Here is a 144,179-nt window from a genome sequence, read left to right on the forward strand (position 1 = left end):
TTTAATACGTGTAAAGCATTGTGAATTTACTTGATTAGGAGCATGTAGAATTATTTTCATGTATTTTCGATTCGAAAGAACTGTATGATATCCTCATAGGCATCATTTGACTCGAATCGAAATAAATTGACTAAGGGTAATATTCGATCATTTTAAAGTTATCAAAAGAAACCTTCTAATACGTAAATATTTAATTCATTTTAATATATAGCATTAAATATTAATACTAGAACTTACATTTTAGATTTGAGCCCCTAGATTCCTTAACTTTTATAATTTGACACTTTAAGTTAGAAAAGGCCTTAATTTACTTTTAGTTTAATTAGGACAAATAAAATTTTGTTTGATTGCATTGTGTTTACAAATCTAAGGCGTTGTTCACTTATTAAGGAATTATAGTATATCTCCCGCGATCTTGCTCAGGGGTGACTACTGCTAATTCCCTAAATAAGTCAATAACCTTTTCAAAACTACATCATGTTTTCTAAAAATAAGGCAATATTCGGTTATTAGGCACAATAGCTTATCTCCCGCATTTACTCTCGGGGGTGAATGTTATCGGTCTCAGTAAATGAATACCCTTTTTAAACTTTGCATCCTTAATGATTTTTAAATTAAATAAAGATCGAACTCAAAATTTCCGATTTTAAATATAAGGTAATTAACTAGGTACCAATTTTTGGGCGCTTGTGGGGTGCTAATCCTTCCTCACGCTTAACTGACTCCCGAACCTGATTTCTGGATTTTTACAGACCCCAAACTCGATATTTTATTAAAATAAAATGTTTTCTTAAAGTCACCCAATTTTTACGGTGTTCCAATCTCAACTTAAATAATTGGTGGCGACTCCTCATATTTTTAAAGAGAAAACCCCCGAGTCGGTATCGGTATTTCCCCGCTTGGGCGAAAAACGGTGTCGACAGTTTGGCGACTCCACTGGGGAATTTTGTTTTTTAAACAAATTGAGAGTCGAGCCACGAGTTGGTTACCTTATATTTATTTATTATTTGGAAATTACGAGTTTGGTCTTATTTAATTTATGGTTCATTATGTTATTTCAAAAAGAAAAAAAATATATTTCTCTCTGATTAATGCTTATACTTCTGTGAATATTTAGGATTGTTTCATATCATAACTCTAAACTTGAGCTCAAACCGGGTTTACCTAAGTATAGAGAAACGTCACACCTCACGAGAAGCATTTGACTTTCTTGTGTGGGTCTGATAAAGTATCTCTGGAAAGTATCCTAAGTTGCCTATCCGGATATCAGTTACGAGATACGCTTTTATTGGTGTGATCCCCTGAACAGAACCCGATTCGCAAGTCTGTAATGGGCCAGAATCAGGGACAACCTTAGCAGGTTGTAAAGATGGCTCGGGAACCTTTGCTAGAACCCCAGCCTCATATAGAGAATTTAGTAAGTCTGCCCCGCTAGAGCCATGTGGATAGCCTAGGAGAACTAGAACGCATGCAGTTAGGATTATTAATTTTCTTCGTATGCCTTTTTTCAATCTCATCTTTGAGTCATACTTATTTATTTTTGCTAAGATTAAATCTTTGGACTAATCTTTTCAACTAACTTGATTCTTTTTGTTTTGTTCTACTAACATTGGTTTCCTTTTGTCTGCTCTTATTGCATTTTTGCATGAACATGACATATCATTCAAAGGTATTGATCCTTAAATAACTGGTCATGTAGAAGGTTCTAGAAAAATAATACCACAGCAATGCCTTTCTCTGGGATCAACAGGATTTCGAAGATGCTCCACGTTAGATCGAGTAGCTAGAGGGAGTCTACCTACCAAGGAGACGAGCCGGACGTATACCTGCTGAGGTAACAAGTTGAATTCAAGAAGATTCATCGCTGAAGCCAATAGTTGAATATCACGAACCAGCTCAAAAAAGACTTCTGAAAGAAAGAGGTAAGGTAGATGCATTGAAGACGATGCAGTACCAGATGCTTGCAGGAGCTAGGCAACTTACAATGGACCAGATTTTCACTTCCCCAGTGTACCGAGACATTGTCGGTTTTTTAAGAATTGTTCTAGGAACAGTTATTTTGGGATCAATGTCTTTTGCATACATTCATTTTGCATGACATTTTCATTCATCAATACATTGTTGAATCATGCATTAAACCGTTCATTCATTAAAATAATGATAATAAGATAAGGTTTTCGATCGCAATGATATGGGTTTATACTAGTAGTGAGAACGCTTATCATCTACATGCGAAAGAAAATGCTTGAAGAAATAGAGGTTAAGTTAGCCGAAATTAAGAGAGAACAGAAAGAGATGCAAGAAGAAATGAGAAACAACTTGACACAAATGGAAGCTAGTATCACAAACTCTCATCTCGATCTACTGAACAAGGTGGAAGAAATGTTTAGAGGACATTTGGCTGCTGGAAAGACCACTATGGAAGACCCCATACATCCACCGAGTTTCACACATGTTCACATTCCAGAACACACCTCTGCGTGTCAAGAAATCAGATCACCAGTCTGCTTCACAGTCGAGAACCCACAATATTAGGTCAGAGCTTCATTCCCCATTTTCAAACGAATGCTATCGGTCTCAATAAACGAATACCCTTTTCAAACTTTGCATCCTTAATGATTTTTAAATTAAATAAAGATCGAACTCAAAATTTCCGATTTTAAATATAGGGTAATCAACTAGATACCAATTTTTGGGCGCTTGTGGGGGTTAATCCTTCCCCACGCGTAACTGACTCTCGAACCTGATTTTTGGATTTTCACAAACCCCAAACTCAATATTTTATTAAAATAAAATGTTTTCTTAAAATCACCGATTTTTACGGTGTTCCAATCTCACCTTAAATGATTGGTGGCGACTCATCGTATTTTTAAATATTTTCAAAGAGAAAATTCCTGAGTCAGTATTAGTCTTTCCCGCCCGGACGAAAAACGGTGTCGACAATGTCTCACTAGTGTCTCATGTTGTACCACGTGTTTGCAAGATGAATCGAATTATAAACGCCTTTATTTAATGTTTGGGCAAGATATATCTGTTTCTTTTTATTTTAAAAATCATAATCTTAACCGGTTTATTTTGATCTCTTCAATAATTCAATCAAGAATAGTGTTTGACATGTATATAACTTGCACAAATCACGTGATATGATACGAAACCAAGATAAAATTGTGATTTTCTTACCTATTTATTTGATAACTTTGAAATTTAATTTCTTTTATTAAAAAAAGTATTTTAACTATATCAAAATAAATAAAAGTTATGACTCACATATTAGAATATTATTAGTAAGTTTACTGTGAGTTATCATAAAATATATTTTTATTTTAATTATATTATTATTTGTATTTTTATATTTTTATTATAATTTAAATTGATATATTTCATATATAATAATAATTTCTTTTAAATTTATTGAAAATATAAATCTTTTTCATTTTTGAATGATTAAAATGATAAATATATCATTTAAATATTTTTATTTTTAAATGAGTGATTATAGTTAAATGGAAATAATTGAAATATTATTATAAGATTCAAATATTAAAAATATTGATAATATTAATAAAATACTTCATATATAAAAATATTATTAGTGAATTATCTTAAAATATTTTTTATATTTTTATTATAATTTAATTTGATATATTTTATATGTTATTTTTTCAAAATCAATTTTTAACAGTAATCACAAATAGTTAAATTTCAAATAACACTTTTAAAAAGTCACTTTTAAATGTTATTTTCTACTGCCCTAAATGAATTTTTAATAAATTAGATTTTGAGTTTGGATACTTTATTTTTAATAAAGTCAATTTTGTATTAAGCTAAGATGATTATGAAGTAGTATATGTTCTAAATACTCTCGACCATTTGACAATGAACACTCAATCACCCTATTGTAATAGTTGATGCTCGAACCTGTGACCTCTTGGAACAACAATGATTTCTTTAACCACTGAAATAAGCTGGTTCGTATGAATAGACTCGAATTATTGAATTTAAAAATTAACTCAATATTAAATAAATTAATCAATTTGGTAAGTGTATATTCCTGTATGTACAAAATTTTGGCGTTCTATAAAAAATTATATTTTATTTATTTAATTGTTTAAAGAGTTTATTATGTATCTAAGTTATCTTATTCCAACTTAAACTAAAGTGATTTCTCCCTAGATAGATATTTTTGACTTACTGGTGGTACTGGTTTCTCAAATACACATGTACCGGTGAATTTTAGTTTTTTTTTACATGTCAATTGTCAATATTATAATTCCTACAAGTAGATGAATTATATTTAAATTATTTGAACTTATAATTAAATCGTCTTCATATAAGTTATTATATTTAGAAATTAGATATGGATTCTTTTTGAAGTGACAATTTAAAAAAACTAGTACAGAAACTAAAAGGACCCATTACTTCCTTTAAAAATGATATTGGCTGGAGCAGAGTTGGGAATAGCAAGATACTGTTATTTGGGTGTTCAAACCTACGCAATGGGCTGCAACCCAAAATTTCTTTTAACATTTGGTTTCAGCTTCCAACTGATTAGAGTTACTAGTTCAATTCTACGACGATAATTATAATCATTTTTTTTAAATTCTATATTGGTAAAAGAAAGGGGTTTTAAATGTATAAATGAGATAATTGAGTCTAGTGTGATTATAATATTTCAACATCGTGATGGATACATAACGTTTTAAATGTTTAACTTTATTTTTCTATTACTATAATTTCAATTTAAACTTGTTGATAGTATTCATGTCTTGTTTTGAAGTGTTTAAATTAGAGTTGTAAATGAAACGGGTTGAGTTTGGGTATCGTTGAGTACGATTCGATAAGAAAAGTTTAAAATTAATTTTGACTCAATTCGAAAACTCACGAGCTTAAAGTCGCCAAGTTCAACTCAAACTCGAAATTTTTCGAAGTTTAACTCAATTGAAGTTCAAACTCAATTGAAGTTCAAACTCAACTTGAACCCCAACCTACTGCATTTAAAAAAACAATATATAAATGTCAATATTTTTAATAATTTAATTTTTAAAAAATAAAATTTAAGATATTATTATTTTCGAATTGCTTAGAAACTTAGAATTTTAGTCTAGAGTTGAAATTGGAATGTACATGTAATGGTCCGGATTCAAGAGTGATTTGGACCTATTTAAACTTAGAATATTATGTTGAATCAAACCCATTTCAGATTATTGACGTGATCTTAATTTCTTTAGTTTAATTTTGTTCAAAAAACTTAAATTTAATGAGCGGTTTTATTTTGGTTATTCAATTATTTAATCATTTATCTATTTTTTTATCACCAACTATTATATTTTAAAATCATATCGAACGTTACGTTATATTTTGGTCAACCACAATTAAAAAATAAATAAAAATGTTAATGTGGTATTTTTTTTAATCATAATGTGACATTATCTTATGGTGACACGCTAGCATCATTGTTAATTTTTAACGATTGATGACCAAAAACAGAACCAAACGTGACGTTAAGTATGATTTTGAAAAAATAGTTGAGTGATTAAAACAAAACCACAAAAATACTTAGGTGACTAAATACATAATTTATCCTTTATTATAACTTCTAAGTTAATAATTAATAATGAAACTAAATAGAAATTAGAGAAGCGACCAAAGTTCTCAAGAGAAATATAGTATAATAATTCAGTTTCATAACAGGGTAAACTATATCATTGATCATCGAATTATTGTCTCTTTTTATTTTGATCACTATTTTTTGAAATTTTTTCAATCAGATCACCCAACTATTTTTTTATTAATACGAGGTAAGTACTAGGAAATATATGTTCAAAGATAACTCTCATTAGGAGCGCCCCCATATGGCATGCCTATTATTTTAGATTATATATTAAACATAGTTCAATATATTAAAGGAAGAATAAAAAGTTAAGAAATTTTGCATACCAATTATACTAAAAGAAGAGTATTCAAATTTTTGGACCTCATTTCTAAATTTCTGGATCCGTCATTGCTCTCAGCTATTTGACATTGAACGCTCACATCCTGACATTCCTGGTGTTCAAACCCAGAATCTCAATGAATAAATATAATGTATTTACTACCTATACTATGCAACTATTTAAATGCATTAAATAAAGTCCTTAGACGTTAATATTTAAAATAAGAGTTGACCGACGATTAACCAAAAGTGTATAATTACATATTTGGTCATTAATATTTACACATTCTATCAATTTACTCCTAATTTTAATTTAATTAAAAAATATTTTTTTAAATCATATGATGATACGGTCATTATTTTATTAAATATTTTTTATGATTTTAATTTATTTAATATAATAATTTTGTGATTATGGGAAAATAAATTATTAATGAAATGAGGATGGATGGGATCGAAACAAATTTATAGGTTTAAAAGGAGCTAAGCGTGCAAATACCACTGAGTTAGACCATACATTTATGATCTAATTTACACAATCATTTATATAACCTATTTGAGGTTACTACCAAAAAAGGAAAAAATAGTTATAGGCGATACCAATACCACTGATGCAAAATTCGTTCATTGGTTCAAATATGGATGAATTTTACATATACTGTAAATTTAAGTTAATGCAATATTAAAAATAAAAATAAATAATTTTTTAAAATTAAATTTAATATTTCTTATTTGTATGGAATATATATTAATTTATCATAAAATTTTAATGTTCGATTATCCATTTTGTTAAAAGTAAAAATATCAAAATAGAATGTATAAACAATTATCTTCAAGTTTTAGTCATTTAAATTAACCTATTCGCGGTTACTTATTAAAATTATTTTTGAAATTATAAAAAAACTAAACGATAATATTTAAAGGGAAAAATACGTTTTATACCTATTTCTTTAACTCAAAAATAAAAATATTTAAATTTATGTTAAAATTTATCTTTTTTAGAGTCAATATTATATTTTTAATATTTATTTCATATGATGTGTTTATTTTATAATTTATAAATTTATAACTATTGGATAAAATGCGTTTAAAAACATTTTTTAATTCAAAAGTAAAAGTTAAAATCATTGAATTATAACCATAGAAAGGAAGAAACATTAAATTTAGTTTAAAAATATAAAAATCATTTTTAATCTTGTATTAATTTGAGATTCAAGTATATACAAAAAAAAATCCACATAAGAATCAACGAATAAATTTTGTTTCAGTGGTGTTAGTATCGTATGATCATATAGTTTGCTTAAGTCTCTGAATAATTAGTTTTATTTCTTTATTCTTCTGACAGTAACCTCAATATAGGTTATATATATGATTGTATAAACCTAATCACAAATGAATGGTCTAGCTTAGTGGATTTTGTGTGCTCAACTTCCCTCTAGCCTCTAGGATGTTGGTTTGATCTCCTTCATCTACATTTCATTTGTAACTTGTTTTTCCTTGTGTCGTCATTGGTTGGACAAAAATATTATATTGAATAAATTAAAATTATAAAAAAAAAGCTCTCCAATAAAATGGTGGCACATGTCACCATATGATTAGAAAATTAAATTTATTGAATTAAATTGGAATTAAGATTAAATTCATATAATATATAAATATTGATGATCAAATATGTAGTTATATTATTTTAGTTAATTGACACATCTCTTTCGTTAAATATTAAATGATTAGTGACTTGATTAAATATATTTAAATAATTGAATGACCTGATTGATAAAATCTAAAATAATAACCAAAATAAAAAAAACGAATAATAGTTAAGTAGGCGCTGATACAATTTACCTTTTATGAAAACATTATAGAAATTTTTTAAATTTTGAAATAGGATAAAGGACCCTCACATGTTTTTGTCATGGATAGAAGAAACTTTTGGTTTTGATTAAGAAACTCCCATAAATAATTGATGTTGTGAAAGACTACTTTGCAGTTCCTTCAATCCCGTTCCCCATCGAGTGGCACGGACAGGATAAATGATCACATTCGGTAGTCTTATTATACGGTTTAAAAAATATTATTGATTTTATTATTATTTAAATAATAAATTTGATAAAAAATTATTAAAAATATTTTTATTTCTATTGGTTTTATTATTATTGGGTGTTTTACCTATTTTATTAATAAAACTGGTAAAATACAGTCGGCTTTGTTATTTTTTCTATCGATTTTGTTATTGATGGACACTTTACAGAAAATATTAAAAATATGGATGTTTAAAAAAAATAATACTATTTTAAATATTTTTTATTAATTTTATTATTTAAATAATAACAAAAATAATAATATCATTTTAATTATATATTAAAAGTGCCGCTGTATAGAACTTCCACAGACACTAGCTAGCAGCCGTTCTTCCATAAGCTTATGCCACGTTCCCAATTCATTACTTTATTCTCGCGTTCAAACAAAAAGGCATTTTTTTAATAATGGATTGAAAAAAATTCATCTTATATAGATTTAGTGAGAAATTATTTTTCTAAATAGGGTATTGATTATAATATTTATTAAATTTCGTCTGAAATGATTTTTAAAGGTGGTCTGGAGTATATGATTTTTCTTTATATTTTATACTTGCACGATAAAAAGGATAAACTGAACTAATAAAACATAATATTTTTTTCCTAAAATATTATATATATTTAATTTATACATAATTTTATTTAGGATAAACTAACTATTAGGTCACCCACCTATTATTTAATTTATGTTTTGGTCAATTAATTGTTATTTTTTTAAAATCATAGTTAATCTTATGTTTTGATTCTATTTTGATCACCCACCATTGAAAAAATAAACAATGATGTTAACATGATATTTTTAAGTTATTTTCAATCATGACATGATATTATCTTATGATGACACACTAACATTACCGTTAATTTTTTAAGGACGAGTGAGCAAAACACAACCAAAAAAAAATAACCAAAATAAAACAAAATGAGTGATTGAACAAGTATTTTACCATTTTTAGGCATAGGATGAGGCTTGGCCTAGGTAGACTTAGGCCTAGATACACGCCCAGTGGTATGCAGAAGACGTCGAATAGTCCAAATGTATTCTAAAAGACGTCATGTAATTTATATGACTTTCGATGAATACTATAACAGAGATCATAATTAAAAATAACAATTTTCTTTACACCTTGTATGATCAAATAATTTTTTTCAACATATTATTAGAATAATTTTGTTAACAAAAAGGGTTAATATTATATACAATGTTAAAGAAAAACATTCAAACATTTTGAAGGGGTTAAATAAATAAAAATTTCAAATTTCAAATGGTTTATTAATAGTTTTTTTCAAAAATTTTGGGGGGTTATATTTTTATAGGATTCAATGATATGTAGCCCTCATTTAGTACACTACCAGACATTTTAGGTAAGAAAACAAGGTTCACTTTGCAGTATTTGAATGAACCAAACGAAAGCTTTTTTGTGTGTGTGATTAACACGAATGTATGTAATTCAAATTAAATTATTTCAGTAATTAAGAAATAATAATAATTTTTTAGGATTTTGAATTAGAACACGACGTGTAAAGATGTTTAAATGCTTATTGTTAAATAAAAATTCATTATAATATATACTACCTTATTATATCCGACTAATAAAAAATAATGGTATGCCACCCTTGATTAGAAGGTCATTTAAATTGATGTGCTTGTATAGTATATGATTAGAAGGTCATTTAAATTGAAATCAACCGCTACTATAATATTATAAATAATTATATAAAAACTCAAATAAATATATTTGATTTGACTCAACTCAATAAAATTAAATAAATATTAAATGATAAAATAATACTTGTAAACTCAATTAATTAAAAAAAATTACTTAACTCGACTAAAATTATATACTCACCTATATATATAAATAAAATCTCAATATTACTAGCAAAGGTTGAGTAGTCTCATCTAATGTATGCTATGTTAGCGTTTCTTTGAATTTTATCAAGAAAAAATTCAACTTTCTGCCTAATTACATTGTAATATTTGATTATATTATTTATCATGTGTTATTTGTGATGACTTGTAATTTCTTAAGTTTGAGGGTTATATTAGATGTAATAATAATTCGAATGTGACATTAATTTTTTTCTTTAAAAATACAAGAACCTTATATATTTTCCGTCAATAATTTAATAAAAAAAACTTACTCATAGTAAAATTCAGATGACATTCAGGATTTAGAGCTTCAGTATCCTAAATTATAAACATTCTTTAATAACTATTATATGATTTATTGAAATAAGTTATTTGATTATGAATTGAAAAAAATAGATTAAAGAATTATCAATTTTAGATTAATCAATCAATAAATTATTAATAGTAATAATTAAATTTAAAAATTTAAAATAAATTCAACTTTAGTAAAAATGTATACTACTTAGCAAAAGTTTATCATGTAAATCAATAAACATTATTACACTTTTAGATGTTTGGAATATAACTGTCATAAAAAACTCGTTAAGTGATACATGTCACATTTATTTATTTTGTTTTAAAATCAACCCTTCCCCTCACGTCGTTCCCTCCTCCTCCTCCGCCCATGTTTTCTCTCCCTCCCGCCCTTATCTCAGACTGTGAAATGTCATTACTAGTTAATTTTTTCCGAACCAGAGAGAGGAATTCAAAGGTGATTGTCGTGTAACACACAAACAACAAAGAAACGTTGGAATCGTCGAAAAACAACAAACAAAAACCTAAAAATTCAACGATCTTTCATGACGCCTTTCACGATGATCAACGCAATTTCACGGTGACTAATGGATTGGGTTTTGATCGTGATGACGAAACGATTCTGATGACATCAACGATTATGGCTGCGTACTTGTGGTGGTCAATTGACAGTGGATGAAATAAATTTTGGGTTTTAAAATATATTTTTAAAATTTTATATGCATAACACATATAAAAAAACAATCAAATTTAACAGAGATTACGGTCCAGAAACTTAAAAGTGTAATAGAAAAAACGTTAGAAATTTATTTTTAACGAAAAATTATTTAGATACCGAAATTTAATTTTGAATATAATTTAAACATTTATTTTTATATTAAGAAAAATTAATATTGTGATTCCTTGTTTTATACACCACCGTCAGAAATGCGTACAAAGTTTACTAACAAGGTTAAGATATTAAAAACCAATATATGTTCTATCAATACACTTTAATTACTAATCTATAATCTATATTATTAACAGCAATCCGTGATGCATGAAATTACATACCACCTAATAGATTCCATTTGCTGTAATTAAAGGGTAATTGTGGCAATACAAGTGATATAAGATTCGAATGAACATAATTGTTGTTTATTAATATAATTATAATTAAAAATCAAGTCAAAAGTTTTATCAGAGAGCTGCAAACTGTAATAGTGAGATTAGCAAATATATATATAGGTCGGAGAACAAATTATAAAATAAATTTTATAATGAGCTATTTTTGGTCCATAAAAAGTCAAATAAAAGAATCCTTTTAACAGTTTTATTTATTTGAAAAAATGAAACTCTAGTGATTTTCTCTTTTTTATTATGGTGTTTTGTGTGATGTATTTAATGACGTGGTGGAATCTTGACCTTGGATGGAAAACAATGGCCCCTTGAAATAAGAACAGGAAGGGTGAGATTGCTCGAAACTCTTCAAGCGACAGCTTTCCTACAATTTTTTCAAGAAGAGAAAGTTGCTGCTTCTCCGGTCACCCCATTTTCAAGGGAAAATCAATTCAAAAAATATGAAATCCACTCCTATCATTGTCGCCTTTCCTCTTTTTTGATAAACATAACGCGTTCTGATTTTCATACATTTTGTTTTTTTTTCGTCGGGGGAGAATCGGATGGCGAAGACGGTTTTGTTGAGTTCCGATCCAACGGTTAGTGCCAGAGCGGTGGAATTGAAGAAAGAATTGCAAAGTCTGGTTAGGACCATCGTCGACGATGAGGATTACAGCATCCACGCCGTCGATCAAGCTAAAGATACTCTATGTGCTTTGAGACATCTTAAGCTCAATAAACAATCTACGGCGGCCACCGCCACTACCACCACCACGTCATCCTTGAAGTTACATGAAGCCTTTTCGTGTCCCGAAGAGTTTAAATGTCCTCTTTCTAAAGAGCTTATGAGAGATCCTGTCATTTTAGCTTCTGGTCAGGTAATCGGCCTTGTTTCTTTCCATTTTATGAAAAAAATTTGAATTGTTATTTGGTGATTTAAAGGAATTGAATTTTAGTTGATTGAGGTGAGATTTATCCTCAATTCATATCGGTTACAGTGAATTTCTTTTTCTGCATATATGTTTCAGTGAGAAATTTACCATCATTTAAGAGTGATTCTGATGTAATTAATTGAAATTGAATATTACAAAGTACAGTGTCGATATTTATACTACTTTACTACTTTCTCAGCTATGTGAAGATGATTGAATGGTATCTAATGGATAAATTGCACATTCTTTTAAGATGATTGTTTTTATTAGTTTTCTTTTAATTTGACGTTCATGGATTTGAGCCCTCCTTTAGGCTGGTTGTTCTAGTTTGCATGGCTTCGACTAATTCTCACTCGATATGTGTCTTGAATCCTGATTTGGTTTCATTTTGTGCAGACATACGACAGACTATTTATACAGAAATGGCTGAATGCGGGCAACAGGACTTGCCCTCGGACACAACAGGTTCTTTCACACACACTTCTCACTCCGAATTATCTTATTTTGGATATGATATCGCAGTGGTGCAAGAGTCAGGGGATCGAATTGCCAAGCCCTGTTATGAATGGTAAAGAGGAGGGGGTCACGGTAGCAGAACGCGATCATTTCTTTTCTTTGCTCGAGAAGTTAACTGCTGTGCTTCCTGAACAGAAGAAAGCAGCAAAGGAGCTCCGGATGTTGACGAAAAAGATGCCTTCATTCCGGGCTCTTTTTGGTGAATCTGTTGATGCCATTCCTCAACTGCTCAACCCAATCTCTGGCAGCGAATCTAAAGGTGGTGTTCACCCTGACCTCCAGGAAGATGTGATCACAACACTCTTGAATCTTTCAATTCATGACAGCAATAAGAAGCTTGTTGCTGAAACTCCAGCAGTTATTCCTCTTCTTATGGAAGCACTGAGATCCGAGACTATTGAAATAAGGTGCAATGCAACTGCAGCACTTTTCACTCTATCTGCTATTGATTCTAACAAGGCACTTATTGGTAAATCAGGTGCCTTGAAACCTCTGATTGACCTTCTCGGTGAAGGTCATCCATTAGCTATGAAAGATGTTGCTTCTGCGATATTTAACCTATGCATTATTCATGAGAATAAGGCAAGAGCCATGAGGGATGGTGTGATAAGTGTCATTTTAAAAAAGATTATAGACGGTGTTCTTGTTGATGAGTTATTGGCTATCCTTGCAATGCTTTCAACCCATCAGAGGGCTATGGAGGAAATCGGGGAGCTTGGAGGCATTCCATGCTTGCTTCGGATTATCAGGGAGAGCACTTGTGAACGCAACAAGGAAAATTGCATTGCAATCCTCCACACCGTATGTCTTAATGATCGAACCAAGTGGAAGGCATTAAAGGAAGAAGAGAGTACCCATGGAACGATATCCAAACTTGCTCAAGATGGAACTTCTAGAGCCAAAAGAAAAGCTACTGGCATTCTCGAAAGACTGAGGAGGGCTGTTAATATTACTCATACTGCATGAAGACATTACTCGATGCATAACTATCGAGTGCATCATTTGTAAATTCTGCTTCCAACACCCAGTGATCAGGTTTGTAAATACTTGTGCCTCATCAGAGTTTTTAATCTCGGTTTTACGAGTTTGCTGTTGTTAATAAACACTCTGGAAGCTTATGTTTATAGATTTCTCTTTTGTCTGGTCCAATAACTTTCTTTTCTGCAGGCATTTTGGCGTTTACAGGTAACAGAATCTTGGCTCTTTTTTACTTATTTCCTATCATACATATGAATTTGTATTCGGATTTCAGTGTGCATTAGTTTCTTTCGTTTCAAACCAATAGTTTCTTGCACAATATCGCATGGCCGTTTTTAGTAGATACTTGAGTTTTACCTGCCATATGTGTAACTTTAATCCATTTGCACATCATCCTTCAACCTTGGAATTATGCCATAAAAATGTTTATATTCTAACTTCTGCTTTGTCCATAACATATTGGAATATTTCTGGTAATAGCAGAAAAAAATGGGCTTGTACTGAAGAAAGAAGCAAGGTTTATATGACACCATGGATGGTTCATAATGGATCCAAAATGTTGGAATGAATGGTCCCTTAAAAGGGTTGGTAAGAACGTGTTGATATTTTGGCGATTTCTGGGGTTGTGGTCCATACAATTTGCTGCCCCCCCCCCCCCGGCTCCCTCTGATCTCAAAAGTATTCTCTATTGTTACATGCCTAATAAATTCCAAACTCCCACCGATTGGCATCTTATAGCTATCATCCTATGATTTAAAGGTAGGAGGGTAATTTTCTCATCTTTTTTCGTTTAAAGGAATTAAAGGACTCTCTTTATTCTCTATTTCATAGCTCTCAAATATCTCCAAGCCCGGTCTTACGCGATGTGATCAGTGATTCTTTATTTATATCAGAAATACCACGAACTAGCCTTTATAGAAAATCGATATTGATGTGGTAGCTTAAAAGCATTTTTTTTAGATTATTCTTGAAAATTAACTATTGAAGTAATCTCTAAGATTCATGATTCTTAGGTAATTTATTTTTGAAAAAAATATTTTTTATCTTTACAATGAATGTAATGCTCTCTTTTCGCTCGTGTTCAAGTCTGTATAACACACTCTAGGAAAAAAAGTGTTACATCCATTATTAAATAATATTTATAAGACTAATCCGAGTTGCCATCAATAGCCAATATATATATAAGAGACAATAGTAATAATCATTTGAGTCGGATGAAGTTAAAAAAAACTTTTTATCTTAAATTTAATTCTGATTCTCTCATTTACAGAACTCATCCTAAATCTGAATAAAAAAATAATTTTATAGAATCGCATAAGTTATAACTTATTAAATGTGTATATTTTGACCCTGCCAAATTGTGTCTACTCATAGTCAAAACTATATTTATTATCGTTTTAAAGTTATTTTTATAATGTTATATTTTTCAAGTATTTGGCTCAGATGTTACTTGAAAATGATAACACAGGCTTTCTACCTCCGAGTATCTGTAGGTGAAACTTATTTTCTTCTTCTGGTACTCATCTTAGAGCTAAGATTAGCAAATATTGCAAGTCTGCTTGAAACTCCAATAGGAAAGTGACTTACTTATATCCATCTCTACACGTGTTGCTAGTGATAATTGACGTGTGGTTTTGGAGGGGGGGGGGAATTTACCATTCTAGAAAACGTGGGCGTACGAAAAGTTCCAATTCCTTTTTCATTGAAAAGCGTGTTGGTTTTGCGGCCTAAGATTTTGGTGCCCCCAGCCTTCCATTAATGTCAACGCATTGTGGTATTAGGAAAGTGCCTAGTGTTTATGATCACCTAATTTATGATTATATGATTTGAATTTAATATACCTTCGTATAAACACAGCATTTTAAACATAAAAAACTGTTCACGACGTTGAAATGCTAACTGAAAATGCAGTTTTGGTTGCATCCGTATCTTTCAATTCTCCAGGAATCAAAAGAGAGGGGCGGGGGGGAACAGACCACGATTCATTGCTGAAAATTGAGCAGTTTTAACCATTGCCAACATTTGTAATAATCATGGAATGTTTTACAGCATCATGTGGCTGGCTGGCTGTCTAAAATAAATCCAAAGAAAGAATAGAGGTACTTATTTGTTTCGCCAAAGCAAAAGCACGAGGGAGGAGGACAATTTGGTTCTGCTTTATATTTGATGCCAAATGCAATGACGCATACCTTTTACATTTTGCCAACATTTGTAATAATCATGGAATGTTTTACAGCATCATGTGGCTGGCTGGCTGTTTAAAATAAATCCAAAGAAATAATAGAAGTACTTATTTGTTTCGCCAAAGCAAAAGCACGAGGGAGGAGGACAAGTTGGTTCTGCTTTATATTTGATGCCAAATGCAATGATGCATACCTTTTACATTTTTACTTTAATGTCACACCATTCATGCGTTAAATTGTACTCTGGGTCCAAACCAAGGTATTCATTTTATAAATATGTACAATGTTAACTGCTATGACAATAACTGTACAATTTCAAAGGTAAATGACATATCCATTCTACACTCAACCAACAACTTCAAACCAAAAGCAGATATGCAGACTATCACCATTTTACTTCACAATACTTCACTCTGCTGCTAAATCATGGGCATGTCCAGCAGATTCACCTCAACATTTCACGATTTAGTCCATCTTGTACGCCCACCCGTGTTCGTCTAAATATGCTTGCACCGCTTCCTTTATTGCCAAGTTCGGTATAAGCTGGGATTGGTCGAGCGGCTCGCGTGTGATTGGATCAAATTTACCAACATGAATTGTCAGCAAGGAAATGATTCAAGTTTAGTGTTAAGAGAGACAAAAGATATCCAAACAACCCATGTTTCCAAAGCAAGCTACCTTCTGAAGATGGTCAAGGATCATTGCTCTCTCATACGTAACTCCACTCGGAGTAATAACAGGATCACGGAAAATATCAAGTGCGATTTTACAACACAAGTAATCCGGCACCTGAAATTTTCCATCATGTCTCCAAAATAAAACAAAATAGCAAGTATAGATGAAAATGGAAACAATATATATAAAAATAAGCAAACCGCATTCTTACCTCATCCGGGATGTCAGCTTCAGCAGCTTTCCTAAACACCTGTCTCAGAGCCTCGAGTTGTTCCATATGAGAAATGCTAGCCTTATCCAAGAAACCTTCTGGTTGAGAATCATCAAGGAAATGTTTTTCTCTAAGATCAGTTTCACAAGCCTCCCTGCAAAACCGAAGAAATAATAGCATGAAGCAGAAAATAAACATTATGAACAATTCTCCATCAAAAACTTGAAAGGATGCAATCATTCCCCTCGAATCAACGGGCTAAACTCACAGGGATGACATACATCAAACTTTGCAACTCCCATGATCGCTTGGAAGATGCATGCTCCCATAGCAAGTACTTCGCTTTTGCAAGCTCCTGCCAAATGCCATCTACCATATAACCTTTTGGATTAGCACCCCTTCCAAGATCCAATGCCTACACAAACAAATTAGCTTTTTAACAGCGGGTCCATTATGGATGCCCCAAAAAAAAATTGTTAATTGAAAACTTCCACATTCAGCAACACACATTATTGATTCATGAACCTAGAATATTAGGAACACAAACAATAACCGGACTTCAAATGCCAATGCCTAGTACATTAGCTTAAACCTTTTCGGAAAATCATCAAAACTGACTAAAGTAAATCCAAAACCTAGCCATGTATTAAGGCAACTGCTTAAATCGTCACCACTTGAGACTATTGATAGCATTCATCCACTCAAACTAATATCTATGTAACAGAAAAAGCTAATAGCACAGGCTAATAAATACCTGCTCATATTAATGATTAAACTGACCACATTGAAAGCAGCAGTATGCACTAATACTAGAACCACTTTTCCACACTCATAACATACTGCCAACTATGGTTTACATAGCAGAGCTCAAATTCATCCACTTAACTTCTATGCTCCATGCGCTAAGACCAAGCTTGTTAAATACAAAAGCAAATAAAGAATCTCCAAAATATCTGGCAAGACGATGTTTCCTGTGCAAAATATGAACAAACTTAGAAAGAAGGTTGTTATTATTTACTAATTGATTTACAGCCTTTATAGAGAGGATAAGTTCATAAAAATGAAACAATACCTACAAATCAGTAATATTCCTAAGAATCATTGACTAAGATTAGATGCTAGTTTACAAGGTAACTCCTAGGACTAAGGTAAGAAATCTGTCCTTAATCTTAGAAATTCCAACACTTTCCCCCAAGCTGGAGTGTAGATATTTATCAAACCCAGCTTGCCAATAAGTTCTTCAAACATGTTTCTGGTCAAGCTTTTGGTTAACAAGTCTGCAACTTGTTGTCTAGTAGGCTTTGTTTTAAAAAGCGCGCCTGAGGCGCTAGGCGAGGCGAGGCGTTTAGAAGAAAGCCTCCGACCACCAAGGCGGCGGCGAGTACATGAGGCGGCGATTCAGTCGTCGGAGGCGGCGAGAGGCGATGAGGCGACGAGGCGATGCTTTTAGCGATTCACGTACAATGACCCATTTCACGTACAATTATTTGCTTAGCAAATAAACAGGCCACTGTAACAGAAAGATCAACAGCCCTATCCCTGTTTAGATGTAGGAAAAACCTTAACAGAAACGACGAGAATTCATAAGCGAAATGAAAAGCTGTACCTGAAAGAGAAGAACAGGAGTGTAGAAGAGGAGGCACTCTTTGAACGATATTGCCGATTGAGAAAAACCCTAGGGTTTCAAGATAAGTTGACTATTTATAGTGTGACCTTGAAGGCTACGATTCTTTATTTCACACGTGGACGGCCTGATTAACATTGACGGTCATGGAAAGTTAAAATTTGGGCCGAAATTTTGAACTCTTTTTTAATGGGTCTCTTTTTGGTTTTATTGGCTTTTTTAGAATATGGATACTAAACTCACTTGTTTTATTCTGTTTTGAATTAAATCTAATTAAATAATAAAAATATACTAAATTTGATTGATGAAGACGATGAAGAGATAGAACATGATATTGGACTTTCTGAAGATGATGGGGAGGAGGAGGTGCTTGGGATTGATGTTAATGATGATGATGATGAAGATGAGTTTTAGGCATTTTGATTATTGATGATGTTTTTTATTTGTCTTTTTGAGATACAATATGACATATGCTACTTGGTGTTTTTGCTTATTAAGTTAATTATTAAGTTATTTTGTGTTTGAGGTATGATTATAAAATATTTACAAATGTTTTGTAAAATTAAGCGCCTCGCGTACGTGAATCCCTCGCCTCAGAGCGCCTCAAAAAATTAAGGCTTTTGGGTAGCTAATCGCCTTGGAGCGCCTCGCGCCTTTTAAAACACTGCTAGTAGGTAGGTAGGAAATGCACACTTCTCCCGAGTTAATCTTCTCTTTGATAAAGTGGCGATCTATTTCCACATGTTTGGTGAGATCGTGATGAACAGGATTATGTGCTATCCTGACAGCTGCCTGGTTGTCACAATGCATCTTTATAGGTCTGGTGTAGGGCACTTTTAGTTCTCCCATTAGTCTTTGTATCCAGATTCCTTCACATATACCATGGGATAGTGCTCGATACTCTATCTCTGCACTGCTGCGCGCTACAATTGACTGTTTTTTGCTTCTCCACATCACAAGGTTACCCCAAACATAGCTACAGTAACCACTTGTAGAATGTCTATCGTTAACAAACCCTGCACAGTCTGCGTCAGTGTATACTTCCACATTCCAGTTGGCAGTTTTCTTGAAATGCAAGCCTATACCAGGAGTCCCTTTTAGATACCATAATATCATGTACGCAACTTCCAGGTGTTTCTCTCTTGGGGCATGCATGTACTGGCTGATAACACTCAGACCGAAGGCTATGTCTGGACGGGTGTGAGAGAGATAGAAAAGTCTCCCAACTAGTTGTTGATATCTCCCGTTGTCAACTTCTTCTCTATCCTTACCAGTCCCCAATTTAAGATTAAATTTCATAGGAGTTTCGACTGGTTTGCAACCCAACAAACCGACTTCAGATAGTAGATCAAGAACATACTTTCTTTGAGAGATAGAAATACTTGCCTTAGACCTTGCTACCTCCATTCCAAGGAAGTATTTGAGATTTCTCAAGTCCTTAAGTTCGAATTCTGCATTGAGGAACTCTTTTAGCTTCTCAATTTCGCTTGAATCATCTCCTGTTAATATTATATCATCCACATTAACAATGAGGATGCAACATTTTCCACTTTTCGAGTGTTTGTAAAACATGGTGTGGTTTGCCTGTCCTTGAATGTAACTTCTACTGATCATAGCTTTAGCAAATCAGCTTAACCACACCCTTGGGGACCTTGGAGATTGCTTCAGTCCATATAAGGACTTCTTCAATTTACACACTTGGCCCTTGCTCTCTTCAAACCCAGGTGGAAAGTCTATGTACACTTCCTCATTTAATTCTCCATTGAGGAATGCATTTTCACATCCAATTGAGTTAAAGGCCAATCCAAGTTGACAGCTAGGTATAGAAGAACTTGAATAGTGTTTAGTTTGGCAACCGGTGCAAACGCCTCATCGTAGTCAAGACCATAAGTTTGTGTGAAGCCCTTAGCCACAAGTCGAGCCTTGTGTCGATCAATATTGCCATCGGGTTTAAATTTTGTAGTGAAGATCCATTTGCATCCCACTGTCTTCTTCCCACTAGGTAGATCCGAGACTTCCCAAGTTTCATTGCTTTTTAGAGCCTTCATTTCTTCCATCACAGCTTGCCTCCACTCAATTGATTCAAGAGCTTCTTCTATATTTTTTTGGGGTTTCTACAGAATCAACATTAAACACAAAAGTTTTGTAAGACTTATATAAGTTTCCATAGGACACAAACCGAAAAAATAGGATGTTGAGAGCAGCTCCTTGTGCCCTCTTGAATTGCAATTGGAAGATAGATGGATGGAGATGGAGGAGAGACTTCTGTTTCAAAACAGTCCTCGGTTGGGGATGAAATTGGCACGGTTGTATCAGTTTCAATAGGATGATCCCGCCGAGAGTAAACTCGAAGTTCTGGAGCCTCGAGAGCCCGTTCTTGCTGTCTTCCTGAATCAGGTGGCCGTTGTTGCTCTTCGGTGGTGTGATTAACTGTGTTAATTTCTTGATGCACAGGGGAAACAATGTCTAAATTTGGGATTACAATGGCACCCCGATTATTAGGCTTGTTTGTGATAGTAGTGGTAGTATCAGGCGGTATATTGTGTACGGTATTAAGGGTCTCATCTTCATTGAGAGTCTCCCCCTGAAGATGAGATGCTGCAAAATATGGTTCATTCTAAAAAAAGGTGGCATCCCGAGAGACACATTTGGTGCAAGGTTGGTGAATAACACTTAAAGCCTTTTGTGTGGGGGATAACTAATGAAGACGCAAGTGTGGGCTCACGGATCAAGTTTGGATTGATTGGGTTGATGATTATGGACAAAGACTTTGCAACCAAATATTTTTTTGTGGTAGATTAGGAACACGAAATAAGGGAAAAGCCTTTTGAAGAGTATTTAGAGGTGTTTGGAGGTTTAGTACCTTTGGTGGTAGTCGGTTTATGAGATAGTAGGCAGTAAGGACAACCTCCTCCCACAAGTATTTTGGAAAACCCATGGTGAACATGAGGTCTCGAGGCACAACAATGAGATATCGGTTTTTTCTCTTGGAGATCTCGTTTTGTTGAGGGGTGTCAGGACGAGCTCTGGTGTATGATTCCTTGGTTAGAATAAATTGAGTTCGAACCATTGAGTGAAAGTTTTGGAATATTTTTGGTGTTTCGGATTTTTCTTTGAGAAGGTAGACCCAACAGACCCTAGTGTGGTCATCAATGAAAGTTATAAACCACCTAGCCCCCGTAACATTCTTTACTCTGTTGGCTCCCCATATGTCACTATGAATTAATGAAAAAGGTTGGGACTGGATGTAAGGTTTTAATGGGTATGGTACACGGGTATGTTTGGTGTGTCATAGACTTGGTGTGTTCCACGCCTTCACTCCAGTCAGCCTCATAATACATATTGAGTTCCTGCCATAGGATCTTCAGATTATTGTAGTAGTGGGTTACTTCGAGCGTCCCTTGTTGAATATCTTTTAATTTGAGTTTGATCTCAAATACTTGAGAAGCGTTTCCCAAATAAGAGTAGTTCTCCATGACTGCATCCCACATATCTTTTGCAGTCTTGAATAGAAGATAAGTACGGCTTATGTGGCTTTCCATTGAGCTGATTAGCCAGGACATTACAATTGAGTTGTTGAGCTCCCATGTAGAATAAGTAAAATCTTCTATGGTTGGTCGTGGAATTTCTCCATTGATGTATCCTAGTTTTCCACGACCACGAATCACCATAAGAACGGATTGGGACTATTATAAGAAGTTTTTTCCATCGAGAAGGTGATTTATGATTATAAGGGAGGAATTAGGTCACCTTGAGAGGTTACCTGATTTATATTTGGTGGAACTTGTGAAGTCCCAGATTCGGACAGAGTTTCGTCACCCATGGGAGGAAAGGGGGGCAAGTTTAGAGAGAGAAATCAAAGTTGAAAGAGGAGGATCGAAAGAGAAGGATCGGAATGATCCTAACGCTCTGATGCCATGAACAAACTTAGAAAGAATGTTGTTATTATTTACTAATTGATTTACAACCTTTATAGAGAGGACAAGTACATAAAAAGGAAACAATCCCTAAAAATCAGTAATATTCCTAAGAATCAGTGACTAAGATTATATCCTAGTTTACAAGGTAACTCCTAGGACTAAGGTAAGAAATTTGTCCTTAATCTTAGGAATTGCAATAAAATATAACTCTAACAAATAGTCTTTCTCGTGAGATGATATTTTTCTCTTCAATGCTCTGGTCAAATCTCCAAAAGAAAAGCTCTCAGATGCATCCCAAACCAAAATGCATTTCCAGTTATATTTCTCTTGCCCATCACCATCCCTTGACCAAATCTCAAATCTTTTTGTCAAGAATCCAAGTCTATATGATAAAATATACCAAATGAAGCCATCATAGCAGACTAAAGTTAAACAAAAACTTTTATTTCTTATATGACATGAGGTTCCTATATCCATCCAAAGCCAAAAAACACACACGGCATGCTTCAAAATGAAGATGCATAAGACATTTACATTAAATATAATGACCCTGCAACTGCCATACAATTGTATGAGAATAAAATAACAAATACATTAATAAAATGAGCACATGCATACTAGTTACTACATGTGATGATTGAACAAACAACAAAAAAAAAGTTGCACGTATTTACTTCAACAATCTCAAGCAAAAGAAATCAAAAGCATCCAGAATGCGATCCTAATTTAAAGGGTTTCCAGCATATAATTCCTGATTCTAAACAAACAGAGATTCATCATGTCATCTGTACCTTTTGTAGTTCCTTGACCCCTTCATCTAATTCTTGCTTTTTAAGCAATGCAACTCCCATCATGTAGTGTGCCTATCAAGTAACCAAATGTAAGTGTACCCTGATAGTAGCAATAGTAAAAGATAAAGTAGGCGGATAAAGCATAAACTACGCCAGCCACGGTTTTATGTTATTGAGGAACAATTAAAAATGAACATAACTACAAAGCTAAAGCCTGCAGCAAAGGAGGTTACATGTGAAACCTTTACGTAATAAAATGGAAACTTTAAACCGGTTGATAATTTCCTTCAAGTCATTAACATATTGCCAACATTGGAAAATCAATTTTTTTGTCTCTTGGGAAAATATATTGCCATTTAGATTCTGAATTGGAAATTAAATTAAATAACCGAAGACACATGATTATCTCAAGAGTTCCAAATCAGATTTGAATTGGTTTATACCTAAGACTAACACAATGTAGCGTCCTTGATTTTGTTTCAAGCCATATTCAGATTTTCAAATTTCAAATCGCCGTTTGAAAGACCAGTAAACAATTAAACTCGACTCATTTTCCTTAAATCCTTACAAAAAAATTAGAGTATGAATTAAAAACTCATTCATGATAATTAGGTGCACAGCATACTCTAAGAATCAGCATAAGAGAAGAAGAAATGAAAGGAGATAACCTTGACAGAAGTGTAGTCAAGCTGAATAGCTCGCCGGCAATCCTCTTCCACTTTCAACCAATCACTGCGTGATACCAATAGGAGACCCGTTAAAAAAACATTTCCCCCCCCTTAAAAGAAACATTTTTTTATATAAAATTACTTATAAAAGGATTGAATACATACTTCCGCTTGCGATGGCAAAGAGCGCGATTCGTCCAATATACAGGAACATTAGGGCATAAAGTAATCGCCTTTAACCCCCCGCCCCCCAAAAAAAACAGAAAACTAAGAAAATTAAATGATAAGCAGTAACAAATTAATAAAAAGGGGAAAGGTTTTAAACCTCGGTATAAGCATCGATGGCAGCCCCGAAACGATTTTTCTTAAAATAAAAGTTGCCGTCTTTCCTCAGTTGCTCAGCTTGTTTGGCCGCCGCCGTCAATGCGGAACCTGACACCATTTTCTTCTTTGTCTTTCCTTAATAGTTCACCGTAAAGCGTAAATCGATAAGAATTCAAGCTCGTTTCAGATAAAAGCAACCTCAAAACGCAGAACCCTCCACAGTTTTTACTTCTATTTTGGCCTTTTTTTTTTTCTTCTTCTTCTTATTTTGGGAAGTTGTAGCATCACATGTTTTGGATGCATTACCTCACAGCCGAATATGATTGGAAGATAAATACTTCAACGCTTGAATTTGATGTTTTGATCTATCATCTATGTTGTTTTTTCCCTGTTTGTAAGTCAATTGGTAAATAAACAAATAAACATAACTCAAGTGGCCGTTCCAGTTAATATCGTTTAAATTTAATTATTTAATTATTTTTTGAATAAAAGAGTATAATTCAAACACATATAAAACTTATATTTTTTTATTATGGTATAAATACAAAATAATATCTGTTTAAAGATAAATTCTTAATATTTTGATATTGATTATTTATATTAATAACATTTATGGTGCTCGTACTTAAATTTTTTAAAAATAATAATAATTTTTTTATCACGATGATCACTTGATTCGTACATATAAAACATATATCTAAACTTAAAGAACATTTTAAAATCATATATCAACACGCTCGAAAGCAAAAGCAATTTTTTTGGCTCAATTTTTATTCCATTTTGACGAGCTTTGCATTATTGTTTTCTATATTTTCGTTCGAAATGGATAACTACAAGTAGGGATCGACGAAAAAATTGATATCAGTGGTGTAAATTTAACTTAAGAAATTAAATTTAAAGTTTTAAGGGCAGAATTATAAAATTATAGAGGGTATGAATTTATATAATCAATATAAAAAATATAAGAAAATTTTAAAATTTTAAAGGGGTTCAACCCCTGAGTTTATAAGGTGGGTTGACTGAACCATTAAATATGCTTATATTAATATTTAATTTGATATTTAAAGTATGATGCTTATATAAAAAAATAAAAAACTTAAAATATATAATAATTTTAATTTTTTAGCTGGCGATTGTCCTCACCCATATTTCAATCCATCTATGAATTGATCTAAAGTTAAACATGCAAAATTTAGGGTCCATTTTATTTTAGAAAATATATTTTTTGTTTTCTATTCTTACTTTTAGAAAATAGTTTTCATTTTCAGTTTTTTGAAAAAATAACTCATTTCTTAAAATGTAGATGAAAAAATAGTTATCAAATAATTAAATTAAAGAATCATTATTGAAAAATTACATTACATAAATTTAGTATGTGAGTTATGCAAATATAAAACAATAAAGTTGATAAAAAATCATAACACAAAAATTATTTTAGTTTATAATAAGAACATAATGTTAATGCATATTATATATCAATTAAATTTAAAAAATACACAAAACATATCATTATAAGCAAGAGCACACAAAAATGTCATTAAAATAAGAAAATATATTTTAAGTGGTATTTTAAATGTGACCTTTAAATTGAGGGAAAAAATAAATCTAACTCTCTAACCAATTAAAAAGGTTGATCGTCAGAGTGTTGATGTGATAGTTCATGATGCTAATGTGGCAGCACATGATGAATGATGATGTGATAGATTGATTAAATTGATTTTTATACCAAGTTTGATGCCTAATTGATTTTTTATAAAGTTTGAAGACTTATTTAATTTTTTAGAAAATTTAAGAAACTATTTAAATTTAGAATAGAAAATATAATGATTATTGAGATATTAAATATAAAAAAAGTTTTCTAGATTTGTCACTAAAAATAACTGATGAATGATTTTTTTTAAAAAAACTCAACACATTCTAAACCATCCGAGATATCTTGGACAATATATATACACCAGTCAGACAGCTTAGGACGTTAGAAATGCAATGGAGTTAGAATGGTAGGTAGCTATTTGTTGCAAAGATATAATAATAGTGTTCAACCACAACCCTTAGGCTGTAACAAATTAAAAGAATTCAACCTGACTATTTATTACCACCAAAATTTATTTATTTTCCCAACATACTAATTTATACACAATTATAGATGCAATGGAGTATTATATATTTTTAACATAGTCTAAACTACCAAAACTCAAATGATTAAACAAACGGAAAAGTATAGAAAAAGATAAATCTTAGAGGCACCAAATACTTGGCGGTCACATTTAACTCCATTGAATTTTTGCGACGCTGTCTGCCATCAAGCTAGGCAGGCTAGTACGCCCTATAAAAGGAGATACTCATCAATACATGCATCGACTACAAAGTCAAAACATCGTAAGACAGTGCCCAATATTAGTAAGAAACTCCATTGCTACAGTGCTAGAGTTTTAAATCTGCTACTTATGGCAAAGTATTGCAATGTTGTGCTCATTCTTGCTCTAGCAGTGGTGGTTCAAGCTACTGCTAGGAACGTTCCTAACGATGCTGCCGGCCTCAATGACCAAAAGAACTTCCTCACGTACGGTGGTGTTGGCGGCTACTTCGGCATTGGACCGAATGGCATGCCAATTGGTGGTGTTGGGAGTGCTAGTGGCATCACTGCCCTTGACGGTACAGGTCAGCTTGGCGGCTTAGCAGGCATGGGATTTGGAGGTGGTGTAGGAGGTGCCCTTGCTGGTATTTCTAGTGAGCCTGGTGTCATCCATTTTCCTTGAACTTTACTAGGGGTTCAAGTTTCAAAGCTCCTAGTTTAACTTGTGTTAGAGTAATATTATATTTGCTCTTGAGTGCGTGGCACGGTTAAGGTTGTAGTAATGTTTGTTGTGGTATGTTATGTCCTTTATTTTCTTATGTAATGCCATCCTTCTTCGGGCAATTATACTATATTGCGGTCCAATTTAAGCTTAATTTACAGCGGATTTTAATTTAAAATATTATCATATTTAACATAAAAATTTATACAATTAATAATAATTTTAATTACTACATAAAATCTTATATTGCAGTGGGTTTTAACCTAAAATGTTACATAATTATTCTAAAAAGTTATACAATTGGTAATAATTTCAATTACAACGTAGAATGTATGGACATTAACTTTTTAGGTTGCAACTAGAATAATTATGCAATTTACATGAATTGTAACGAAAAACGTAGTATTTTCGGTTTAAATCTAAAATATTATCCAATTTATTCTAAATAGTTACGCTCTTGATAAATTATTCGGTTACAACTGATTTTTTTCAATAAATTTTTAGTACACCGTTAAATTAAAGTTTCAACAAGTTTACCGTTAAAATTTCAATTTAACTCAGATTAAAATTCATCCTTAATTTCAATTTTAAAAACTGGAGATTAAATTGTAAATTATTATTTATTTAAGTACCAAAAGTTACAAACTAACTTTAGGGGATTTAAAAGACAACTTAAAATACGATTTTAAATTTGAAGGATTGATTTTTTTTACGATCCTTTTAACAAACGGGTTGGTCCTTCAAGTTAGCAAATCAATCTTTTTTATTCTAATAGTTAAAGGATCAGTTCTTTCCTCAAAAGGATCAATCCTTCTGCTATTAAATCTCAAATTTCATTTAAATTATGCATAATTGAGATAGCAAATTAATTATTAATTATTTCTAAAATCTGTGAACGTACATGAACATACTTACTCGTAACATTAAAATCATACCAAAACACAACTTTATCATGTTTCATAACACTAAATTCATACTTGATCGTTCCTTGTTATTGAAAATTCAATTATGCATTTTAAGTCACTTCTGAAGTAATTTTAGATAATTTAGGCTAACTTCTTACACAAGTAAGGTTAATATATCAATTTCATGCTTGTTTAACACTCGAATAAACATGTAGACACTCAATTTAACCAAATACATAAATCATATGAAAATTTTAAATTTTCAGGAGAGGGGATCGTCCCCGCCCCTCGGTCCATCTGTGGTTCTGAATGCTTGGGGACCTCTTTGCTTCAATTTCATCACACTTCTTTTCTAGGCTTCTCTCTCATTTATCCTTCATATATACTGACCTAATACTTCATGTATATCACCTTCTAAACTTCTCTTTACATAACCAAAGTAGGAAGAATGTCCAACATTAAACAGATCCATTCACTTCTTCTACTCTTCACTTTCTTCCTTGTTGCACACGTAATACAAGGTCATAACCCCCTTCATTTATGAATTTGTTCTTATATTGTAGTAAAAGAAAAAGAAAAAACCATAGATTTTCTTCCGTTTTGAAGGATCTAGAACTCAAGTATCGATTCCCTTCCAACATGGGGCCTCTCATTTTCCTCCATCAAATTTGCAGGTAAAAGTATTCCCAATTTCTCATCACAAATTCCTGCAATTCCTTTACTTCTTTAATCCCATTACAGGAAGCAGAAATGAAGAGGAGAATTATGATTGGATCCACATGGCCTACCTGCACTTATAATGAATGTAGAGGATGCAAACACAGATGTTCAGCCGAGCAAGTTCCAGTTGAAGGGAATGACCCCATCAACAGTGCATATCACTACAAATGTGTTTGTCATAGATCATAAATCCACTGAGTTTTAAGTTTGAGTTTCAATGGTTTAAAACAAGAAGGTATTAGAAACTAGATATCCCTACTGCTTTCAAAGATGTGTATTGTGAGGAGTGGTGTCCAGTTTAGCTCTTCTGTTTTCCTTTTGTATTTGGCTATGTTGCAATCTTCTTGTATTAATAATATGTTTTTCTCTAAATAATATTTTTTATTAATCTAGAGTGATTACAAGTGGTTGTATCTGTTCTAGAAACTCTCAATCATTTGACAATGAACTCTCAAATACACTATAGTTGTTGACACTCAAACCCGTAATTTTTAAAAATAATAATCATTACTTTTAACCACTGCGGTAGCTTGATTCGTGCACAATTATCGAAATAATTATATTTTTAAATAATCACCTCTCTTAATAATATTTTTTATAATATATTATGAATATTCCCACTTTCAAATTAAATAATTAATGGCGACTTTTTTATTAACCAAAAGACATAATTCTTGCAGCATTAATAACATTTTTACTTGTAACTATTGAAACATTTATTGCATAAATGAATGTCTCTTAGGATTGGACTTAGTATTGAAAAACATTTTAATTAGTAGAGCACATTGTTATTACATAATTATATAGATTTAAATTTTAAAATAATATTAATTAAAAATAAACTTTTTAATGTATTTATTTTTATTAAAATAATTCTATCATATATCAATATATATTTTATTAGATCTAAAATATATATTAGTGACATGTTTTTATTGAAAAACGCCATTATTTTTTTACATATGCAACATTAAGTATGAAATTTAATTTCATATTTATAATAAAAATTATATTTTTAATCGTAATATAATATATGATATTTAAATATAATGTTTTCTAAAGCAAATTAAAATAGTGAAATTTCGCTTTCCCACTGCTCGGCTTATTAAAGGCTTTTTTTTATTCTAAAAAATTTATATATATATATTTTATTAAACACCTTAGCAAATATTTCAACTCACAAGCACAAGCAGCCTCATTTCACAATTTTCATTTTAATATTTCAACCATTAACTATATTCTTGACTTCGTCCTTAAATCAAAATTATCAATAAATAAGAATGATATTTAACCTCCCAAAAAATGGTTTGAAACCGATAGTGAAGTTTGACGAAATGCATTAATGAAGAAACAGGAAGAGAGAAACACGGGAATGGATGCATGGATCTGAGAAAATTATTATATTTGGACGTAAAACACAAGATTGAATGGACCCCTTGAAAATCTTATCATCCTCAAGGATCAATCATCAATGGAGGACACCATGAAAATTAAAGCTTATTTCTCCTTACTACAAGAGCATTGTTCCTAGTAAAACCACCAAATGTTGATATTCAGAAATGGTGACCCATCAGTCAAAGAAAAGACCCATCCAAGACGTTGAGGGTGTCAACTGGCCACAGCTTCTATTCCACATTAATCTTAAAATCAAGTATTGAAACTTGAAAATTAATCCACTAACAAGTTAAAAAAAATTTAACAAGTTGAGTAAAAAATATCAGTTTTTTCAAACTGATGCTTGTTCACCCCTGGTTTGGATACCGTGGGATCAATTCTGTACGACAGTAGAGAGATGTGTTGATTGCTTACACTTAAATCTCAATTTGCACGTAAAGTATCTATTTTTCTTATTAAAGCTCTTCTTTTTCGTCGTAGAATTATGGTATAATTTTTGTAATTCATGATACGGTGAAGAATTATAAAGTTTTGAATGCTGTTGTTATCTGGTTATTATCATAGCAAATTCTCAAGTTCAAGTCTTACGTCCATTGTATGCAAGTAGTGCCCATCAAGCCCAAACAAAGTTTGGGGAGACCTAAACTACAACTATTTGCCTCAAAATAGAACCTAGACTACTATACACACATGCAGTTGCTAAACCTAAACTTGAGCAATTGTACTAGACTTGAACTCGAACAAGCTATTTTTTTCCAAAGTATGAAAACAGTGTTGGTTGCTTATCACCACCACTCTTGATGTTTCCCTTTTTCCTTGCGGGACTTACTTCGATTTCTTCTTTAGATGGCTTTGTATCGGCTGAGAACTCCTCGTAGTCTCTCTTTGTTTGGATCTTCCCTACATCCCCAAAGGACAGTGTTGGAACATTCGACTTTGAATCATGGTTCCCCTCATCTGTTGAGGATGGAAGCTCATCCTCTGTGCTTTTAGGTTCTTTCTTTAAGTTATTCAGCAAATTAGCTTCAACAGATTCATTGCACAAACTCCAGTCCATATTTGATTCTTGTTCCTTTTTAACTTCCCTTGTTGAGAAAAAATTTGAGATCAAATTATTTTCTTGTGTCTTCAATGGTACCTACAAACATAGTAGAAGGTGGATGTTGAAATTTTTATCCATGGTGTTGTATCTAGACCAATGATCTGGACTATCAGCTGATGAATCCTCGGACTATGAAACCAAATAACATAAACTCCAACATGCCCTACCTCTTTAACACACTCGGGTCCTTCAAAAGACAGTTTACCAATTGCAGGGGTCACCGGATACCATACCTAAGTTGAATTTTAGCATGTAAGAAAAAAACTTGTAACTTCATTATCATTAAACATATCTAAAAGGCAGACGTATCATTGTAATTACTCAGATTAACAAGGCTCTCACCAAATCTGGATTTTCATATGGTTTAAGCAATGTATCAATTTTAAAACCATTTAGCCATGAATCTGTTGATCCCTTGTCACCCAAAATTACAGGCATCCTGTCTACACAGAGACATAAATCGAATGTGTTAGTATAAGGCTCCTTAAATTTGGCTATGATGGGAATGGCAGGAATATCTAATTATTCGGCATAATCAAAAGACTCGCATATGCAAATCTCAAGTACTTAATGTGATTCCAAGGAGTATGACTGTATGCGATCAGATAAATCTCTTATCATCAAACTATAATTATACTTGAGCCTTTTCACTCACCATGTCATTAACAGATCTTAAAGTTGCCACATTATTGTGGATGAGTCATAAGCATATTCATCTATACTCCCCAATTAGATGATGCGTACATCCAAGCAAAAAGCTAGGAGATGATGGTAACTATATGAAATAAATTACGAACACATCGAAAGAAAACATGTTCCCATGACTTAATAATACTTATCATTCATTGCTTATCCTAATGTTGACATATTGGTTTAGAAAAAAATAGTGTACAGCTTCATAGCTCTAACTCACTATGACAAACCTTAACATAAAAATTAAAATCCCAAATGTGGACCACCTCATATTTATTAAATTAAACAGAACTTATAACTGTAGAGTTTAGTAACACTGCAATGCTGAAACGAACAAACAAATAAATCAGCAAACAAGTTTTCTAATTAGAAAGGATTTGACTAAATGATTCATAACTCAATCTATTGCTATATTTTAGTTATCGTAGCCTCACACATAAAAACAATTAAAGGATGACTCACCATGAAGCCACTGCAAAGTTGATGAAGCAGACGTAGTGAGAATAGTAAAAGTGTAAAGTTTCTCACCTGCAGGATGAAATACAAAATGTGTTATTCGCTCAAATGGATTATAATTTTAAGAGAAATACCAAATCGTGGATCTTAACAGAAGAGGTCATCATCAATTAACTAATTTAGATCAGCAATTCAGTATAACCCAATGTAAATCACTGGTTAATCAAACTGAATAAAGCAGGGACCCATAAATTTAGTACACAGGTAGTACAACTGGGATGGAGAAATTTAATCACTGCACATTCCAAAGATGTGAATATGAAGAAAGGATGTCACCTTCAGAGTTCTCCCAAGAATCATAAAGAGCAGCAAAAACTAGAGGCCTACCATCCTCGAAATGAATGTAGTAAGGCTGTTTTCTCGACCCATCTTTCTTCCACTCAAAGAACCTGAAAGTATAAACAAGATAGAAACTATGGATACAATGACATGAAGAATGAAAGTGATTCTGGTAAGGTTTCCTATACAGCTAAAAGAAATGAACCAACAAAATAGAGCACCTCAAATGAAGAAAACAGCACCACAATAATTGCTCATCAAGATATCATAAACGGAAATTCTATCCTCTAAAATCTACTATTAATTATCAGTTCAGTTTTAGAATCCAGGGTAACATTTCTTCAAAAGCACGAAAGGTATTATCACATTTTCAAGCTTGAGCAATAGCATCTTCATTTATATATGTGAATTTTCCCACAGCATAAGAACAAGTGCAGTAACAGAATATATGAATTTGTCTACATGGATCAATATACCATCCTTGGTTCCATACCCTTCGACTGCCACCACGCATCGGCTTTTAGGAAGGAGGCGTCGAAAAGAAGCCTTTTCGGATACAGACTCAGATCGAGCATTGAACTGTGGATTTGCAAAATTGCTAACATTAGAAAAGGTTTTTCCACTTTATGATGTCAAAAGATATATAACTGTGTTTCATTAAAGCTGGAAGAGATTTTGAAGCTAGGATAGAATTGTGAAGTCAAAATTAACTTGAAGCTGCAGTAGTAGTCCTATAATTTACATAAGCTACCGAAGATTTTGCTAAACATGTCTATACGGCGTTGTCTGGTTGTTTCTTCTATATTTTTTTATACTTGATTGAATGAGTAAAATACTAAAATATAGCATACATTCAATCCCATTTATTTCCTCAAAATGAATGCCCTAAATAGGAAAATAAACTGCCAATGGATTTAAACTGAAGACTATACAAAGTTGAACACACTTCTTAGAATAAAGGAAGCTTAAATCAAAGGATTACCATCTTGAAAAAGTCCGGCTTGTCAGTTTTCTTAGTGAAACTGGGAACGAGTCCCCATTTCATGCAGTGAAGAACAACACAAGCTCCGTCGGTATTAGATCCATCGTCTTGTCGAACAACGGGCAAATTCATTCCCGGGCCAACATTATACGAAGGACGGTACCTATATGATTTTTCAAATCAAATTCCAAAACCAGCCAAACGAAAAAAGACAGACGCACGAAAGGTGGGAGAAAAAAAAGAGAGACTGAAGTGGATTAACTTTACCGGTCCATGTTAACATGGCGGACCGGATCATTGTTGCGATGGCAAGCTCTGGGGATGTCATCGGCGCGAAGCGTGCAACGAGCTCTTCCGCACATCTCCTTTTGCTTTGAATCGAGTTTTGTGGAATTTTTTGTAAACTAATGAATTACTGCTAAGAAATTTTTATCATTTTTATGGGCGGCAAGCAAGAGCGGGAGTGGAATTTTTTTTTCTCGTGCTTCGCGTTAGAGAAATCTTGTCCTCACCGTTGGATCTCAGAATGCCTGGAGATCGGTGCTTCCAGTCTATTCAATTTTCATTTTTAGGGTAAATTATAAGTTTAGTATCTAAATTATCACTTTTGTCCTGTTTTAGTCACTTAATTATTATTATTTTTAAAATCATATCTAATATTACGTTTTGATTTTATTTTGATAACCCTCTGTTAAAAATTAAGATAACTATTGTTGTGACATTTAAAAAATCAATAATGATGATGTCACATTATCTTATAATAGTACTTCAGTATTAATGTTTAGATAGCTGACAAAAACTGATGACGCTGATTAAGTTTACTAAATAAATAAAAAAACTGAATAAACTGATTATTTTGGTTAAATCAGTTTGGTTTGTTCGGCTATTCTGGTATAATCAACTTTTTCCTCACCCCTAGGGGAGAGAATTTAAGAGTAAGCGGCAGAATAAGAAATCCTTCCCCAAAGGAGAGTAAAAAAATGAAGCATTTCAATTTAATCAGATTGTATATCACGTAATTATCATATTATTTAGCTGTATCTAATAGTTTTCTGAAGCAGTTCGCTTTCCTGAAAGTATACGCATGGGACTAAGCCTAGTTAATATCTGATCATCCTCATTTCTCTTGTTCTGTAGTGATGATGTTAATTTTAATTCCTTTAATTCATATACATGGACACTATAAAGTATATAGTATGTAGTTTGGGCAGCTCACAAACTGGAACACTTGCATGTAGATTACCATCAGCCTCTTATCTCCATATGGCAATAGATGTTCTAGTGCATATTTTAAATTGTATTTATTTCTGGTCGCCTAAATATATGATGCTTCCATACCATTAACACTTATGACAGTAGTGCTGGTTACCTTCTTGTTTCCAAAGTGTCTGCACATGGAGTAACAAGTAACATAAGGCAATGCATCAGTTGGTAATATATAGGAGTTTTAATTTCTTAAAATACATCATTCGATCTTGTGTGCTGGTGCTGCTCAGAGGGAACAAAAGCTACTGATAGTTTTAACTATTTTTGGTCTTAAGAGGCTGATAAGCTGTATTCAGTTTTCATGCTGCTACGTATGATGATAATAATTCATTTGGACTGTTTGGTTTAAAATTTATCTGACCAGCAACTCAGACGTGTTGAATCCAAAGTTGTGGAGACTTGAGACACTGTTAGAACATCTGGCTTGGTCTCCTTTATTAAGAAGTAGAGCTGCCGCAGGATTGGGCAATAGTGGCTTTGATTTGTGATACTATGAAACTCTGCTTTCAATTCAATTCAAGCAATGCAATATTGTGCTCTGCAACTATTTTAGTAGGTTACCATCTTGTGAAGTTTCTTGCTACTTTTCATGTCTTTAATGAGGTCTAAGTTTTCTTGCATTTTTGGTAGTCATGTTTTTTTATTTAGACATCTTTTTTTCCTTTTATTCGTTTTTTCCTTTTTTAAATTAAGTTTTTTCTTTTTTTTATTTCTTTCACTTTCACTTTCACTTTCACTTTTTATTTATTTATTTATTTATTTATTTTCTTACCAAAGTTTATGGAGATATGATAAGAGAATCCAAAATTTGACTACCCATGGTAGTATTTTTATTTATAAATATCTTTTGCTGTCCTTTTAGTTCTATAATAATCGAAATTTTACTTTTGTTTTGTGTTTACATTACATGTAATTAAAGATTGATTGGATGGTGCTGTCTCTCAACCCCAACTGGGATTAGCTGATCTGATTGAGATTTTGTTCCCAACTGGAAACTACACCGCCACTTACTTTAGAAATCTTGCAAAGGTACATTCTTTTTATTAATTTTTATATGTATAATATCAAAATACATTCCTAATATTTGATTGAATGGCCGCATTAGTTTTTATTTTTAAAGCACTTTAGCCCAAATTTTTCATTTTGATCAAAATGAATCTTAATTGACTAAAAATTGTTAGTTGGTTAATTATCAACAATTGTTGTTGATGTTATAAGTTTTATGTTTTTAAAGTGTTGATGTGACACTATTACGTGGACATCAATGATGTTATGATACATAATATGTATCTAAAATGATGATGTAACATTATTATGTGTGCATAAGATAATGCAACACACATCACTAATTTAAAATAATGACATGATACATACCACGTGTTATGTCATGCCATCATTTCTAGACATATAACATGTGTTATATCATGGTTTATGTATATGTGATAGTGTTATATTTTCGTCTAGTTATGGATTATTTCAACTCAAAATAATATATTGGAGGCTAAAATGATTAAAACGAATAAAACTCAAAGTGATATGAAAGGTATTATTATATTTCTGTTTTATTATTTATTTGTGAGCCTGAAATATAAACAAACTGGTTAATGTACAGAGAGAAGGTGTTGTAAGCATTGAGCCCAACATGTGCCAAAGGGATATATCTACACCATTGGATCCTAGGGTTCTTCCTTGTCCTTGATTTGTTTGTTTCATAATCACTTTTGGTATTTTGAATTGTTTTTTTATGATATATCTGATCTGCTGGGTCTTCAATATGAAATGACTAGTTTAAATAAATTATTGTTTTAATTCTCTATGATGTTTTGGGTTTAATTTTTATTTAAAAAATATTAATATCATTGCCTACCCATCACAGTTTATAATGTAACCGAACAAAAATATTTTTCTCGAAATTGACAAAACACAAATCAAAATTATCTTGGTTCAGTTTACACCATTTAAATTTAAAAGAAAATATTTTAACAATGATAAATTAGAGTTCAAAAGTTTGAGTTTAAACTTTTTTAAGTAAATTGGCCAGAAAAATTTAAATGGCACTAAAAATTAATCGCTCGAACAATCAAAAGTGAAATTTTTAATGTTTTCTCACATCCAACAATAAAATTTAGATTGTAAAATAACTTTATTCTTAGTGTTGTATGACAGTTATTTTTCTGGTGTATCACCGGTGATCGGTATTATTATCGATCTAACACCGGTCATACTATATTTCCCAATCTAACACCTTTAGCAAAAAAGCGCGCCCCATGTACCGCGCTATATGCTGATTTGGTGCCACGTGGGTATAGCGCGCCCTCTGCCCCGCGATATACGGTGATCTGACGCCACATGGGTATAGCGCTCCCCTGATCCGCGCTATACCTGGATATCTGACACGTAGGGTATAGCGCGGTGCAGGGGGCACGTTATACCCCTAATTATCAACCCTTCACGTCCCATCCTCACTATAAATACCCCAATCATCAATCACTTTTATCACACCAAATTCTCTCAAATTCTCTAAATTTCTCTCAAATTCTCTAAATTTCTCTCAAATACTCTCTTTTTAAGGTATATTTTATAATATTCTTACTATTATTTTTTTACTTTATTTAATATTTTACTAATATAATTCTTTTGCAGATATATAATGGAAGGTAGTCTACTTCGCTCGGATGGAAATCATATATCTCTACACTTTGCTGATACGGTAACATTTTAACATTTTAATGTAATTTAAATTATTAGTAATATTTAGTTGATTTATTTAATGCATGATTATTAGATTAAGAATTAAATATCTCGACACTTTGCTAATACGGTAACATTTTAACGTTTTAATTTAATTTAAATTATTAGTAATAATTAGTTGATTCATTTAATGCATGATTATTAGATTAAGAATTAATTTTTGTAATTATTTATTTTTAGGAGAAGAACCATGTATTAGATCCTTTTATTAGGAATCTTAAGTTAGTGATACCCAGCCATGTCTTGCCGTATTTAGTAGAGGTTGTATTCGGTTACATAGGTAGATATAAGGGTCACTGTAAGATAGAGACAGACCTGATTTCTGCCTTAGTAGAGCGGTGGAGGCCGGAGACCCACACATTCCATATTCCGTGCGGAGAGTGCACGATAACGCTTGAAGATGTTTCTATGCACTTGGGGCTTCCGGTGGATGGAGATGTGATATCGGGAATAACTTCCGGTTCTTGGACTACTTTGTGTCAGGATAGTCTAGGACGTGTCCCGGAAAATTTTATCGGAGGTAGGATACCGTTAAATTGGTTAGATGCCAATTTTTGGGAGTTGAGCGCAGATGCCTCCGAGGATGAGGTTAAGATGTATGCACGGGCATGCATATTGCAGTTGATAGGAGGGTTGCTGATGCCAGACAAATCGCGTAACCTAGTTTACTGCATGTGGTTGCGACATCTTAGCGACTTTCGTCTCGTCGGATCATTCAGTTGGGGCTCGACAGTTTTGGCTTTGTTGTACAGGGAGATGTGTGGAGCCACTGACTACAGACGTAATGCTATCGGCGGATGTCTCCTGCTGTTGTAGTCTTGGGCATGTTATCGATTGCCCTTTTTATGTCTTGTTGTGAAGAACCTATTCGTATTTCCACTACTTCTAAGGTAATTATAAAACTGATTTTGTATATTAATAATTTTATACAGCGTATAACAATTTTTTTTCCTTTAATAGGTGGTCTACTGATAGGAAAAATCATCAGGAGCTACCTGATGATTTAGAAAAAATTAGGGTGCTAATCGATCAGAAAGCTGATACACATGTATGAATTTTAATGTTTAAAAATCGATTTTAGATTATAGTTATATAATTAGATTATTATTTTGATAAAAAATATATTATTTGTTTTAGTTTGAATGGGTGCCATATTCTACTGATGATGTGAGGGCGGTGATCCCACCTGAGTTGGGGGGTCCATCAGATATTTGGATGGCGATGTCCCTCTGATCTGTTATGCAACCGTCGAGTGGCACTCCACTGATCGCGTGATCCGGCAGTTTGGTTGTTTTCAACCAATTCCGGAAGCACCTCGCAATATGAACGAGTTGCATAGCTTAGATACACGCGGCAAGATAGATACAGATTGGCTGGTGAGGCATCATGGGTGGGTCATGTTGTGGGATGATCGACATCGACGCCTTCCCCGTAGAGAGCCCATTTTTTATGACCTCTTGATGTATGCTGAGGATTATTATGAGTGGTTCAACAGTAACGGGAAACCGTTTCTACTACTCGAGGATACACGAGGGCATACCTTTCCACGACGTCGACAGAGACGTTCACCGACACATCACCATCGTCCCCCGACTCGTGGACAGAGAGTAGGTACTTCCAGTTCATCCTCAGCTGCACCAGCAGGACATTCCCAGCAACCACTGCAGCCATATATGATGCCGCAACTTTATATGATGCCGCAACTATATATGATGCCGCCATCGCCTTTCCATTACCAGATGTCACCGCCGCCACCTTCACCTGGTTTTATGACCCCGCCACCGTTACAAATGACCCCTCCTGGAGGCTATTATGGGTCTATGTTTGTAGATCCAACTTGGGGTTCATATGTTAGATATTTAGCGGGTTCATCCTCATCATCCATGGTCGCAGCACAGACACCTCCTGTACAGTTTTCACACTCAGCGATGTCTGGGTTTTCCCATGCCGGTGGGATAGTCAGTCATACACCTCCAGGGTCCTTATTCTATGGAGGTGCTTCATCGTCATCAGCTCCTCATCAACCTAATGTACCTGCTCAGGACGACGACGATGACGATGACGATGATGATGACAGCGAGGAGTAAGAACCAGTGATACGAAGAAATCCTCCTCGAGACCGACAGCCACCGCCATGCGGAACACATTCGCGACGTAGGCATCGACAGATTTTTTTATTATATTTGTATTTACTTTATTTTTTTAATTGTAATTTTTTATTATTTCTCATTTAATACTTACTTTATTTTGTTAAATTTGTTGGACTTTTTTTTAATATATTTTAGTTAATTTTGTTTATTACCATTTAATATCAGTTGTTGTAATTTGGTTATCATTTACCATTTAATTCTTATTGTAAGTTTGTTGTATTTAAATATCAAATTGTTATTAGTTTGATAAAATTTAATAATAGTGTTCGTTTTTTTAATCTTCATCAGCGATTATCGAATGACATTAACTTGAAGTAAATGCAAATTAAAATACAAGAATTATTATTTGATAAACAAATACATCATTTCCTCATCAATTGTTACTTGATGACAATATAAGTGGACATGTTTTTCTAGTATGTCCTAGGTTTCTACAATGGCCACATCTTCTGTCTTGTCTAGATCTTTCTCGAATATCCATATCGCAATGAATTCGATTGGATTTTGGATGACCACGCTCCCTCAATAAACTCGGATTTGGTATAATCGGAAGCCAATCTTGAACCTCATCAGGGTCTTTTTCATTACCTATGGGGGGAAACTCAAATTCGTATACCTTAAAAACTTCAGATAGTAGGTATACGGGATCCACAAAATGGTTATAGTCTTGACGTTATGCGAGCAAGTTGCTATCACATGAGAGCTTGGATACTTGAGAGATTGAAAAAACCCGCAGTCGCACGCTCTGTCCCTTAGATTTACTCTTAACGACATAACTTCAATCCCTTGAAGAGGTCGGGGCAACTCTGTGACACGAAACGTTTCATGCCTTCTAGAGAAGCTTGTTACAGACATTCCATTTGATGCAGTAATTTTTTTCTGTAGATCTGCAACTAATCTAGGGTGATAGACATGACCGCCTTGCATCCAGGTTTGAGCTTGTCCCCCGAGCTTCGCAAAAAGCACCCCCAAACAAAAATATGTAATTTTTACCAAAGCCGCTACAGGTAAGTGACGTGCACCCTTTAAGGTTGAATTGATTGCCTTAGTCAAGTTGGTCGCATGTGTCCATATCGATATCCACCATCATATGTGTTCGTCCACATTTCTTAATCGATGAGACTGATGTAATCGTATCCTTCCTCGTTCTTCGCCCGTAAATCTTGAAGCATTGATTCAAACATTCAAGGAAGTAGTTTGTAACCTGATCAAAAAATGTATAACTTACTAACTTGCTTTCTTTACAAAATTAAAATGATTAAAAAATGTATAACTTACTAACTTGCTTTCACTTACCCATACGCACAATTAATTGACGCTCATCATTCTTCTTATACATTCCATGATAGTTCGCATCAATGTGTCGGAGACAATACCTATGTTGGACAAAGGGTGGTTACCACATTGGACCCAAAGACTCCATTGCTGCTTTGATCCCAGCTCCGCGATCTGAAATGACACAAATTTTTTCCCTCGTAATAATATATGTACGTAAATTTTGGAGAAAAAAGCCCAAGAATATGTATCTTCTCCTTCGACAAGAGCAAAAACAACTGGAAGAATATTGCGATTGCCATATTGGACAACTGCCAATAATAAAACTTGCTTGTATTTTCCATACAAGAAAGTCCCGTCGATTTGGACCACAGGCTTGCAGTATTTGGCAGCATTAACGTACTGTGGGTACCTCCAAAAAACCCAGTAGAATTGGCATCGATCACGAAAAACTCGATCATTATGGTATGCATAGGAGGTTTCGAAGTCCACAATTATCCCAGGATTCAACGTCCGCACCAGCCTAAACCAACCTGGAAGTTCTTTGTAAGATGCATCCCATTCGCCATGAAGTTTGACAATGGCATTTTGTTTTGCCAACCAAGCTTTTTTATAGGAGACGGTGTACCCATAATACGATTGTATAGCTGAAATCAACACTGTAACAGCTATATGAGAGCTTGCTTTTATCTTGGGCATGATGGCTTGGCATATCACTTAAGAGTCCAAGTTGGGATGATCTTGGTTGACCCTTCCAGCACAACATGTGTGAGGACCGTTGTATACTGTTAGTTCCCATATGTTGTTTTTCCTCTTCATTTTCGATACGCGAACCATCCAATTGCATCCGTTTTCGCGTCGGGCACAGTAGCATACATATTTTTCGGTCGTCGATCGGTTGACTCTGGATTGAACAGAATTACAGATATTGTAATTTTTTATAGCCATCATCGCTTCTTCTTTGCTTGAAAACTCCATGCCTAAAGATAACTCACCATTATTTATTGATGAGTAATATCCATAGTTGTTAACTTCCTAAAAAGGCTACTTTTAAAGCCTTTTCACTTAAGTTATTGTTTGTTTAAAAGCTCATTTTAGTCATTTTAGGATAATGTAGTTGCATATAGTTGCATTTGTGGTGGCTGTACTATTTTATTTCTCAATGGTGATGTTTGAGGGAAAGGTGCAGTTTGTCTATGGTGTGCAGGGAATAGCAAGAAAAAGGATTCTTTGGGAAGTAATGCCGCGGCATCACACGTTGCTAGAGCAGATTGAAATGCCTTGGCATTTCTGGCACAGAAAAGGACAAAAAGATATTTATGCATCAGGACAGCTGGCACTGGACAACTGTCTCTGCACGTGAAGGACTGCTGTAACCGCCTGCCAGAGCTGCCAATGTACCACTGCCACTTGGAGGATAAGATTCATGCACAAAATGTGATTCTAGGGGTATGAGGGGTATTTTGCACCCAACAAACTCATCATTACCCCTAGATATTTTATTTATTATATATGACACCTCATGGGAGAGAGAAAAAAGAGAGGGAGCACACGCATAGAGCAGAAAAATCAGATTTTTATTTTCTCTTTATCCTTTCTTCTTCCTTGGAATATTCCTCCATTGATAAAGCTCCAAGGAGTGGCAAGCTAGGCGCCGAAAGGAGCTAGCGAGCTAGGTGGTTCGTGGTGGCCGAGAGGAGACCTCCGGTGGCGCGTCGAAGGCTTCTTCTCACTTCCCTTTTTGCTGCTATTTATTTATATTATTTTGTGGGTTGTTGGAACGAATTTTCATGACTTTGTGTTTGGATATTTCGAACCCCACCATGAACTAACTTATTTGGTGGTGGTTGGTTGAATGGTTGTTTAAACTTTATTTTTAATGGTATATTTAAGTTTATTTTGGTTCTTTATTTGCTTTGCTTATGAATGCTTCACCATCTAGGCTTGTAAGAGGCATGGAAATGTCCATCTCTTAGATGAAGGTTAGGTATTCGGAAGAATCCTAAACTAAAAATACTTGTAAGTATTCGGAAGAAACGCAAGATAAGATCCTCATAAGCAATGGGTTATGGTATTTTCAAGGGGCTTTGAACCGGCCTAGGAATATTATAACTTAATCCCTTAGATCTCGGAAGAGACTAGGTTAGGATTTCAACGACTAAAAAGGGTGTCTTCATCAATAGGGTAGGCTGTCCAACATCGTTGAGTGAGAGCAGATGCCTTGGCATCCTATTCTGTTAGGTTCTTTTGAACACCTTAGGAAAGCCCTGTCGAGTAAGTAAAGACAAGATATCTTAGATATACTTGAGAAATAAGTTTAGCAACCTTAGACCAATCCTTACCATTCATTTTATTGGAAGCTTGTCACGTGAGGATTATTTTCTTCTTATTTTATTTATCTTTCTAATTTACTGTTTTTACCATTTCTCATTGCCTTGACATTTCACCATACTCAATATTAAACATCCATCATTGCCACTGCATTTCCATTTGCTACACCATCACACCATCAATCCGCATCCACCAGCATACACATATCCATTGCCGTGACATTTGTATATATCAAGACTAACTATACTTATATAATTTAGTGCATTGCTTTGGTTAGACTTTTGTGATTTCACCCAATCCTTGTGGAGACGATACTCACTCATCATTATATTACTTGAGCGATTGTGTATACTTGCACATTATTTGCGTATATTTTATAGTACTCACAAAACGCAACAAGTTTTTGGCGCTGTTGCCGGGGATTGGCAGCCTGAAGTTATTTAGTTTTGCCAGAGCATTTTATTTTGTTTTGCATTTTTATTTTTGTATAGTTTACTTGATATTTTTGTTTTATTTTTCAGTTTTATTTAGTGTATGCCTAGAAGAAATTCTGAAGAGCCTTTGGAACCAATAGAACATGAGATTGAAAGACTCTTTAGAAGAAGAAGATGTGCTCAAAGAAATATGTATCAGATTGGAAACCAAGGCATTGGTCAAGATGGCGGAAATCAGAATACCGAGGCATTAAACAATGCTGAACCTGCTATCAGGCCTCGTGTTATTCGAGATCATTTAAATCCGATGCTGGATGATCTGAATCCTGGGATTGTGGCACCCGAAATTCAAGCTGCACATTTTGAGCTGAAACCAGTCATGTTCAACATGTTGAATTCCATTGGGCAGTTTGGGGGTATGCCAACTGAAGATGCCAGGCAGCACATTCGCAATTTTCTGGAAGTTTGTGATTCTTTCCGCCAAGAAGGAGTGCATGAGAATTTTCTGAAATTAAAGCTTTTTCCGTATTCATTGCGTGACCGAGCAAGGGCTTGGTTGAGTGGTGTACCAGCCGGTTCGATGGAATCATGGGGCGATCTTTGCAAGAGCTTCTTATTGAGGTACAACCCACCGAATATGAATACGCAGCTAAGGAATGAAATATCATCTTTTCGCCAGGGCGACGATGAATCCATGTATGAGTGTTGGGATCGTTACAAGAGTTTGCTTCGAAAGTGTTCAAATCATGGTTTTCATGATTGGACTCAAGTAGTCATGTTCTATAATGGAGTCAATGCACCCACGAGGATGTTACTGGATGCCTCGGCAAATGGGACATTGCTGGATAAATCACCTACGGAGGCGTTTGCTATCTTGGACAGAATTGCTAACAATGATTATCAATTTCCTTCCTTAAGACTTGGGAGTGAGAGGAGAGCACCTGGAGCATTCGAGTTAGAAGCCAAAGATTCGGTGTCCGCTCAACTCTCCGCTATTACTAATATGTTGAAGAACTTACAATGTTCCACTGATGTGAAGGAAGTGAAAACAACTAGTCTGGCATGTCTGTTATGCCAAGGCAAACATCACGAGAGCGAATGCCCAATTAACCATGAGTCCATCAACTTTGTAGGTAATTACAATCGAGGCAGCAACAATCCTTACTCAAACACTTATAATGCTGGATGGCGTCAGCATCCTAATTTTTCATGGGGAAATCAAAGAGCCCACAATGCTAATCAACCTACTAGGCAGCAGAATCACAATGAGCCTCAAAGTTACCAAAATGTTATGCCATGGCATAATTCTAACAAAGGAGCTTCATCTTCAGCGAGCATAAGTTCCTTAGAAGCTACAATTCAAGAATTCATATCTACTACGAAGACAATGCTACAAGACCATTCTACTTCAATTAAGAATCAAGGAGCTTTACTCTATAGTCAAGGCGCCTTACTTCAAAGCCATAGCTCGTCTCTGAGAGCTTTGGAAGGTCAAGTTGGTCAGATTGCTACAGCATTGCAAGAGCGTCAGCAAGGACGTTTGCCAAGTGATACTGAAGTCACTAAAGGGCCTGGAAAAGAGCACTGCAATGTGTTAACTCTTAGGAGTGGAACACAAATCAATCGACAAGTCAAGGATAGTGGGCCACAACAAGATGATTCTAATCCCACTACTGAAGCTGAATTACAAGATGATAGAGTTTCTGAGAAGGACAAGGAGGAGGATTCTGCTAAGGTACCAGATTCTGATGCCAAGGCAAAAGAAAATTCTATGCCTACAGCTAAGGAAGCTAGACCTCCCCCACCCTTCCCGCAAAGATTGAAGAAGCACAATGATGAAGTTCAGTTCAAGAAGTTCGTAGACATTCTTGATCAGCTCCATATCAATATACCTCTCTTGGAAGCTGTTGAACAGATGCCGATGTATGCCAAATTTCTAAAGGACATCTGTACCAAGAAGAGGAAAGTAGAGACTGTTGCCACGGCAACAGAATTTTGTTCTTCATTGAGTAAGTTGTCGCCAAAGAGAAATGATCCGGGCAGCTTCATTATTCCTTGTTCAATTGGAGCTAATTTTGTTGGAAAGGCTTTATGTGATCTTGGTTCAAGTGTCAATTTAATGCCGAAATCGATATTCTTGAAGCTTGGCATAGGAGATGCAAGACCCACCTCAGTTATTTTACAACTTGCTGACAAATCCCATGTTAAACCTGAAGGGAGAGTCGAGGATGTCATAGTAAGGGTGGACAAGTTTGTGTTTCCAGTCGACTTCTTAATTCTGGATTGCGAAGTTGATGCCAAGGCACCAATCATTATGGGAAGACCTTTCCTAGCCACTGGACGTATATTGATAGACTGTGAAAAAGATGAACTCACCATGAGAGTGGCTGATCAGTGTGTAACTGTCAATGTTTTTAGAACGCTCAAATATGTTGATGACACTGAAGAATGCCAAGGCATTTCTGAATTGAACTCAATAATTGAAGAAGAGACTGAACATCTTTGCCAGAACAACTTCATTCAGCTAGCAGAAAATGAATATTGGGTGGATGATGAAAGCTTAGTGGAGTCCGACGACTTTCCAATTTTGGAGGAGCAATCTAGCTTAGTACAAGTTAGATCAGGTATGAATTTTGAACCTCTGAATTTTGTTGAATTCATTTCTCCTAAGCCTTCATTAGTGCATGCACCCAATCTAGAGCTTAAGACTTTTCCAGGGCATCTTAAATATGTTTACTTAGGTAGCGATGAGACTTTACCGGTGATTATTTCCACTAACCTTACTGCTAACCAAGAGCAAAGTTTGTTAAGTGTTTTGATGCAGCATAAGAAAGAAATTAGGTGGACTATGGCCGATTTGAAAGGCATTAGTCCCACGATCTGCATGCACAAGATTTTGCTAGAAGATTGCCACGACAATTCAATTGAACCACAAAGAAGACTCAACCCTGTTATGAAGCAAGTAGTGATGAAAGAAATTCTGAAATGGCTTGATGCAGGAGTGATCTACCCTATCTCCAATAGCTCATGGGTGAGCCATGTCCAATGTGTTCCAAAGAAAGGAGGCACGACGGTGGTTACGAATGAGGATAATGAGCTATTACCTACTCGCACTGTGACCGGATGGAGGATATGCATGGACTATCGAAAACTCAACAAAGCTACGAAGAAGGACCACTTTCCTCTACCTTTCATCGACCAAATGTTGGATCAATTGGCCAGTAAAGCATTCTATTGCTTTTTGGATGGGTACTCGGGGTACAATCAAATTGCCATCGCACCAGAGGACCAGGACAAGACTACATTTACTTGTCCCTATGGCACTTTTGCCTTTAGGAGGATGCCTTTTGGACTCTGTAATGCCCCGGCAACGTTTCAGCGCTGTATGCAAGCTATATTTTCAGATATGGTTGAGGATTTTCTAGAGATCTTCATGGACGATTTTTCTGTTTGTGGGGATGATTTTGAACGATGCCTCGGTAATTTATCAAAAGTTCTCAAGAGATGCGAGGAGGCTGAGTTGGTCTTAAACTGGGAAAAATGTCACTTCATGGTGACTGAAGGTATTGTATTAGGCCACAAAATTTCACACAAGGGTATTGAGGTAGACAAGGCGAAAATTGAAGTGATTGAAAAATTGCCACCACCAACTTCGGTCAAGGGAATAAGAAGTTTTCTTGGACATACTGGATTTTATAGAAGATTTATCAAAGACTTCTCCAGATTTCTAAGCCCTTGTGCACATTGCTTCAACAAAATCAACCCTTTGTGTTTGACGAATTATGCCTCGGCGCATTTACTGAGCTGAAACGACAACTGATCTCGGCACCCATTGTAGTCCCTCCCGACTGGACATCACCATTTGAGCTGATGTGTGATGCAAGCGACTATGCCGTAGGAGCTGTTTTGGGGCAATGCCGAGGTAAAATTTTTCATGTTATTTATTACTCTAGCCACACTTTAAATGAAGCACAATTGAACTACACCACCACTGAGAAAGAATTACTTGCTGTAGTATTTGCTTTTGATAAATTTAGACCTTACCTAATAGGCACTAAAGTTATTGTTCACACTGATCATTTGGCCATAAAATACTTAGTGAACAAAAAGGATGCCAAGCCTAGACTTATTAGGTGGATCTTACTTTTGCAAGAATTTGACTTAGAGGTGGTAGATAGAAAAGGAACTGAAAATCAAGTTGCTGATCACTTATCTAGGCTAGAGAACAATTCTGAATGCCATGACACTGTAGATATCCAAGAGGAATTTCCTGATGAGAAAATTTTATATGCCGCGGCAATCCCGTGGTACGCTGACCTTGTTAATTTTCTTGTTAGTAGAATTGTGCCTTTTGATTTGAATAGTCAGGCTAAAAAGAAGTTCAAGCACGATGCAAGGCACTATTTTTGGGATGAGCCATATCTGTTCAAACATTGTGTCGATCAGCTCATTAGACGATGTGTACCCGAAGATGAGCAAAGTGATATTTTGTACCATTGTCATTCGGCCCCAAGTGGAGGCCATTTTGGTGGAACAAGGACTGCTGCTAAGGTCCTGCAATCAGGTTTTTTACTGGCCAACTTTGTTTAGAGATGCCCAAGCATTTTACAAAGGATGTGATCGATGCCAACGGACTGGAAACATCTCCAGACGACATGAGATGCCGCTGCAAAATATTTTGGAGATAGAGCTGTTTGATGTATGGGGCATCGACTTCATGGGACCATTCCCATCTTCTGAAGGAAAATTATATATATTGCTTGCTGTGGATTATGTGTCAAAGTGGGTGGAAGCAATAGCAACTTCAAAGAATGACTCCAAGACCGTACTCAAGTTTTTGCACAAGTATATTCTCACTCGGTTTGGAGTACCTCGTGCTATCATCAGTGATGAAGGAACCCATTTTGATAACAAGTTGATTGCCAAAGCATTGCTGAGATATGGAGTTCGACACAATATTGCCACGGCATATCATCCGCAGAAAAATGGCCAGGCTGAGATATCTAATCGAGAGATCAAGCAGATTTTAGAGAAAGTGGTGAACCCAAAGCGAAAGGATTGGTCGCCAAAGTTGGATGAAGCACTTTGGGCGTACATAACAACATTCAAAACTCCTTTGGGGATGTCACCCTTCAAGATAGTGTATGGTAAAGCTTGTCATCTCCCGGTTGAGCTTGAACATAAAGCTTATTGGGCTATCAAGCGATTGAATTTCGATGCTCAACTAGCTGGGGAGCAGAGATTATTAGAACTTAATGAAATAGAAGAGTTTAGAGCACAAGCATATGAGAATGCTCGGATATACAAGGAGAAAACCAAGAAGTGGCATGACCAAAAACTGATGCCACGACATTTTCATGTGGGGCAACAAGTCTTGCTTTACAACTCCAGACTTAAACTCTTTCCTGGGAAGCTAAAATCTCGATGGTCAGGGCCATTTGAGGTGCATTATGTCTATCCCCATGGAGCTGTTGACATCAAGAGAATAGACAATGGGAAGATCTTCAAGGTCAATGGCCAGCGTCTGAAAGCCTACAATGGAATTCCACCACCGCACAACAAGGACGTGTTACGGCTGCACGATACTGAAGCGTGCCCAGAGGAGAACCAAAATTTGATGCCTCGGCATTGAATTTGTGTCTGTGCATAAATAAAATTTAACATTCAAGTTTTTTCTTTAGTTTTATTTTATTTTATTTTGTAATTAATTTTTGATCTGATTTGTAGGGACCACATTGCTGCAAACCGTAGAAGGAGCGGTTACCAAAGGGAGGAAAGGACAAAGCATTAATTGGAGAGATATTCTTTTGATTTGTTTCTTTTTAATTTAATTTCTGACATTTCTTTTCTCTTTCCACAGTTTTTATCCCATCACATCATTGCTTTTTGGCAGTTTTTCCTTCCCCATACACGCACAACCCCATCAACTAATTTCTCTCTTAACCGTCCTATCACCCATTTTCCCTCCTAAATTTTTAACTTTTTCTTTTATCTTTCATTATTAGTTTTTCTCTTTCATTTTAACTTTTACCTTTTCTCTTTCTTTCATTCATCTTCTTTCTTTGTTATTTCTCTATAGCCGAAATACATCCAAGTTTTTAAAGCTTTCAAAAGCTTCTTCTTTTTCATTTTTCTTACTTCAAAAACACTGAAAATGGTGCGCTCAAGACCAGCTCCAACCGACACGATCGCTTGGCAACAGTTTGAGAACGATGAGGCTAAGGCTCGGTTCCAAAACTTCAAGAACCGAAAACTTTTTTTGAGTTAGGATTTATTTTTACAGAGGAAACCGATGGTGGTTTTGGACCTGATGTTATGGACATCGTGACGCCACTCAAATGGCAGAAGTTTGGTCGTCATCTTGGTTCGGTGAACGCCTCATTAGTTAAGGAGTTCTATACGAATATTTCCAAGCCCAATCAACACTCCATCTTCGTTCGAGGTAAGCAAATCCGTTTTACATCCACTGCTATTAATCGTTATTTTTATTTGCAGGATGTTGTGGATAACCATGCCACGTTCGAAGAGGAAGCTGATAGCAACACATACGATGGGGTCTTGGAGGACCTTTGTTTCGAAAACACTGAGTGGAATGGTCGCCAGACGAGCCGATACTCGGTCAACCGGGAACGTCTTCAGCCGCGCGCAAAGCTATGGAATCACTTTCTCAAGCATAAATTAATGCCCACCTCCCACAACACTACGGTATCACTTTCACGCTTATTGCTTTTACATTCTATAATGGTATCCCGTTCGATCGATGTGGGTCGTATCATTGTTCAACAAGTTTCACGACTGTTTGGGTAAAAAGGCAAGTGCTTTGGTGTTTCCTAATTTAATTACCGCTTTATGTCGTAAGAAAAAGGTTGAGGAAAATGCTTTTGATGAAATTTTACCTGGATTATCGGGCGTCACTAGGGCTAGACTTCCACTGTTGTTGGGAATTGAAAATCCCAAGTCTAATGTCCCTGTTCATGAGCAATCTGCAGGTGCTACAGAATCGAATGCCGAGGCAAGGTTACTTGCTCTCGAGGAAGCTGTGACGCAGACTCAAGCTTAACTGCATGCTTTACACGGTGACATCCATAACTTCTTTGGATATGTGAAGCATAGAGATGCTGTGGTGGAATCATTCTTTCAAGAAATCATTCCCCACGGACAACGGAATTTTCCTGGATTCCCAGACGAAATTTTGCCGGCATTTAATGCCGAGGCATCTCCAGAGCCTGAGCACGATGCACCTGATCCTCCTGCTGATGACCTACTCCTGATACACACCGGTCCAAGACTCCTGAATATCCGCCCACTGTCCCTGTCGAAGAAACACCCAGTCCCGTCCCAGCACCCAATCCTTCTCCTGCACAACGTAGTGGTCACCGCACCAAAACCACGGCTGGACGCATTGCGCACTATTACTCCAATTCTTCCGAGTCCAGCCCAGCACCTATCCGGAAGCGCACCCGACGAGGAGCTGCTAGCACCTCCAAAGCACTACCATCACGTAAACATTGAGGTACCTCTTTTGCATCCATTTTCATTTAGTTGCATTTCATTGCATAACATATAGTTTATAGTTAGTTTAGTTCTCTTTAAAGCATCGAGGACAATGCTTCCCTTAAGTTTAGGGGAGGTATTGTTATTGGTAGGTCATATGCATGATAGCATTAGCATAGTATTATGCCATGGCATCAGTAAATGGTATGACAGTTAGATAAAATGTTTTGAGGATACCCGATGATGATAATTTTGTTAGGCTAGAATCTGAATGTAAATGACTATTGAGAATGATATAACTCACTCTAGGGCTTGATGTTTGGTGAAAAATATTTACACGATTTGTATGTTCTCTATACTTAGAAAATTTAGGAAATTTTTATGAAGGAACTTTAGTTAGTCTTGGCATTGAAATATAGTATGGTGTTTAAAAGGAAAATCAAAAACAAACTCCCTTAGAAATGAAACTGTGAATAAATGTTTAAGCATAGCTGTAGAGGGACACTCCTCTTTGCCGTGGCATTTCCTGGAACTTTCTTTAATAAATGGAAGCCTTGTGCATATGAGTGAATGAAAGAAGTCACGGGATGACTCTACTTAACTAGCTCGGGGATGGAAGGTATGCTCCCTTTCATCTAGAGTGTGGGAGAGTAGGAGTGATGAGCTGACTCCCTTCGTAACAGCATTTAAAAAAAAGGGAGTAAAAATGTGCTTAATGATAAGTAAATGCCTTGACAAAAACTAGGGGACTTGATTAGAAATTGTCTAAATTCGCTAAGTATAGATTGGATACAATCACGCACACACACTACCACAAAGGATTTTGACCTAAAGAAAAGTACTTGAATTCTTGATAAGTCTAGCATGTTGAAGCCTATCGTTCTGAGGGCTGAAATTCAATTTTGTCCTACTGTCTTACTATCGAACTTTGCCATGACATTATGCTTATGTAACTGCTATCCATTGCTTGAGGACAAGTAATAGCTTAAGTTTGGGGGTGTGTTAACTTCCTAAAAAGGCTACTTTTAAAGCCTTTTTCACTTAAGTTATTGTTTGTTTAAAAGCTCATTTTAGTCATTTTAGGATCATGTAGTTGCATATAGTTGCATTTGTGGTGGTTGTACTATTTTATTTCTCAATGGTGCTGTTTGAGGGAAAGGTGCAGTTTGTCTATGGTGTGCAGGAATAGCAAGAAAAAGGATTCTTTGGGAAGTAATGCCGCGGCATCACACGTTGCTAGAGCAGATTGAAATGCCTTGGCATTTCTGGCGCAGAAAAGGACAAAAAGATATTTCTGCATCAGGACAGCTGGCACTGGACAGCTGTCTCTGCACGTGAAGGATTGCTGTAACCGCCTGCCAGAGCTGCCAATGTACCACTGCCACTTGGAGGATAAGATTCATGCACAAAATGTGATTCTAGGGGTATGAGGGGTATTTTGCACCCAACAAACTCATCATTACCCCTAGATATTTTATTTATTATATATGACACCTCATGGGAGAGAGAGAAAAAAGAGACACGCATAGAGCAGAAAAATCAGATTTTTATTTTCTCTTTTTCATTTCTTCTTCCTTGGAATATTCCTCCATTGATAAAGCTCCAAGGAGTGGCAAGCTAGGCGCCGAAAGGAGCTAGCGAGCTAGGTGGTTCGTGGTGGCCGAGAGGAGACCTCCGGTGGCGCGTCGAAGGCTTCTTCTCACTTCCCTTTTTGCTGCTATTTCTTTATATTATTTTGTGGGTTGTTGGAACGAATTTTCATGACTTTGTGTTTGGATATTTCGAACCCCACCATGAACTAACTTATTTGGTGGTGGTTGGTTGAATGGTCGTTTAAACTTTATTTTTAATGGTATATTTAAGTTTATTTTGGTTCTTTATTTGCTTTGCTTATGAATGCTTCACCATCTAGGCTTGTAAGAGGCATGTAAATGTCCATCTCTTAGATGAAGGTTAGGTATTCGGAAGAATCCTAAACTAAAAATACTTGTAAGTATTCGGAAGAAACGCAAGATAAGATCCTCATAAGCAATGGGTTATGGTATTTTCAAGGGGCTTTGAACCGACCTAGGAATATTATAACTTAATCCCTTAGATCTCGGAAGAGACTAGGTTAGTATTTCAACGACTAAAAAGGGTGTCTTCATCAATAGGGTAGGCTGTCCAACATCGTTGAGTGAGAGCAGATGCCTTGGCATCCTATTCTGTTAGGTTCTTTTGAACACCTTAGGAAATCCCTGTCGAGTAAGTAAAGACAAGATAGCTTAGATATACTTGAGAAATAAGTTTAGCAACCTTAGACCAATCCTTACCATTCATTTCATTGGAAGCTTGTCACGTGAGGATTATTTTCTTCTTATTTTATTTATCTTTTTAATTTACTGTTTTTACCATTTCTCATTGCCTTGACATTTCACCATACTCAATATTAAACATCCATCATTGCCACTGCATTTCCATTTGCTACACCATCACACCATCAATCCGCATCTACCAGCATACACATATCCATTGCCGTGACATTTGTATATATCAAGACTAACTATACTTAGATAATTTAGTGCATTGCTTTGGTTAGACTTTTGTGATTTCACCCAATCCCTGTGGAGACGATACTCACTCATCATTATATTACTTGAGCGATTGTGTATACTTGCACATTATTTGCGTATATTTTATAGTACTCACAAAACGCAACAATAGTCACCGAGATGAGGCATATTCGCAAATTCTGGCACGTATATTGCACCATAATCAGCTTCATACATGTGTGCAAGAGGGTCAGTTTGTGCCATATTTCCTAGAACTTCATCATCATCAGAGTTGAATTGCGGTGATTCTGGGTGAATGAATAGTCCAGTCTCAGCACCATCCGCACCAGGCTCACGAAGTGGTTCTTCTGGTGGAGATGATGGTTCCTCAATGCTCTCTACATTTAGGTCAAAGAACCTACTACTTGCACGCCTTCCCCTTGAACTGGAAGACATATCGACATTGAGATCGAAAAAGCTCGCAGTCGAATGCCTCCCCTTGAGCTTGAAGTCATCGTGTCAAATGGAAATTGCACAGATGGTTGCGTCGATGGCATCTCCATATGGTCAAAGAAATTTGCAGATGAATGCCTTCCCTTGAACTGGACGCGGTGTTGCCATACAATTGTTCGTGGACCCACATCGGTACATATCGTAAGGGGTTGCGGATGAATGTCTCCCCATTATGACATTAAAATCATTACACATTATTGTAGTCGGGTTGTCAACTTGATCAACTTGTTCAGCCACCCCATAATGTGAGCTTAAAGATTGACCCCAAACAGCACGCACTTGAACAAAATGTGCATACATCTCAATAGCGGCGTTTGAATAATTACTTTGAGCTTCAACCATCATTTGAACATCATCATTGTTCGAAAGTTCGAACGCTGTATAAGTTAATGACAACAATGATGTTGGAAATCTATACTGCAACGACGACATTATTCTGTTACTTCCAACATGAATCTTCCTCGAAATCTTCGTTATTAGCACCTCAAGAGTTATGTTTCTCTTGAATGATATTTTAACACGCTCATTTGATACGAAAACAACGCCAGTTTCATCTTCTCGAATTTCACCATTATAATAAACAATAGCTGAAAGTCGCGCCATTCTTTGAGTTTAAAAGTGCGTCAATATTATATCTGAAAAAAAATAACTTAAACAAACCTGATTAAATAAATTATATATGAACGAAAATATAACACAATAAATTTTTTACACATCAACGTAAATAATTTAAATAATATAATTTTATATTATTACCTGCACCGCAAAACTATTTCGACGTATGATCCCGCTTTTCAATTTTACAAACATAAAAATTAATTGAAAATAATTAGTATAATATTTTTTCAAATAATGATAATAAACAATAAATATAATTAAAAAATTATAACAAAATTACCTTATAACGAAAAATCGCATGAACTTCTAAATCAAATTTGAGAAGATTGCGAGAATTATTACTCGTTGACGGAATTGTTGTATTAATTTATAAGAGAGGGGAGATGCGAGGAGATATGAGCCGGAGGAGTGTATTTATAAGCATATAAGGCGCGGTACCTGCACCACGCTATATGTAATTATTCAGATAAAAGATATAGCGCGGATCAGGGACCGCGTTAAATATAATTTTGGTAACGCGTATAGCGCTGCCCCTGATTCAGGGGACGCGCTATACCCACGTGGCGCCAAATCAGCATATAACACGGGGCAGGGGGCGCGCTATACCCATGTGACGCCAAATCAGCATATAACGCGATGCAGGGGGCACGCTTTCCTGCTAAAGGTGTTAGAACGAGAAATATAATCTGATCGATGTTAGATCGATAATAATACTGATCACCGGTGATATACCGAGAAAATAGCCTTGTATGACGCCTAATGGTACACAATATTCGAACTATTTAAATCAAGTAGGTTGAAAACCAAATTCTAATTGGCTGAACTAATTATTTTACATCTCTTAATAAATTTCGAATTTTTATTTAATTTATTAATCAATTAATTTAAATTAAATATAATAAAAATTTACTATATATCAATAATTTTACTCGAATGGAGTATTAATTTTCGGTTGTTTCATCAAAAAGTCCTCGAGTCAATAAGGCCATGGTGGTCTAAGACGGGGCAAGTTAAATCCAATACAATTCGTGGTTGTTGGGAACGGTAAGATACTAAGATGAATCCCTCGTCGGAGGCAGAGGAAGGAGGTTTGAAAAGATTGCTGAAATGGGCGGCGGAGCATGGGGTTGAGGTTTCCGAGTCGTGTTCTAGCCTGGGGCTAGGCCATTCTCTGGGCGTCTCTTACTTCCCCGGCGCCGGAGGAAGAGGCGTGGCTGCTCTCCGTCCTCTCACCAAAGGAGATTTGCTTCTTAAAGTCCCAAAATATGCCCTAATCACCACTCACTCTCTTATTTCCATATGTGAAACTCTGTCTCTTGCACTCAAACCCCACCTTTTTCTTTCTCCTACCCAGGTTTGATTTTGAGTTTCAGTGCTTGCTGCATGTTTTATTTGCATTTCAACCAAACCCAGAGACTAGACTAAAGCAATTTGCCCATTTCATTTGCAAATTCAGGTATTCACTGTTTGCTTGTTATATGAAATCAATAAAGGAAAGTCTTCACCATGGCACCCTTACTTTCTGCACTTGCCTCGTAGTTATTCCATACTCGCCGCTTTCGGTGAACTTGAAACTCAAGCTTTGCAAGTTCCGTCTCTGATTTTTTTCCTCTTTTGCTTTTGCTTCCTCACATTTACTTCACTTGATTTTCTTTCTAAACTTGCTAGCTATCTCGTTCTTAGGTGGATTATGCCATCTGGGCTGCTCAGAAAGCTATCTCAAAAGCTAAATATGAGTGGAAACAGGCTTCCACTCTCATGAAGGAACTTAAACTTAAGCCTCCACTTCTCACTTTCAGGGCTTGGATTTGGGCTACTGGAACTGTGAGTGGACAGTGTTTACAAATTAGCTGACCCTCATTTCCATATGTAATGGTTACATAGGGTAAGAGAGGTAGGATAGTAGGTTGCCCAACACCAGGTTGAGAGCAACTTTCGTAGATACCTCCGAATTATGAAATGTCATATGCATTAATGTCTGAATATACATGCAACTTTTGTTCTATACTTTTTATAATCTTACATTCTCTCTGTTTTTTTTCTTGGCCTTTTTCTCTTTCTTATATCCTGATATACTTGAATCATAAAAACCTTTTACATCTGTTCATGTTGAAGATCTCCTCTAGGACGTTACATGTACCTTGGGATGAAGCGGGCTGCTTATGTCCTGTGGGAGACTTGTTTAATTATGCTGCACCAACTGAAGAATCAGACTGCTTTGAAGATGTAGATAACTGCAAAAATGAATATGCAAAAGATGACTTAGATATGCATCATTCGCAGAGATTAACTGATGGTGGATATGAGGAAGATGCAGCTGCATATTGCTTCTATGCTAAAAAAAACTATAACGTGGGGGAGCAGGTGCATGGAATTCTTTCATTTTACTCACAGAGCAGTTAAAATATATTCTGTTCAATTAATTGTATTATTGTTCACATTTAGTTTCATCTTTTCTTTTTCTTCTTTTGCTGTAGTCATAATCTTGAATGAGATTCTGAGGCATCTTCTTTTTCCAGTAAATCAAAGTTCCAATGCCTAACAAAATGAGACAAGCAGAATGAGCATTTACTGACATGAGAAATTTAGTGTGTTTTGTCCGAACATCATATGCTGCTTGCTAAAATTGCCCTTGTCATGTCCCAATTGTAAAAAATCATAGTCCTCTATCCTTACCTTCCCTGGTAGGATGCAATTCACATTAATAATAGTTTGCCTACAGCCACTTCTTCATTTATTTGAGCATTCTGATATTTCTTGCGGACCATTATCTTTTATACTTGCTGCAGTCCAAGCTAACCAGCTCACCTTTCTGTGCTGCCATTGTTGTTGTAAAATGTAATTTTTTATTGAATTTTATCATTTGTTGAATTTAAAATGAAACTATGTTTTGTGGTTGAATCTCACACCAACTATGATGTTAGTCTTTGGAAATCTTTAGGTACTTAAATTGAGAAGAATCCTTCCTGGTAGATGTCTGCCTCTTTTTGTTATCATGCCTAGCCTAAGTTGTTTGGTTACTTGTCTAACAAAACAGGCTGCAAACGCAAGTCATTCACCATGGATAGTCTTCTTATTCTTGTATGGCCTTAACTCCAATGATTTACCAAGTCTAGCTTAAATAAAGATACATTAAATTAAGAAGAATCCTTCCTGGTAGATGTCTCCCTAATTTTTTTTATTTTGCATAGCCTAATACTCTTTTTTTCTTTGTATTAGGCCCTCAACTTCAATTATTTACCTAGTCTTGCTTAAACAAAGATATTTTAAATTGAGAAGAATCCTTCCTGATAGATGTCAGTCATTTTTTTATTATTGCATAGCCTATTTTGTTTTATCACTTGTCTAACAGGCTGCAAATGCAAGTCATTTACCATGGATAATCTTATTCTTTGTATTAGGCCTCAACAGTCTCCAATGACTTACCAAGTCTAGCTTAAATCTTTAGGGATGTAAAAATGTTTTTTTTTTCCACCTTTCTGAAAATGCAAATTCTTTATGCTTCATGTTAAGTTTCTATTCCATCGTAAGTTTTGCATTGATGTGCTATGTGTTTTACATGGTAACCTTATTCCTTAGGTGTGAAGCAAAAAACACCACAAAAGGACATCTGACTTATTAGTGAGAGTTGAGAATTCAAACTCCTTCGGGAGGAAGAACTCAATATCTATAAAGTCCAATGGACTAAATTTCCTTTCTTTCTGTTCTATTGATAGCAATAGACCCTTACTCTAAACCCACTAGTCATTCCTAGCTTAATTATCTTAGAAAATTGGTAATGATAGTTTTTATTCGGAATCAAGCGCGCTCAATTTTGTCATTTCATTTCTGTTAAGTATCGTGCATTGGCGCTTCTTACGGCTTTCTATTCATATTGGGTCCTCCACCTGTTAATCGATGTCAAAACCAGTTGCCTTTTTTGAAACATGGAAAATAACACCAACAGTTGCCCGATTTTCATTATTTTCTTGATTATGTTCACCCTTTGGACAATGCTTGCAGTTTTTATTGGTTGACCATGTACTTGAAATGCCACTATCTGTTATGTAGGTTCTCTTGAGTTACGGAACATACACAAATTTGGAGCTTCTTGAACACTATGGATTTCTTCTAGAGGATAATCCAAATGAGAAGGTGTTTATTCCGCTGGAGCCTGACATGCATAGCTTAAGCTGTTGGCTGAAAGATTCGTTATACATCCATCAAAATGGGAGGCCATCTTTCGCCATGATGTGTGCTTTGCGCTTGTGGGCAACTCCATCATATCAGCGGAAATCTATCGGACACCTAGCTTATACGGGTTGTCAAATCTCGAAGGACAACGACACACTTGTGATGAAATGGATAGCTAAGAAATGTGATGCCGTGTTGAAGGAAATGCCGACAGCAATTGAGGAAGACAAGTCGTTGGTTCATTTGATAGACAAAATGGAGGAGTATGAGAACCCGTGGGAGTGGTTAAAGGAAGCGGGTGCAATATTTGCAGGTGAGTTTGGCAGTAATAATATTTTGAAAGCGGCACTTGTTGTGGAAAGGGATGAAACTGCATTGGTGAGGACTAAAATGTTGATAGATAGGTGGAAATTAGCAGTCCAATGGAGGCTTATGTATAAAACAGTTGTTGCTCGTTGTTTTTCGTACTGTACTGAGACAATCAATTCTTTATCTGCTACGTCAATTTCTTAAATGTTGATGGTTAAATTGACATCATTTGAATAGTTAAGTAGTTTGATTGATAAAATTGAAAGATATATGGTTATTTTAGATTTTTTCGTGGTTATGAGTATTGTTTATCCTAAAAAAAACTATAAAACTGATACTATTCATTTATGGGTGTAATTGAGCTGAGCCAAACTCGATTTGAAATTCATCACTCGGAATTTGGCTTGATTTCAATTGGATACTACTACAAAGGTCTGAGTTCGAGTCGAAGTAAAATCCAACTAGTTGAGCCAATTTGCAGGATTTACATTCTTGAGCTTGAGTTCAAACTCATTTGTATACAAAATTTTACTCCTGTATTCTAATAGAAGTAACTTTTAAATATGTCAAGGATAAAAACTTGTTTTAAAAAAACAAAGAGTTTTGTTAAGAAACATAAAAATATTGATCGTTGGCGGGGAAGGTAAAAACATTCAATATTGGGATAATGTGTGTTCTTATGGTCTCATTTCAGTCTGGCACACTTGCTTTGCACAATGGTATCTAAATAAGGTCATAACGATTATATTTACATAAAAAAGTTGTTATTAGATTTTTACTTCATTTTTTAATAATTATTTTTATTAAAATATACTTCTGAATAACCATATCAAACACTCTAATCTTAACTTTTCAAAACCACTTTTAAATTACTTTCTAATATCACTAAATGTACTTTTCAAAAGCAATGTTAATGTAGGACTAGGCCTAGGGCCCACCCTCAATAATTAGAATACATTTAAATGAAAATGGGTAAATGATACTGGTGTCCCTCTTAATTTTTGAACAATTTGAATTCGGTTAGTGATTTTAAAATAAATTACATTCTTCTCACTTTTGTGTTTGGTCTATCTTATTTTGATCACTAGATCGTTGATTCCTGTTAATTTACTAAGACGAAATGTTATTAAAAAATGGTTAAATTTTAACTTAACCCTGAAATTTTAGATAGAATACTAGTTTAACCCTAAAACTTAGATAAATATTAATTTAACCCCTAAACTATAGATAAAATATTTTATCTAAAGTGTTGGGGTTAAATTAATATTTTATTTAATTTTTAGGGTCAAATTAGTATTTGTATAAAATATAAGGCTAAAGTTAAAATTAAACCTTTTTACTAACATGTCACATAAGTAAACTAACGAAAGTAAACGACCAGTGACCAAAATATAATAAATCGATAATGTAAATGACCAAAATTTAACTTTTCAAAATCATTGAGCAAAATAAGACATGCCGAAAAGAAAAGAGATTATTAGTGTAGTTAACCCAGTAAAAATATATGAGTTATGTTAAAATGTTACATCGGTTGAGTTGATATGATTTTTCTAGACTCGGTCATATATATAACACATATCATTGCTATTACCTTTTCAAATTAAAAAATATATATGAAAAATATTTATATTGGCCCAGCCAATGAAACTTTTCTGGATTTGCCACTGAAACTAGGTGATCTAATTGATAAAATTAAGATATCAATAGTTAACTTAAAATCTTTCTATAATTAAGTGATCACGTTGTAGTTTACCCTTTTTTTTATTTGGTTTATAACATTAGGGGATTTTATGATTCGTTTGGATATATTATACCTATTTCCTTTTTTTCCCTTTTAAAAAAGGTAAAATCACTTTATGTACCAAGAAAAGGTTAAAATCACTTTTAAACACCCACAGGTCCAATCGAAAACCAGGAAGCTTTAACTTTTTTCAAAGCAATTATTATTTCTTAATCTCTTTCGGTTTGTGGCCACAATAATCTTTAGAACACACGTTTAAATCCAAAATTTTACGCTCAACTTTATATAAAATATATAACCAAATAATTAAAATTTGTCATTGTCTTTTAAATCATTAAATTCACAAATTTTCTATCCTCACCATACCAAACAACCAGAAAAATTCATTCAAAGTCTCAATCCACTGAGCCCAAAACCTTCACCCTCTAATGTCTTTTATTTCCTGATTTCAACTCCAACAAGAAGGAGAACCTGTTTGGCTAATGAATTTCTAACCATAAAACCTGATTTTAGTTATTATTTTATAGTTAACCAAGTCTCGTTTCAAACCGATCTCTGCCGGTTGGTCTATTCTCCGATTCTATTATTATGGAGGAACTCTTAGACCAATGGGTTCATGATTGAACCAGTGGGTTCGGTCCGATCTGATTTCTAAAATCGAATTCGAAAGCTCAACTCAGGTCACATCAAAATTACAATGGCAATAAATATGAATTTCTTTCCGAAATGACGCATATATGTATAAACAACTAATTTCACATAGTTTCTACCTATTGGATACTAAGACATTTCACGAAACCTAGCAAGTGCTTTCTTATGAATCACAGTTTTGTAACTGTCACCGGCTTGCACCTCAAGGCTTGGGTCCAACTTCTTTGTCTGGCTTCCGAGTCCTGCTCTACCATCCGTTGCCTGCGCTTGTACCGGTTCCTTCATTCCACTTCCATCCTTCCCCAATCCCTTTTTTTCATTTCATTTCCACAATACAAAACAAAGGGAAGCATTCCCCCAGATTTACGAAAAGAACATTTTGTTAGAACTTTCTGCTTCAAATATGAAAAAGAGCAACTTATGTAACCACTTAATTCATCTCTCGATTTTACCTACAGTTAAGAGAGGAAAAAAAATACAGTCGCAATGTAACTAATACTGATGCATAAACATCAACATTCTCTTTGTACGCTTATCATCGTTTCACCTTCCAATAGAATGAATGCAAAGGGTTTTGAGTCCTTGTTGCTTCGGCTTATGAACAAGTGTTACAATAGAACGAAATCAAAGGGTTCGAGTACCGTTGTTCGGACTTGGGGAAAAAAAGTGTGATATGAGGATCACGTCTTAGAAGATGTTTTCCATATAACTGGAGGGTCCTTTCAAAAGGACATGTATATCATCTAATATGTCTTGTAAATGGGTACTCGGGGGGAAAATAAATAAGTCATGGTAATATGCCTTTGATGAGCACCGCATAACTGGGGCATGAGAAAGTTGGAAACTCCTTTTTTTTTTCTTCTTTTGAGGTAGGGAGGACAAAAGCAGAGCTACAGGGTAAAGCAAGAAACTAAATAGCACTTGGCAAACAAAAAAAGAACAGCTAAAAAGTAAAAAGGAGAGAATGGTACCGATCCTTCATGCCAACCCATATTGCGGAGCATTTGGTTGCCCACATTTTTCTCATCAATTGCTTTCTCTGTTGTGATCACCTCAAAGCTTTGAACATCATCCGACACAACCCCACGTCCACCTCCAACACCAGGTGGGAAAGGCATTGGATCTGAGGAGAATTTTTTGAATGCCATATCTCGATCTTGAAAGAGAATTTCTCACAAATTAATAGAATTTTTTATAAATACAACAATGAAGCCATCAAGTCATATAGCCAAGGCCTTTGAACAAGCAATATTTAGAAGAAATATTAGGCCTATTTTCGAGATGACTAATATTCAATACTGATAAACAAGCTTACTTGAATTCCTGAGCTCCTGGCCAGGCATATCATCTCCAGTGGAAGATGACGAACCATACAAGTTCCTCCTCTCAGCCGCACGGTCTCTGTAACCGGTTTGAGACTGCTCCTTTGTGGTAGAAGGCACTGGCGTTTCATAAAACCTTCTTTTACCAGTCACAGATACAGCCGAAGGTGTATAAGAACCCAATGCAGATGCATCAGTCCTAAACGGAGTCATAACTGCGGGCATATCTGAATTAGTTGATGAAACTTCAGCACTTCCAATAACAGCTGAATTGGAAACTCCAGTGGATGATCCAGAGTATGGGGTATCAGACTTCACCACCCCTCTAGCTGAGCCTCTTATTACTCCCATTAAAGTTCCCCCTGTGCTGTTGCATACAGGCCTTGCCTTTACTTGAGATTCCAAACCCCCAGTAAACGCAGCTAGGGCGGTTGTATTGACTCCTGAACTTGATGTATTACTATCCTTCTGGCCCATCACATCAAATTTAACTTTACTCTTGGCATGTTGTCCAGATGGCTGAGGTCTATCCTCAGATGATGCAGACAAGTGATTTTCATCAAGAGTTAAACGGGTTGCCTGCCCTTCATGACTCCTTTGTTTCCACATTGTCAACACGTTATTCATTTTCTTCTTATTAGCCAGTATACTGCTCTTCGAAGCAAGTTTTATCTCTCTTGCTTTTTCCTTCTCTTTCTTCTCTGCAGCTAGTGCTGCTGTTGCAGCAGCTTGAACTGCATCAGGTAAAGAGGCCGCCTTCTCAACTGAAGTGACAGTAGCAGCAGGTGCAGATATTACTACCTTCCTACTATCAGTTCCCTTGGAAGACTCAGACTGCTTATTAGGTGTTTTGTTGTCATTCTGATCACAAGGGATGTACTGCTGAGACTGGTTATCGTACGAATACCATATCCCACTCTTACCATCATAATAAAGACCTGCATGTTGAACAACTAAAAGAAATTAGGTCTAAACTTGCAACAATAGAGAATTATCATATACTTAGCTCCAAAAGTAAAGAACTTTAAAAAGAACAAAAATTTGCCCGTATGTTAGCATTGGCATAGAAACATTCAAAATTTTCCTCCATACAAGAATAAAAGTTGTTCTGTTACTAGTATAGTTAAATAGTTCTGTGACACATCGACTGCTCAGTTAGATAATTTTTTTTATAGAAGTTGGAGGTCTCATTAAAAACTCCCTTCGTATTCTTCCACATACTTAGAAGTATGTTGAAGAACATAGGAAGGAAGAAAAGAGTGCCTCATATTTTATTAAAAAGTAGACCAAGTACATGTGGTAACACCGATCCCTCATACGGGAATATACACCATTACAAACCAAATCACCTAGAAATCTTACATCTTCAAACAAAAAGCCCCTAAGACAATAACCCTATTTCTAAAATACACCACAAGATGTAAGATAACATAGCAAAATAAAAACCAATGATTACAACCCCAAACTAAAAAAACCTCTGGAAATAGCTACCGAAACAATCACAATCCAAAAGGAGGAGCAAGTTCTAATGAAATATCGTAATCTTCAGGGACCCAAGAATTAGGTTTGAAGGAAGGATCAACTTCATGCACCAAGACATTGAATAAATTATCACCGACCTTCAACTCCAACAACTCATCAATTCTCCCTTGAGCTTTTGTGAGTAATTGAATTTTAGCCCGATCAAAGGACGAAGGAAACTCACAACTGTTGTCAATTGCTATTAACTTGCCCCACTTAGTTGCAATGTTTTTGAAAGTATCCCAATTCTAAGCGTGAAAAGGGATACCTTCGCAAACTAACCACACACGCCGACACTCCACCACTAGGCTCTCTGACCAAGTTTCCATTCTGGAAAACCATTATGCAAGCGTCTCTAACTTATCTTCCTTCACGCTTCTCAAAGAATCAGAGTCTTCAAAAACCATGAGAACTACATTTCCAACAGCTCTCATTAGCGTGAAACCAGCTAATCCTTTGGCTTGTATTTGGTTAGCAAGATTACCAATTTTGATAAAGTTCTTGCACCACCCCACAAGACAGTTGTTCAACACTTGTAGTTTATCTACATCCACTATGCCCTCAACTTCAAAGAGTTTATTCCTCAAAATATCTTCCCTCCCAGACTTACTGTGATCAACTGTCGAGGACTTCCTCCAGAAAGACTGTCGAGGTTTATATTTAGCCAAAGAGGCTCTGACTTTGCTGCCGTAAATATAATTACCATTCATCTTTGATATCGCTATCTTGGCTTCTTCTATTTTTGCATAGCGAATAAACCCAAAACAGACCCCTTTAGAGTTTCTTTTTTTAGGAATGAAGGCATAATAACTTGACCATGAGTGCCAAAAATATACCCAAGTCTCTTCCAATGGATCGTCTCTGGAAGATTTTCGATAAAAATCGTGTAACAACCATTTCTGATCCCATTTTCGATTCTTGGATGTCCATCCTTCGACCAATTTTGAAACTCGTTTCTTCTCCTTCTCGTTACTTCGGAAAACTTTTCATAGGAGTAACCTTTCGTAGTGCTCTCCTTGGTTCCATCATGATCAATAACAGCGATAGGAAGAGCTGGTGTTGCCTGAACTACAAAATTCTTCCCGACCTTTTGTTTCCCGCCTTGAGAGGAAGACATTCCATTGTCATCAGTCCTAACATGTTGTTGACAGTCTGAAGTAGTTTTGACAGAGCAAATTTTCAGACGCCCGTTTGATAAAGAATTTTCACCAGACCTCGCTGAATATACTCTTAAATTTTGCTGATTTTGGGGCGAAAATGAATGTCTGTAGGTAGTGCCGTCGGCCTCAACTGTCCAACCTGCCTCACGAGCCAATGCGGCCAGTACATCGTTCATATTAGAACGCTCAGTTAGATAATTGTTTTTTAGAAGCTGAATTAGTTCAATTATTTTCAGTAACCATTAGGTCATAGTCTAATTATTTATTAATAACTTCTGTTACATTTTGCAACACTTCGAACTGTCACAAATTATCATCTTTTATGGTTCATTAATATATGTACCAGAGCTTTTTGTAATCTCAAAACCTACATATTATCCAACTTTTTCTTTGAGTCTCGTCGAAAATGAATTGCCAGCTTAATACATGCCAATGAAGTCGAACCAAAATTCACTCCAAAACCCTAACCCTATTTTCCACCAAATATGATGTTTGTCAGCTTAACTAATGAGAAACAAAGCCAAGTTCATATACAGCTCACTTCCGATCATAATTTGTCAAGCATAAGCATATAACTTCAGACATAAGGTCAGTAGGAATTCTTTGTCTATCAGGGAGGTCTCTAATCCTCATTCATCTTGGATTTTGAGAGGAATAACTAAAAATTATCTGAAGGAAGATTCGGTGGGAGATTGTCTAAGGTCAAATTCGAAATTGAAAATAGGAAATGGCAAGTCTATTTCTTTTTGGAATGACATTTGGGCGGATGACTGTCCTCTGAAATTCCTTTTTCCAAGAATTTTTGTGCTCTCCCCTAATAAAGAGGGGAAAGTTGAGGAGTTTGGCAGCTTCGAATCGAGTGGTTGGGTGTGGACTGTCCAGACCAGGAGGAATTTGTGTGATTGGGAATTGGGCCAATGGTTGGAGTTGATGTCTAAGTTGAAGGATATTCAACTTTCAGAACTTGTGGATGATTTTTTATCGTGGACTGCTAGCGGAGATGGATTGTTCTCAGTCAAATCTTGTAGGAATACTCTCGGTTTTATGTTTGGGGGTACTGTAGTGTGGACGAAAGGGGTTTGGCAAGGCTTTGCACCACCTCGGGTGGAAGCTTTTCTTTGGCAACTTGCTCATCAGAAAGTAGCTGTCAAAGTCGAGTTGGTCAAGAGAGGTATACCCCTTGGGGATGATATTTTGTGTCCCTACTGTAAGAATCAGGAGGAATCTGTGCAGCACCTATTCATCTCTTGTACGGTGGTTTGGGAATTATGGAATAAGGTAGCAAATTTCTGGGATATTGCCATGGTTCTACCACAGGATCCTCCTTCTCTTCTTTGTTACTGGGGTGAGTTGAGGGCGAAATCTACGATTTGGAAGTTTATTCCGGGAGCCATCTTTTGGTCTGTATGGAAATTTAGGAACGCATGGGTTTTCGAAGGAACTCCTATTGACAAAGTGTCACTATTCTTCATTGTTAGATTCAGGATTGCTAAATGGTTCCTAGCCAAATTTCCGGGTATAACTTTACATGAGGATGCGCTGATTGGTAATCCATCTCTAGCAGATGGTGTTTCTTCTAGTAAGGTTATTGAGAGTGTTGTTTTGCGCTGGTTACCCCCACCAGTAGACTTCCTAAAGATGAATGTAGATGGAGCCGTTAGGCAGATTGATTCGGTTGGAGGTATTGGAGGTTTATTAAGAGATTGGAATGGTTGCACTCTTTTGACTTTCTCCGAGAGTATTGGTCAAGCAATCCCCCCTCTGGCAGAATTAAAAGCTATTAAAAGAGGCTTGGATATTTTTCTGTCTTCTAGGTGGGCTGCAGTAGCTAGGTTGATCGTCGAAAGTGATTGCTCGTCTGCAGTGGAATGGATTCATTCACCGGTTCTGGCTCCTATTTTATTCTCGTCTATTGTTTTTCAGATTTCAAGGCTTATTAGTGATAAGGTTCATTCAGTTAGGTTTATTCCTAGGATGTGTAATGGAGAGGCAGATATCTTAGCTAAAGAAGGGATTGGGTGATTGTAAGGGTTTTTTTATTATTTTCTTAATTTTGGGTGTAGGTTTTTATGATGGGAGGTGTGTTTCAGTCTTATGTCAAGCAATTTAGTGTTATTTTTTTCTATTATGTAACTTTCATTATTAATAAAAGTTCCAAGGCACTCTTTCCCTCCTTCCTATGATTAATGACCTTTCTACAAGGTCCTTAGTTAAGAAGGGGGGTTTTAACGAGGCCTTTCTTTCCTATCAAAAAAAAAATATCCTTCTACCAAATACCAACACAGACTGATTCTTATGTTCTATTCAGAGTTTACAATCTCTCTGTTCTTGGTAAGGGTTGAAGTTATGACTCAACCTAACCACACCCCACCAATGACAACTTGAGCTGGGGACCATGCATAATGAGAATTTTATGAGCAAGAAAGCAGTTGCAACAATAGATGGACCCCCAATTAATGCAACTGCTAATGATATAATAGTTCCATTCCCCTATCAGAAAATTTATGTTGAATTTAAAATAAATAAAAAAATCCAGGATCCTAATTTTGATTCCTAATGTGCCAAAAAATAGAGAAAAGAGCTGTCATAGAAAGCTAGAAGAAAATGCAAAATGAACCTGTATTTCCATCATAGTAAAACCCAGAAGCAGCATCAAAGTAGTAACCAGAGGCTTTGTCCCATACAAATCCAGAATGCAAAGTCGTACCATCTTGTTGAACTGGAACTGTACCAATAACTTGCTCCTGCCAACTAGTAGACTGCTTGTCATCTGGATTATATTCCTTTGGTGTCCATCCAGCAGCATCATACTAAAAGGATAAATGACAATACTGAGTCCAAAAAGCATTTAGAACTAAGATGAATTGGGACGCAGGAAATAAACTGTGTAATTACAGAAAATTTAGAAAAGCTTCAAAAAAAAAAGAAAAGAAAGAGAACCTGCAAGGAATCATCACTAGTCATATTACATATTATATAAGCTAAAAAGGAAAGAACTTTGCAAATCATTGAAAAAACTAATTAGGAATATTTTGGGGTTGGCATCTAGCTTAAAGGGCTTAAAGTAGGTTATGTACAAGAGTAGACTCAACATACAAAATCAAATAAGGAAAATAAAGGCACCATCTCTGATGATATCAATATGAACAACTCAACACTGGAAGGCTCTGTTCTAGCAATTCACCTACATTAGCCGCACAATACAAGACTCGATATTAAAAAAAATTCTTTTTCTTTTAAAAAAAGGCACCAAGTCTAATGATGCCAATATGGAGAACAACATTAATGAAACTATTAGAGAGAATAATTATGGTTGCAAGAGAGCTGACCCGCTCCGATTATGTCCCAAAAGTATTAAGTAGGGAAAGTGTATTTACATGTCAAACTTTTCGCGCTCTTGCTAAATTGAACACACCATGAAATGCAACAGAAGAAAGACAAACTAAACATACAAAACACATGAAAACTTTAATATGTTATAACACAACTGACCAATCAGTCATATTTAATGGTCTTACAACATTTTAATTGATTAACTCTTCACATTGAAAACAATAAGTCAATAACAAACAGTCTTTTTCACTATCGTGTCCAAAATATTCATGAATCTTATATCTCGTATACTTCTAAAACAAAGGGGATAAATGTTAATAAAATTATGAAAAGAGATAATACCCTTTGCGCAGTTTTCCTAAAATAAAGAAGATGAAATACTGCAAAAGCAATTGTCTTGCCAACAAATTAGGGTGTCTACAGTTTCCTAATTTGTGGAACTACGTTACGATTGCTTCTTTTAAGCTTCAAGACCACCCCAACTGGAAGAAATATGCCACAATTGAAAATCTTATCCAGCCTTGAAGCTAACCCAGCAAGCTGAGGCCCAGTAATAACCTCTCTTTCTCTAAAAAGAGGAAAAATATTGCTTTAAATAACACCTTATAACGACAAATTTTACTAGTAATAGCTTCTTCCATTTTCTCCTTTAATTTGTACTTCCCACTTCTTTTATGGCTTTTATCAGATATAGTGCCTTGCCTCTCATCTTGAGGTTTTAGATCTTGCACTAGGATTAAAAATTTATTTATAAACCTAGTATAAAAAGGCTGTAAAATAATTACAGCCGCATTATTCTAGTTATTTTCTTGAACTAGTAGAAAAAAACTGAAGTTTTAAAACCCTAAGTTTTCTGGAGTTCCTCCTTTCTTACTCATCTGTTCAGCCCTTGATCCACATCAATTTGCTTGCTGCACTCTTCTCATTCAGCGGTGTCGTATGCTCTTAGTTTAATTTGCAGAAATATGCTACAATAACCAATTTTCTCGAAAGGACTCCTTGATACAATACATTCGAAAATGGGAGAAATAAATGTAAAGTATCATACTGAAGAGAGAACCAAATACTAAAATGCATTTTGTAATCACATGATTGAGGTTAAAGGTTCAACCCAAATGCTTCTACACTACATGGCAGCTAATATGATTTTCTAAACAGTATCATAGCTGACATCTTCATTAAAGCTAAAGAGATCATCAAATACCTGTTGAGAAAATGCTGCAGCCTCAATTGCAGCAGCTGCAAGGCTGCTTGACTGTGAAGCTCCCGGTGCCCCTGATCCAGGCCCAAGAATGCTCTTTGCATACGCTACTCTTAGGATTTGCCCATTCTTCTCAAGCGTTGTTCCATTTGTAGCTTCTAGAGCTTTTGTGGCATCACCAACCTACATGATATCACATATTTTTCAATCATAGCTTATATGTTAAAAACAATTCTGCCAACCAAAAGCGCTATATTTTTTTTCCTTTTTTTACTCTTCTGCTGGCAATTCATTATAATTATAGCAAAACATCCTATAGAGGAAAATTGTAGAGGCAGAAAAATATAAGTAAACCATAGCTTTCACACATCCTGTAACAGAGCGCACAGTTATAAGCATTGTATAGTACCAGCGGCCCCATGATGCAGGGTCAGTTATGTGTCAAATACTGTTGTTCTGCTTTATTTTAAGACCTTGTTAGAAGTACCGTAAATGAAATAAGAACAGCAGAAGCAACCTACAGGCTACAACTGAGGATATTTTCTCTCCATTGCCTAAAGATAAGCACGGAGGGTTGACAACATTTGAAAAAAACACTATTTCAATAGAATAGTCTCACATTCTATTTTTATGACATTGGTGTGAAATAAATGTACAAAAACTCATTATCCGAAAAATTGTACAAAACCGTAAGATGTTAATTATTAGTTGTAAACAGATAAGAGCTCTTCGAATACATGAAACAGCGTTTGTACCCACCTGCGCAATAAATATGATACTAATTAAAGTCAGCTTTAATAATTGATAGTTACAGCTTTTATAGGAAAGCAATGCCATAAAGAAGCAAGATGTACCGAATGGAAATGAACAAAAGCAAACCCCCTTGACACATGGGTGAACTTGTCTCTAACAAGGCGAAGATCCTGCATATTAATTCCATAAGATTGTAGCTGCTATAAAAGAGAGTTTACTATCAAAATAGAATTATGATAAAAACATAAACCTTAATTGGAGCATGTTTAGAGAACTCATAACGGAGCATTTCCTCATCGGCATTTTCATCCAACCCACGAACAACCAGTACATGAGTAGGACCTAATTACATTGTCAACTTAATATGTTATTGCAATTACACAAACACTGATACAAGCCTACTCAAAATAACAGCAACTACCGACCTGACTCGGTTCCTTTCTTTCCTAAGGATGCTGAATGTGATAAAGATATGTCAGCTGCTGGAGCATCGTCTGTACGTGGTTCATTACACTACACAACAGGGCAAGAGAAAGGACACATTGACTTAGCATAATCTTTGGACATAATCACAACAAAGGTGCAAATTTACACAAAACAAATGCACCAACGAGTAAAAGAAATGGATTAACAATAATTGGATTTAGCAATCAAACTTGGGTAGACAATAATATCAAGTTTTCAACAGCCAATATAAAGTGCATTGCAACTTTTGTCATCTGCAATCCATGAGCATCCATATCCTAGCCTCTAACATCACATTCCGGTATGCCTTCATCCAAAGCAACATAAAGCTAACAAATTATAGCTACCACTTATTGACCTAGTGATGTGAAATAGCAGAAATGTAAATGTATGGTGCATCACTAACTCCACTTTAAACAATTAAATTTTATGACAACAATACCAGAAAAAGTGGGATGAAATACTGACCTGAAAACATGCAGTTCGTCGTGCAAAATTGACACATCCACATATGGTGCACATCCAATCACAAGGTACTGTGATGCCCCTATGATTCGAATGGCCCAACTTCATGGCATTATCATTACCAAAAGGTCCACCAGTGCTTCCAGTGGGCTTACTACTGCAACAGAACAGATTTCAATGTATTACATATGCAAACTCATGGTAGGAAAACCAAATATGTTTTATATAATAGAGAGCTTCCTTTCTTTTTCCTTCGTCATCAGAAATTCAGCATAAAGAACAAAAAATGGAGAGAAAGAACGTTTCATTAAATTTAGAACCATATCAATTCATCAAGGTACAGAAGCTTTAGGTAATGTGTGTGTGTGTGTCACTCAATAAGCAATAAGAATGAGTGATCCTAATTTAAAAAGGTGCATACAGACGTCTAAGGTTTTCTAAGGGGGAAAAATATTACTAGCAATTTCATATTTCCATTCCATGGGGCCTCATAACATGTAAATCCAAAGTTCAAACTTCAGCGCTCACTTATATATTCAAATCAGCTCCCGGTTTAAGTTTCCATTTTAAGAATTACAATTGATAAGAAGCATTCCTGCAACTAAATAAAAGAAACTTTTTGTCAGATCTAAGAGGATCTTGTGTTCCCTGTTTTCTGCTTTGCAGGTATCTTGAATTATCTGTCAATAGTCAATATTTTGAAGCAATCTTGTTGCCCTCAAATTAACCTGTTTTCTACCATCAACCAAGAAAGGAATACCAAAAAACACGGTAAAAATATTTTCCCTTAAACCTAGCATCACTAATCAACATAAGATTAATGAAGATGGCCTCACATGAATAACTTCAATCATGATTGTAGAATGAAAATTTACCTGTACTCGAAGAAAAGCTTCCGACCATCAACAACAAGACCATCATCACCAATCCTCTCCATCATACTGCTTGCTGCCCCCTGTGCCAGAAACAATTTCCCTCATAAAACATTCAACAATACTGAATGGAAAACATTGACCAGTTAAAGGGATGAGTACCACAGAAGGAAAATCAATAAAAGCAAATCCACGAGAAATCCCAGAATGTCGTTCTTTGATGATTCGGACATGGCGTAGTGGCCCCCATTCGGCCTTATGGAAACATAAAAATTAAGAAACTTTACTTATATCTTGCAATAATAAGAGCATTCAACATAAACAAAGAGCAAAATATTACAAGAATCTGATATAGATCTTCTTCGGTTGTTTTTTGTGAGAGACCCTTCACAACAACAGTTGCAGATGGCGCCTGAGAGAAAGCAGAACTTTTACTCAGATTCCCAACTTAAAACAAATGCAGCAGCAGCAGAAGCACAAAGAACAAGGAAAATGAAGCATACCACGGAATAATGTTCACTTTGATATTTCTCTTCACGATCCCTTCGCTTCTCGGTCTTATCATTCCGATCATCATCATAGCTATCCTCACGATGGCTTCGTCCATGGTTTCGACCTCGAGGTGACCTTGATCTAGGACGATCATCACGTCCACGGGACCGTGATCGAGATCTCTCATGTCTTTTATGTGAACTCTGATCTCTCTCTCTACTCAAGTGATCTCGTTCACGCGATTCACGCCTCCTCCAATTGCCCTCTCTCCGACTGCCTCTTTCATAATCAGAACCATAACTATGTCGGCCATATTCATAATCCCTCTCACGGCTGTTGTCCCTGCTCTGATGGGAAATGCGTGGCCTATAGTCATAATCATCATATGAGCTATCTCTTTCTCGTCCCCCAAACCTAGAGGGCCCGTCAAATTCATGATCGTGAAAGTTGTCAACACCATGATATCCATCCCGAAACTTATCAAAATCTTGAAATTGAGTGATCTCGTGATCACGAAATGTATCCATGTCACTATAAGAATCAGCATAAGGCTTCTGGTGACGCCTAGAATCCCGATTGTGGGGATATTCTTCCTCATAAGTTGTCCTCCTTGATTGAGACCAGATACCAGAAGCTGCAGGTGGAGCGGATTGGTTCTCCCTCTCCAGAAAATCTCTGTGGTAGGAACCTCTGAAATACACATTATCCCTCGAGTATCTTTCATCTAGATACCTCCTCTCATCATATGAACCACTGACCCTGTAGCAGTAAGAAAGAGAGAGGAAGAGGAAAGATAAAATGTGATATAACGAAACCAAATCTTGGTGTAAATAAGTAATTCAATAGCAAGATGAAATCAGAAAACTGGTAGTAACAGAATTAAAGCAAGAGGAAAACACAAAATAGGGCAATTTCAACAAATAACTTGTGAACCATGTACCTGTGTAGGGAAGCACAAAAAACAAAGAAATTCAATGTAAAATTTTACCTTGGAGACGATGAAAGAGAAGTGGGCAAGCACTAACCGGTAATTGTGGTCAAGAACAGCAGGAAAACCCTCAAGAGCCTGTGGATTGAAGAGAGAAGTTATGTCAATGAGAGAAAGTAATATGAATTAGGCAAATGGAGAGTCCATATCCTGAGTGCTGTAGGGCTTTGTTTCATATGTGTATAAGGGGATGAGAGAATGATCCCAACCCCGTATAGGTGATTTGCTTATAAAGGAGGAAACCACAATTACGTTGTTATTATCCCATTCATGTCCTTGTTGAACAGGGTAGCGACCAGGGTCCATTTTCTTTCTTTGTTTCGCTGAAGCGATTTTCGTATAATTTCCTGATATAAACGCACAAACATAGAAAACAAACACAAAGAAACAGAGGGTGTTATGCCATTACACGAATCAATCGAAGCAGCAGAAACCCCCCTACGATTTTGGGAGAGAATCAAATCTCCTTTTTCCACATTGATGAATGATGAGAGCAGTCAAACAAATCAAGGGGGGAAAAACAAAATTCCTAATTACAAAGTCAAAGTCCCACTATCTGCATTTCATTTTGTTTACCTGCCTAAGGCCGAGGCTGAGGCTCAATTGAAACTTGAATCAAATCTTCGTCCGCACTCCCAATCTCCGGTTTTCCGCCTTCCTTCTGATTGCCCAATCCGATTTCCTTTCAATCTACAAACAAAAACCTAAATCCTTTTGGGAGAGACTTTACTATTGAGTATTCTCGATATTATTTTTATTCTTATTGTACAATAATAACAATTTATTTACTACAGAGAGATTTGAGAGGATGGCTCGGATCGGCTCGACTCGTTCCTTGTTAGCTAAACAAATCATAAAGACTGGGACCGCTGGTTGCCACTGCCTGAAAATAAAATGAAACAATCTCTCAAAACCCTAGTCCCTAGATGTTTAAAAGTACAGTAAATGATATCTTTAGTTCTTATAATATTATTTTTGTTCTATTTTGACATAAATTTTTTTTAAATTATATTTAATGTTTAATTAGATTTGCTCTGTCATTAAAAATTTAACACAACAACAGATGTGGTATTTTATATTTTTTAATGATGATGTGTTATTATTTTATGGTTACAACTAACACGTCAACATTACTATTAAGTTTTTAATGGTAAGCATCAAAATGAAACCTAAAATAAACATTAATTTTTTTTAATTAAGTACTAAAATGAAATAAAAATAATAGTTTAAATACTAAACACATAATTTATCTTTAAAAATGATATAGTATAATAGTTCATAAACCTTAAATTTCATTTCAAAACAAATAAATTGACATTCATTTAAATTTTCATCTACTTTTTTTTACAAATATTGATATATAATTTGATATTTAAAAAACACTTATATATAAAAACTTTAAAATTATTAGAAATAGAATCATTGAGCGACCTCAATTGTTAACAAATATCTATAGGGTGTGTGCATTGTTAATAGTCACCAAATTAAAAATAAAACTTAAACTAAACGTTAGATATTATTTTTTTAAAAAAAATTAGGTACTAAAATGACATAAAAATAATAGTTTAAACACTAAACACATAATTTATCTTTAAAAATGATATAGTATAATAGTTCATAAACCTTAAATTTCATTTTTGATCTTTTATTTTGAAACAAATAAATTGACATTCGTTTAAATTTTCATCTATTTTATTTTACAAATATTGATATATAATTTGATATTTTTTAAAAAAAATTATATATAAAAACTTTAAGATTATTAGAAATAGAATCATTGAGCGACATCAACTATTAAAGAATGTCTATAGGGTGTGTGCATTATTAATAGTCACCAAATTAAAAAATATACAAATTTATTCATTAGTATTACAAAATTATATCAAAATGGTCATTGTTTGTTAAATTGGTAACGGAATTGTTGGCAATAATTCTTTTTAAATTTGATATAATAATAACACATTCAGTTCTCAACACATATATTTTATTAATATAATTTTAATTTTAGTGAATTCAATAAAATTATTCTTCCATATTTACAAATTTTATTGATATAGGTTTTATTTTAAAATTTTAGAGAAAAAGTACTTCTTTCTTTCTTTTTTTTACAAGTTTTATTAGTTTTTCTTTCTTTATGCGAAAAATAAAAATCTCATTTCTTTTAGGGTAAAATTATGTTTTGTAACACCCCAACCCGTATCCGACCCGGATACGAGTCCGAAGTGTCACATTGACTTTTCAAACCTTGACTCTTAAGAAAAAATCCCGGGAAATTTAAAACTTTATTTAAAACAAAATACAGACTTTATCAGAGTGCTCGTACTTAATGACTTATTACATGCCAACACTTTATACATAACCAAAAACATACTTTGTCAAATATTTCTGATCTGATCTTTTGGTAAGGAAAACTGACCTGTCTTGCTCCGCATCACTCCTTACTCTTCTCGAAACCTACGTGTGAAACAATCACACGCTAAGTCGAAGACTTAGTGAGGCATAACCACTTATAATGCACTTTAAAACATATATATTGATACATGCATGTTCTGTTCTATCATGTTATAGCAAGTCCAGGCATTTTTCATATCGTATAGAATCATATCAGATTAATCGCAGTAAATTCATACATACACATAATTCATCATTCACATGTTATCATATAATCACATACTTTTTCAATCAAACACTATACACACAACATCATATAATTTCTATAGCATTTATCATACCACTAACTTATATTTGTTCATATCTCTGGATTAGCCCATGTATATATGTGAGAACTATCGATATGTGAGTCTATAGAGGTTGTGCACTATGCTGTCACCACAGCTCGTATAAATGCACCGAAGTGCCCCGTAGAATTGCACCGAAGTGCCCGTAGAATTGCACCGTAGTGCCCGTAGAATGATGTCCATAAGGACCACGTAGAATTCCTTAAGAATCATATACATATACTATGGATCAAGTATGTGTCTTTCAAGACTTCACACAGGTTCCAAAGGATATACATATGTCCTAAAGAACCGAATAAACCCTCGACTCTTGGCATGCCAACTATACCCCTAGCTCTCATGACACATAACATGGGCGTTATCATTTCTTTCATTTCAAATATACACATAAACTTGTAATTCACTTTCACATATCACGTATCACATAGCTTGTTTTCATATGATCACATAGTCACGTAGTTCACTTACCCGTAGATCATTTCCATATAATTCACATGTCACATATGTCATGTTTTCATATAATTTCTATCATTTCTCACCCAATCACCTTTATTCCTATAAACATACTTATCATATCTTGTTCACATAAGATCATATATTTCATATAATATATCGAAACACCTAGAACACTTTCACGTAGCTTATAGTCATAAGTTTTGTCTCGTATCATATACTTGTTTTCACATATATATTTCCTATCAATTCTTATACCATCACATAATTCATTTAACATACATAACATATCATGTAACATTATAATAGAAATACTTATAAGTCATATCACTTAAAGCACATATACTTATAGTCACATTGCTTATATCTTAATCGTATGCCTTCTCTTAAACATATATTCACATGTTCAGGTAATTCACCATTTCATCACATAATTGGGTATTCATATAACTCATTTCATTTCATTTCATCTATCTATATATATATATATCCTCAAGATTATCCTAATATAAATCATATAGCATTCTTATATTTCGTATTCATCTAGGGCAGACTTATAAACATATCTCACTTCTATTATTTCTATATATAATCTAATCTGTTACTTAATTCAATTTCTTATAGCTCTTATAATCTTCTCATATAACTTCACAAATTTCTATCATTCAACCCATGTGTTATAGTTTTATTTAAACCTATGAATCTTTCCCATCTAGCTTATCTTATACGTTCATCTTATCATTTATGTTCAAATCCCCTAGTTGGTGTACTATTTTCACTTCATCCTATAGATCAATATTATCCAGTTTATTTCACTTATCATATAAAAATATAATTATATTTTACTATGATCACATAGTTTATATCTCATACTTTGCTTTCTCATGTTCACCTATATCATGTCATATGGCTCATATCTTTCTCATGCAGTCACATAGTTCAGTTTCACATATGTATATATATATATACCTTATATAGCACATACTTCTCATAACATTACATTCAAAAGCATGTCAACACATATATTCATGCATACATACAATTCATGTCATTCATATACGTATAATCATAAATTCATGCATTCTAACATAGGAAATAGACTTGTCGCAAGTCTTGTTTCCATTTAGCACCATAAACTAACTAATATGCACTCACCTGGCCTCACTAGCCAAATCCAATCTCTTATCTTTCCCTTGATCGATCTTACTTGCTAAACGTTCCGGAATTGCTTTATGCGTAGAATCTACATAAATGTACATTTCGAGACCATCATTAGATACCTACACCTTGTAATTGGATACTATCAATTTAAACGAACTTATTAAATCCATATCCCCAATTTTCCTTTAGGGGGAATCGGTTCCCCCCCATGGGGTATCGGTTCCCCTATGACATACTGGAAATTCTTGTTCGTTTGAAGGGGTATCGGTTCCCCTTGAATGGGTACCGATTCCCCTTGCCCAGAAATCATATTTTCAACCCGAAAATTACTTCATTTCCTCTCAAACACTTCATATATCATCCCTTTTCATCCTTAACTCTAGTACACATACTTAAACCAATCTATATTCATTTATTTCATCTTAAACCTCAAAATTCTATCTTCCATATAAGATTCAAAATCATACCAAATTTCCAATGTGTTCTAATTCCAATTCTAACACTTCCTACCTCTTAATTTAATCCTTGACAAGTCAAATTCAACTTCACAATCTATTAACTCCTTTCATATCAAAAATTCACTTAAAAACTCATTTTTCTTAATTTCTCATAACTTGTTAATCTTTGAGGTTTAAGCCCCCTAAAGCTTTCCTTAATCTTTCTTAATATCCCAAAAATCAAAACAAGCTTTAAAACGAAAGAATTAACCAACTAAAGACTCACTTACCTTATACCAAGCTTCACGGTGGAGAGGAGGAAGAAGAAGACTGAAGAATGCTATGGACTATTCTTCATACGTGCTTATTACCCTTAAAAAAATTATAAAAAATCTTTCTGGTCAAATGACCATAATACCCTTAATTTCCTTTAATAATTACCAAATAACCTTCAATATATATATTCAAATAATCATTGAATTCTTTCATTCTTCTACTTTAGTCACCAAATTCTGAAACTTTACAATTTGGTCACTAACCCGGTATTGCGGATGTTACAAATCTCCCCTCCTTTTTAAAAAAAATTCGTCCTCGAATTTTTCACTAAACAACTTAGTAAGAACATATCTTCTAATGTTCTTATGCTACTTCTTTTACTTAATCCTTCTTTCTCTTAGTTCTTCAACTACCTTTTTCCTTTATACATCCTTATCATGTTACTTATCATATAACCAATAGCATCAGTTCTTATCACTCAAAATCCTTAATCAATCAAATTCTTTATCAATCTTTAATTACCTTATAACCATACCAAACTTGTATTTCGTCATCATTTGACCAAAACTCAACTTTAAATCCTCTTTAATGTGATTAAACATATACTTTAAGGAGTCAAACAATATTTTCACATCACCTTGCACACTGGTCTTATTTCCATATCAAAAATTGTCCTCTGTACTTCCATATTTATCGTATATGATCCTTTAAATCAATCCCTTTCATTTCTTTATTCCTTATTCCTTATACATTAATCATATATTTCCTTTCATGTTCACATACTCTTGTCTTATTTGTAACCCCCAGACCGATGCGGGTAGCCCGATCCGATCCGGAAAGTCACATTAGGGCCACCGGAGCGACCCACTGTAAAAATAGCGGAAAATTTAAATCTTTTTATCCGAACATGTAAACTTATAAAATCATTTGTCACTATTTAAAAATAAAACATATTTCCAGACTCGTATATAAATCAAAATACAATTACATGCTCCCTAATCACATGTACCATACTCTGCAACAACGCCGGAAGAACTCCCTTACTGAAGTCGATAGATGCTCTGGTACAATTCTTTTAACCTGAAAAGATGAGTAATAGAGTGAGCTTCGAAAAGCTCAGTAATACAGAACTACCAGATGATGCTGATGAACGTGCAGATACAGATAAATATTTATTTCCTTATTGTTTCCGAACATTTACATATTTTTATGCTGAGCAGAGATCCTACTGATATTTCAGGTGGTAACGGACAATGAGCTTTCGTTTCAGAGAAATATTTCAGATGACTGAGTTCAGGAGATCAGAATAGGTTTTCTAGTGTGTTCCCAAAAATCATGTAACTTTTCAGATTTTTTTTTAAAACACATATATATATATATACCCCCATCCGTCACGAACAAAATGTATAGTTTCCCCAGAACCATACAACCCCGTCACTAACAGTAAGGCCCTGAGCACACAGCCGAGGAACCGGTAAGTAAGGCCCTGAGCACACAGCCGAGGAACCTCCAAGTAATCTTCCTCCAACAATACCCCCAATAAAACATGTTCCGTCCGTAAACGGATATATAAAAAATCAAAACATAATTCAAGTCAAGTATCATATCAGAATCCAGGTCATGTATCAGATCAGAATCCATGTCAATATCAGATCAGAATCCAGGTCAGGATCATAATAGAATTCAAGTCGGAAATCAGATAAAATATTTATATGATTAGGGAACACACCAGAGTTTACAGATATTATTCAGAGGTATTGGATAATCTTAACAGGTAGAGAAACATGAATATTCAGTATACCGATAGGATATCGGAATTTAGAATCACTATTTGAAATAGTTCATTAACTGACAGAATCATCAGTTATTCAGAATGTGAATTATCAGGATATTATCTTATTCGGACAGTTTTCAGAAGCTGTACGTAATCAGAAGGGTATTCAGAATCCTTTACATCCATGTCGATTGATCGGATAATCGAACAACTTGAGAACGAAGATTCAGAACCTTAACAATCTATGTCGACTGGTCAATTCATTTTCCTTCTAGGGTATTTACTCTTTAATACCACAAATTCTTGTCCGTAGACCATTTTCGGAATTATCGCTGAATAAATCTTCCAATGACTTTATTTCATTTCCACACTTCCACAATATCATGAAATGTTGACGTACTTGATTAATTTGTTCATAACCCATTGTAATTGTACACTACGTAAACTCATCAGAGTTTCCAGACTTATCCAAATCACTTACTAAATCCTCAGTCATTGAGGTTACCTATTTCATTTAGCAGTCATCTCCATTCCAGTTACTTCAGAATTTTCCAGAGTAATTCAAACGTTCCTGAATTTCAGATACATGTTGTACTTCCATCCCATTCAATTTGGTCTTCGTGGTTGATTGTTGAACAAACGTCCAATTCTTAGTACTGAATACGATCTAGATCTGAGCTGAACTGAATACTTCCAAGATTCGTCATCGAGCCAAACTTGAGAAGACGAACATATGTTCCAGTAATATCTATGCCATTCAGGTATTGACATAGCTTTAGGTTTGATCTACTCACTTAAATTATTTTCCATTACCTTTAAAGGTAGTCCAATACATATGCTTACTTGGATTCCTTAATTAATCCAAGACATTTACTTAATTTAGGCCATAAGGGTATTTTGGTAATTTTGATGTTTAGTTTTGTTCCATTCATTTCAGAACTCGAGGATATTCAATCATTCCTGAGCTTGGTGATATTCTTGGGTCATTTCCATTACAGGGGTATTTTGGTCATTTTACAGATCTACGGTATTTCAATCTTTTCCTTCCATCCGATCTTATTATTTAATTCAATCTTATCATTTACTTCAGTCCTTTCGAACAATTCTGACAGCAGAATACCCCGATAAATTACTCTTCCAGTATTTACTCATTATTCGAATATTTTCAGGTCAAGTGTCTTCTCAGACTTTACAAACGGAATATCATAAATTTTCCTGCACTAAGTCGGGATCTTAACAATTAAATCCGTACTTAATCGAGTTAAGTATGAATCCTCTAAGTATTTTCTCATTCAGAGTCATCTCAGACTATTCTACCTCTTAAGGCATTTCCGTAATTTCTTAACCAGATAAGTTCGATATTAGCTCTTAACGAAAATAATATAATTTAGAGATCCTATGATTAATTTCTTTCTTGAACAATCTCTGATCTTGAAATAATTCCCTTAACACACTTCTAGTATCTTGCATAAACCTTCTTGGGGTTAAAAACCGGTTCTCCATAATTTCCAAGTAAAACTAACATTTCTTATGCACATCAATAGTTTTAGCAGATCAATAATTCTTCTCAGATTTATTAATCCACTTCCAGAGACAATTCTTATCATTTTCCAACATAAGGGTAATTTCGTAATTTCCCCTAATCGAAATATTATCTTAATTTATCATCTAAGTACCTTTAATGAGATAAATTATAATCTACAATCCATGGTTAATTCTTTTATTACTTAATTCCGGAACTTGTAATTTAATTCAAACCGTCCTCCAATTTCTTATAATAGTCATCTGAGCCATATTCAGTTATCTACTTTCTACGTATTCGTACCTAGTGTAGATCTTCATTAATTACACATATGAGACCAAACATTTCCATTCATGCATTTATCAATACCAACATGTTCCATAAAGCATAAAGAGGTAGTAAAGTATTACCTCGATTTCCGTGCAATACTGATCGACCATAAAAATTCCATTCGAACGCCTTTGATCTTCAATTCAACTTCCAATAATTCCTCAGATACATATCAACATAAATTATATCAGAAACGAAGCTTAATTACGATAAACGGATCGAATTGGGTGATAAATCAGTGAAAGACGGCTTACCGGGTTCGAATTTGGCGAAACGGACTTCGGATTCGGATTCAGGACGTCGAAAGCATAAAATATGACCTTTCGAAAATTCAGAATTTTCGATCAAAATCAAAGTCAACGGGTTTGACCGGCAATTTCGAGACCTTCGGGTTCGAATTTCGAAAAACGGACAGCGGAATCGGATTTGGAACGTCGAAAAATGTCAGGATAGGTATACTCGGTCGAAGTCAAAGGTCGTTTAATGCCCGATCAAAGCCGGTCAAAGTTTTGGTCAACAGTGGTCAACTCCGGTCAACGGTCAACGGTCAACGGTCAACGGGTCAACGGGTCGGGTCGGGTCAACTGGTCGGGTAAACGGGTCGGGTAAACGGGTCGGGTCGGGTCGGGTTATGACCGGTCAAACCGGTCAACTATCCACTAAAACCGGTCAAACCGGTCACTTTTGTCTTCCCCACGCGCAGTGGCGGCGCGTGGGGGCGCGTGAACAGTGATAAAATCCCGGAAAAATTTCTAAAATTATTTTGAGCGATTTCGAGATACTTACAAAGCTCGGTTCACAATTTTGAACGGCGGAGAGCTCGATTTCAACAAATCGGAAACTTTAACCGATTCACCTCCACACGCGCCGCCGCCGCCGGAGAAAAGGGAGGACACCGGTGGACTCGGAACGGCACAAGGAACACGATGGTGCAGGAGGTGTCGTAAACGGATGACCCGATCGTTGTGAATCGATGAAAAACCAACTAAAACCGAGTTATTACCGACGATACTTCCGACTGAAATTAACGACGAACGGAGATGATTCACGACGAAAGGTTTGAGGGGTTTTGTTCCTCGGTTGACAACGAACACGATGGTGGTTTCGGCTCGTCGATCGGAGGTCGGACGGCGAGTAGATCGGAGTTCGAAGTAGGGAGAACGAGAGAGGAAAACTGGAAAATTTTCCGCTGAACCTGCGCACGGGGGAACTTATAATTCAACATATATAAAAATTGGTTAAATCATGACTTTAGCCACTAAACTTCATGCATTTCTTAAAACGGTCTGCCATCTTTGAAATCTGACAATTTAATCCCCAAATTTCTTCCAAATACCAATTAAATCCACCACTTTATAATTTCTTAATTTTAGCCCCTAAATTGGGGTGTTACAATTCTCCCCTCCTTAAAAGAATTTCGTCCTCGAAATTCATTAATGTCACATAATTGCAGAAATGAAACTTCCATCAGTTCTTTCATATCTTTCATGTAGCTTTTATAGAAACACAGATCCTTCACTAATCCTTAATCAGTTGAGTATACATTCTTATCAGAACTTTTCCTCATTTCAATAAAAGAATCTGAACGAAAATTTTCTCGAGTAATCAATCTCTTCAGAATTCTCCCTCAGTCCAAGTAAATAATTAAAACAACTTTATCCTTGTGAAATCAATTCAGCCTTGGTTACGTGAATAGGCTCGTAGAGCAGCAACATATCTAAATTTTATTTCTGGAGTCGAGTCAGAATTTCTCAGATGAATAACTCTCACATAGCTAAGGTACTTTACTGCGTTAAGACAGATGTTACTGGAATTCCTTTTTGTACAAGTATAGCCTTAACAGATAGAAACTTCAGTTTGTTCATTACAGATAGGGGCTCAGCCCTGGAGTTCCAGCTCAGAGAGGTACGATTACAGTCTAGGGGCATGTATTGATCAGACATATTTTGACATTCGACCGGCCGGTCTATCTTGAAAAATCTTGACTCAAACCATAGCTCTGATACCACTAACTGTAACCCCCAGACCGATGCGGGTAGCCCGATCCGATCCGGAAAGTCACATTAGGGCCACCGGAGCGACCCACTGTAAAAATAGCGGAAAATTTAAATCTTTTTATCCGAACATGTAAACTTATAAAATCATTTGTCACTATTTAAAAATAAAACATATTTCCAGACTCGTATATAAATCAAAATACAATTACATGCTCCCTAATCACATGTACCATACTCTGCAACAACGCCGGAAGAACTCCCTTACTGAAGTCGATAGATGCTCTGGTACAATTCTTTTAACCTGAAAAGATGAGTAATAGAGTGAGCTTCGAAAAGCTCAGTAATACAGAACTACCAGATGATGCTGATGAACGTGCAGATACAGATAAATATTTATTTCCTTATTGTTTCCGAACATTTACATATTTTTATGCTGAGCAGAGATCCTACTGATATTTCAGGTGGTAACGGACAATGAGCTTTCGTTTCAGAGAAATATTTCAGATGACTGAGTTCAGGAGATCAGAATAGGTTTTCTAGTGTGTTCCCAAAAATCATGTAACTTTTCAGATTTTTTTTTAAAACACATATATATATATACCCCATCCGTCACGAACAAAATGTATAGTTTCCCCAGAACCATACAACCCCGTCACTAACAGTAAGGCCCTGAGCACACAGCCGAGGAACCGGTAAGTAAGGCCCTGAGCACACAGCCGAGGAACCTCCAAGTAATCTTCCTCCAACAATACCCCCCAATAAAACATGTTCCGTCCGTAAACGGATATATAAAAATCAAAACATAATTCAAGTCAAGTATCATATCAGAATCCAGGTCATGTATCAGATCAGAATCCATGTCAATATCAGATCAGAATCCAGGTCAGGATCATAATAGAATTCAAGTCGGAAATCAGATAAAATATTTATATGATTAGGGAACACACCAGAGTTTACAGATATTATTCAGAGGTATTGGATAATCTTAACAGGTAGAGAAACATGAATATTCAGTATACCGATAGGATATCGGAATTTAGAATCACTATTTGAAATAGTTCATTAACTGACAGAATCATCAGTTATTCAGAATGTGAATTATCAGGATATTATCTTATTCGGACAGTTTTCAGAAGCTGTACGTAATCAGAAGGGTATTCAGAATCCTTTACATCCATGTCGATTGATCGGATAATCGAACAACTTGAGAACGAAGATTCAGAACCTTAACAATCTATGTCGACTGGTCAATTCATTTTCCTTCTAGGGTATTTACTCTTTAATACCACAAATTCTTGTCCGTAGACCATTTTCGGAATTATCGCTGAATAAATCTTCCAATGACTTTATTTCATTTCCACACTTCCACAATATCATGAAATGTTGACGTACTTGATTAATTTGTTCATAACCCATTGTAATTGTACACTACGTAAACTCATCAGAGTTTCCAGACTTATCCAAATCACTTACTAAATCCTCAGTCATTGAGGTTACCTATTTCATTTAGCAGTCATCTCCATTCCAGTTACTTCAGAATTTTCCAGAGTAATTCAAACGTTCCTGAATTTCAGATACATGTTGTACTTCCATCCCATTCAATTTGGTCTTCGTGGTTGATTGTTGAACAAACGTCCAATTCTTAGTACTGAATACGATCTAGATCTGAGCTGAACTGAATACTTCCAAGATTCGTCATCGAGCCAAACTTGAGAAGACGAACATATGTTCCAGTAATATCTATGCCATTCAGGTATTGACATAGCTTTAGGTTTGATCTACTCACTTAAATTATTTTCCATTACCTTTAAAGGTAGTCCAATACATATGCTTACTTGGATTCCTTAATTAATCCAAGACATTTACTTAATTTAGGCCATAAGGGTATTTTGGTAATTTTGATGTTTAGTTTTGTTCCATTCATTTCAGAACTCGAGGATATTCAATCATTCCTGAGCTTGGTGATATTCTTGGGTCATTTCCATTACAGGGGTATTTTGGTCATTTTACAGATCTACGGTATTTCAATCTTTTCCTTCCATCCGATCTTATTATTTAATTCAATCTTATCATTTACTTCAGTCCTTTCGAACAATTCTGACAGCAGAATACCCCGATAAATTACTCTTCCAGTATTTACTCATTATTCGAATATTTTCAGGTCAAGTGTCTTCTCAGACTTTACAAACGGAATATCATAAATTTTCCTGCACTAAGTCGGGATCTTAACAATTAAATCCGTACTTAATCGAGTTAAGTATGAATCCTCTAAGTATTTCTCATTCAGAGTCATCTCAGACTATTCTACCTCTTAAGGCATTTCCGTAATTTCTTAACCAGATAAGTTCGATATTAGCTCTTAACGAAAATAATATAATTTAGAGATCCTATGATTAATTTCTTTCTTGAACAATCTCTGATCTTGAAATAATTCCCTTAACACACTTCTAGTATCTTGCATAAACCTTCTTGGGGTTAAAAACCGGTTCTCCATAATTTCCAAGTAAAACTAACATTTCTTATGCACATCAATAGTTTTAGCAGATCAATAATTCTTCTCAGATTTATTAATCCACTTCCAGAGACAATTCTTATCATTTTCCAACATAAGGGTAATTTCGTAATTTCCCCTAATCGAAATATTATCTTAATTTATCATCTAAGTACCTTTAATGAGATAAATTATAATCTACAATCCATGGTTAATTCTTTTATTACTTAATTCCGGAACTTGTAATTTAATTCAAACCGTCCTCCAATTTCTTATAATAGTCATCTGAGCCATATTCAGTTATCTACTTTCTACCGTATTCGTACCTAGTGTAGATCTTCATTAATTACACATATGAGACCAAACATTTCCATTCATGCATTTATCAATACCAACATGTTCCATAAAGCATAAAGAGGTAGTAAAGTATTACCTCGATTTCCGTGCAATACTGATCGACCATAAAAATTCCATTCGAACGCCTTTGATCTTCAATTCAACTTCCAATAATTCCTCAGATACATATCAACATAAATTATATCAGAAACGAAGCTTAATTACGATAAACGGATCGAATTGGGTGATAAATCAGTGAAAGACGGCTTACCGGGTTCGAATTTGGCGAAACGGACTTCGGATTCGGATTCAGGACGTCGAAAGCATAAAATATGACCTTTCGAAAATTCAGAATTTTCGATCAAAATCAAAGTCAACGGGTTTGACCGGCAATTTCGAGACCTTCGGGTTCGAATTTCGAAAAACGGACAGCGGAATCGGATTTGGAACGTCGAAAAATGTCAGGATAGGTATACTCGGTCGAAGTCAAAGGTCGTTTAATGCCCGATCAAAGCCGGTCAAAGTTTTGGTCAACAGTGGTCAACTCCGGTCAACGGTCAACGGGTCAACGGTCAACGGGTCAACGGGTCGGGTCGGGTCAACTGGTCGGGTAAACGGGTCGGGTAAACGGGTCGGGTCGGGTCGGGTTATGACCGGTCAACCGGTCAACTATCCACTAAAACCGGTCAAACCGGTCACTTTTGTCTTCCCCACGCGCAGTGGCGGCGCGTGGGGGCGCGTGAACAGTGATAAAATCCGGAAAAATTTCTAAAAATTATTTTGAGCGATTTCGAGATACTTACAAAGCTCGGTTCACAATTTTGAACGGCGGAGAGCTCGATTTCAACAAATCGGAAACTTTAACCGATTCACCTCCACACGCGCCGCCGCCGCCGGAGAAAAGGGAGGACACCGGTGGACTCGGAACGGCACAAGGAACACGATGGTGCAGGAGGTGTCGTAAACGGATGACCCGATCGTTGTGAATCGATGAAAAACCAACTAAAACCGAGTTATTACCGACGATACTTCCGACTGAAATTAACGACGAACGGAGATGATTCACGACGAAAGGTTTGAGGGGTTTTGTTCCTCGGTTGACAACGAACACGATGGTGGTTTCGGCTCGTCGATCGGAGGTCGGACGGCGAGTAGATCGGAGTTCGAAGTAGGGAGAACGGGAGAGGAAAACTGGAAAATTTTCCGCTGAACCTGCGCACGGGGGAACTTATAATTCAACATATATAAAAATTGGTTAAATCATGACTTTAGCCACTAAACTTCATGCATTTCTTAAAACGGTCTGCCATCTTTGAAATCTGACAATTTAATCCCCAAATTTCTTCCAAATACCAATTAAATCCACCACTTTATAATTTCTTAATTTTAGCCCCTAAATTGGGGTGTTACATTATTACTTATACTCATCTTTATGTACCAATCTTCATTGCATCCTCATTACTTTAATAACCCATTTCTTATACATAACTTCATTCTTTATCATTTCTTATACTTGTATTTTCCTTCCTGAAGGTTCCATGCAAATACTTATCTCAGTTTCTACATCATAGTTATCCGCTCAGAATATACAATCATATTCAAATTCACATCATAATCAATTAACTCCACTTTGTCTTTTCCTTCAGTCTTATAACTCTATCACTTTTACTCTGACAGCTAGTCAATAATATATGTTCAATCTAGGGTACAAACCCTAATCAACTAAACACATACATCCTTTCAAATCGAAATTATCTTAAAATTCGCTTACTCAACTTATCAATTTCACCCCTATTCTCATACATCCTGAAATTTCTTTTGCTCAAACTCAACATTCTGACTTCCTGTGTCTTATAATCTGATCATCGATATACACATTCTCAAACTCTTCTTATCAATCCTCAGCTTATTTAAATATACAATTCTTACTTCCTTTCCTTTACTATACCACATTACTATGATCCAAATATGCAACTGTATCCAGATCCATTGCAGATCTGGTTATTATATCCTAAAAATATCTTATAATCTTATAATTCCAGTACATTTTTATCACATACTCTAGGTAGCCAATGCTAACTCTTTCCATCTTAACTGCAAACCCTTATCATAAACATACTCTTGTTTATGCGCAATATTATCACTTCGTTCCAAACTCATAAGCTCTGACATATATCTTATACACTTGTCACTGATGCACTTATCCTTGAGTTCTTCTATACGTAATCATCACGTCATTAGATCTTTTTAACATTCTTATGGTGACACCCGTTCACCATATTCTATCTTATTCACATAATAGCAAAACTACTCTACATCGTTTTTCCGATTCCAAACGATGAAAATTTTCTATCATTATTCAGATATGATTTCAGCTTTCGGAAATCAACTTTTGATCTTACTAGGCATTTCCTGAGATGTCCGCTCTTCATCCTGCCTGGCCAGGGCAAGTGAATAGCTATCACCATCAGGAATATCACCTTTCACTTTCTTCGAAATTATCACGATCGGATTTCTACTGTGTTAAACTATTCTTATTTTATTAGCAAGACAACGTATTCCTTACACTATCAGATCAGAAATTTTTCAATCTATGTTGGCATGTACACCTTTTATGACCTTTTGGACTTCGGTTTAGGCCGAGAATCGGCTAAACCATAGCTCTGATACCATTAAATGTAACACCCCCAACCCGTATCCGACCCGGATACGAGTCCGAAGTGTCACATTGACTTTTCAAACCTTGACTCTTAAGAAAAAATCCCGGGAAATTTAAAACTTTATTTAAAACAAAATACAGACTTTATCAGAGTGCTCGTACTTAATGACTTATTACATGCCAACACTTTATACATAACCAAAAACATACTTTGTCAAATATTTCTGATCTGATCTTTTGGTAAGGAAAACTGACCTGTCTTGCTCCGCATCACTCCTTACTCTTCTCGAAACCTACGTGTGAAACAATCACACGCTAAGTCGAAGACTTAGTGAGGCATAACCACTTATAATGCACTTTAAAACATATATATTGATACATGCATGTTCTGTTCTATCATGTTATAGCAAGTCCAGGCATTTTTCATATCGTATAGAATCATATCAGATTAATCGCAGTAAATTCATACATACACATAATTCATCATTCACATGTTATCATATAATCACATACTTTTTCAATCAAACACTATACACACAACATCATATAATTTCTATAGCATTTATCATACCACTAACTTATATTTGTTCATATCTCTGGATTAGCCCATGTATATATGTGAGAACTATCGATATGTGAGTCTATAGAGGTTGTGCACTATGCTGTCACCACAGCTCGTATAAATGCACCGAAGTGCCCCGTAGAATTGCACCGAAGTGCCCGTAGAATTGCACCGTAGTGCCCGTAGAATGATGTCCATAAGGACCACGTAGAATTCCTTAAGAATCATATACATATACTATGGATCAAGTATGTGTCTTTCAAGACTTCACACAGGTTCCAAAGGATATACATATGTCCTAAGAACCGAATAAACCCTCGACTCTTGGCATGCCAACTATACCCCTAGCTCTCATGACACATAACATGGGCGTTATCATTTCTTTCATTTCAAATATACACATAAACTTGTAATTCACTTTCACATATCACGTATCACATAGCTTCTTTTCATATGATCACATAGTCACGTAGTTCACTTACCCGTAGATCATTTCCATATAATTCACATGTCACATATGTCATGTTTTCATATAATTTCTATCATTTCTCACCCAATCACCTTTATTCCTATAAACATACTTATCATATCTTGTTCACATAAGATCATATATTTCATATAATATCGAAACACCTAGAACACTTCACGTAGCTTATAGTCATAAGTTTTGTCTCGTATCATATACTTGTTTTCACATATATTTCCTATCAATTCTTATACCATCACATAATTCATTTAACATACATAACATATCATGTAACATTATAATAGAAATACTTATAAGTCATATCACTTAAAGCACATATACTTATAGTCACATTGCTTATATCTTAATTGTATGCCTTCTCTTAAACATATATATTCACATGTTCAGGTAATTCACCATTTCATCACATAATTGGGTATTCATATAACTCATTTCATTTCATTCATATCTATATATATATATATATCCTCAGATTATCCTAATATAAATCATATAGCATTCTTATATTTCGTATTCATCTAGGGCAGACTTATAAACATATCTCACTTCTATTATTTCTATATATAATCTAATCTGTTACTTAATTCAATTTCTTATAGCTCTTATAATCTTCTCATATAACTTCACAAATTTCTATCATTCAACCCATGTGTTATAGTTTTATTTAAACCTATGAATCTTTCCCATCTAGCTTATCTTATACGTTCATCTTATCATTTATGTTCAAATCCCCTAGTTGGTGTACTATTTTCACTTCATCCTATAGATCAATATTATCCAGTTTATTTCACTTATCATATAAAAATATAATTATATTTTACTATGATCACATAGTTTATATCTCATACTTTGCTTTCTCATGTTCACCTATATCATGTCATATGGCTCATATCTTTCTCATGCAGTCACATAGTTCAGTTTCACATATGTATATATATATATATACCTTATATAGCACATACTTCTCATAACATTACATTCAAAAGCATGTCAACACATATATTCATGCATACATACAATTCATGTCATTCATATACGTATAATCATAAATTCATGCATTCTAACATAGGAAATAGACTTGTCGCAAGTCTTGTTTCCATTTAGCACCATAAACTACTAATATGCACTCACCTGGCCTCACTAGCCAAATCCAATCTCTTATCTTTCCCTTGATCGATCTTACTTGCTAAACGTTCCGGAATTGCTTTATGCGTAGAATCTACATAAATGTACATTTCGAGACCATCATTAGATACCTACACCTTGTAATTGGATACTATCAATTTAAACGAACTTATTAAATCCATATCCCCAATTTTCCTTTAGGGGGAATCGGTTCCCCCCCATGGGGTATCGGTTCCCCTATGACATACTGGAAATTCTTGTTCGTTTGAAGGGGTATCGGTTCCCCTTGAATGGGTACCGATTCCCCTTGCCCAAAATCATATTTTCAAACCCGAAAATTACTTCATTTCCTCTCAAACACTTCATATATCATCCCCTTTTCATCCTTAACTCTAGTACACACTTAAACCAATCTATATTCATTTATTTCATCTTAAACCTCAAAATTCTATCTTCCATATAAGATTCAAAAATCATACCAAATTTCCAATGTGTTCTAATTCCAATTCTAACACTTCCTACCTCTTAATTTAATCCTTGACAAGTCAAATTCAACTTCACAATCTATTAACTCCTTTCATATCAAAAATTCACTTAAAAACTCATTTTTCTTAATTTCTCATAACTTGTTAATCTTGAGGTTTAAGCCCCTAAAGCTTTCCTTAATCTTTCTTAATATCCCAAGAATCAAAACAAGCTTTAAAACGAAAGAATTAACCAACTAAAGACTCACTTACCTTATACCAAGCTTCACGGTGGAGAGGAGGAAGAAGAAGACTGAAGAATGCTCTGGACTCTTCTTCATACGTGCTTATTACCCTTAAAAAAATTATAAAAAATCTTTCTGGTCAAATGACCATAATACCCTTAATTTCCTTTAATAATTACCAAATAACCTTCATATATATATTCAAATAATCATTGAATTCTTTCATTCTTCTACTTTAGTCACCAAATTCTGAAACTTTACAATTTGGTCACTAACCCGGTATTGCGGATGTTACATGTTTAGTACTTAAACTATCAGTTTTGACCCGTTTTAGTACCTAAACTTTCAATATTTTTCAAAACCATATCTAAAGTTTAGTTTTTGTTTCATTTTAGTACCCCTACTCAAAATTTAACATTAAGTTTTTTTTTTCAAATGAAAGCTTAGGAACTAAAACAAACTAAAATTGATCGTTTATATTCTAAATGTGTTAAGTTGTTAACAGTAGGGTACTAAAATGAAACAAAAACTAAATATTAGGCATGACTTTTAAAAAATTTAAAAGTTTAAATACTAAACATACTAAAACTGATGCTTAAGTATTAATGCATAATTTACCCTATTATTCTCGTCAAATAAGTGACCAACAATCGACTTGAATAAAAGGTTATCTTCATTGCGAAGATAACTATACAAGATAAACAACATTAAGGATGGTAATTTAATTTCAATCTAACGAGTTTCGATCCGATCTGATTTCATAAGGTCATATTTAAAACAAGGGCTCGCGTCGAGTCAGTTCAGAGTTTAAAGGGATTAGGTCGTCGTATCGGTTTCAGGTGAAGGGTAAAAAAACTTCGATCCAACCTGACCCAATGATAATAATGTAATCTTTAAAAAATATTATTTTTAAGGGTAAAATATAAAATAATCATCAAACTTTTAGGGTGCTTGCATTTTGGTCACCTAACTTTTGAAACTTGCAATACAGTCATCGAACTTTTAGTTTGTTTTCATTTTGGTCTCTACCGTTACCTCCCGTCAGTTTTTGTTGATGTGTCATTTAACCCAATTAACTTTTCTGGCGTGACAACTTCTTCTTATTCTTCTTTCTTTATTCTTATTCTTCAGAGCAATCAATTCAGCTTCAAAGCCCGATTCCAAAATCGGCCCAACATGCAGGAGGGATGTGAGATAGCAATTACCTAGCTGCAAAGACGTTGAGGTTGGGTTTGAAGCACGACGGGGGTGAGATCATTGAAGGAGGTTGAAGGTGATAGCTTTTTCCACATTCGAATTTTTTGATGTGATAATTACTTGATATGTGATTTATCTCCCATGAAAGGTGTTTTAGGTAGTGCAATTTCTTTAGTAGTTTAATAAATTTGTTATTCTTATGGATGGTTAAATTGGGTAATTGAATTGACTTTGCCTTGCAATTTCTTTTGGTGAACTATATTCATTGTTTAATATGGGTATTATAGATGGCTTTCATTGAAAGTTTTAGGCTTTATTCTGTAAATTTTTTAACTAATAGTTTAATACCTGTTTTTGAACGAACAAAAAATTGTTAGCTTCTTCTATTAGTATAGGAGTTTGATCTCTGAATAATTTAAGTAATTCTGGTTCACCATGTCCCCTTTCTAAGTGCTTACAATTTTTAGTACTACTTATATATTTTCAATTTATTTTTTTTTCTTACAGAACAAGTCTTTGGGTTCAACTGGTGATTCTTCTGCTTAGGTTTTCGTATTCATTTTGATAATTTTTTCTCATTAAGTTTAGCATTATTGTAACATCCTCAATACCAGGTTAGTGATCAAATTATAAAGTTTTAGAATTTGGTGATAAAGTATAATAGTTAAATAGTTTAATGACTTATTGGAAATATAGGTGAAGGTTGTTTGGTAATTATTGAATAAATTAAAGGGTAAAATGGTCAATTGACAAGTAAGATTTTTATTTCCCTTTATAAGATAAGGGAACCACGTGGAAGATGAGAGATTTCTCCAGTTCTCTTCTTCTTCTGTCTTCTTTCTTCACGTGAAGCCTAAGCAAGTAAGATCTCTTGTTGGTTGATATTTAGCCGAATTTAAGATGGGGTTTTGAACATTAGATGATAACTAAGCTTAAGGAAAGCTTAAGTTATCTTAAAATCAAAAGATAAATGAGTTAATGAAGATTAAAGATTTGGAGTTCTTGAGTGAAATATTGAAGTAGAGTTTATAATAATTGAAAGTTGAATTTGACTTGCCATCAATAAGAATAAAAGATTTATGAAGTTAGAAAGGATTAATAACAGTTGAAAGTTTTGTAAGATTCTTAAATTTTAAGATCATGATGAGATATGGAAGATAAAGATGGTTTATATGGATATAAGATGGTTTAAGTAATGGTAGTTGATTTTAATGACATGATAGGGGCTTAAAATAGAAGTATTGAGTGAAAAGTTGATGGTTTTTGGGCTTAAATGCAAATTCTGGGCAAGGTGGTATCGATGCACTCTTTAAAGAAGAAATATCGAATGCAATTAGTGCATCGATGCATAAGTGCATCGATGCACCCCCTTAAAATGAAACATCGAAGGTGGTGGGTGTATCGATGCATGGGTAGTGTATCGATGCACTTCAAAGGGGAAATAGAAATAGACCTTTCTTTTGGTCTAAGAATGATATATTAGAGTATATCAATTGGATATTGATATGTATCAATGTGTGATTATGTAGATATCGAACATGAACAAGTTCCGGAATGATTATCAGTTAAGATTCAATCGAAAGAGAGGAAATCATAAGTGGATTGGAACGTATTGAGGCCAAGGTGAGTGCAGTTTATTTTTATAGATTATATGGAAATTGGACTTGTAATAAGTCTATTTCCTATAGTAATAGTTCATTAAGTCTTGATCATAAGTATGTTAACAACATGAAGTATTTGTGTATGTATGTTTGATTATATGAATTGATATGTTTTGTATGTGCTATGTGGTTTACGTAAAAACACTATTAAGTTTAACGAGAGAATATAAAATAAGTTATGAAGAGTTATAGGATAACAAATAAGTCATATGATAATGAAATATAAGACTATGTGAATACATGATTATGAGATAAAATATGTAATAATAGGAAAATATGATGAAAGTGAGTTCATGAGAAGTGATAGGAACTAGGTAAACATGTGTAACAATATATGCTCAGTAGAAACATGAGTTGGACAAGTACATAGTGGTATGATCCATTATGAGAATTAGTAAATAGAGCTTTTTGATTTAATGAAGTTAAGAGAACTAAATAATTGAATTATAGAATAAATGGGAATAGTATATCAATTAGGAAACTTGAATATAAAAAGGATGATGAATATATAAGATAAGTTATATGCTAAGATTATGAGCTATATGAAAAGGTTACAAGGAATATATGAAATTGAATTAAGTAAATAGATTAAATTAATATAATAAAATACTATTAAATGATATATGTTTGGAATACAACATAGTTTAGTAATATAAGGGAATACAAAGAAATGAAGCATAAGGTAAATGATGACATAAGTTATTATACATATATGATATATGTTATCAAGTAATATGAAAGGACTCGGAAAATGATATAAGCTATGTGAGTGTATAGGTGTTTCTATGTGCTATATGAAGTATATTTATATGTGAACAAGATATGATAGGTAAGTTTACATGAACATCTAAGAAATAATCTAAGCTATATGATATGATCTACGCGATTCTATGCACTTTGGATATATGTTATATGTTATGGATCTATGTGACTACGTGAGAAGAATATAAGCTATATGACATGTAATGTTAATTATATGAAAATGTTCTACGCATAAGTGAAATATGTGAATATAAGTAATAGCTACGTGCTTATGAGATATGAATATGGAACACGAGCTATGTGAAAATAAGTAATTACATGTGCAAATGGAAATGTTATGTGAAAAGTTATGTGGCTATGTGAAGATGTGTAATGGTATACAAGATATGTCCATGTTATGTGAAGAGCTAGGGGTATAGTTGGCATGCCAAGAGTCGAGGGATTATCAGTGGTCCTTCGGGACATAGTAGTTCTTCGGAACAATCAGTTGTCCTTCGGACATAGTGGTTATTCGGGACAAATATTCAGTGCCCCTTGAAGGAATTATACGTTTGGTGACACATAGTGCATAACCTCTATGTACTCGCATATCTTTAGTTCTCACATGTGTACATGGGCTAATAAAGATATAAATAAACTTGATATGATGATATGTTTGTTTCCTTGTGAAATGTTATGTGTGATATATGATTGTACAAATGGTAATCATAAGATCATATATAAAAGGAATCTATGATAGTGAAAAAATGAAGATGATATAGTTGCTTGATTGTATATGTTATATGATAAATGAGTACATGTTAAGATATTGATATGAACATGAGAGATTATATGAACAAGAGAATAAGAGATATGAATGATAATGACATGTATGTATGTATGTATGTATGTATGTATGTAGTGTATTTGTTACATGAATAAGGATATGAGTGATATGATATAATAGTAGTAATTATTCATGCATGATTACAAGTTATAGTTTACATTATATTTTTGCCTCACTAAGTCATCGACTTAGAGTGTGAGTGTTTCACATGTAGGTTCTGAAAAGCGAGATGATAAGTGAAGAGGATCAAGACAGGTCAGACTCTCCTTTCCACAGATCATATCATAATTGTAGTTAAGTGTAGATATTTGGTTGTATATAATGTGTTGGCATGTAACGAAATTGTGAATTACTAATGCTCTGATTGATTTTGTTTATTTTGGTCCAACTTATGTGAATTAACATCTTTTATTTTAATGAAAGTTTAAAATTTTCATGATTTTCTTTAAGAGTCAAAGTTTGAAAAGTCAATGTGACATCTCGGACTCGGATCTGGGTCGGATACGGGTTAGGGGTGTTACAATTATACTCCAGTTTATGTGTATAAACAACTTTCTTCTCTTCCTCGACAACCGGCTTCATCAACTCCCACTACAAACTACACCTGCTTCTAATTCTACAACATCACGGTGGAGGAGAGTTATTTTAATTCACATAGAAACATCCACGTGAACCCATTTCTTTTCATTTCTGCTCCATTTTACACCATTTTCTCCCTTCACTGCTCGTTTTCACGTAATAATCATGTTCAACAAAATCACTCTTATGGATATTAAACATATAATAAGGAAGAAATCGAGACAGATGGTGATGGAGGAGCCTGGGATTGGTCGATCTTGGAGTCTCGAAACTTTGAATTCCCAGAGTTGGAAGCAACATGCAAATGATAGGGTGTGGGGCTCACACATGTTTCCTTCAACAATAATTGTCAAACATCAATTTTATATTCCATTAAAAAAATCTTATCTTATATAAATAATCATTTTCCAGATAGAGATTTTTTACTTCTGCAATACAAGTAATGAAGGCTAAGTTGCTAGCACATTTCTTCCTACTATGTCTCTTCACATTCCATCTACTTTTTTCTTCTTCAATGTTACTGGCAGGAAGGATATCCCTAGATCAGATACCATGGCTTTATCACCACAAAGACATATATCCCAATGCAAAGGTAATGTTATATTAAAAATGGCTTTGGATGATAAAACAATTAAGGAATTGATCATGGTGTGCATGCATGTAGGTGGCACATGATGAATCTAATCAGTATATGGATGATGATGAGAATGTTAATTGCCACATAGATACTTACCATGGGGTCACTACTCATCCAGCTCCAACCCCTAACGATCTCGCCCCTGCCGTGCTTCAAACCCAACCTCAACGTCTTTGTAGCTTGCTAATTGCTATCTCCCATCCCTCTTACATGTTGGGTCGATTTTGGAATCGAGTTTTGAAGCTGAAGATGATTGCTTTGAAGAAGAAGAAGAAGAAGAATCTGCTACGTCAGAAAAGTTAACGGAGTTAAGTGCTACATCAACAAAAACTAACGGGAGGTAACGATAGGGACCAAAATGAAAATGAACTAAAAGTTTGATGATTGTATTGCAAATTTCAAAAGTTGGGTGAATAAAATGCAAGTGTCCTAAAAGTTTGAGGACTATTTATATACTTTATCCTTATTTTAATTAAGTTCTTATTTTATACTGAATCAGATCAGGTAGAATTTATATTCCAAAAATTCGGGTCGGGTCAGAATCAGGTAGAGGATACATGTTTTCGAATCGGGTCAGATGGAGGATATATAATTCTCGGATCAGATTCAAATGAATTATACATATTTTTTGATTGAATGTGGTTGACAAAAACCCTACTCGTTGCAATCCGATAATTAATGTAATATCTCAAACTTAATCCAAACAGCTATATCTAATCTAAAGTGTCATATAAACTTATCATATCAAATTCAATCTTTTAAACTATTGAAAACAATCATTAATACAAATTTCATTTATTACCATATGCAGTTGAAACCTCATTTATCAATAAACATGAAATATATCATAATAGTGGAATGAATCGTTAAAAGAAAAAGAAGAAAAAAACTCTATATCCCACTAACTTTTATATAGATAAGGATAACTTCATAGGTAGTCTAGTTTAAATTAAATACTTTTACATGTTGTATAAATATACTTGTATCCTGTTTAGAATCAATATACGTGGATTGAAGATTCACACTTCAACTCATCCTTATTTTCCTATTTTTACCCTGTCGTAAACCTATATCTTAATGGTAGGCGTCGATCATGCCTTGCCTCCCGTCGTTGTGTGACGCAAATTCGAACATTAGTGCGCTTCATCGTAGCGTTATTTTCCTTTCGCCCTCATTACAACGCTGCCCCTATAGGTTAACTGCCCTTATCACAATACTATAGTGGGTAGTTTCCCCTTTAGAAAGAACCCTTTGTCGACTGAAAATTCCTCCTTATGACTCCTTCCCTGGTTCTCATCTTTCTATCGACGATGGTTCATCCGCAATCATCCGAATTTCCTCCGGAGGTTGGCACCTCTATCGCTCACCCGATCACCACCGATGCATACTTCTCTTCCATCACATTTCATCACTCGAATAACAATAATTATATTCCCTAGTTTTAGTCAGTTCATCTATATATCACTAGTCGCCAGAAGCAGCAGTATCTCTCGGCTAATATACCGATTCCAGACCCGCCTGATCCTTAATATGAAACATGGCTGACCGAAAATACAATGACCATGTCCTGGCTACTCAACTCCTTGATGCCAGAAATTGGTGAAAATTTCATGATATATGCGACTGCCACCGAAATATGAACTGTTTCTCATGAAACTTATTCCAATTTTGATAATTCGACTGCCTTGTTTGGAATTGAATATCAGATTAGTGATTTTAACAAGGTAATCTGAGTTTCACACAGTACTTTACTCACTTGTTTCTCATGTGGAAACAATTAGATCTCTTTGAATCCCATGATTGGCACTGCGGTGCGGATACAAGACTTTTCAAAGGGTTGCTCGAGAAACGTCAGGTGTTTCAGTTCCTGTCCGGGCTAGTAGCAACTCTCGACGCGTCCGTGGTAGAATTTTAGGCATTAAACCTATTCTGTCCCTCTGTGAAGTTTTTTTCGAGGTTCGTCATGAAGAAAGATGCCGTTAATTGATGCTTTTGTCTGCTATTGTTGACGTTTCTACTCTAGTCACTCACTCGACAGGTGATGCTTGTTCAAAGAAAGGTCATTCTTGGTGCAACCAATACAAGAAAGTCGACCATATTTGGGAGAAGTGCTGGAAGCTTCAAGGCTCCCTGCTGGCTGAAAATCTTCCAAACTATCCTTGTAACACCCCCAACTCGTACCCGACCCGGATACGAGTCCGAGGTGTCACATTGACCAGTCAAAGCATATACTTTTATAAAAAAACCATAGCAAATTTAAAACTTCTATTCTATAAGAAATTCTTGTACATAAACGTGTCAAAAACCTTAACAGACTCCATCAGAGCGTACATATTTAGTGACTTAGTTACATGCCAACATACTAAATTATATGACATGACGTACTTTACAAAAATATTTCTGATCTGATCTTTGACGGAGATATGCTACTTTACGGATCTCAAACTTGATCTTCTGATTGATCCACACCTATGTGTAAGACACTTACACGCTAAGTCATAGACTTAGTGAGACATGTAAATATATAAGGTAAACTAATAATTGCATGAACATCTTATGTAATACACATTATACTTATACACCTATTGAACTCATCACTAACATATTTATCCTTACTTATTTCCTTGTCATTAATTTCATTCCATTATATGAGCATATATTGAACATAAACATATAATATAACTTCAATACACAACAATACATGGGTAATTACTATGATCATATCATACATAACCATATAACATCTCATATCACCATTACACATATGCACTTGTTACCATTACTATAATATGATCCTAACTTATTACTTATATATATATCACATATCACATATACCATTTCACGAGAAACACCTATATCATTATATCAAATTATGTTTCTTTTCAAAGCCCATGCACACTATTGAGAACTTAAGGTACGCAAGTACATAGAGGTTGTGCATTATGATGTCACCACAGCTCGTATAAATCCCACTAGGGACACGTAGAATTTGTCTCGAAGGACCACGTAGATGTCCCGAAAGACCATATATAACACATATGTCCCGAATGACCACTATGTCCCGAATGACCGCGTAGACCCTCGACTCTTGGCATGCCAACTATACCTATAGCTCTCATAACAAATGACATGAGCATTATCTTTTACCTCATTACACATTCACATATTCATATCACATAGTTCTTTCACATAGCTCTTTATCACATTTCATATGATCACATAGTCACGTAGTTTACTTTCACGTAGCATTTTCCATGAAATTCACATTATTCATCCTTTTCACACATGGTCACATCACATATACCTTTTTCTCATATGCATATAACATATTATTTCTTATCTTTTAACATATATTACATATGCATATAATCTTATGTCTTATTATCAATATCTAATCTATCTTATTATATTAACATATCATATAGCATTCTAATAGAAGGACATATGAGTCATATTATTTTCATATATATTTTTATCATATATTTCATGATCGCATGACCTATTATCATAATACAGACATTTACATAGTTCATACATAAAAATGCATTCAACAATTAAACATATGCATTTACTCATATACCATACATCTAACACCATATCACTACATGTTTATGTTTTAATACTTATATCATATAATATCGGAATTAGACTCATCGCAAGTCTTAATTCCTTAACATAACGTACACTTACTATCATATACTCACCTGGTCTCAATGAACACTCTTAAGCTCTTGTTTTCTTTGCGTATCTTACTCTGCAGACCTATCCGAACTTTGCTTTCGATCGATGTCTACACAATCATATATTTATACTATCAGTATTCCCTTGATATACTATAATCTATAATTTCTTAGACTGAAAGAAAGATTTATTTCATTTCTTATTGAAGTGCACCGGTACATTATACCATGCATCGATGCATCCCTTAATATGTGTATCGATGCACTACCTATGCATCGGTACACCAATCACCTTCGATGTTTTCATTTTAAGGGGGTGCATCGATGCAAAGAAGTGCATCGATGCACTAAGGGCATTCGATGTTTATTTATTTGAGAGTGCATCGGTACACATTGAATATGCATCGATGCACACAACCCATAAATTACATATTGAGCATGAAAATATCTTGTTTTGACCCCAAATTCTACTTATTAATCCTTCCTTGTACCTTAAAACTAATCTATACATATATAAACCTTCTTATAACACTATATCACTTTACCATCTCCCATAATCCACCATAATTCTTGAATCAAAGAATTTCATTAAATTTTCCATGTGTTCTAAATTCAGTTCTATCACCTCTAACTTCTTAATTAACCCTTTGACAAGTCAAATTCATTCTTGGAACTTCAAAAACATTTTTATAACAAAAGTTCATTTCTTAACTCTTAATAAAATTCCTTTCTAATTCTTTCCGCTTGGTGTTATAAGCTTATATAAGATTTCTTTAAGCTTAAATAACACTCAAAGAATAAAACACAACTCAAATATTCAATAATTAACCATAAAAATTAAAACTCACATTTGAGGCTTAAGCATGAACACACGGGAAGAAGAAAGAAAGAAGAAAAAGAAGAGTTCCAGATAACTCTCCAAACCCATGTGTTTCATTCTTATAAAAGGGAGAAAATATCTTTTAAGCTAATATTACCATAATGCCCTTATAATCATTTCATATTTACCCTTTCATCCAATAATGAAATATTCCTATTAAAATTCTTGAACTTTTAATTTTTCCTAAATTGATCCCCAAATTTTAAAAATTCTAATTTTTATCACTAACCCTGATTTCAGAATGTTACAATCCTCCCAACATGATTCTCACGGAAATATTTATGTAATCAACATTGGTAGTAGTTCGTTTAACTGTCATCAGTTGGAGTAACTCAAGCTTGGGATCCTATATGGAGGGGTAAATCCCTATTTTGATTTCTGTTGGAATCCTCTACGAAGTAATATGATGTTTCAGAATGAAAGGTAAGATTGTGAATTTTTATTGGGATATTTCGCTGGTAAAATATCCAAATTTTAATATTGTTCAATTATTATTTTGCTTATTATTTTATGCTTGAATTTTCTGAGTTTTTGATATTACCTGATTAAATCTAGAGGACACACTGAGCCTTGTAGTTCACTCTGTTTCCATCTTTCTTTTTCAAATTATCCAAATATAGGACCAATTCGGCTATCGGAGGTGTGGTCTCGATTATAAACTTTGTGGGATTTAATATTTATTTCCCAACCTTCTTAAGATGCGGTGTGAGTTTATTTCTGATATTGTATTCGGTAGATGTTTTCAAAATGACTTATTAATAATTCACGTTCATGGATTGTTTACACGATCAACGTGGTCACCCTGATTTAGTTATAACTCTTAGGCTAGGTCTAGGGGGTTATAGATAGTGTCAATGGTAATGATCACAGACTGACAGTAGTCGACTGGCGATGAAAAATATAAAATTTAAGGGTTTTAGTTTTTAATTATAATATTAATTTTTTAAGTAAAATAATTTTTGAAATTAATAGAGAAACAATACCAGATGATGTGAACGTTACTCTCATCAAGGGGACAAACCTAAGAATATCCTAAACTTGATGAAGAAATGAAATACTTTGAATGGGTGAACTAGGATTGGTAACAAGATTAGGGTTTTTGAGGAACTTTAGTTGCTGGAAGACAGGAAAAGGAAGAAGATTAAAGATAATAAAAAATAAGGGTAATAATATTAAAGAAGAATAAAGACAAGATAAACAAGGGTAATAATTAAATATAAGAAAAAAACATGTAATAAAAGAAATAATGAATCTTCCCTTTTGAAGATGCCCCCCAATGATTTAGTTGCTGGATTTTAATGGATGAATGCTCATTGGAAAAGGATAAAACGAGGAAGAAGATGGTGAAAACGAAATTAAAATCGGATGGTCGGATTAAGAGAAAAACGAATTTGAAAATTTACCCCGATAGGTATGAAATTGTCGCAAACCCTAGGTTTTATGGTGAAGATGGTATAAAACTAGGGGTTATGGTGAAGATGATGATGAAGATAAAAGATAACGGTGATGGTTTGATGAAAGATATATGGATATGTCCTATCGAACCCTCCTAGTCAAAATAAAAAAGGTAAACTCAATAATACGACTCTAACCAACCCTCATAATTGCAATGAATAGGCAAACCAGAGTGTGAAGATCTCTCTCTCAAGAGCTCGAAAGAACTAAAGAAGAAGATGCTTCAAAGGCACAAGGCAATCAACTCTTGCAAAAACGAACTCTTGTTGTATTGTATATAAAAGAATAAAAGTTGTTGATTACAATAAGAGGGGAGGGCCTCTTTATATAGGGTTTGAAGAGTCCTCGTTCTAACATGAATAGCAAATAAAATAATAATAAAAACAACATCAAAAATATATAAAACTCTCATAAATCTATGTGCATGGGCGACATTGAATAGTGACCATTGATGAAGCTTTTAATCCGACGGTGGCAATAAAAGATGACTTGAAATGAGTCTTGAACTTGATGAGCAGTCCATACCTTCCATTCTAGAAGATGAATGAGCATTAATGGTGATATGTGCTCTTGATAGGCGTCCAAGCATGTAATAAGTAAGGGGAATGGGTATTGATAAAGGCTTTGGGCGTGATGGGCTTGCTTGGAAAGGATGATAAGCTATCAAAGGTTACATTCCAATGGCTTATTGGGCATGATCCTAAATAAAATAAAGTAAACTAATAATTATTAAATCTATGAGTTAGCCTAAGTTTTATAGATGTAATATTGGGTAACTTTACAAAATATTGGGCTCATGGTAGTTCGAACTCAGTTTCGGGCATGTCTTCATGGTTTTCTCTCCTTGAACTCTTCTAATTCCACGTGGGCTTGAAGGTCCTTGTTGACGAAAGTCTGTGTAGTTTGGAGTTGATCCTTGAGTAGTTTAGCCCGTCTTCTGGTAATTGGGTCTGGAGGCAAAGTAAGTTCATCATTTGGGCGTGTAGTGCATGTATCAAAAATTTTATATATATGACACATGTTAGATACCGATCAAATTTAACGACCGTTACGGTTCAGACACTTAAAAGTGTAATGTTAAAAAAGACATTTTTAATAAAAATTTCTAATGACATCAAATTGTATTTCATGATTATAAAATGAATGTTGGAGCGTATTATATTGTTCTTATAGGGAAATTCCACCCCAAGAGCTTGCTTGAGTAATTTTTAAACCTAGACGGTCACATCAGAGTTGATAAACTCAATGTACTTACTCACACTTCCAAGTATTTCCTAATTGTTTCAGGATCCAATGGCACTTCTTTCTCACAAACCTTCTAACAACTATCTTATGTTGCAGCTAATACGAACCTTTTCTTTTCATAGGAGACTTTTATTTTAGCAAATTTCACCTAGAATGCAAACTTCACTCCAACCTGAAATCGATTATCAATTCTAAAACCCGACCCGACCGTCCAAACCTAAACCTAATTTTTAAAAGAAAAAACTCAACCTTAAATTCAAGCCTCATGCTCATTCCTAATTGTCTTGGGACTTGATGAACTAAGACTGTTGTAGGCAGACCTAGAAGGAAACAAGATCAAGTCAATTTCGATGGACCAATTGAGCCCAATGTGTTGTGGGAAAGTGTGCATTGGTCTCAAGTGTTTGGGTCGGCCCGTGACACTATCATATTAATAAAATTTTACCCGCCTACAATCTGTTTTGCATATCAACATATATGCGTGCACACCTTTCATATCCACACTTTACTATTACATACTCGTAAATACAAAACTTTTAAGGACTACAATAATCAGTAGACTAATTAAACTTCAAGAAACATAAAAATGATCTCTCCTCCCAAATATAATGTATGTTTTTATATACACATGGCAGTGACGCAAGCTCTTTTTAACTAATGCCATGTGTCCCTCTAGCAAAGGTATAATCTAGTGATTACATAAGGAAGACACTGCACTAAATACAACACCTTTGTCAACCCCGCATATGAAGTCCCCCACGACGAAGAGAACCTGATAAACCACGCTGTCTTCCCCCCTGCATTATCATATTAGAGGCTGAGTTACTTTACTTGCCAGGAATATATATATCACCAAATCAAAACCAAAATAAATTAAACAAAACATAAACCTTTTCACTGTTAAACATGTCATCCGCAATGGCGTCCATCTTCTTTCTCTTTTTCTCCTCTTTAACAGACTCAGACAACTCCCCACTTCCAAATTCATAATCTCTAGGATCCAGAAAAGGAAACACAATGGTGCACACGGATACAAAAAACAATAATATACAAACCAAACAATGAAACATAATGTGGAATCCATATAGACCTATGAACTAGTATCTTACTTGTAAGGATATTTTGAAAATGGAACAAGATTGCTGAAGCTATTTCCTGACTGAATGCTTGCCTACATAGATTTGTGAATATAAGACACAATAATAATAATAATAATTGAACAGATAATATTCCAACCATACACACATGAGTAGAATTAATTCAAAATGAACCCTAGTTTTCCAACTCATATGTACTTGGCGAGGAATTCCTAGCTGGCAAATTAGATGTGGCAACATAGTGATGACATAAGAAATTAGTAAAAAGAAATCGATTTAACACAATCAGATCCAAGTCCCAACAATTATAAAATAAAAAGTAAGAAAGCACACTTTTGATGTCTCGACAGAATCCAGGAGAATTAGCAACATAAATTCATGATGACATGAAACAAGAAAAAAACTTAATGCATGCACAAAAGTTGTTACCTTGCGAAAGCGCTTGTAGTTTATAACCCCATTGTCAGCTTTATAGCTACTTCTCGAACTTACATTTACATCTCTAACTATTAGAACTTGGCTATAAACAATACTAGAACTTCCATATTCAGCCTCGTCGGCCTTATCTCTTCTTGCTGTCAAACAACAATTATCATCTTTGGAGGTTTTTATGCCATCCTCCAATTTACTAGTATCGTGACATGTAGAAACTTCTGCTTTGCTCACATAGCTAGGGAATTCCATGGAAATTCCTCTGTTCACATAAGTCCGAGCTCCTTTATTTTGAATAGTAGAATTTGCATTAACTGATGTAGCTGTTTCATTTTCCTCTTCTGAATCAGCTACTACAGTTTCATCAGTGGAGCAAGAAGAAACAGGAACTGCAAGGAGAGAACTCGTTAAATTTAACAATATTCATAAATTCTAAGTAAATGCTATTTCAATGGAACAGAAAAACAGGAAATAAGAGGAATCGGTTCAAAAATAGAAGTTAAAAGATGATTCCAGAGTCCAGTCAAAATTTGGGAACAACCATATGCATAAAAATATTAGATCATAATATTGCAAAACTAATACAATACAAATACTACAGAGAAAACTGCATCATAGGATATTTTAGTATGTAAGCATCATTTACAAAATTTAACAGCCAAAGAACCTTCGTTTAAGTAGAAAAAGAAAAGTTTACCCTAAAGCAAACCTCAAAGTGACACATCGTTTTTCTTTTTAATTTAGTTTTCTAAATTGCTTAAAATTTTGAATTAGAATTTTTCAACAAAAAGAATCAGATTTTTAAATCAAAATTAAAGATAGAAATTGGGGAGACGGAGTAAGTGAAGAGAGATAAAGATGGCTGACAGGTGCTAATTTGGCCATCCGACAGATAATCTTCAGGCTAAATCGATGCTATGTGCCCGGCATGAGGCACTCTCCCCCTTCCATTCTATTCTCTCTAATTCCCCCTCACCCCCCACAATTTTCCTATCCCAGTTTTTTGTCTTCAATTTTCTATTTTTACTTCAATTTCTTTAATATATGAGTGCTCTTTCAATTTTAAAAAATAAAACATGTTTATGGAAAAATCAGATGTGCCTTATCTGGAGTATAACATGAATACTTACCTGATGATGATATCAACATAGAGTGATCCAATTTTCCAGATAAAAGAGCACGAATTAATGCCATCTCATTCACTCTATATGACAAACCTAGTTTATCTAAGCGGTCAAACTTGTCTGCTGATCTTCCAGGAGCAACATAAGTACAACAAGTATTTTCTCCGCGCTCAAAAGCCTAGAAGAAAAATATTCATTAGCAAGCCTACATGCAGATAATGAATTTGCAGGGTTATCACTTGAAGCCTAATCAATAAATCAACAGTAAAATGCAGAATTGATATTTAATAATTAATTATCAGAAAACATTCTATTGGCAGAATAAGAGTAGCAATTATCAAATAAATTCAAGATAAAAGTCCTAAAAATGGCCATCGATATTAAATGACAAAAGCAATTATCAAACATTCTAGTCTGGAGCTGAATAAGCAAAATATTGCGTATCTACCTACGAAGTATAGATAAGGATGTTCTCGTTGAGTTTGAAACACTTTGACATCGATATTAAATGAAAAAAGCACATTCAGCTCTCCATTAATTCTCTTGAATTCCATAAAATGGGTAGTGGAAGATTTACCCTCATTCTCAACACGATAAAAGGATTTTCATACCTTATACATACGAGATACATTCCCTTTTACAGAGCTTTCTACTTTCATTAGTTGGAGGATCATCGGTCAAGTGATCATCCTTATCTATACTTTGTAGGTAGATGCACAATATTTTGCTCTAGTATAGACAGTTGGACCCAATTAATTGATGCTCAGTGATCCGAAACAAAATAATACTATCTACCCAGTAAAAAAATGGTCTCAATATACGTATGGACTAAGTGGTATCCAACAACTGAAAATCAACAAAAATCCTCCACTGTACCAAAATGCCAAAACCAACAACGCCACTAACGAATAGCAGCAACCAAAAACATCGACCTCAATAGCAAATGATCAGCAAGGTCTTGTCAGGATCCCAAGAAGGCATCGGAGATGGAAGCCACCATTGAAAAACCTTCCCATGCTCCGACATGTGATAACAAGAGCAAAACCTTTAAGTGTTACCAACGCAACCACTCACCAACTTTAGGGGGAGTGTCAGAACTCAGAAGTAGCCGTGTAGTAGTAGAAATCTCATTTATTTTAGGAGTATTTTTATGATAAGATAAATTTTAAGAGTCTTCATAATCTAGATAAAAGTTTATCTTTAGTGGAAAAGTCATATTAGAAGCCATCCACTCAGTTTATTTAAACTCTTAAAATCTCCTACTTCAAACTTCAATAATCAATTTTTTTACGTTAACACTATTATTCTTCCCTTCTCTCTCTATTTATTCTCTTAGATTACAACAGGTTGAAACGATCAAATCTAAGTTTACCTCCCATCTCTTTGTTCAAGGTTATGGGGAACTCAGGGCTAAAACTTCTGCAAAAGGTGATAGATGCTTAAGCTTTTTAATTCTAGGTGTTACCAAACAATATTGATATTCTATGTTAAACCACAACATAAATGAACAATGAACACTTGAATAATGTTTTCTATGAATTTGTACAAACAACGACAAAAGAAAAATACAAAGACACAAGCATAAAGAATACTTATGTCTCAACAATGATTTTATGTAACTTCTTCAGAGCAAACATATTATACGATGCCATTACAACTGACGGGTTGTTGGAAAGAAAACATGAAATATGAAATGTACCTGATTATTTGAACGAATGTCTTTAACCCAGATAACCCTTGAGCCACTCACTTCTAGTAGTGACTGCAATCTATCCCCAAAATTGTACTGCACAAAACAATGAAACATAAAAAACTAAGAAAGACATTTCAGCTCAAAGTTCCTAGATACCAACTAGTCTTAGGAACAAGCATTAAAGTTTACAAACTTTTCTCTCACTAATTATATTAATCCAAAGAGATTCAACAATAAAAGTTGGCATAGGATGAAAACGATATGTAGGTAAGGACATGCATTTCAAATTTTGAAATAAAGATGGAATGCAATACACCACATGGTAACTCAAAAAAACCATAGACCTGATGGAGGCAACTGCATGAATGAGCTTTTATAACAATAAAACTATGACAACTAAATCATTAAGAGCTCACAAGTGACAAGAAAAATTGTGGGAGAACCGTGAAATGAATCCCTAGAATATCGAGATTTTATTCATTGATTTATTCCTTGTAACCAGAGATTAGATTTAGGGAATATTTAATGAGAAATAGTAGATTTTTAGGAGAAATAGCATATTTTTGGAGATATTTTATTTTTTGAAAATAAATGGCCTTATGTATTTAGTTATGTTTCCCTAATTAGACTGGGTTATGTGCAATAAAGATGTACCGCTCCTTATTCAACAAATATACAAGGTATAATTCCTCTTTTCAATTTAGAACATAGTATCAGAGCTTTAGGGTTCTTAATTCATCCTTATGATTCTTTTTTGTAACTGAAAAGATGTCGGAAACTGTTAGGAACAAGCATAACACTTCAGTTTTTAGATTCACTAATTTATTCCTTTAATTGCTGATACAATGTACATATGTGTCACATCCTCAATTTTAAAATAAGATAACATAGTAGCAAACTGCCCAGAAAAGCTATATAAAATGGATACCGAAAAAATCAAAGATTTCCCACAGGTGTTAAGCACCCAACATTAACATGTGCATGTGAGAACCAGTGAACAAAAAGCAAAAGATGAATATATAAATGGAACCAACTTTCTTCTTAATATGGATTGTGGACACAAGAAAATAAAATCTTCAGAGCAATTACAAAATATGAAAATATATTACCACATGAGTAGATTCTAACAAAAAGGTGTATTCTCCCAAACAATTTTCACGCGTTTTTGGGTCTGCAACTTCAACAACTACTCCATCCACCATTATTTTTGGAACATGGCTGAGGGTGAAAACATAAATCAGTACTGTTATAAAGGAAAAACTTCATGTGTAAAACTAACCCAAAAGGTAAAGCACTGAAATAATACTTACGGTCGGCAGTCAGGAAACTCAGTGTGGATACTTTTGTCAGCTACAAGCTAAATAAAGTACAGGTAAGTACAACTAAAGTACAGGTAAGTACAATTAAAACAGTTGTATTAATTTTATCAACAAAAACATTCTTGACCGTGGAAAAAGTGCAAGGCACTCCACAATCAATCTATCTGTATTAACTATGGTACCAAATATTACACTCCACATCATTTGATAATAATCGATTGGGAAAATTGTAATCTTAAAGCATCATTTTGGCAGGTTAAACACTTGATTTGATTTCTAGCTAACAAAAGCTTAAACCTGCATATTTTCTTTCACTCTTTTTGCATTTTCCAGCATACTTTAGTTCTTCACGTAACTGAAACTTACCTCATCATGTACCATCATTTTTTAAAACAAATACAAGGCAAGCAAAAAAAAAAAAAGCCATTTGAGTTAAGAGGATGTTTATTACATTCTGTTTCAGTATTTGAGCCCTAAACGTGTCTTTACAGAGTGACCATTCTTGAAGAACAAATATAGACAATGATCTTTTCAGAGAAAAAAAAAGTATAGACAATGAACCTTGGTGCCACTCAACAAATAATATGTTGATACTTAATAATCTAATCTGTAATTATAATTTTTTAATTAAATTAAAATTTTGCATTGTTGAGATTTTATTGAAACTTAATTTACAGTTTTCCTTAAAAAAAAGAGGAACAATTTACTAGCATTACTTATATAAGTTCAGCTTGTCTATTAAAGAAACAAAAATAAAGAAGAATTCATAAAAATTACTTAAATAAGCTGCTTTGATTCATAGACGTTTATCTCCATTTGTAACAAAAACATAAAAAGGGCTCTAATTTAAGGCTTAGCCAAACATATTAAAAAATGTACAGAAGAGGTGGAGAAACCATCGCTAAACACTCGGATCATTCAAGCTGTTACAGGAAGTAAGAACCTTCTCAAGGAAATTTTCCTAGCTGGTTGACTAGGAGCAAAATGTAAAAAGATGATTTCAAACTCGACGGCCGGCAAAACAATTTTTTCCTTGAGTTCTCTCTTTACTTAAATACTTGGGTAGTGTTTCTTAATTATTTCTGGGTTGTCTTATGATAATTTCCTTTTTCCCAAATTGAAAGCATTTCAATCTTGCCTTTCATCAAAATAGAGACTTTAGGAGCAACCTCTAACTTCTATGAAACTTCAAGGTCAAACTTTAGGTAGGAATACCTCATTCTTAAAGCTTTGTACTATCAAAGGCCTGGACTTTCTAATTAGGTTTGGCAGCTTGAATTGCATCAAAATCTCAAATTGTAAGCACTAATTCGGTAAACATTAGGTAGGAATAAGATCCCAGATGTTTGGAGTGTGGAAATCTCGTAGTCAGCTAATAGTGTCTCGATAGACAAGATCAAAAACAAAAATAAGCACAACTCTTAAAGGTTTCAAACAAAGAGATTTATGAAACATGTATGGTATTTCGTAATTAAGCATTCTCATCAAATCAGAATTACATGCCAACATAAATATTAGTTTTGTTTAAACTTAACATCATCATTACCATTAAAGAAGATAAAATGGGGCATTTTAAAAATCTATACCTCAAGCCAACTAGTATGTAAAAGCGGTTTCTTATCCACAATTGCATCAAGTACATCCCTTTTCAGGGGCATGTGTTGATCAACAATCACATGAGTACAATCTTCATTGTAGGCATTAATAAGACGAGCACCTTCATGACAAGGAAATGATAGAGTTAGCCAAAAATATAGAACAAAATCGGTGTTATAACAAAAAGAACTTTCCTCTCCTCCGAAAGCAAACAGTGCCTAATGCAAAATCAATACATGCAAAAGGAAAAGAAATGAAGATCAAGATTCTAAGACTTTCACCACTCTACCCTATTTCCTAAGGTAAAGAACTGAAGATTATAATTCTAAGACTTGCACAAGTCAACCCCCTGGAGAACGATATTTTTCTCCCTGCAACATAACTGCCATCTGCCATCCAAGTAAAGCAGTGCCCACCTTATTGGAAAAGTCCGAGGAGTTGAACTCTAAGACTCAGATAGTGGTCTTTACAAAGATAACTACATGAATACAATCCAATTCTTTTAGCTAATTTTTCCTTTGAAAAAATGTTCCTTCTGCTGATTGCTGCAAATTCCACAATTAGTTTCAACCCCAATGCACCTAGTTTTGAGAGAAGTTGATTGTCTGAGCAGCTTCTATTTGTTTATTGCAAATATAAAACAAGGACATAATGACAATTGCTCATACCAAACAGGGAAATAATGACAATATTTTCGAACGCCGAGATCATATTAGCATGGTCAGCAAAATGCTTGAGGGTACAACAAAAGAACTCCAGGTTCCATCAATTTTTGTTTCTCTATCTTAATTCTAGACGCAACATTAATTTTTTCAGAATGCGGATAAAAGGACTAAAAGAAAAAAGAACAAGTTTTAAATGTGAAATTATGAGACAAAAAGCTTTATGAAGATTGAAGCCAAAACGATAAATTTTAACTAACCAATGGATGAAACTTTGTCCTCAAGATAATGACTCATATGGGAGGCCTCAGCACAGCAGATGTAGAATACAAGCGGCACATAAGAGAATCTGAACATATACAAGGGGCGAGAGGATTTAGTCATTCGGTACGAAATCACTGAATTCATTGAAATAAAGGAATCATTAAATTGACAGTACCTTAAGGTTGCATTTCCAGTTCCAAAAGAAAGAAGGTCCCCATCTTCCAGAGAGGTCTGTTTATTAGGAAATTGATGAACTTTCTTGTTAGAAGTGAGATTCTTGTTAATGAATGTCCCGTACTTGGACAAATCTTTGATAGTAACTTGAGATGATTGAGTCATTCCATCGACCATTATGTGAGCATGGATTCTGGACACGCCCTTGTCTTTGTGAATGATGACATCACACCCTTCAACAAATCAAAGCACAAAGGAAAGGAGAGCAAACCCCAATATAGCAAAATGAAAACAAAAATTAGAATCTATCAATTTCCTCACAGAAAGAAAAGAAAAGAAAGTGAAAGGAGCAAATTCGATAACCTTTTCGACCCACAGTATACGTTCCCTTCTTGAAGATATAATACTTATCTTCTTCTCCTATTTCTTCAGCTGCCCAAATGCAATAGGGTTTCAGTCTTGAAAATAATGCAACGCAAAAATGAAGCAATAGTAGCACTTCAATTAAGCTTTACTTGCCTGACGAAGGATCGACGGGAAGCAAAGCCCAAACCATTGTTTACTACCTACTCGATTCTATTAAAATTTAAATTTAAACCAATTATTTCTGCAAACTCCAAACGCTAAGATCTTTTGAGGTTAATTGCTGTACAACTTCAGACGGATGAAGCATAAGGGGAAAAAAATAGCGTCCACCTCGGAGCTGCACCCCGTTTGAACAACTTGAATTAGTGGGGTGTGCAGAAATTCCAAAGGTTTTACTTAACAAAAAAGGGTAAATTATAAATTTATCAATTAAACTTTACCATCTCTTTTATTTTGATCATTATATTTTAATATTTTTCAATTTAATAACTAAATTTTATACATTAATTTTTTAAATTTTTTTTCGGTTACACTGTCATGACCTAAATTATTTTAATATTTTCTTCAACCAATTAGGATTTACGTTTAAAATAAATTAAGGGTGACATATATTTGGGGCAAATTAAAAATTAGTATGGGAAGCCACCCTCTTCCGTCCCAAAGTTACGACGACCGTATCATCCATCTCACATCGCGAAACCAAATTATTTTACTATTTCGGGGGCGAAAACCTAGTACTTGCCATTCTCATTGCCGAGAACTCTTTCACCTTGTTTACACTTTTTTCCCTCACCACCCATCCTCGCACCCAGCTATTCAAATAGCTACCGGATGGTGGTATAGCGGCCGTTTATTCTGCGGCATCGGTGATCGTTTACGCTTCCTATGATTCTGAAATTTTGTCCCATTTCAACTGTGAATGGAACTTTTCAAGATTACCATATTTCTTCTATGGAGAACAGACTATGTTCTAACCTTTTTGAATTAGAACCACCTCCTCCAACATCGTCACCTTTTGCAGACTTAATCTGACCTATCTTCGAAACAAACAGCGGAGTCACTAAAAACACCCAGCAGTCTATACTCCGTCCTACTACTTCTCCATTCTTGGAACTACCTTCCATTCCCTCTTTATTCTGTTCTTCGATTCTGTCAAAGACAAGGTTAATGGCTTGTACTAAACACTTTATAGGCGATGGTGGGACAACTCAGGACATCAACGAAATCAACACTATGATTGACATGCATAGGTTGCTTAGCATGTATATGCCTTCCTGTGCTCAATCAATTATCAAGGGTGTTTCAACAGTTATGGGAACGAACAAAAGATGCATGCAACTGCTGAGCTAATTTTTGGTTTCCTTAAGGACACTCAAGTTTAGTGTTGAACCTTGTTACAGATCTTTTATTGGCAAAAAAATTGCAAATTTAAAACATAAGTAAAATCCCAAGTTTAAGGTTGAACTAATTCCAGCGCCATTTTCCCAAGTTTTTAGTTTTTTAACAACATTAGTGTTCAAAGATGACAAATTGAGGAATCAGAGAAGCAATGTTTTACAAATAACACCCAACAAGAAGTAGAACAAAAAAATCAGCAGCAAAGAGGGCAAATAATCATATTATTCTCATTGCACTACATGCATTACCGAAAACCCATCATCGGCAATAATCTTATGACTGCCATTGCAGAAGAAACAAAGCATTCACAAGCACCATTACAAGTATCCACAAAGATGCCATTGAAGAGCGCCTTAAACTTCCCTTGTTCGTGCAACGTAAGAATTTTGTCTGTTTCGCCGGTGGACCACCGCCAGATCAAGACCTTTCGGCCGAAACCTTTGAGAAGAAGTAGCTGCAGCGGTGACGGAGGAGAAGGCCATAGCGTGAGCTGCGTTACAATGATGAATGTAAACAGTGAGGAAGACGACCTAGAAGAAAGACAGTGACCATGGACGGTCGGAATGACTGTAAAGACCGGAAGGGTCAGCCCTTGGTAGAGCTGTAGGCGTAGGCTGCCCCGTCAATCCGTCACAACGATATCTGTCAGTATGCAGAAGAAGAAAATCCAACGATAGTTTAAAGTTCTTTACTTTGGGTAATTAATCTTTACCCTTCTTTCAACCCTTTTGTTTGTCTTTTTCCTTACATTCATGTTAATGATTAAAAATATTTAATTATGTTACGTGATAATGTCATTACAAAATTAACGATAGAGTATTAAAATAATTTAATGTATAAAATTTAGTTATTAAATTAATTTTTTTAAAATAAGAAAAAAAAATTTAATTATTAAATTTGTAATTTACTTTAATAAAAAAGAAAAAGAAATTCAAAAGGTTTTATATGTTGAATAAATTTAATGTAAATATAAATTTTGGAATTTAATTTTAGGTTAAATTATATATTTATTATTTCAATTATCACTTTTTGTCTCGGTCATGTTAAAATTCAAAAGGTTTTACATGTTAAACAAATTTTGGTTTTTAATTTTAGGTTAAACTATATATTTAGTATTCCGACTATCACTTTTATTTCATTTTAGTCGTTCAACTATTTTTTTTCAAAATCATACCTAACAATACGTTTAGGTTTCATTTTAGTCACCAACCATTAAAAAGTAACAGAACTACTGACGTGACATTTTTTAAAAAATCAATGATTATATGGTATTACTTTATGATTACACGCCAATATAACCATTAATTTTTTAATGATAGGTGATCAAACTGAAACCAACACATAACGTTAGACATAAACAAAATATAGTTTGATGTCTAAAATATAACAAAAGTAATATTTGAGATATTAAACTTATAGTTTAACCTTAATTTTAATCTTTTAGTGATATGATTAGGTATTTAATTTTTTTTATGTAACTAGATATTATTTTTATTTTTTATCTAATTGAATATCTAACATTTTTCTTAAAAGATTTAATTAAGGAAATAAATACTTAAATTATATCGTGTTCAAAATGATTTACGTGTGCATGTTCTTAGGAGGTTTCTCGAGGAGCTTATTGTTGGTTCATGTTCCAAATCCACCAAGGCATCAAAGTATGTTTTGAATCTATTTTAGAGGGCATATACTATTTATAGACCTTTGTGTGATCGAGTTGTAATTCTATTTTGATACAAATACTACGATATTATTTTGGAACATATTCTGGAGCTCTCTACTTTTATAAACTTGGTTACTTACGGTTTCATATACGATTTAAATTGATGGTATTTTAATGATGATTACAATGTTATTTTAAAACAAAATTTTTGGGTTACCCACTTCAGTGGTTTCGTGAAATACTTTAATCCTTCAATTTTGGGTTGAATCAGATTAGGGTGTTACAATTTAAGCATATGAAAATTAATACAAAATGATTTACGTGTGCATGTTCTTAGGAGGTTTCTCGAGGAGCTTATCGTTGGTTCATGTTCCAAATCCACCAAGGCATCAAAGTATGTTTTGAATCTATTTTAGAGGGCATGTACTATTTATAGACCTTTGTGTGTTCGAGTTGTAATTCTATTTTGATACAAATACTATGATATTATTTTGGAACATATTATGGAGCTCTCAACTTTTATAAACTTGGTTACTTACGGTTTCATATACGATTTAAATTGATGGTATTTTAATGATGATTACAATGTTATTTTAAAACAAAATTTTTGGGTTACCCACTTCAGTGGTTTTGTGAAATACTTTAATCCTTTAATTTTGGGTTGAATCAGATTAGGGTGTTACAATTTAAGCATATGAAAATTAATACAAGCAAGATGATCATGTTGATGACATGAATTACTAACTTTGGCGGAATAAAATGAAAGACATATAATTTGTAAGGGCTCTGCATTTTCCTGTCTTTGCTACTCAAAAACCTGAATCGAAAAATGATGAGGAATGAGAATTTGAGAATCGGTAGGTGTGTGATTTTATTCAACAATTAGTTGAAGAAAATGTTCACAACCACGATGATTAAGAGACACATGCTCGCACATTATGAGAAAAACTTGAAAACTTATATGCTTCGAGGTCGAGTAATAACAAGTTGTTATACAATTTATGCTTAAAAAATGATGGCGTTGAGATACAAAGAATGAATGCCTATAGTTGACCATGTTAGTGAGTTTCAGAATGTGATGAATCAGTTGCTTGGCATGAGTGTCAAATTTGATAATGAGATTTTAGGACTTTGGTTGTTTGCTACTCTATCAGATTTTTGGGGAAAATTTTGGATTTCACTCATTAATTCTACACCACAAGATATTGTTACTTTAGATTTGGTTAAAAGTAATGTGTTAAATGATGATGTTAGAAGCAAGCCTCAAGGTTCTACATCACAGTTCGAGATTTTGGTTACTGAAAACAAAGGTAGAAATATAGACAATGATGAAAAGGATAAAGATAAAAATCGAAGCAAGTCAAGATCCAAATACAAAATTTTGATTATCGTTGTAGATGCTCGTTTCTGTCCGGGGATAGGTCGCTAAACCCGACCCCAAATCCGTTAGAGGCCCAACTCAAGACCAATGGACAGCAGTTGTATGCAGAAAAAGAAAGAGATCAATGTTGGTTTTTAGCAGTTGGAATAATCAAATAGTGGGGAATTAAAAATTGAAAAGAGTCAGTTTTGAGGGGGAGGTAGAAAATAAGAGAGAACAGAGAAAAGGGGAAGGGGTTATACTGCCCGATTTTTAAAAGGGAATAAAAAAGCAGTAAAGGAAAAACCTCAGGATTGTTTCTTTTTACAGAAAAAAGAGCGAGCAAAAAGGTTGTACTGATTTCCCCCCTTATTTGGAGATCACAGAGCAAAAGGAGAGAAGAACCAGAGACCATTTTTTAAAAGAGAAAGGCACGAAAGATTGTCTGGATTTTGTTGTTTTGTGTTGTATGATAGAACGACAAATAAAAACACAACATAGCAAGTAACACACCATTCGCTTTAGCTATCCAACAACAAAAACAATACAAAGCAAATCCAATACTTGTAAGATTTTCCCTTCACGATTGCTTATAGTTGCATTTTTTTCTTTTCCATTTGTTTTAATAGATTTCAAGATGAAATACAAACATAGAATAAAAAAAACAAGATGATAGAATCCAAACAACATGGTAGTAATAATAGAGAACCATAGAGCCAACATTGAATCAAAATACTAACTATTAATGTTTGCTAATTATGATTTTAGAAGTTAAAGCCCTACCGTAAACCTGAATTTAAGGTCTCCAGTCACTGCCTCCATGCTCACTGCCTCTTCCATCATGGTTGTATCCAATTTTTCTTCCTCCAAAACTGTCGTCATCTCCTCTGTATCAATATGATTAAGCTTCGTTGATAGTATGTTTAGTTTCTGTTGGAAATAGTTGAACCATTAAGAGTCGTGGTAATCGGAGAGTTAAAAAGCATTGTAAGTTTTGGGTTTAGGGTCGTTGGGTTCGTTTTTCTTTGGAGATCATGGGGGTCTTGAGGGCTCGACCGAGGTCTTGAAGAGAAAGAGGGCAACGACCGAGGATTAGGTTTCGAATAAATTTGGGGTCGATTTGGTGAGTCTTAGTCTCAGGTTTGTGGTCTAGAGAGAAAACCAAAGAGTCGGATTGGTTTGGGGCTTTACCCGGTGGTTGAATGGTGGTCATGGTGTGTAGAAAATCTGACCAAGAGATAGAGATAGTTGGTGAGAACTTCGCCGTTAAGAGGTGACTGGAGTAAGATCCTTTGATGAGCATCTGAGTGGTGGCTGGCATAAAGAGAGTTTTGCAACTCTCTGCTTGAAAACGAAAGTAAAATGAGAGTGGCGTCGGGTGTGTGTGTGAGAATGAGAGCAAGGAAGATTTGGAGAAGAAGAGTGAAACGTGCGGCTGGGTAGGTGTTGTGTGCTTGAGTTTAGTTTAGGTTTAGACAAATGTGGATTCCATTTTAAATATTTAGGGTAAATCAGGTTTCCAGTCCCCAAATTTTAAGACTATTTTACACTTTAGTCACCTTTAGGATTGCTTTTAAATTTAATCCTTTGTGTTTGTCTTGATTTAGTTATTTTCTAGTTTTAGTTATAATTTTGTTAGATTATTTGGATGTAGATTCCTCATTCATGCACATGGTCCATTTTGATCCATACTTTAGTTTTAATTTGTATGTCAAATTTTACATTCATTTAAATTTAGTCACTACATTTATGTATATATACACTTTTTAAAATTATAGTTTAGCATGTTATGATTTTGTTTTTATATTTGAGTCACATTTTGTACATTAGGTGTTAATATGTGTAATTTATGATTTTTAATTAAAATATACGTACATAATTTTTTGTATGTCACATTGTATGCTATTTTTTTAATTTTGTTTAATTAATTTTGGCATGACTTTTTTGGCATAATTTGTATGATACCCTTATGTGCATAACTCGACTTATAAATACATAACCGGACTAAGGGTAATACCCTTTTAATTTAAAATTGTCTTGAGCGACTTGTCTTAACTGATTAGAGAGTCGTTTTGACTATTTTAATTAAAAACATATCCCGGAAGTGAAACAAAAAAATTGATTCGTCACCTAAATTTGGGAACGAAAGAAAAGGAAATGTTCGTTTATTTAAATTTATCGAGAAAAGATTGTTATAACTTTTAAGATCTGGTCTCGATATTTGTAAATAATCGAACATTCCTTATCTTTCTAAAACGACTCGATAATTTTAATTTAATTTATTTGAGCGCTTTTGAATGTTTTTTTTAATTTATATTTTTGTTCTATGGGATCAAAAATCAAATTAAGTCCGAATTTGTAAAGTTCATTGCAAAGACGTTAATTATTCGACTAGGTACCGATTTAGGGCGTTGTAGGGGTGCTAATCCTTCCCCACACGTAACCGACTTCCGAACTCATTTTTTGGTAACGCATACCTCAATTTGTTGTTTTAATTAAAACTATTTTTTTTAATTTAAAATGACAACATTTTTTGGTGCCCAATCACACCCTAATCAAAGATTGGTGGCGAATCTTCGAACCGTATTTTTCGATCATAAGAAAATCCAAAATTTTTCGAAACGAGAGGTCTTTTAAATCGTATTTGTTTTTAAATTAAAAAGAGATAAATTAAAAATTAATCTGGTTTTCAAAATCTCATTTTTTCACTCTTTAAGAAAAAATCGTTTTGATAGCTTGGCGACTCTGCTGGGGATTTTTTTAGAGAGTCAAGTCGATTAATTAATTGTCTTTGCAATTGAAAATTATAAATTCGTTTTAATTTGGTGTTTTTTTGATCCCTTGTTTGGTTTTAATATTTTTTTGTTTATAATTTAATTAATCAATAAATAGTTGCACTGATATGTTTGCTAATGGTTTCAAATTATTTGTGAATTGAGAATTAATTTTTTAGTGTTTTTATTGTGTGTGTTTTCGCTTTTCCTCACACACTACACAGTTGCATTTTCATGACATGAGCTAAAACCCCGCTTCATCCTAATTAAGTAGGAGTGAGAGACTATGCCCTCGTGTGGTTTTCACCTCCACATGGGATAGTGGATCACTCCTAGAGCTCACTCCTTATGGTCCTCGTGATGGTATTCACCTCCGTATGGACATAAGAGGTGTGTTCTCTCGAAATTGAACTCGATCCCCTAAAGCCTGTGATGGGCCAGGATTAAGGGTTCGACAGCCCAAGGGGCACCGACAAGGACAATTCGAGAACCTATTACTTTAGAACTGAACTCAGCATATAGTGAACATAGAGCCCAAATTTAGGTTAGCCTAACCCGAACCTTAAAAGTCCCGTGAGGAGGGAACACAAGGAAAAGCTTTTTGAGTCATTTAATTTCGTTTTTTGAATAAATGTATGCGAACTAGAAATCATGCGGTTAGGTTTATTTTTTTGAGTATGTATGCGAAGTAGAAATCATGCGGCTAGGTTTATTTTTCTCGAACAAGCATGCGAATTAGATATCATGTTGGGTAGGATTTACTAAAGCATGATTGGGTAGCCAGCATGTGATGGTAGGTTTTATTTAATGACTTTGATACTTATTATTTTGTTGTTTATATTATGTGTACTAACCCATTTTGTTATATGTCTATTTTATTTTGATTTTATTGCATTTGCATCTTCATGTCATCCAAAGGTGTTAATTCGCAAGTGATTGACTAATAAGAAGCTGGTCATAATGAGACAAGAAATTCTTAACCATGTAATCAAATTTGGGAGATCCAGAGGCGTTCAGATGATTCATGAAGAATGACATCTGATGAATGAAGATATTTAAACCTGACTGAAGAACGATTCATGAAGAAGGACATCAATGAATGAAGAAATTTGAAACTGATGAAGACTGATCCACAAAGAAAGACATCCTGAAGATGTTCCCTCAGGAGATAGATACAGTAATGCCAAGGATGAGAAGACCCTTCACAAAGACGTGAAAAGCACTTTCCATTGAAAGTGGAGATGGAGATCCCAAGATTCAATTCAAGGACAATCGATTTCATCAAATGTGATAAAATACGCCGACCATTTTGGAGATGCAATGTCAGATTCCATGAAGAGTACGGTTCAAGGAAATGAAGAATCACAATTGTATTTTGATTACATGGTGTAATGAAATCTTGTTGTCTAAAGGAAGGTTGTTCTATAGTGGTCACTTTTGGAATTAACACCTTTTGCATTTGCATTTTGCACCCATTTTGCATTCACATCGCTTTAATTTAAGCATTTTTACGCGCATCAATCATGAAAACGTGAGACTAACTCATGAAAGATACTGTGACAGAAGCTCTGGAAGCAAATTGAAGTTACCCTGAGACTTGTTTCTGGAAAGAGAGACAATAATGAATGAGATCTTAGCACGAGTTAGTAAGATCGAGAGAATTCAAGAACAACTTGTAAGGACCCAACAAGAAATGATTGATGAAGCAGGGAAGTTCCAAGTTGAATCCATGGGAAGATGTCCAAGTTGATGAGCATGATGATTACAGTGATATATGGGGAGAAATCATTAGATGACCCTATTACACAAGACTTCGGGTGAGAATCTGAATGTTAGTGGTGCAACCAATGTAATGATAGCAAATGATCAAGAACAGATGAAGATTCGGGTGAGAATCTGAATGTTAGTGGTGCAGCCAATGTGATGATAGCAACTGATCAAGAACCTGTTAGGGGATGTGGTAATTCAAGTCAACTCCAAAAATTAAGTAAGATTCCAGAAGATGCTACAGAGATCATACTGGGAAAAGCATAAGTTAAGGGTGAAACTTCTAATATGAAAGTGGAACCGGACTCAAAGAAAAGAAGCATAGAGGAGGTTCAGGTGCCAGTAAAGAAGGCCAAAAAGAATAGAAAGAAGAAGAAGAGGACACCTATGGTTCCGATTCCGATCTCAATTCAGACTTGTTACCTTTTCTCTTTGAAAGTGGGCTTCTAAAGCCTTTTCCTCCGAGGTACAATACTTATTTGTGTCCAGATTGGCAAGGTGTCAAGAGATCATGCGGTTATCATTCTCAAGAGTTTAGCCACTCTACATAAGATTGTTCGATCCTGAGATTTAAAGTTCAAAACTTCATCACGGAAGGGTTGTTATGCTTTGAAAATGGAAAACCTAAGCTCCCCGGAAGCTAAAAATTTGTCGATGAAGGGAGATTTGCAAATCAATGTCTCTCCCAAGATGTTGATCAAACGTTAAACCTTCAAAGAGAATGTTCCAGTGGTCAGTCACAAGGTCTTCAATATGATCATAATAACGGAAAGGAGAAAGTGAGATCAAAAGAGTTTTCATATAGCCAGATATATCCAACGTTGCTCCAAGCCCAACTGATTGTCCCACGTCTGGCCAAGCCTTTGCTGCCCCCTTATCCGAGTTGGTATAATGAGGATGTTACTTGTGAATATCATGTTGGAGCCCGAGGACACTCTATCGAGAATTGTAGCAACTTCAAGTGACAGGTTCGAGATCTTTTGGCTCATGGAGTTATAGAGGTGGATGCTCAGCAGTTGAAAGTCAATTGCCAGAATGAAGTTGATGGGGTTGAAATAAGTGAAGTACATGCCGAAGAGAGTATTGAAAATCAGAAAAATAAAATCAAGGAAAGCAAGATATGTGAAGCAGAGATAAATGACTCAACTCTTGAGACCTCTCTGACGCTAAAAAAGAAGATAGAAGTGGGAAGTAACAAGAAGAAAGTTAAAGGAGAGGTAGTCCAAGACTGGCCGCAGAAGATGTCTTGGGAAAATACGATCCTCAAGGTTTTTCAAGTGCCCATTTCTGACTTGTTATCCCCTTTAACCAAGAATCATACCTCACTCCAAGGCCATTAATAATGAAGACTAGCCCATCCGCTTATGGCTACGACCCGAGTAGTGCTTGTGATTTTCATATGGGGGCATTAGGTCATCCTACTGACAAGTGCATACTGTTGATGTAAGAGATAGAAAATCTCGTTGATAAAGGAGTCCTGACACAAGAAATGATCGAGATATGGGGAGAGAATGCGGATAAAAACCCTAATCTAACAGGGTACCCGCCATTCTAGGGAAAATAGGGCCTTTTGGTTGAACAAGTGAAGGTTGTGCTCCACCACAATCGCATTTCCCATTTGCAACATCATGTTTGAACTTGTTTTTCATCCTTTCTCAGTTTTTTTTATATAATGATATTTAAATGAACTCATGTTACTTTAAGAATAGTGATCATTGAATCAAATCCATGATTTGAATTCTTCGAATATCAATTGAATTAAAAGCTCTTTAATGGTTAGAGTTATAAATTTTAGACAAAATGGCAAGGTTGAAACATGATAAAACAAGGACCTTGATCTTATCCCCAGAAGATACAATTGAACACCATACCTTTTTATTGCAGGGACCGATATAGCCTTCTTCTATCATAATAGAATGAACCATAGGCTTAGTATTCAGGTATGCATAGGAGCGGACAACATGGGGCATCTTTTGCGTATGACATTACAAAACTATCTAGACCATACTTTTGTTGACGATGTTCGATGATGATTATGATCTTTACGGATGGAATAGTCGAGTAGATAAGTCTAGTTTAGGTCAGTTGCTTGGGAATTGAACTCTAACGATGAGATTTTCTGACTTTCAACAACACCTAGACTATGACAGGTTCTTATTGACAAGCTTAAGAAATTGGATCCGTATACCCAGATTATAATAGTATATATATAATAAAGCTTGGTTATCCCTCTAGAGCAATTGGTTAAAAGCCCCGGCTTTATGGATAGAATTCAGCTACCCTGATAAAGATGATTATATTATCTGTAACAATAAGCTTAGCTATTCCGCTAAAGTAATTGGTTATAGAGGAAACTTGAAAGCCCTGGCTTTATGAATAGATTATATTCAAACCATGACCTTGATTGGATACTTGACAATTCAGTGTATGCTCCACTGTGATTGTCAAGTCAAAGACCTTGTGATGAGATGAATCCTTCAGCTAGCCCGATAAAGGCAAATTACAATAAAGCTGATTTCAGCTAGCCAGACAATGGCAAATTAAATCAATTTTATAAATAAGGAGTTGCGGCAAAAATGGACTAAGGGAGATAAGGAATACATATTATAGTCAATTTCATACGTGCACTCATAAACTTCATTTTTAGATCGATATTTCTGCACTGCTTTGGTTAGAGGAGTCTACGAGGCTTGAACAAATGGATGATTTCAGAGAACTGAAATGGAAATGTTCTAGAAAGTCTAGTAATGGATTATGCTAGTTGCTTCATTTTGTCCGCGTCCGATTAAAATACCAAGCCAAAAAAAGAAGGGCATGTTGTAATATTCACGATGACTGAGAAGGAAATGATATTTCGGTGGTTGAAACCTTAGAAAATAGGAAGCCAACCTGAAGCCAACCCCTCAATTTTGACACTTTTCAAAGAGCTATAACCCTGAAAATATTAAAGAGCTATTGATTCTTTTGATATTTGTGAACTCTTGTTTATGATTTGATTCAATTGTGAGCCTGAATTAAGGGACACTGTTTTACAAAATTATTTCATTCTTTGATCCCTAAAATAAGAGAAAAGGGGAAAATATTTTCAAACAGGATAGTCTCAAATATGAAAGGTCCTTGAGGCTGACGAGGCTCTTTTTGCCTCCATTGAAGAAAGAATAAGCGATGCCAGAACATGAAGCATTCCACAGTGTTGAAAGCAAATAGTCCGAGAGATCAGAAGGACTGAGGAATGGAGCTTATAACACTCCTTTGTGACGTTGTCAGTAACCAGTCAAGCAAATGATCACCATAAGGGAAAGGGGCATATATCCCAGTGCATAGTAAAATGCAAGAGTGTGACCAGTCAAGAATAAGATGATCACTTTATTTGAAGAGAGGGGCACATATATCCCAGCTCATAACAAAAAGCAAGACATTGCGTTAGAAGGGTTGATCATTTCTGAAGTGTCAATGACAGCGTGAAGAAAAACCCTCAAGCTATTTGACAACATTGTTGTGTAGCGGCATGATAATTGAGCATTCAAAGTCAAGAGATTTTGGTACGAAAGAACCATGAATACCCACATTGGGGCATGACTAAACCCACATCATGTTGAGATGACAAGATTTGGACTAAGGAGTCATGAAAATGAGCCTTACAAATTGAGATGATGGGGCATTTTGAAGGCCCGTACCAGTATGAGATAATGTCGGGGCACGACTGAACCCACATCATGTTGAGATGATAAGGTTCAGACCAAGAAGGCATTGAAAATGAGCCTTATAATTTAAGGTGTTGGAGCATTTTGAAGGCTCGTAACTGAATAAGATAATGTTGCGGCATTAGTGAAGGCTTGTTCCAGCTAAATGTATTATTGTGGGGCATCTTTGGAAGCCAACGAAGAGCTGTGAAATGATCATTGAATTGAAAAATGGTTCTAAGGGGATAAAAATGTATGAAGAATAAAAATGGTGAAACAGTGACAGTGGAGTTTACCTTATATGATCATCTTGTCCATCATCAGTTGCATTATTCAGTGATTTCACATGCATTAATGTTGGCGAGCCAAAATATCCCATCTTGATCTCCATTGAGTTTTGGTATCCTTGTAATACAATGCAAAAAAACTCTGAGCGCTTTGTAAAGCTTCTCCAATTGAAAGATACGGGCAGAAGCCACAGGAAAAGATGAATATGTTAAATATTTTACGAGCTAGTAAATATGATGTTGAATCAATGTTGCGATCATGTGTTGTTTCCATTATCCAAGATGAAGGTTGTCTTACGCAACTCCAAGGTTAAAATGAGAAATGATGTGATGAAAATAAATTTGGATGGGTCCTCTTGGAGTCATGTTTCAAGAGTCAAATCAGAACAGACGCAACTCTCCCTTTAATCTTGGCGGAGTTTGGCAGTCATGTACATAGTCTCCAAAAACGGGGCAACACAATCATGCTTCTGACCATATCAAGAAGTTGATAGAGAAAAAAACACTCTCCGAAATAAAGATAGATAACAAAGACGGCAAGGAGATAGAAGAAGATCAGAGGGCTCGTAAAAAATGCAAGTTGGAAACTATGAGTTGTTGCATGAGCGTCTAAAGCAAACCCTTGAAAGAATGATCAAGTAGAAGAAGATCGAGCTTACCATTCTGGAGCCAAGTGAAGATTGATTCAACATTTATGCATTCATGAGAACATCATTTGCATAAAAAAATGCATTACAATAATACATTTAATTGCATTCGTGTTCGTGTTTCATGCATAAACACATGGTTTTGATAGATCTTCCATGGAAAAGAGAAGATGCAGGATGTCAAAAGGCCAACAAGTCGAAAGGAAGATTTCAAACCTCAAACGCAAGGAATCACATTTAGAGAGACATACTCTGAAGAATTGAGAGGTCTAATCCACAGAAGAATCATTACTCTAAAGTGATAACCATCAGATATAGAAGAAAAACATAGATGTTCGTGTATGAAGAGAGGAATCACTCGATTAAAGTGACTTGTACACAGAAGATTGGGGCAAAGCCAAGTCTTCACCAAAGAGTAGTGAAGCAAACCATCTTAAGCCTTCACCGAAGAGTAGTGAAGCATATACTTTTTAAGCCTTCTCGGAAGAGTGTTGAAGCAAACCATCAGACTATCAGATGTAGGAGAAAAAGCAAAATTTCTCGAGTACAAAGAAAAGAAAATGCGCACGAGGAGTTATTAACCGATTCAATGTCCCAAGAAAGGAGAGGTTCAAATGACAGTCAAGTCAAGGAAGACTCCCGCATTTAGTTGCAGTGAGACAAGCTCTTACAAGAGAAATGAATTCGAAAATATTCTCTTAAATTCTAATTTTTTGATTATAATGATTTTCAAATTTTCAAGCACACATTAATGATTGATAATGTTTGATTTTCAGGTTGGACCTTCGAAACAGGTCAATATTAAGCCTTCACGGAAGAGTAGTGAAGCAAACCATCTGTAAGCCTTCACGGAAGATTAGTGAATCAAACTCATTTTATGAAGATCGAGTCATATACTCTCTGAAGGAATAGGGAGCGAACATATTTTATGAAGATCGAGTCCTATACTCTCTGAAGAAATAGGGAGCGGACACGTTTGTTAAAGATTGAGTCCTATACTCTCTAGGAATAGGGAGCGAACCTGTTTATTGTAGATTTTCCGAGTTCTATACTCTCTGAAGGAATAGAGAGCGGACCCGTTTTATTGAAGATTGTTCAAGTCTTATACTCTCTGAATGAATAGAGAGCAGACACATTTTATGAAGATTGTTCGAGTTTTATACTTCCTGAAGGAATAGGGAGCAGGCTCGTCATTTGAAGATTTTTTAAGTCTCATTTATCCCGACGTAACAGTGAGTGGTTTAATCTTTTGAAGTTCTCATGACCGGACAAATTCGATCATTTTTTTATCTTTTCTCTATTTTCATTATACGACAATGAGCAAAGAGGGGCAGCTGTAGATGCTCGTTTCTGTCCTGGGCTAGGTCGCTAAACCGGACCCCAAATCTGTTAGAGGCCCAACTCAAGACCAATGGACAACAGTTGTATGCAGAAAAAGAAAGAGATCAATGTTGGTTTTTAGCAGTTGGAATAATCAAATAGTGTGGAATTAAAAACTGAAAAGGGTCAGTTTTGAGGGGGAGGTAGAAAATAAGAGAGAACAGAGAAAAAGGGAAGGGGTTCTACTGCCCGATTTTTAAAAGGGAATGAAAAAGCAGTAAAGGAAAAACCTCCAGGATTGTTTCTTTTTACAGAAAATAAGAGCGAGCAAAAAGGTTGTACTGATTTCCCCCCTTATTTGGAGATCACAGAGCAAAAGGAGAGAAGAACCAGAGACCATTTTTTTAAAGAGAAAGGCACGAAAGATTGTCTGGATTTCGTTGTTTTGTGTTGCATGATCACAACATAGCAATCAACACACCATTCGCTTTAGCTATCCAACAACAAAAGCAATACAAAGCAAATCCAATACTTGTAAGATTTTTCCTTCACGATTACTTATAGTTGCATTTTTTTTTCTTTTCCATTTGTTTTAATAGATTTCAAGATGAAATACAAACAGAGAATAAAAAAAAACAAGATGATAGAATCCAAACAACATGGTAGTAATAATAGAGAACCATAGAGCCAACATTGAATCAAAATACTAACTATTAATGTTTGCTAATTATGATTTTAGAAGTTAAAGCCCTACCGTAAACCTGAATTTAAGGTCTCCAGTCACTACCTCCATGCTCACTGCCTCTTCCATCACAGTTGTATCCAATTTTTCTTCCTCCAAAACTGTCGTCATCTCATCTGTATCAGTATGATTAAGCTTCGTTGATAGTATGTTTAGTTTCCGTTGGAAATAGTTGAACCATTAAGAGTCGTGGTAGTCGGAGAGTTAAAAAGCGTTGTAAGTTTTGGGTTTTGGGTCGTTGGGTTCGTTTTTCTTTGGAGATCATGGGGGTCTTGAGGGCTCGACTGAGGTCTTGAAGAGAAAGAGGGCAACGGTCGATGATTAGGTTTAAAATAAATTTGGGGTCGATTTGGTGAGTCTTAGTCTTAGGTTTGTGGTCTAGAGAGAAAACCAAAGAGTCGAGATTGGTTTGGGGCTTTACCCGGTGGTTGAACGGTGGTCATGGTGTGTAGAAAATCTGACCGAGAGATAGAGAGAATTGGTGAGAACTTCGCCGTTAAGAGGTGACTGGAGTAAGATCCTTTGATGAGCATCCGAGCGGTGGCCGGCGTAAAGAGAGTTTCGCAACTCTCTGCTTGAAAACGAAAGTAAAATGAGAGTGGCGCCGGGTGTGTGCATGAGAATGAGAGCAAGGAAGATTTGGAGAAGAAGAGTGAAACGTGCGGCTGGGTAGGTGTTGTGTGCGTGAGTTTAGTTTAGGTTTAGACAAATGTGGATTCCATTTTAAATATTTAGGGTAAATCAGGTTTCCAGTCCCCAAATTTTAAGACTATTTTACACTTTAGTCACCTTTAGGATTGCTTTTAAATTTAATCCTTTGTGTTTGTCTTGATTTAGTTATTTTCTAGTTTTAGTTTTAGTTATAATTTTGTTAGATTATTTGGGTGTAGATTCCTCATTCATGCACATGTTCCATTTTAATCCATACTTTAGTTTTAATTTGTATGTCAAATTTTACATTCCTTTAAATTTAGTCACTACATTTATGTATATATACACTTTTTAAAATTTATAGTTTAGCATATTATGATTTTGTTTTTATATTTGAGTCACATTTTGTACATTAGGTGTTAATATGCGTAATTTATGATTTTTAATTAAAATATACGTACATAATTTTTTGTATGTCACATTGTATGCTATTTTTTTTTAATTTTGTTTAATTAATTTTGGCATGACTTTTTTGGCATAATTTGTATGATACCCTTATGTGCATAACTCGACTTATAAATACATAACCGGACTAAGGGTAATACCCTTTTAATTTAAAATTGTCTTGAGCGACTTGTCTTAACAGATTAGAGAGTCGTTTTGACTATTTTAAATTAAAAGCGTATCCCGGAAGTGAAACAAAAAAATTGATTCGTCACCTAAAATTTGGAAACGAAAGAAAAGGAAATGTTCGTTTATTTAAATTTATCGAGAAAAGGTTGTTATAACTTTTAAGATCTGGTCTCGATATTTGTAAATAATCGAACATTCCTTATCTTTCTAAAACGACTCGGTAATTTTAATTTAATTTATTTGAGTGCTTTTGAATGTTTTTTTTAATTTATATCTTTGTTCTATGGGATCAAAAATCAAATTAAGTCCGAATTTGTAAAGTTCATTGCAAAGACGTTAATTAATCGACTAGGTACCAATTTAGGGCGTTGTAGGGGTGCTAATACTTCCCCACACGTAACCGACTTCCAAACTCATTTTTTGGTAACGCAAACCTTAATTTGTTTTTTTAATTAAAACTATTTTTTTATTTTTATTTAAAATGACAACATTTTTGGGTGCTCAATCACACCCTAATCAAAGATTGGTGGCGACTCTTCGAACCGTATTTTTCGATCATAAAGAAAATTCAAAATTTTTCGAAACGAGAGGTCTTTTAAATCGCATTTGTTTTTAAATAAAAAAGAGATAAATTAAAAATTAATGTGATTTTCAAAATCTCATTTTTTTCACTCTTTAAGAAAAAATCGTTTCGACAATCGTCATTGTGGTAAGAAAGGACATCAATAAATATTGCTTCAAATGGAAGAAAAAGAACAAAGGCGTTGGAGATAAACACGAAAGGAATTATGTTGAAAAATCCGAGTGTGTTGCTAGTGATGATCAATTGGTTATTTGTGATCAAATTTCATTGGTTAAATTAGTATTACTAGATAACATATTATGCAATACGTGCTTGTCACAGTTAATAAGGAGAGAAAGAGAAACTATATTTCCGCAAAGTTTCGATTGTTCAATTTGCCCCAACACTCGATACCATTTTATTACAAATGAAATATTTATTGCATGAGGATTCTTATTTAAATAAAGTTTCGATTTATTGAATTATACTTTGAGTTAGCAAGGATTTATCATTACTGTAGTTTTATTTTTCAAGGTGGGTCTTCTTCATTTTAAGTTATAGATTTCTATTTAAGAGGATCTTTTCATTAATAAAAGAAGAAAAAGAACCCATTCCTAAACATATGAGATTGGAGATAGGTCGTTCAAAAAGAAAGAATAGGGGAGGCTGTCCCTTACTTTAAGGAGAATAAATTGCTCAGCTCGTGCTCGTGACTCATTCGGTAAACACCCCTAAATTACGACTCAATTTTGCAATAACAAACTTGCATTGTCGGCCTCAATGTGAAAGTTCCCCGCAACATTTCTGGTGACTACAATCAGTTTAACGTTGTACCAGCAGCAATCCGGAGAAAGCTGATTAATTGTCTAAGCATTATCGTTAATTTAAGATCAAAAGAATCACAATGCTAAACTCACACGAGATCGTTCAAAAGATAATATAGTACAAAATCAGTAGCCGACAATTAGAAGGATGAAATGATCCTTTGGATCCTTGCTTGTGCTCGTTCCTTCTCTTCGGCTCCGTCTAGGTCACCGATATTGTCATGATATTCCTGTGTAAAATAAGATACCAAGGAAAGAGCAAAGCAAATATAAGATCCTCAAATATCAAACTGTCAGCCATCTGCAGCTACGATGTTTCTCATAACCATATAACGAAAACAAGAGCCAATATAGAGACTAGCCTACGTCTCGTTTTATATGGAATATAACCAAAATCAAATCAAATCAAATCATGTCCAATGAACGATTTTCTAGTTCATTGCTGTGATTCTCAAGGTTTTTTTTTTTGGTGATGTGATCAGACTTTGTCCAATGACACAGCAATATATCCACGTCCCAACCCATCCCCACTGCTATCATTAAGTTATCAACCTTAACTAATTTTCTTTTCCCCTCTCAATTGACAGATGAACACCAAGGAAAGTTAAGATTTGGAATTGCAAAAGAATGACAACGCCTCTTATTATATAGTATATACCCATGCAATAACGTCGTGCTTTGCAATCAATAAAAAGGAAACTAGAAAATAAACGATTTAACTAATGGAACATCCGCAACTATAAAGAAATACCCAGATAGCTGACAAGCCCACAATGCATGAAAAAAAATTATACATGAGCTGAAGCTCAAACTGCCAATGAAGAGGTCGCAGTACATGCAGAAAAGATCTCTCAGAAATGGGGAAAAAAGGAATTCCATGCTCCCAAGGAATAACTTTGCAGCTAAAATTGAAAAGAGGTCAGAAGACTGATATCATTTGCCTTTTATAAACACACACACGAGATAACGGCAGACTTATTCACCATGAATAGTCATGATTGTTAGAATGCTCTACCAAGCACAACCATCTTCAGCTTTGCTTAGCATAAAGGATGAGTGAAGATTGAAAGTTTGTTAAACAAGGTTAAAATTCACATATACTTTCCTACTTTGTAGCCTAACAAATACATTAGCAAAAGTCATTAGATAAACTTCCTTTCTATCTCTGCACTTTCGCCCTTATCTTTCCCTAATTATTTTCCATTTCTTGATCTTTCCTTTATTTTATCCCTATTTCTACCCACATTTTCTAATCTCTCTCACCATAAGTCTTTTTTCCCAGAATTGACTAAGAACTAAGAAGATTCCTCAAAGTGCACAACTATCTGCAAGTATCCTTCATATTTCCACCTTGGACAGAGAATGAATCACGAATCATCACCACACAGTCAAGTATCTCTTTGACAGGTTTCAAATTTTAACTCCATTTTTGTGATCAGACTTGTCACACCAAAGTGAGTTCCTACATTGTATAGTGGTTGTGCTCTTTAGGATTGTATGAAGCCTCTAGGGTCAAGATATGAGGGTATGGGAATCTAGGTGTAGGTGTGCCTCCTGGATCTTTGTACTTCTAAAATTTATGTTCTAAAACCTGTTTGAAAGTTGAAAAAAAGAAAGAAACAAGAAAACAACCCTAAGGCAATTCCATAAACCCTTGGGTAGGCATATTACAGTCCTTAAAAAATCCACATTAATATAATCTAAAAGGGTCAACCGCAAACCCTATATCATTGTTCACACTATTCACTGTCCAGAGCAGCAACATGCTGCCGTTTATTCATCACTGTTGTTTTCCCCACCTCCAAACCAAACTTTGTCAACCAAACACAGTTATCTTCTCGAACCAACCAAACACTAAAAAAAATAGTTCTTACCCAGCATGGAACCTGATTTTTTTAAATTCAAACAACTACCAGTTCTTACACTACATCATCACCTTATCACCAATACATATACAATCGGTCTCAGCCATAGCCCATATAAAAGTTCATTTGTTAGAAATGAGAAAACTTGAAGAAACACATAACATCTAAATTGCGCAATACCGTTAATCTAATGGTCAAAGTACAAAGTCATAGAGTGGTTATGGATCTTAACCATTTTATTAACAAATTTTCAATCTTTCATACTAAGCAAAGCCTTCAACAAGTTGATTTGTAACTGATTTCTTTCTACAAATTGTACAACTTATGCAGTTTTGAAGGGGAAAATTACCTGAAGTATATCCTTGATATCATTTTTAGTAAGCTTCTGCTGCTTGAGTAGTAATTCAATCCTTGCCTTCATTTGAGAGTGTCTGCACAGTATTCAATAAACTCAGTTGAACAAAGTTTACAAAAGAACATAGATTACAAACCAAGAAACAAAATACATAGACATGGCTGAGAAAAAGGATCAAAAGCTTACTCAGAGCACCAAAGATGACCTAGAATAACAGCAATCAACTGCAACCAAAACAATATAAGGTCAAAATCAATAATAAGTAAGCACATTGGTTAAAAAGATGTGTATTAAGAAAAATAATTAATTCAGAGTTGAAGATCACAGCTATGTTTGTTGTATAATGGATAACTGAATTTTCATTCAAATGAAATATTATAGAACTTAGACACGGATTCATTGTAGCCACCTGGCCTTTTTGCAGTATTTATGCTTATTCTCCAACCAGGAACTCGTTTTATTTGTTCACTCTTAGAATATAGAGGGACTTTTTAAGGACTTATATTTCCAAGTTTAATCATGAATGGCTTGACTGTTATAGCCTAATCAGTGTTGTCTGGGCACAAATCCACTCTAGGTGCTAGAATAATTATACTGCAGAAGATGCAGTGCACAAAAAATGCACTTGCCAAAGTGAGGTGCAATATGCATAAAAAATATGTATGTAAATAAGTCAGCGAATATATGTATTAATAAAAGCTTAAGATATATAATCCTGATAATGAACTCTAAAAATGTGGACCAGTTTATCATTCAAAAATGCAAAAAAATCTCTTTTGTAGTCCAATATGCATGATGATCACATGTTTTTATTTTTTATTTTTTTTGATAAAGCTGGGGTGAATACTCAAACAATGAGAAATGGTGATTTTGACTGAATAAGGAAGACAGCCCTAAGCTTAATACTTGGGTCTTTTGCAGTGAGTCATACCTAAATTTGATTGCATTGGGAAGTAGCAAGAGAAATTATCATGGAGAATCTCAAATAAAGATTCTATATCTCCATAGAGAGATTGCTGATACGTATAGACTCCTAAACCCTTCAAGAGAGCAGACTGTGACTAACCTTAAGGCTTGAAACAAAAACTAAACCATATATATTCAAAACACAATACGTGAAACCAAAAATATGTTTGGCCTAGTTATAATTTACTTAACCCTTTTTATGTATGCACGAAATCTTCTGATACCACCATTTTGGTACAATCAAGCCCGAAATAGGACGGAAAATGCTAATGTCAGCAACAGAATTCTTAACTCCTGTGTCACACCAGTTGATGGTATGACAACATATACAACTATAGTCAGAAAATAAAATTAAAAAATAATTTAATTTATTCAAGTTTTAATGAATCAAAACTTAAGTAAAACAAATATCCATCCGACTATTGCTCACTCTTCTTTGGTCTCCTCCTCAGCATCCCAATATACTGAATGGTCTTATTTCTTTGTTTTCCCTCTCTGTCTTTTTTTGCTTCCGGCCAAGACTAACACTTTTCTTCTTCTCCTCACACATGTCAACAGCTATGCTCTAGCTGTAAACCTATCCTCAAAATATCTAGAACCTTAAAAGCATCTTATTATTCAAATCCCACAAAACATCTGAATCTTAAAAATTCCAGATTAATATTGTCATAAATCTTAGACCAGCAAGCAGTCCAAGAATAGCTACCAAAAGAACGCAAACCAAAAGAAAGAAAGGCAAGCAGCATAGCTGTTGGTACAAGTGAATACAAAAACTAAAGAGTCTTGTACAACAATGTCAAAATGTATGCCAGCCTTGTTTAATTGTCAATTCACTATAAATATATATAGTCTTTGCAGCATTAGATTAATCATACGTGCAAACCATTTAAGAAGGATAAGCTAATTCCACCACAAGCATCCACAAAACAGGCCTGATAACTATACAAACCTCCCCTCATTAGGCACCAAAAAAGCAGAGAAAGAGAGAGAGAAAGACCTGAAGAGTGTAAAGTCCAGATTCAAGTTTCCTATTGTACTTTTCCTCTTCATCCATCTGCAAAATATAAGCCATGTTGTAGAGGAAGTCATCTCAAAGTTGAATGCAGACTAAAAGGTTCGTGGATTACCTCCAAATCATCAAGTTCCAGTTGCTCCAGTCGTTGTGTCTCTGCTTTAACTCTGTCAGAATATCTGCATCATTTAAATCCATAATACACTAAAATTAGTCATAGAAGAAAATCTCTATCCAACTTCATGGAAACGACCCCTGCAACTGTGGCCTATCTGGTCAAGAGGAAGAGGTACCCTTTTCTTGATTACTAGATATATCCCATCTCCTGCCCTCACATGAGGAAGAATTTTCTTTGCATATTAATGCCAACAGTAGGAGAAACTCAAGATTAATCCTATAATTTTGTGAAGTTAAAAGAAACAAAACAAGTGAAATAAGGCAATACCTTATATATAGTTCCATAAGGCGGTCTATCTTCTCACATTCATTCTCAACAAATTTACTTAACAACCTTTCCCTTCTGGAACCTCTCTGAATTCCACCTGGAAATAAGACCACAAGCATGAAAATGTGGCTGACTATTATTTGATCTATAAGGTTCAGCAATTGAGAAACGTGTTTCATTATAATGCTAAAAAGGTTCGTAATTAGTTGGTAACTATCTGCAGAAGCGAAATGCTTATGTGTGGTCAGTGCTCTAACTGACAGGTACATCATCAATAACCAGGTTTAGACCAGATCAAAAGTCCAACAGGAATCCAAAATAAGGCCATTTAAAATACTCGGCAATAGTGTCATGCTTCTATAAAGGCACTTACCAAACAATGATGCAATCAGTGATACAATGCGCTCTTCCAACTCCTCTTGGTACCTTTCTTTCTTGTTCTTCTTACTTATAGGAATCTAACAAATGCAGGAGCAAATGACATAGCGTTAGTTACTAAATGCAATTAGAAATGGATAAGTGCTCAAGAAATAAAGACATACACAGAGAGATGTACTTGCCTTACCCATAAAAGCAGCAAAGGCAGTCTTCAATCCCAAAACATCCACGAATCGCTCGCAAGCAGGTGGATGCTTGGTCATGGAAAAATCAAGTGCCCTGATGGCAGAGGCATACGCAGATTTCTTCTGCTTCATAATGATGATCATCAACTCCACCCCTTCTGCCTTAACGAACCTCTCCTTGTTCTCCAATGGCATCAATAAACAGCACAAGCAATCAAACAAATTCTCCAGCATTTCCTCTTCATCTGATGTCTTGGGATCCTTTGATTTATACATAGCCACCGCCTGCAGAACCACGTCCACGCCGTTCATTTGTCCCAATCTCTTCTGATTGGCAGGGCTATTTTGAAGCAATATGGCCAATATCTCAGAGGCGTACTGCTTGTTACTATCGAATTCCCTCACTTTGATCTTCCCCAACAACCATTTCAACAACTTGGTCCTCTCGCAGACCAATTCAGCCACGGCAGGCTTCACCTCTATCATGTTCTCGATGCTGGCCAGGGTGTTGTAAATAGCACTCATCTCATCAGGGTCCTTGTCCGATAAGCGTTGCAGATTCTGGACTAACAGCTCCAACACATTGTTCTCAATAAGAGAATCCACCAGAATCCTGGCGGGCTCGTCGTTGTCCTCCAGAACATCCTCGTCCGTCAAGTCCTCTAACAAATGCACAACGTCGATGGCAATGTCGGTGTTGTCGTGGGATAAGAGGTTGAGAATGGAAGGGATGGCGTTGAGATTGACCAGCTCAGGGTACAACTCTGGGGCGCCGGCAAGAATCTTTAGCTTCTCCAGCTCCTCGTGAAGCTCCACTTCCGAGTCGGCGAACCGCTCCGGTTGGTCCGGGTACTTAAGGCGGGCCTCGATGTTCTCCTTTAAGCGGCGCTCAAAGGAAAGGACTAGCTTCTTGAGGGAGCGGAGGTCAAGTAAATCGACGGCGTTTTGAGATTTCTCGACAGCTTCGAGGAGGGAAAGGTCGACATCATCCCCCATCTGATTGTCGCCGTCGTGCCGCTTTCGTTTAAAAGCATTGGAAACTTCCATCGTATAATTCTACCGCCTGCTCGCTTCTACTTCTAGGTGGGACTCGGAAATCCGCTGCTTTTCAGTTACGCCGTGAAGCGTTTTCTCGTTTTCTCTAGGGACGGCAGCCTTACTACCCTTCCCTTACCCTCAAATAAAAATATGGATAAAGTATAAGAATCATCACTTATTTTTCATATTTATATATATATTTTTTATTAAATATAAAAAATTAAGTACAAAATTTAATGGTTTAATGAAAAAATATGTACCTAAATTATATTTTGAAATACAATTTGATATTTATTTTTTTATTAAAATATAAGCGTTTAATGTTTTCAACATTATACTTTTAGGTGCGTCGACGTTAACTATTGTTAAAAATCCATGTTAAGTCATACGTGTCACATTCTAGTAATTTTGATAATTTTTATTTAAAATAAAAAACTATTTTTTTCAAATCTTAAAAAATAAAACTTTTAAAACCTTAATTTTAATCAATTTGTCACTGTCGACTACCACCAACTCCGTCAATTGGCCCAATATCCAAAAACGTGTGATTTGCCAACCAACCACGACCAAAACCCCATACTTTCACAATCGATTGAACACCTAAAAACAAAATAAATGAAAGATCTTGTTTTAGGGTTTCAAATCCCTAAAAATCTCTTTGGCCATGGTAATCAGCCATTTGATCGGATGTGGCGGTCAATCATTTGTCGTTTGGTTGGTCATGGTAGTCAACCGTGGCAATCGATCGTGGCAGTCGGCCTTTGGCCGTTTGCAGGGGAGTAAAACACGGGGGAGAAGGGAGAGTGGGTGCGGAAGATTTTTTTAATAAAAAATATTTTTTAAGAAAATAATAATAATAATGGTAGGCACCTAAATGTTTAATGAAAAAAAAATGTTAGACACCTATCTTTAATAAAAATTATTTAGACATTAAAACGTTTTCCAAAGCATAATTTTACCACTTATTTTTATATTAAGCCAAATTTAATTTACATTTTCTAGTAAACCTTAACTTTCCTACTTGCATCATATATATCAGATTTTTTGTTGATTTTTTTACCGTCCGTCACCTCTATCTTACGAACATGGAGTAAGGTGTCTGACAACCTCTTCAATATGATTCCCATGGATATCAGTAATAGTCTCGAACTATGATGTTGTTTTGTAAATACATGTCCTTATAGAAAAAAAAACATGGTTGAGCCTAGCAATTGATTTTTTTTTTAAATTAGGTTGAGCCTAGCAATTGCTTTAGTGACAGTATTAACATCATATCCTGAGAGGAGAGGTCCAAACCCTGAAGAACAGAGAGCAGCACTAAAGTCTTCATCTCCTTTAGCTTCCTCATTAATAGTTTTTTTCCCCTTGGATGTTCTTCTAACCATTCTTCCATGATATTATCCAATTCCTTTGCAGTATTCTTCACGGCCTTCTCATGGCCTCATCAACAGTTTATACATCTCGTTCAATGAGCTTTCCCCTTTAGAGGCTCTAATGTATTTCAAAAGCTCAAGTCTCCAGTTTGATAAAAGTTCTGGGGTTGTTATTTTGAGCATTTCACGCCAGTATAAGGGAAGAAACTGTTGAAAATTCAAAGGGTAGGCACCGAAAATTGAAAGCAAAATCCACCTAATAGAAATTGTCAAAAAGTAGATGATTTTGTTGAATTTTGGTAAAGGGTAAATTACCAAATTTAGTCATTATAATTTAGGGTATTTACAAATTAGTCCTTAAGTTTCAACTATAAATACCCTAACTCATTTAGCTTCAAAACCATCCCAAAGCATTCTAGCTTTCTTCCAATACTAGAGAGAATTTAGAGAGTTTCTTGAGAGTTGTTTTCTCCTTTTTTTTATCAAGAGAGAATTATCATTGTTTTCTCCTTGGTAGATCGAGAGATGTTATAATTCCTATCTTCTCATAGTAAAATTCTTCTACCTTTGCCCGTGGTTTTTACCCTAAATTTTTAGGGATTTTCCACGTAAATTTTGTGTCTCTTTTATCTTCATTTTTATTTTCTCAAATTATCAGTTGCGATTTTGCTCTATCCGATAGCCGTCTTCCGCAACAATTGGTATCAGAGCTAGATTAGAGTGTGTAATATCTGCTTATTGTCTTTGTGGTTGCCACCAAAAGGTGGATCCTCCAAACATAAGAAAATAAGAAGTTATTACCCATTCTTTGAAGGTTCCAGAGAACTATTCACGATAGTGAAATAGTGGGAGCTATCCGTAAAAGAAGCTATGGCAACGAAATTTGATATTGAAAAATTCAATGGAAGAAATTTCTCATTGTGGAAATTGAAGATGAAGGCCATCCTAAGGAAAGACGGGTGTCTAGCGGCTATCAATGAAAGGCCGGTGGATTTCGCAGATGACATCAAATGGAACGAGATGGACGAGAATGCTATGACAAACTTTCATCTAGCATTAGCAGATGAAGTATTGTCAAGCATCGAGGAGAAAAAGACAGCTAAGGAGATATGGGATCATCTCATCAAATTGTACGAGGCCACATCGCTGCACAATAAAATTTTCCTTAAGAGGAAATTGCACACTCTCCGTATGCCAGAATCTACTTCAGTGACGGAGCACTTAAATACACTGAACACCTTGTTTTCTCAGCTTACATCCTTAAGTTGTAAAATAGGAGAACAAGAACGTGCTGAAATTATACTTCAAAGTCTACCGGGATTCGTACGATCAACTCATCATCAACTTGACAAACAGTAATGTCACAAGTCTAGTCTTCGATGACGTTGCAGCTGCTGTTCTACAAAAATAAAATCGGCGCAAGAACAAGGAAGACAGACAAGTAAATCTGCAACAAGCAGAAGCGTTGACAACGATGAGAGGGAGATCAACAGAACGTGGCCAAAGCAGTAGTCATAAACATGGTAGATCGAAGTCGAGGAGCAAGAAGAATTTAAAGTGCTACCACTGTGGAAAGAAGGGTCACTTGAAGAAGGATTGTTAGAGTCTAAATAAAAACTCCAATCCACAAGGTAATACCGCAAACACTTCAGATGATGGAGATGCTCTATGCTGTGAAGCGTCAACCACCGTGGAAGGCAGAAAAAGATTTGCAAATATATGGCTCATTGATTCGGGAGCGACATATCACATGACCTCAATAAGAGAATGGTTCCATCATTATGAACCTGTCTCAGGATGATCTGTGTATAGTTGCAATGATCATGCCTTAGAGATCGTTGGTGTGGGAACCATCAAATTGAAGATGTATGATGGAACAATTAAAGTTGTTCGAGATGTGCGCCACGTGAAAGGTCTGAAGAAAAATTTATTATCCTACGGATTGTTGGACAATAATTCTAGCAAGATTGAAACACGGAAAGGAATCATGAAGGTGTTCCGTGGAGCGCTTGTGGTGCTGAAAGGTGAAAAGATAGCTGCAAACTTGTACATGCTGAAGAGAGAGACATTGCTAGAAGCAGAAGCCTCTGTTGCCTCATGTAGTTCAGATTCTGCAATGCTATGGCATAAGAAACTTGGACACATGTCAGAACAAGGAATGAAAGTCCTTGTGGAGCAAAAGCTACTTCCAGGCTTAACAAAGGTATCACTTACTTTATGTGAGCATTGCATAACAAGTAAGCAGCACCGGTTGAAATTCAACATATCAAATTCTAGAGGCAAAAGTGTTCTAGAACTGGTTTACTCTGACGTATGGAAAGCAACAGTTACATCCCTAGGCGGAGCAAAATATTTTGTCTCATTTATTGATACTACTCCAGGAGATGTTGGGTGTACCCTATTAAGAAGAAGTCCGATGTGTTTTCAACTTTCAAAAACTTCAAAGCGCGGGTGGAACTTGATTCTGGAAATAAAATCAAGTGTTTCAGAACAGATAATGGAGGAGAATACACAAGTGAAGAATTTGATGACTTTTGCAGAAAAGAAGGCATCAAAATACAGTTCACAGTGGCGAACACTCCTCAACAAAATAGAGTGGCAGAGCGGATGAACAAAACCTTGTTAGAAAGAACAAGAGCAATGTTGAGGGATGCAGGCCTAGAAAAATCATTCTGGGCAGAAGCAGTCAATACCGCCTGTTATTTGGTGAATCGAGCTCCATCAACTACAATAGAGCTGAAGACACCAATGGAGATGTGGACTGGAAAACCAGCTGATTATTCAAACCTCCATATATTTGGAAGTATAGTGTACGTGATGTACAACTCCCAAGAAATTTCAAAGCTGGATCCAAAATCCAGGAAATGCGAATTCTTGGGGTATGCTGATGGAGTAAAGGGGTATCGCTTGTGGGATCCCACTGCCCGCAAAGTGATCATTAGTAGAGATGTTATCTTTGTAGAAGATAAACTACAAAGAAAAGAAGACGATGATAGCGCTGAAAAGTCAGAGACTACTCAGATACATGTGGAAAAAGAGTTTGAAGAAGGAGATTCTTCTGAAGCAGAACCAGCACATGATGAACAAGAACCAGAGAGTTTTGAAGCTCCAACAACTCGTCGATCAGATCGTGTGAGAAGACGTCCCAATTGGCACTCAGATTATGTTATAGAAGGTAATATTGCATACTGCCTTTTAACAGAGAACGGTGAGCCATCAACATACCAGGAGGCAATAAACAGCTCAGATGCTTCA

The 144,179-nt window shown here is 34.9% G+C and overlaps 9 protein-coding genes across 13 annotated transcripts; 4 read left to right on the forward strand and 5 right to left on the reverse strand.

The window, feature by feature from the left end:
• The first annotated feature begins 11,666 nt into the window (after positions 1-11,666).
• On the forward strand, positions 11,667-14,052 carry LOC120186420 (U-box domain-containing protein 9-like). The gene is made up of 2 exons (XM_039190357.1): positions 11,667-12,147; positions 12,598-14,052. Exons 1-2 carry the CDS (start codon positions 11,833-11,835, stop codon positions 13,681-13,683), a joined length of 1,401 nt encoding a protein of 466 aa, XP_039046288.1. The 5' UTR covers positions 11,667-11,832; the 3' UTR covers positions 13,684-14,052.
• A 2,153-nt stretch (positions 14,053-16,205) lies between these two features.
• Positions 16,206-24,340, reverse strand: LOC120186402 (E3 ubiquitin-protein ligase CHIP-like). The gene is made up of 8 exons (XM_039190336.1): positions 24,093-24,340; positions 23,933-24,000; positions 23,768-23,831; positions 23,100-23,171; positions 17,046-17,179; positions 16,765-16,918; positions 16,557-16,667; positions 16,206-16,469 (listed from the first exon to the last, which is right to left on the reverse strand). The coding sequence occupies exons 1-8, from the start codon at positions 24,207-24,209 to the stop codon at positions 16,344-16,346; spliced, it is 846 nt and encodes a 281-aa protein (XP_039046267.1). The 5' UTR covers positions 24,210-24,340; the 3' UTR covers positions 16,206-16,343.
• Positions 24,341-26,537: 2,197 nt separating this feature from the next.
• On the forward strand, positions 26,538-26,997 carry LOC120186393 (glycine-rich protein 5-like). Its single transcript, XM_039190331.1, has one exon. It carries the CDS (start codon positions 26,539-26,541, stop codon positions 26,848-26,850), a length of 312 nt encoding a protein of 103 aa, XP_039046262.1. The 5' UTR covers position 26,538; the 3' UTR covers positions 26,851-26,997.
• A 1,245-nt stretch (positions 26,998-28,242) lies between these two features.
• On the forward strand, positions 28,243-28,703 carry LOC120186406 (EPIDERMAL PATTERNING FACTOR-like protein 9). Its single transcript, XM_039190339.1, has 3 exons — positions 28,243-28,315; positions 28,401-28,474; positions 28,536-28,703. Exons 1-3 carry the CDS (start codon positions 28,243-28,245, stop codon positions 28,701-28,703), a joined length of 315 nt encoding a protein of 104 aa, XP_039046270.1.
• Positions 28,704-30,532: 1,829 nt separating this feature from the next.
• LOC120186395 (abasic site processing protein YoqW-like) lies at positions 30,533-33,898 on the reverse strand. Of its 2 annotated transcripts, XM_039190332.1 has the most exons (8): positions 33,749-33,895; positions 33,482-33,644; positions 32,993-33,078; positions 32,497-32,609; positions 32,167-32,232; positions 31,354-31,454; positions 31,179-31,244; positions 30,542-31,047 (listed from the first exon to the last, which is right to left on the reverse strand). In XM_039190332.1, the coding sequence occupies exons 1-8, from the start codon at positions 33,841-33,843 to the stop codon at positions 30,655-30,657; spliced, it is 1,083 nt and encodes a 360-aa protein (XP_039046263.1). In that variant the 5' UTR covers positions 33,844-33,895; the 3' UTR covers positions 30,542-30,654. The 2 variants fall into 2 exon arrangements, with proteins under 2 accessions (XP_039046264.1, XP_039046263.1); XM_039190333.1 differs by lacking the exon at positions 32,167-32,232 and having other exon boundaries at positions 30,533-31,047; positions 33,749-33,898.
• Positions 33,899-55,832: 21,934 nt separating this feature from the next.
• On the forward strand, positions 55,833-59,585 carry LOC120186368 (protein SET DOMAIN GROUP 40). Its single transcript, XM_039190322.1, has 5 exons — positions 55,833-56,198; positions 56,301-56,432; positions 56,528-56,668; positions 56,960-57,208; positions 58,895-59,585. Exons 1-5 carry the CDS (start codon positions 55,902-55,904, stop codon positions 59,528-59,530), a joined length of 1,455 nt encoding a protein of 484 aa, XP_039046253.1. The 5' UTR covers positions 55,833-55,901; the 3' UTR covers positions 59,531-59,585.
• Positions 59,586-61,846: 2,261 nt separating this feature from the next.
• Positions 61,847-75,048, reverse strand: LOC120186407 (SUPPRESSOR OF ABI3-5-like). 4 transcript variants are annotated; one of them, XM_039190342.1, is made up of 16 exons: positions 74,867-75,048; positions 74,543-74,637; positions 74,328-74,368; positions 73,314-74,061; positions 73,151-73,222; positions 72,973-73,065; positions 72,814-72,893; positions 71,942-72,092; positions 71,434-71,521; positions 71,259-71,350; positions 71,110-71,178; positions 70,259-70,438; positions 68,339-68,531; positions 63,034-63,978; positions 62,690-62,874; positions 61,847-62,027 (listed from the first exon to the last, which is right to left on the reverse strand). In XM_039190342.1, exons 2-16 carry the CDS (start codon positions 74,594-74,596, stop codon positions 61,848-61,850), a joined length of 3,171 nt encoding a protein of 1,056 aa, XP_039046273.1. In that variant the 5' UTR covers positions 74,597-74,637; positions 74,867-75,048; the 3' UTR covers position 61,847. The 4 variants fall into 4 exon arrangements, with proteins under 4 accessions (XP_039046273.1, XP_039046274.1, XP_039046272.1 ...); XM_039190343.1 differs by having other exon boundaries at positions 62,690-62,841; positions 71,942-72,095; XM_039190341.1 differs by having other exon boundaries at positions 71,942-72,095.
• A 31,683-nt stretch (positions 75,049-106,731) lies between these two features.
• On the reverse strand, positions 106,732-115,334 carry LOC120186390 (nijmegen breakage syndrome 1 protein-like). The gene is made up of 13 exons (XM_039190330.1): positions 115,150-115,334; positions 114,994-115,062; positions 114,632-114,863; positions 114,453-114,541; positions 113,521-113,651; positions 111,926-111,972; positions 111,725-111,833; positions 110,622-110,708; positions 108,929-109,100; positions 107,796-108,187; positions 107,379-107,440; positions 107,160-107,262; positions 106,732-107,066 (listed from the first exon to the last, which is right to left on the reverse strand). The coding sequence occupies exons 1-13, from the start codon at positions 115,184-115,186 to the stop codon at positions 107,004-107,006; spliced, it is 1,593 nt and encodes a 530-aa protein (XP_039046261.1). The 5' UTR covers positions 115,187-115,334; the 3' UTR covers positions 106,732-107,003.
• Positions 115,335-133,266: 17,932 nt separating this feature from the next.
• Positions 133,267-139,690, reverse strand: LOC120186362 (beta-catenin-like protein 1). The gene is made up of 8 exons (XM_039190316.1): positions 138,511-139,690; positions 138,324-138,408; positions 137,951-138,047; positions 137,621-137,684; positions 137,491-137,547; positions 135,714-135,751; positions 135,522-135,603; positions 133,267-133,537 (listed from the first exon to the last, which is right to left on the reverse strand). Exons 1-8 carry the CDS (start codon positions 139,558-139,560, stop codon positions 133,448-133,450), a joined length of 1,563 nt encoding a protein of 520 aa, XP_039046247.1. The 5' UTR covers positions 139,561-139,690; the 3' UTR covers positions 133,267-133,447.
• Positions 139,691-144,179: the final 4,489 nt, after the last annotated feature.

Source organism: Hibiscus syriacus, unplaced genomic scaffold (assembly GCF_006381635.1).
Source record: "Hibiscus syriacus cultivar Baekdansim isolate YM2019G1 unplaced genomic scaffold, ASM638163v2 tig00113338_pilon, whole genome shotgun sequence".
In the NCBI taxonomy this organism is placed as follows: domain Eukaryota; kingdom Viridiplantae; phylum Streptophyta; class Magnoliopsida; order Malvales; family Malvaceae; genus Hibiscus; species Hibiscus syriacus.

Excerpts from the sequence above, each read along its gene's own strand:
- LOC120186406 (XM_039190339.1), top strand. The coding sequence starts at position 28,243 with ATGTCCAACATTAAACAGATCCATTCACTTCTTCTACTCTTCACTTTC. Across the intron at positions 28,316-28,400 it reads TGTTGCACACGTAATACAAG|GATCTAGAACTCAAGTATCG; the intron begins GTCATAACCCCC and ends TCCGTTTTGAAG. Across the intron at positions 28,475-28,535 it reads CATCAAATTTGCAGGTAAAA|GAAGCAGAAATGAAGAGGAG; the intron begins GTATTCCCAATT and ends ATCCCATTACAG.
- LOC120186407 (XM_039190341.1), bottom strand. The coding sequence starts at position 74,596 with ATGGACCCTGGTCGCTACCCTGTTCAACAAGGACATGAATGGGATAAT. Across the intron at positions 71,522-71,941 it reads GACGAACTGCATGTTTTCAG|TGTAATGAACCACGTACAGA; the intron begins GTCAGTATTTCA and ends CCTGTTGTGTAG. Across the intron at positions 71,179-71,258 it reads CTAAACATGCTCCAATTAAG|GATCTTCGCCTTGTTAGAGA; the intron begins GTTTATGTTTTT and ends ATTAATATGCAG.
- LOC120186393 (XM_039190331.1), top strand. The coding sequence starts at position 26,539 with ATGGCAAAGTATTGCAATGTTGTGCTCATTCTTGCTCTAGCAGTGGTG.
- LOC120186420 (XM_039190357.1), top strand. The coding sequence starts at position 11,833 with ATGGCGAAGACGGTTTTGTTGAGTTCCGATCCAACGGTTAGTGCCAGA. Across the intron at positions 12,148-12,597 it reads TCATTTTAGCTTCTGGTCAG|ACATACGACAGACTATTTAT; the intron begins GTAATCGGCCTT and ends CATTTTGTGCAG.
- LOC120186390 (XM_039190330.1), bottom strand. The coding sequence starts at position 115,186 with ATGGTTTGGGCTTTGCTTCCCGTCGATCCTTCGTCAG. Across the intron at positions 111,834-111,925 it reads GAGTTTCCTGACTGCCGACC|CCATGTTCCAAAAATAATGG; the intron begins GTAAGTATTATT and ends TTTCACCCTCAG. Across the intron at positions 109,101-110,621 it reads ACATTCGTTCAAATAATCAG|GCTTTTGAGCGCGGAGAAAA; the intron begins GTACATTTCATA and ends TTTTTCTTCTAG.
- LOC120186402 (XM_039190336.1), bottom strand. The coding sequence starts at position 24,209 with ATGGTGTCAGGTTCCGCATTGACGGCGGCGGCCAAACAAGCTGAGCAA. Across the intron at positions 17,180-23,099 it reads GGGTCAAGGAACTACAAAAG|GCATTGGATCTTGGAAGGGG; the intron begins GTACAGATGACA and ends TTGTTTGTGTAG. Across the intron at positions 16,668-16,764 it reads AAGCTGACATCCCGGATGAG|GTGCCGGATTACTTGTGTTG; the intron begins GTAAGAATGCGG and ends GGAAAATTTCAG.
- LOC120186395 (XM_039190332.1), bottom strand. The coding sequence starts at position 33,843 with ATGTGCGGAAGAGCTCGTTGCACGCTTCGCGCCGATGACATCCCCAGA. Across the intron at positions 31,455-32,166 it reads AACTTTGCAGTGGCTTCATG|ACAGGATGCCTGTAATTTTG; the intron begins GTGAGTCATCCT and ends GTCTCTGTGTAG. Across the intron at positions 31,245-31,353 it reads CATATGAAAATCCAGATTTG|GTATGGTATCCGGTGACCCC; the intron begins GTGAGAGCCTTG and ends AATTCAACTTAG.
- LOC120186368 (XM_039190322.1), top strand. The coding sequence starts at position 55,902 with ATGAATCCCTCGTCGGAGGCAGAGGAAGGAGGTTTGAAAAGATTGCTG. Across the intron at positions 56,199-56,300 it reads TTTTTCTTTCTCCTACCCAG|GTATTCACTGTTTGCTTGTT; the intron begins GTTTGATTTTGA and ends TTGCAAATTCAG. Across the intron at positions 56,433-56,527 it reads TTGAAACTCAAGCTTTGCAA|GTGGATTATGCCATCTGGGC; the intron begins GTTCCGTCTCTG and ends TCTCGTTCTTAG.
- LOC120186362 (XM_039190316.1), bottom strand. The coding sequence starts at position 139,560 with ATGGAAGTTTCCAATGCTTTTAAACGAAAGCGGCACGACGGCGACAAT. Across the intron at positions 138,409-138,510 it reads TTGCTGCTTTTATGGGTAAG|ATTCCTATAAGTAAGAAGAA; the intron begins GCAAGTACATCT and ends TGCATTTGTTAG. Across the intron at positions 137,548-137,620 it reads TGGAACTTGATGATTTGGAG|ATGGATGAAGAGGAAAAGTA; the intron begins GTAATCCACGAA and ends TATATTTTGCAG.